Genomic DNA, 111,964 nt, shown 5'->3' on the forward strand with positions numbered 1-111,964 from the left:
GACCTAGGCTTTGACTACCTGGCTCAATATAGTATTAAGACAGGGAGACTGGTCCAACAGGAAGAAGCATGCTCCAGCAGAGCCTGGCTACTGTATCTCTGATCCCCCAACCCAGGGCTCTGGAGTTCAAACTGAGTTGTACCCACAAGTGTTGCCAATGGTTCCTGTCACTCCAAGCCCTGTCCAGCATGTGGGCTTTCCTGTCTCTGAGTATTAGCCAGTTCTGTGGGTGTTAATGGTGTTGGGTAGCCATTTTAAACGGCAAGTCCCTGCTGACTAATCTTACTGATGGCCTGGACTAGTGATTTCTGGGCTACTCCATGGTCCCCAGGATGAAGTTAAGATCCAGGGGTAGCCCTGGCAGCCATCTTCCAGAGGGGACACAAAGGTGTGTAGAACAGGGACAGATGCAAAAGCCATGGGGGAGTCAACCTGTAGAAAAGCAGGAGGAAGGAATTTTCTAGAAGCCCCAGGACCCCTGTAGAACTTGTGGGATCTCTCCTGCTGGACCCAAAGGAATGGTGAAGTTTGAAACCCAGCCCTCCCCACCACCCTTTTTTTGCCAGCGACCCTTGTTCCAGGAAGAAGGAGCAAACACACAGGGAAGAAGAGCCAGCCAGAGGCCATGAAAACCGGGCTGTGACAGTGCCAAGGCTCAGGATGACGTCAGCCCAACAGTGGAAGATCACAGCTAAATTAAGCACCCTGTAGCCCGATGTCCTGGCCTGGGCTCTCACTACCTCGATAGAAATTTATTTTGGTTTCATATAACCGAGATGGAGAAAAACAACAAGAGCCCACACCTGGCTCTAGAAGCATTTAAGAAGGGAAAACAGGAAAGAGCAGACTCAGTCCTGGGAGGGAGGAGGGGGCATGGTGAAAGGGTTGAAGGAGGGAGCACTAGGGTCCTCAGACTGTCAAGGAGAACTCTCCATTGACAGGCTGCCAAAGTGACTGCTCGGGGTGTACTAGGGGAGCCTTACACAGACAGGACCACCCTGCTGCAGAAAATGTCCACAGCATTCCCAGTTTCCGACACGGGCCCTGTAGACAGATAACCCCAGCCCATTCTTAGCTTGGGGACCCCTTTGCAGCCTTGTCTTCTGAGAGTAGAGGGTGAGGTGATCCCCCTTGGTTGTGTGGGGGGGGGTCAGCAGGACCTCAAGTTGCCCCAGGTTCTGAGCAGGCAATGATCTGAGCACATTGTTTTCTTCCCAGGGCCACCTGCAGAAGAGACGTTGTCTCCCCGCTGCTCAGAGATCGGAGGGTGGAGGCAGTCTGGGAGCTTGGGACTGAGTTACTCCAGGGGCCACTGGTCTTTTCAGCTGGCCAAGTCACTTGCCCCCCCCCCCCCGTGAGGTTGCTCTCATGATGCCTGAACTACCCTGGGGAACTCAGGGACAAAATTAAACCCGGTGCAGCCCACAGGCCTGAGATAGCTGCTGGGAACAGGTTTCCCACAAACACAAATTCATTCGTTTAGAATCACCAGCTGGAGGGAGGGCGCCCCCCCACCCCCCCAGCAAGAGCAGAATGTGCAGACCCAGCTCCCTCCCCTGGGACTAGCTGGGCTGTGTGGGACCCTACTCATCCCGCTGGACACAGCAGCTCCTGTCATTTCCGCTTAGCTGTATCAGAGCGTCCTCTGACCCTCCTGTAGAACTCAACTGGGGGAAGGCAGCAAGGCAGAGATCCAGCAAGCCGCCCGGGGTGGCAGCACACTTGCAGGGAAGCAAGCTCTGGGCATGCAGCTGCCACCCATCTCTGCAGGGACAGTCAGCCTTAGGGCAGCTGCTGCCGGTTTCAGCTTTCATCCTCAGTCTTGCTCCCCAGGGAGCCTAAAGGGCCAGAGATACAGTGCCCACTGATGACCTTTCCATGGACGGCCCTGGGCTTGCTGTGCTGTGCTTGCTGCTGGGTCACGGTGTGAAGTTGGGCTTTGGACATAGGGATGTCTCAAACATGGATTATATCCTTTTCTTTGCACACGGAAAGGGCAAGAAGCTTCCACTTTAGATCCCCTTCTGGTGCTGTGAGGGCAATGCTGTCATCTTGACGTCACAGGAGGGAACTCAGGCTCTCTGAGGACCTTCCAGATTCAGGCATGGTGAGCCTCAGGCATTCAGCCTGTTTAGAGGAAGAGAGACTATAAAGTCGGAGGAACAGTCAGCTCTGGTTATGGCCCTCCACTGCGGTCCTCTGCAGGGTTGTCGGCTGCGGTCCTCTGTGGGGTGCTCCCTAAAACTCTTAGGTAACCCCACTGAGCTGCAGACTCCGAGACCTGAGTGGTGCAAATGGGCAGGACCCTCACCACAAAGCAAGGCTAAGAGACAAGTTAGACCACCACATCTGTGAGGTTGGGAGTTGCCCTCCCGCGTGACCTGGGGAGGGGTGGGGAGTAGGGTCCGGGTTAAGAATGATGGCAGGGCACAAGGCCACAAGAGCCACTTTCAAGTCTAAGCAACCTGAGTGTCGATGTTACTGTGCCTTGTTTCCCACACAGACCCCATCAGTTGTGGGACCACTCCAGGCACAAAACCATTTGTAAGGTGATGGTTGTTGGTATCCCCGTGAATCCCAGTGTCTCAGAGCTGCAGGCCTGCAGGTATCTGCCAAATACAGCTCTTTCTCGCTGTGTGTCCTTGAACAACTCACTTGACTTCTCTGAGCCTTGGTTTCCTGATCTACACAAAAGGGGGGGACGATAGTACCCACAGCTTATGGGAAGATTGCAAGGTTTAAAATTTACATATATAATAATGTCCTAAGCATCCTCTATATAGTTACACATATATAGTCATATGTACACATATTAAATGCATATGATATTATGTTGCATATTTCATATATGTGTACAGTATAGGTGTGTCACGCTTACCTCTTAGAATAAAAACAAACATAAGAGCGCGAACTAGCTTAACCTTTCTCACTGTGATTGGAAGGCATGGCCAGTGGTAGAGACTAACAACACTTTCCCAGAGAGGGCATTCGACATTCCTGAAGCCATCTCGGTCCCCACAGGGCGTGGGAGGGGGTGGGGGTGGGGGAGTAAGTGGCACAGGTGTGCCTTCAGTAAAAGAACAGGCATTGCTGCCAAAGCCCCTTCATTGCAGGGCACAGGCGGGGTTGTGCTCTGGGAGGAGGAAGCCCACGGCAGGAGGGGAGGGGCCTCTGCTCTGGGCAGGGGGTCGGGTGCTTACACTTTCCAAGTCCTGTGACTGTTACATAACTGGACGGCTCATAGAAAGGCCTGTGAACCAGCTCTGAAGGTCACAGTCCTATGAGAGCAACCAGCCGAACAGCAGTGATCGTGATAACAGTGTGTGTGTGTGTGTGTGTGTTGGGGTGGGGTGGGGAGGTCTTCTCAGAACACAAGCAGGCCTCAAATAGGTCTCAGTCTTGCTGGGTTCAGACGCCACCAGACACACACCCTGAGGGCTGAGCAAGCCTGGCTGACATACCTCAAGCACAGACTTTTCATTCTTCAAGAGAAAACAAAAGGACAGCTGGAGCCTCTAGTCCACAGGAGATGGGGTGAAGGCCTATGAAATAGAAAGCCTCTGGCCAAGTCCCTTGTTTTCGAAAATTATCAGTTTCCCATCTCTCTTCTGGTGCAGGTGTGTGGCGGGGTTGCATGGGTAGTCTCCTGCTTGCCAATGTGGGATGTGCAAATTAACCTGGCAACACAGTATGTGAGGCACCTGACACATGGGAAAAGGCTGTGGCCTAGCCCAAGTGCCAGGTTTAGCCCTTCAGGAAAGTCCTGTGTGGCTCGATTCAGACCTTCCCCCACTGGGAGTCCTAAGGGTTGAAAGAAGGTCCACTCTCTGCCGTCTGGAATGCAAACTATGTGGGTCATGGTGGTGCACATAAGTAGACAAATGCTTCAGAGAATGAGGCAGGTAGATTGTGAGTTCAAAGCCAGCCTGGGCTATATCTTTCAGGATTAAACATGTGACTGGGTAGTAGAGTGCTTGCCTACCGTATTCAGTCCCACAGAACAAAACCAGAACCAGTCCTGAACTCGGGGCCTCAGAGAACAGCCAAGCAGCCGCCTGCTGCTGTGCCCTGCACTCAAAACAATCAACCTTCTTCTTCTTCTTCTTCTTCTTCTTCTTCTTCTTCTTCTTCTTCTTCTTCTTCTTCTTCTTCTTCTTCTTCTTCTTCTAAGACTTGTTTATTTATTATGTATACAGTGTTCTGCCTGCATGTACACCTGCAAACCAGGAGAGGGGCATCAGATCACATTATAGATGGTTGTGAGCCACCATGTGGTTGCTGGGAATTGAACTCGGGACCTTTGGAAAAGCAGCAAGTGCACTTAACCTCTGAGCCATCTCTCCAGCCCACAATCAACATTCTAAGTATAAACCAGTTGATATTGGAATCAAGGCTTTCTAACCATTTGGAAACTAGAAACTCAAAGTCACCGTAAGTGTTTTAGAATATGTCATTTGAATGCTGGGGTTGCAGGTTGTTGCTCCTCCTTCCACAGCAGCCTGTTGCTGAGCGAGGCTCGGGTTGCCTTGTATGTGCCACATACCTCTTTATTCTCACACTCCTGCCTGCTCTTGCACATGTGGCCTTGCTCACGACCCAGCTAAAGTTCAGGGACCTGTGGTTGGAAAGAGGACTTGTGCTGCTTCCCCTGTGCCCAGGGCAGAGGTGACAAGTACACTTTACAGCCTAGGCTCAAGTGGTACAGAGGCTCTGCCTCCATGCCTGTCCCCAGCTCAACCAGCTAACGGCAGGGTCAGGATGCTGCAGGTGCCTTTCTTTTTCTTTCCTCTTCCGTGCCCTCCTTTCCCTAGCACTTTTCTTGATGCTAAAGAAGGCCCGATGTCCCCGCCAAACTGCACTGTCATCTTTCCTGGCCTGGCTCTGCAGAGCGTGTGACTGGGCGCGCAGGTCCTGGCCTGCTGACAGCTGGGGCATATGTACTTAAGAGGATGTCTGTCCTGATATACAAGAGAGCTGTCAGACAGGCTCCAGGGACCAGAGCCAATTCTGGCTTGGTGTAGGGCCTGTTCTGGGACCTTCCTGTTTGGCCAGCTGGCTGCTGGTTCTATGCCCTGCCCTCAGGCCCCTGGCCCTATATTTAGTGTCACTCCTGGTCCAGCAGGATCAACTGTCTGTTGTGCCACATGCCCCGGATCATGTCTCATCCACAATGTCCAGTGGCCTGGTTTCTGACCCAGGCAGGCAGGCTGGGTCAGGCACAGACAAAGGCTGCTCCAAGAAACAGGTTCCAACTGGTTGCGAGGGCCTTGGAGGCCTCTGGGTCAATGGAATGACTTCCTCTGAGCCTACACCCTTGCTCCACCTACCTGCCCCTTCTTGCCTATGGCCCCAGTGAGGACATCTAGGTCGATGAATGTTTGAGGCTAGCACTCAATGAATGTAGCTTTTATTATTTTTATCCTCAAAGCACCATTCAAATGTCACAAGCCCTACAGGGAGCCAGAAGCAGTGTCAGCTGCTGGGCTGTTGCCCCTACACAGCCCTGCATAGCGCAGAGGCCATTGGAAGGAGGTATGGGGACAAAGAGATGGAGAGGGAGGAAAGGGGTCAATAAGAAGGGTGAAGGGGATTGTGGGGGACCAGGCAAAAGGGATGGGGGAGGTGAGGAAGATGGAGAGGGTGGGTACGGAAGGACCAGGGAAAGACTAGGTTTCTCAGAGGATGCCTATCTTGGTAGGCAATTCTTGATACGAGTATGCTAGCCCAAGTTGTAGGCTTTTCTCTGTGCTGCGCCATCGAGTCCTTGGGTGTCTCTCAGGGTTGGGTGTAGCCAGAAGGCAAGGAAAAGGGAGGTAAATGTAGACTGTAGAAGTCTGGGCTGTGTAGACACTGCAATGAAGCCTGGGCTTGGGTTGTGTGGTGGGGATAGTCTATGTGGAGGCAACAGCTGGAGTAGGGGACTTGAGTAGAAGAAGACGGGCCCTGGGGATGCTAGGAGAAACTTTGGGGCAGAAGAACCAGAGAACCTGATCACCTTCAGGTGACGGAAGCAAAACCTGGGAGGGATTGGAGGTCCTCTGGCCTCTGGCCACATCAGCATCTAGCAATATCTATGGGCCTTGACTCTGGGCCTCTCGATGGGCAGAAGCATATGGGGATGTATGTGGCATCTGAGATGGTCCTCGCTCATTCGCTCACTGCACCTGGCCTGGCAGGGTCAGTCCTCTGTAAGTATGAAGGTACAGAACCCAAGAAGGATGAAGCAAGATGGCTTCCTCTTCTAGATCGCACTGGTCCCCTGGAGTTGCCAGGCCCAGGCTCCGCCTCTCCTGACACTGCCCATGGCATCCTTAGGCTTCTAGCTCTCTCACCCAATGGGTAGCGCTGGTGAGAGTAATAAGGCCAGGTCAGGCTATTTCTCTCCAGTTCCTCTTTGACCTCTGTTAGTGGACCTGTCTATCCTGGCTGCAACTCCAGCTGGGCAGATTGTCAGTAGGATTTCCCCCTCTACCACTCTGGTCCTGGGGTGGTTCCCCTCTCGCTCAGTACCCTTGACCCTGCTCATGCCTGTCTTTCCAGTGTAGCCTCTCTTCTGTTGCTTGTGTCTCTTGAGTCTCAAGGACATAGTTCATCCCCCAAAATGCCCTGGGACCATAAAAGACGGGCCCAGAATCAGGTCCTGGCTGGTGGCAGTGGTATGGCACACTCGGAACCTAGAGGGGTGAGTTGGGAAGCCCAGTAGTGCTTTTCTAAAAGTCAAATTTAGCTAGGCATTCTGTATCTTCGTTGGGGGTCCTGCAGGAAAACCCGGAGCCTTTCTGTGGACAGTAAGCTGCCTTTGGAGTCGCCTCCTGGTCATATGACTCTAGGCCTCCATTTCTCACCTGTACAGTGCTCAGCCTGCTGCTGGCACTCAGAGAGTGAGTGAGTGGCAGAGGCAGATAGAGCCAAAGGCCCGGCTTCTGAACTCATCAAGACTGGCTGCTGCGACAAATAAGTGGCATGATACATCATGGTGCAAGCACCACGGAAGGTTTAACTCTTCACACACTGGCTCTCCTTCCATAGGTTCTAATCCCAGGCTGCTCTGGTGGATGCCGTGTAGGTTCCCCTCACCTTTAAGATGGAAGAGTCAAGAGTGGAGGGGGCATTATGGGGTCATTTTCTCGTGGACCCTCACATCACATAGGCCACATCAGACAGGCTGGGAATGGCTTTCTAGCTCCGTTCCCAGGAAGAAAGGACAACAGCAAGATGGCAGCCTGGGGGCTCACCCCACTCCTGTGCCATCTCTAGCACTACCCAATGGCATGTGGGAGGAGGCCTGAGCAGAAGAGTCCTCCTCAGTCCCCTAAATGAGGCCATGACAGAGAGATGTCAGGCAGCATCTTACTGCTCTCCCAGAAACAGACCCTGGGACAAGGGCCCTGTGTGTGGGAAGAGGTCTGTATTGGTCTGCTTTCCATTGCTACACTGCTTGGTAAAGAGATTTACTTAACTCACATGGCTGTCAGCTGATTGTCCCAGACTGTGTAGTCCCATAGGCTACATGGTAGATGGCATCATCATGGGGGGTGGGGAGTGCATGCCAGAGGGAGAGATTATGTGGTGAGATGGACAGCCAGAGAGGGCGGCACATCAAGGGTTAAGTTCAGTCTTTTCCAACAGCTCACTTTCAAAAAAGAGGGATCAGCATCCCTCTTAAAGGGCACACTACCTCACTATTACTGTTACCACAGGGCTCTGGCCCATGAGAAGCCATGTCCACACCACAGCAAGATCTTGCAAAAGATAAGGCAGGGAAAATCAGCCAAGGGCCTGGCCTTGATACGTCCCCGTAGGTCCAGCACCTTAGGTGTGTCATTAAGAAAGGGCATCTGGCATTGGTGTTGTAGCTTGGGGCTGAGAGCTAAGTCTTGGGCCCATGTCTTCTCTCTGGTATTTCAGGCAGGCGAGGACTATCAGGTGGGATGGCTGGAAGTGTGTACCCAGTGGTCAAGATGAGGGGACAAGGACAGGGCACCTAATATCTGCTGTGCTCACCAGATGTACAGAAGACACTCAACTTCCTTTTCTGGATTGGTCCATGAGGACACAGAGCGAGGATCAGTTCTCAACCCATGGCCAGTTTATCACCCGTGTCTTTGAGCTCATGGCTTCTTCGTGTCCGTGGGCTTTGATAACGATCTGTAGCCTGTCCCAGTTCATAGGGAGAGTGGGGGTGGGCTGAGGGTAAGCCCTGTAAATCGCCTACTGTGTGCAGAGCCCAGCTCCTCCATCCTCTGCCAGCCAGAACCCTAGCAGCTGCTACTCAGATTCCAGGGAGTCAGATAGAATGGTCTCTGAAGAGCGAGGCCCAGCACCTGGTTCCCAGGTCAGGGACACACACAGGATGCTTCGTACCTGCACAGGCTGGACAAAGACTGTGAGCTGAGGAGCAATGCGAGCAGCCAAAGGCTTCAGTCTCAGGCTCCTAGGGTGAATGCCATTCAAGGAGTGAAGGGCCTACGCACACAGCCTCCAGGGCCTTGTGTGCTCAGCTAGGCATGTGGGTGGCCCTCCTGTCCCCCACCTCCCGCAAGAAGCTCAGGATTTTAGCTAGATCTGAGTGTCCTCCTGGCTCTGGGATGTTTGGAATTGAGACAGATTAGATAGTAGCTCTGAAATTCACCTTGACCTTGCTTCTTATGCAACAACTGGGTCCCTGGATACCCAAAGTTCTAGCCCTTGAACTCTTAGTGGATCTATGAAGTTCTTCTTAGACCAGCTCGGGTATCCAAAGTCTGGGAGGGCTTGATGCTGTCTGCTTCTCAGGGCCTCATAAGGCCAAGGTCACGGCTGGACTCCTATTTAGAGGTTCTAGGGAGACAGTGTCCAAAATTCTCTAGCATGTTGCCAGAGCTCTGGTCCTTCGTCCTCCTGCCCACTGTTGGCAGGGGCCACTCTCAGCTGCTGTGGCTGCAGTGGTCTTTGCCCACCACCGTCTCGGCAGGAGAACCCCATTCTCCACCCTCACTGGTCTCCCTCAGTCTCTTAGGCAAGCTCTTGGAAGCCAGCCAGGAAAAAAAGGGCCTCCGCTGTTGAAGTGTCCAAAGTGCGCAGGTAAACCCAGGAAGACTTCCCTACCTCAGATTGACTACTCTGTGGTATTCATCACACTTGAGAAATTCCTGGTCCCTCCAGGAGCACCCACTGGTGTCCACGGCCTCAGGACTTCAGGAATGATGATAAAAAGTTAGAAACTGATATCCCTTCTTGGCTTTCTCCCTCCTTGGCTCCCAGAATGCCCTGCTCTCCCTCCCTCTTCACCAGGGCTCCCACTTGACCTCCTAGCTGTCTCTCCCCACAATTAGGACTTTAGAGGACACTGGGAACCCTAAAAGCGATAATTAAAAAAAAAAAAAAAAAAAAAAAAGACGCCTAGGCCTGGGCCACCCAGGGAGTTGGTAAAAGTCACCCAGGTCATGATGCTCAGCCCAGCTTCAAGCAGCACATTTCCCAGGCTTAGGCAGATGCTTCCCAGCCCAGAGGAAGACATAGCTGCCCTGGTCCTAGCCTGTGTCTCCTCCAGGGGTTTCGGAAAGCATGCAGGCACCCTCTTGTGGACTCTTTGAGGTCCGCTGTTAATGGAAGCGGGTAAAAGTGGGTGGGTGCAGCCAAACAGCTCTGGCTTTTCTTCTCCAGGGTGGCTGGAAAGCATTGTAGGCAGAGTCCAATTTACCACCGGGGAGCCACTGTGGCGGCAGATGTGGGTGTGTGCCCGCATCAGCAGGTCATTTTTATCATGGGTCTCCAGGTTTTAATCTTGCTGGGTAGGATAATGGTGACTGATGTCAGGGCTTTGTGTACATGGGCCAGTATAATGTCCATAATAACAGTGTAAGGAAGGTACCCCCACCCTATGGTTTCAGCCAGTCCTGATCCATCAATGCCCAAATGTGTTAAATGGAAAACCTTAGAGGTACACAATTCACAGTTTAAGTGTACATCCCTGTTCTAGGTCATGTGATTCAAATCCTCCCTTTGTTCAATGTGTCTGTGTGGTGTGCATCACCCACCCAGCATGAAGAGGGTGTTGCTCATCGGACTGACTGAGTGGTACTGCACACAGTACTATGCTCAATGACCCTCCTCTTACCTAGGACCCAAGGCAAGAGTAGTGATGTCGTCAGTTTTATTGTGTTTCATTTTGTTAAACCATAGGGTGGACCTGTGGCATATTTTAGGCTAGTCCCCTTAGTTCCCTCTGACTGCTTCTTGAGGGGCCTGCCCTTGACCCCTGTGGTCTCTCAGCTGGCTTGTGAGCTCGATGGCTTCTCTGCCTCCCTTTGCCCCTTCCCTCCCATCTCTCTGTTCCTACAGCTGTCTGGTCCTTTTCTGCTGCTGTGGATGCCCCCAGCTCCTGCCCGGCCCCCACCGCTTCTCCAGCTCCACCCCCCTCCCCACTGACCTTCCCTTCCAGATTCTGCCCGAGGCTCTCATGAGCTGTGCAGGCTGTCCAATGCCTCTGATCCTCTGTCTTGCTGTTCCTGTGGCCCCGAATGAATGCCTTTCTTACCTTCACTTCTTGCTCGTTCCTGTCCTCTGGGAAGACCCTCAGATCTGGCAGTGCTGGCGCCTCTGCTGCCACTCCACAGGGCTCCACACAGGCCAGCACTGACTCACCTCAGGACGGCCCTAGGCCTTGGTGGTGAGGTCTCTGCTTCCACTGGCCTTCCCTGCATACAGATCCACTTTCCTGTATCAATCACAAGGCAGGAACAGCTCTTCCCCCATCATGTCCAGTCCATGTCCTCCATACCTGCTTGGGGTCATCTGGACTGGCAGGGCCAATGAATGGTGTTGGGATAGTGAATCAAGAGAAATGGGTGACCTCAGGAATCACAGAGAGCTCAAGCCCTCAGCCCAGTGCCTCTACCATCAACCACTGGCCAGTTCCCCCACCTTCCCATCCCCCACCCCCTAACCCCCCCAATCCCTACAACTGCCTCAACCCCTGCTTCTACTCCCCTCATCTTCTCTCCCCTGGCCTGGCCCAAGCTCTTGCCTTCCCTTGGCCTGCCTGCCTTCCCTGAGCCATAGCGTCCCCTCAGAGACTGTGATGTTCACACTTGGTGTGGGGGGGGGGGGGGGCGGGGAAGGGGAGGCATCCTGGGAGAGCCCAAATCATGCAGCCTCACAGCTTCTGTGGCTTCAACAGCAGGTCTGCAGCCCAACTGCTGCCCACCCCACCCCACCCCACCCTGTCCTGGACTACACTGCAGCCTGAGTTTGGGTGCTGTTGGGAAATGACCAAGCTGTGGCCACTGAAAGCCTGGTGTGAGGAGTGGATGAGAGAGCCACTTGGCAAGCCACAGGCATTTGGGAAGTCACTGCAGGTTGAGTATTAGAGCCACCCTCCCCGTGACTGCATGATACCCAGTGCCCAGCCTCCTCCCTCCCTTCTTCCCTTCTCCTAGGAGTTGAAACAAAGAGTGAGTGAGGAAGGCTGGAAGACCGTTTTCACTGCAAGGTACCCTTCATGGTACATCCAGTATTGTGATGTCACAACCCAGAGTTGCGGGAGTTACCTGGGCCACTCCCTCCTCCTGGTGGAGGAGCTGAGCAGCACACTCTCACCTTCCCTTTCTGCAACCTTTGTTGCACAGGGTGGCCCAATAGATGGTCAAGACAGCTCACACTGCATAGTGGAAGTGGGGGGCGGCACATCACAGGACCTCTGGCCAAGACACCATTAACAGGACTGTGGGGGAACTGTCTGGAATGCACTGTCTCCCAGGCTTGCCTGTGAGCTGGCACCAGGTGGCTTTGTTCTGATCTCTCCCAGGGTTCCTTCGGCTCTGCCTGAGCTCACAGGGCAGTGGTTGAGCCGGTAGAGGGCCAAGGGCAGAGATAATGGTGCCTGGCTGATCTCTGAACAACTTTGCTCCCGACTTCAGACTCTTTTCTGAATCTTCTTGGGCGCCAACACCTGTTGGAGGTTCTGTGGGTGCCCTGGTGCTACAGTTGGGTTTGATGGGCCCTACCAGCTGTGGGGCAGGGAGAACAGTAGCACATCTCAGAGTGGCACTCCCGGCCAGTCCTGAGCTGCGGTGCAACTCAAAGAACCTGGACTTAGATTTAGTGAGCCCTGAGTCTAGACTCAGCCCTGCTGTGTGACCTCGGGCTGGTCACTGCCCATCTCTGAGCTTCTGTTTGCCCTTCTGTGAAAGGGAAATGCTAACCCAGGCCTCCCAAGGACAGGACCCATCAAGGAAATGGCCACCATCATTGCTCCACGTACATGTATATGGCTTCTGCTTGGCCTCAGCTCTGCCGGGGTAGTGAGGCACACTGCTGATGGCCACATACGCAGCCCAGGGAGCTGGCCTCAGTGGTCCTAACGATGAGGAGGTGGACCTATAGGCGCTGTGGCAGCTTAGCTGGCTACAAGCCAGATACAAGCTGCCTTGACCTACCCCCATGCCCCTGACCTCCCCTTAGCCTGTCTCTGCCCTGTCCCTGACCCTGCCCTACCCCTGATCTGCCCTGACCTGTCTCTGCCCCTGCCTTGTCTAAGTCCTTGCCCTGCCCTACCCCTACCCTGTCCTACCCTGCCCTGCCCTAGCCCTGCCCTGCCCCTTCCCTAGCTCTGTCCCTGTCCCTGCCCCTGCCCTGCCCTGCCCCTGCCCTACTCCTGCCCTGCCTCTGCCCCTGACTCTGTCCCTGCCCTACCCTGCCCCTACCCGTGCCCTGCACATGCCTCAACCCCCGGCCCTTCTGCCCTGGTTCTGGTCTTCTCTGTCCTGTCCTGTCCTGACCAAGCCCTTCCCTAGTGCCACTGATAAGGCAAACTGTCCAAAGAATGTTAAGGCCAAGGAAGAGACTGAGTCCAAAGGTAACTCAAGATGTGGAGGAGTTGAAGGGAGAAACAAGGGCACAGTCCTTCTTCCTCAGCCCTGCTTTGGCCACAGAACTCAGCCCAGCTGCAAGCCCTGGGGGCTGAGTACCCCCATCATTGGGCTGTCGGCAAGCCCCACCCTGTGAAATGGGAACACTGGGGCCTCACCCTCCTGAGGTCACAAGTGACAGTCTCCCTATGAGCACCAATTTGCCTGGCCTCCTCCTCTTTCCCTCCTCTTTCTTTCTTACTGAGACACGATAGCTCAAGCTTGTCCCACCTCACTGTGCAGTTAGTCCAGGCTAGCCTTGAACTCATACTGTTATCCTGCCTCATCCTCTCAAGTGCCAGGATTTAGGTGGGAGCCACCACATCCTAGCTGTGAGCAGCTTTCCAAAACAAGGACCCATCCCTGTCACCCGCAGCTCTGAGGGCTTGGGATTCCCAGAGGGACTGGACCCATGGTGGCTTGGGGGCCCCACTGTGGGGTTTTCCCTCCTTGGGTTCATGTGAATAAGAAAGAAGAGACCACAGTGGCTCATCTGGGATGTTTAGGGGGTCCACTCAGCTCCATAGAGATGGTTTGCCAGCTGGCATCCACCTAGCCCCCTTGGCTCTGTCTCCACGGGTTGCAGAGATTGGGAGGGATCCCAGGCAGCCCTGGTGGACACCATGGTGGAGCACTATGACAAGCTCTTCACAGCCATCCAAGATGCCCAGCAGCACCAGGAGCTCTTCTCTCAGATGAAACAGGTCATCCTCTGGAACATGGGGTCCCTGGTGGAGGGCCACGTACCTGTTGTGTCTTGTAAGTGATATTCGAAGCCTGGACCACTTCCCTTGGACCAGAGAACTGGAGACCCTTTTCTGTGTGCCTGGGGGGAATCTGGGTGAGGCTGTCTCCCTAGATCCTCGCAGATTTCAGTACAAGCTCAGTCTTTGAGCCTCTCTGAGCCTCAGTTTCCTTGTGTGTCAAATAGTGGCAACGCACACTAGGAATGAGGGATCTTGGGGAGACGCCAAACAACAACAGCCTCCAAAGAGTTAAAAAAAAAAAAAACCTGCTTCTTGTTGCCTCTTTCTAGTTATCTCATAGTAAGGAAAATTGTTGCTAGAGTGAGGAGGGGGCAGGTGGGAGAAGCTACCCTGTCACACTGCCACCAAGAACCCTAAGGAAGGTTGGGAGGTTAGCTGACTCAAGACCAAGACAGCAGTGAGATATTTGCAGAGCCTCTGCCCCCTAGTGGCAGTGATCTGAAACTGCCACCTGGTAGGTTTTCTTTGGAGAGCATCCTTGTCCATGCTGGACACTTCCCGTAGTACTCAGGGCTGTGTTTGTTTGTCTTTACCTAAAGCCTGATTAGCTTCTTATAGCTCCTCCCCACTCCAGACTGGTGAGTTAAGAACATTGCATGAAAGTATGACTTGTTACCATGCTATTCTTCTCATTTGCAAGTTAACATCTGGAAAGAGCCCACTTTGCCTGTCCTGTGATATCCTAGCTCACATCCTGGGGCCTGTTTTCCTAGCATAGCCCCATACCTGAGCCTCAGCCAGACCTGAGGCTGTAACTCTGACCCTGCCCTGCATTTCCTGGGGCATTAAATGTCCACCCACTCAGACCACAGTGGATGGAGCTCCTCTGGCCAGGATCAGGCTGGGCAGATGTCCTAGAGTCTGCTGAGACGAGATGACACCTCCCCTCTTACCCCAGAGCCTGAAGATCTGTCTGTGACAACTGCAGAAAAGATGTCATGGTGAGAGGTGGCAGAGACAGTTATTGGAGGCCAGTGTCTCTTTCCAGAAGGGAAATCCAGCTTTGATATTTGATACATACCCATATGCTGGAAGCAACGTGAGTCCAGTCAGCTGGCAATGAGTATCACCCCAATATACTATCAGGCAGGTAGGCAGACAGACAGACAGACAGACACACACACACACACACACACACAGAGAGAGAGAGAGAGAGAGAGAGAGAGAGAGAGAGAGAGAGAGAGAGAGAGAGAGAACTTGTACATACTTTTCACCCCTTCTTGTTGGCCACCTGCTTTCACAGGAATCCTTTGGGATGTCCAGATGTTAGTTAGTCTTCAGATGGGTAAACTGAGGCCATCTCTGCTAATACCTATAGCTGGGACCTACTTGTCCCATCCTAAAGCCTGGTATTTCATTAGGTCTTTACTCAAACCTATGAACATTTGTGGTGGGTATGGAAGTTTTGTGCTGTCCCTGTGCTCTACAGGGCCTGACTGTGCTCAGCTCAGGAATGAAAATCCAGGGCTTGGAATTTTGGCATTGCAAGGCCCCTCCAGGCCTGAGAAATGTACTGTGGCTGCCCCCTGGAGCTGGAGTTCCTCATCCGAGATCCACAGAGCCCGCCCCCTTTTCCCCCGCCCCATGCCAATCTCTGCCATTCAGCTCCAAAGTCAGCCAGAAGAGTTTGTAGAACCACAGCACAGGGCTCTGTCTACACTAAGATGCAGCCCTTGAGCGAAGGCAGGCCATTTCCAAGCCAGGGCTGGCATGGACCTTGAAGATCTGGGCTTAAAAGACACTAAGGTTGAATTCTAATCTGGAGGCCTCTGATTTCCTAACAAGGAGAGAGGAACTAGGTGCCAAGAGAGACCCTCTGCCTGGCCTCCCCATTCTGTCTTTAAGACAAGTTCTTAGTATGTATCCCAGGCTGACCTTGGATTCACAAACCTCCTGCCTTGCTGACTGAGGCCTGGGCCGGCAGACATGCACCGCTAACAGCTGTACATCCTTCTCTCAAAGCTGAGAGGCAAAGCTGTTGCAGCTGGCCACGACCTTGGAGGGCTGGAGTCCCAGACCCAAGTGTGCCAGGATGAGGTCCACTGACTTTCTCAAACTCATCCAGCCCTGCACCCATCACCGCCCAGGGAAGATCTGATGACTCTAGCCAAGAGACCTATCTGAAAGGGTTCGCCCAGGCCCTTTCCAGGAGCTGCTTAGGCCATGCAGTGCAGAAGACCTCCCACAAGCTCTCAGCGTGGAGGACTGATGGTCTCAGGCCCAGGATACTCTGGCTGGAGTGATATGGGTCATGGCAGGGAGTGTGAGAGAACGGTTGAGCCTTGTCCTCCCACAGAACCTGCTGCTTGGCTACACGCCACTGCCCATCAACAACATGGCCTAGTAGTGTTGCTCCTCAGCTGATGGCCTGCGTGACTGTGGGCCTCTTCTCTATGCTTAATCTAATCAGGCAAGGCTAACAGATGCCCACACAGCACACCTTCCCATGTGGGTACCAAGGCAGCAGAATCTAGGGTCTCTGCTGGCTAGTTTTATGGCACCCTGACATAGGCTGGAGTTATCTGAGAATAGGGGACCCCAAACTGAGAAAATGCCTAAGTTTGAGTTGTAGGCAAGCTTGTAGAACATTTTCTTAATTAGTGATTGATGGGGGATGGCCCAGTCCATTGTGGGTGGAGCCATCCCTGGCCTGGTAGTCCTGGATTCCATTAAGAAAGCAGGTTGGGCAAGCCATGGGGAGCAAGCCAGTAAGCAGCACTCCTCCATGGCCTCTGCATCAGCTCCTGCCTCCAGGTTCCTGCCCTGCTTGAGTTCCTGCCCTCACTGTTTTCAATGATGAACTGTTAAATGAAACTGAGCAAAATAAACTGCTTCTTCCCCAACTTACCTCTGGTCATAATGTTTCATCAGAGCAATAGCAACCCTAACAAAGACAGTCTCTGTTATAATAGTCTCTCAACAAACCCAAGCACCACATAAGTGAAGAGGATTGGAAAAGGGTACAGAGATGTGTTTCTGCCTTTGTTGGTGTTTATATGGAGACCACCTTGGCCAACATCACAACTCTCATACACACCCCTAATGCATGCGAGGCCTACACACATACCTGCAGATGAGCGCACAGAACACACAGGTGTACACATGTGAATGCACTAGAGTTGGGTAGGCTAGCGACTATAGGAGACGCGACTCCTTCCTTTGGGATTCAACAAAAATACTCTGGGCTGCCTCTTCTCACTGCCCGCCACTGAGATACCGTCACTACATCAGTGAAAAATGTTGTCAGATTGGCTTCAACTAATGGCAGAGATTGGCTTTATTTTTTTTTTAAAGCTTTTTGAGATATAATTCACATATCTTTAAAATGTAGCCCTTTAAAGATATCCTTTTTCTTCTTTTTCTGTCTCTCTTTTTTATTTTATTTATTTATTTATTTATTTATTTTTGAGACAAGGTTTCTCTGTGTAACCTTGGCTGTCCTGGACTTTGTAGACCAGGATGGCCTTGAACTCACACTGATCTGCCTGCCTTTGCCTCCCGAGTGCTGGGATTAAAGGCATGTGCCACCACCACCCGGCCTCCTTAAGGATACCCTTAACGCTGCCAGTGTAGTCAAAATTGTGTCTGTTAACCCAGCCTCTGGTTGATGGTTCCTTGAGCTGTTTTGACTTTCCTTGCACCAAAGCCACACCGTCTTGATGGCCATCACCCTGCAGCGAATTAGAGGCTGGGCTTGGCTCCTCTCTCAGGACAAGTCTGTGTCAAGAGTAGGTCTTAGGTGCAGCGTGACCCAGCGCTCAGCAGCACTCCGATGGACCCTTTTTGTCTACCTTCCTTAGGACAGGCTAACCCAGTTAATGCATGCCCAATAGCAGCCTTTTAGCCTAGAGTCCCAAGCCCCTCTTCGCACAGGGGATGGTGCCATCTCGAGTGCCCAGTAGCAACAGCAGCAGTGAACAAGACTTGCCTGGCATAGAAGGTCTTCACACAGGCTGCTCTGTGGCTCGGTTCAGGGGCAGCCGCTCCTTCTGAGGTGGCCCTGGGATTTCACAACTTCACATTATAGCCAGAATGTTGTCATTTCTGAGTAAGACGCACGTGTCTCGGTGGCTGCTGTGTGTTCGTTTCACCATCTTTCTGGCATAAGGGAAGAAATAGCATGGTGGAGTTACGGAGTCTCGAGCATCTCCCAGAATGCCTCACCAAGCCTGCGGGCCTCCGTCAGTCATGAAACCAATATCAATCCATCAGTCACCCAAATGCATGCAGCGTTGTGATGAGTGTAGCTGGAGATGGGAGAGACACAAGTGGCCCCTGAGAGAAGGCAGCTCAGCGAGGTCAGGTTTGGCTTTTCAAAGGAAGCGGTAGGAAGAAGAAACAGTCACATTCAGGAGCCCACACGAGAACCCAGATTCCTGCTCATCTCCTTCTGCCACTAGCAGGCTGGGCAACTTCTGATAAAACACTCGCCCCCTCCGAGCCTCTGTCTGCTGCCTTGCCTGGGGTTCTGATGCCCTGGCTATTGCAGATCCACCTTTTGTTGCTGCCGTGGCCCCTGGGAAAGGTGTCAGGGCTGAGGCACTGGCTGGTGAGAGATTTATTATCTATCCTTCCCAGGAATTTCTATTGGACAAAATGGAGACCGTGAGAATGAGCCTGTTACCTGTGAAGCCCAAGGATGCTGTCAGGGCACAGCCTCGAAGACCTGGGGTTCCAGCAATAGACCATACCCTTGAGGGCATTCCCAAGGCAACAAGGCGTGAGCTCCCATGTGCGCTGGCCTAGGTCCCAGGCATCATGTTAAGCCTCCTCACTCTACTCCCTTTTCTCTGAGGAGAAGAGGAGGGGAAGAGGAGGAGGATAAGAATGACATCATATCAAGCTTTTGGGGAGTAGGGCAGGGTCTAGAGCCTGCTGGGTGTGAGATGCTGTTACACACACTGGGGGAGGGGGAAATGTTGGGAGAGCCTGAGGTAGGCTGAGAGAGAATCAGTGGCAGTTGGTGGCATCAGCAAAACCTTTTACCTCTGGGCCTCAGCACTACCGTTTTTCTCCGGATGCAATGTGCTTCTGACAATGCGTCTATTCGGAAAATCAGAGTCACGAGGAATGTGAAGGAGTCTCCATGTCAAATTCGTGGGGGCGTCCTTGAGCCACAGCAGCCAGGGAGCTAACAGGGGACTAGATTTGGAGGTGCTCTGATCATGAGGCCCCAGAAGCTGCCCACCCTTTGTGTCCCTCCCACCGCTTGGAATATGTCAGCCCTCAGAGGCTCTGGCAGAACGAGGCCCGTCTTTGAGCTGGTTTTCCTATCCTAATGTTGGGCGGGAAGATGAGTCACCCACAGACACTCAGAGCCTGAAACTCCTCCTTCAGAGTAGGAGATTTGTGTCTCCAGGAAGTGACAGGAGCCGTGAGTACTTCAGCTGCAGTGTTCACTCCACAGGCCTGCTGGTGGGTGAGGGTGGTGAGCTAGCTGCCAGCCATGGAGAGCCGTGCGCGGTCGTGGGTGGTGAATAGTGGTGGGCGGTCACCAGTGGGTGGCAGGCTCCCACCCACCCCCAGAAGAACAGGAGGGAGTTCTGTGGCAGGTGAGGCTGAGAAGACAGAGAGAGAGGAAGGCTGTGAGCATCAGCCAGCCAGGAAGGGAACAGCGGAGGGGGCTGAGCGTTAAGCAAGGAGGTGGCCATCCTCTTGAGTGAATTTCAGAAGAAGTTGAGGTGAGGAGCTGAAGAACACCAGGGCAGATACTAAGGGGCCAAGAGAAACATGGCTGCCTGAGCAAGGGGCAAATTGCAATCAAGAACCCTAATTCCAGCCTAAGGGCAAGGTTTAGACTTGGGGCCCAAGGCTGTGGTGAGCTATTAGTTATTTTTCTTGCTTCTTGACAAAATACTAACCAGAGCAGCTTATGGAGACGGGTCTGTGCAGGATCACTGCGGGCTACGGGCCATCAGGGAAGAAGTGTGGGGCAGCCGGTCACGGTGTGTCTGCTGTCAGGCAGCACTGAGAGGTGGGTGCTGGTGCTTGGCTAACGCTCTCCTTTTCATTTTTCTTTCAGTCCAGGACACCAAACTCACAAAAATAGATACAATAAAACTGGCATGGATGGCTCACAGTCAAGCAAATCATAAAAATGATTAAGAATGGCCCATAAACATGCCAAACGTTTCAACCATATAATTTTTGCCCATCAAAAAAATGCAAATTAAACCACTGCGTGAATGCTTCTGAGATGAGGTCTCTGACCCCGTGGTTCTATTTACATAAATTCTCTGGAATGCAATGTGATATGGGGTCCTGGAGCTAGGTAGCTAGTCAGATCGATCAGCCAGACCCGAAGGTCCCTGAGTATGGACCCCTCCCTCAGCAGCTTGGAAAGCCAGGAGTTGAAGTTGTGGGGTCTGAGGAACCCGCAGGACAGCTCAGCAGGCTAAAGGCACTGTGATGGCTAGTCTCACTTGTCAACTGGCACAGGTAGGAAATAGGGACCCGCAAATGAAGACCTGCCTCTCTCAGACTGGCCTGTGGGCCTGTAGGGGCATTTTCTTGGTTGTTAACTGATGTGGGGAGAGCTACCATCCTTACACAGATGGCTCAGAGCTGTATAAGAAAAGCAGCTGAAGTTGAGCCTGGGAGAAAGCTGGGGAGCTGTGGTCCTCTGTTAGTCTCTGCTTCAGTTCCTGCCCTGACTTCCCTCAGCAGTGTAAGCCAAAGAAACCATTTCCTTCCCAGATCGCCTTTGGCCATAGTATTTATCGTAGCATCAGCAAGCAAACTAGATCAGGTACTTGCTATTAAGCTTGATGGCCTGAGTTCTCTCACCTGGCCCCACATGGTGGCTGAAGGGAACCAACTCTTGTATGCTGTCCTCTGACCTCACGTGTGTGCCATGGTACACACACATGCTCCCACCTAAACAAAGAGTCATAATTTAAAAAATTTTAAAAAAAAATAAAAAGAATGGAGCTTGAGTGGTGTCTCTCACTCTGAATGGAGACAGCCTTCTAAGCAGTCTGTAGAAACCATAAGATTACTGTCTACCCAGAGAGAGGCGTTCTGATAAAAAGACAGCTGTCCCTCCCCCTTTCAAAGTTCATCCAAATGGTCCTGTCAATCACCCAGACACGAAACCTCCTTTCAGGAAGCTGTGTGCTCCACAGAGTTTAGAAACTGGCTTGTGGCACCTGTTTAAACATTCAGGTTGGCACAATGTTCTCCGGCCTTTGCCCCTTCTCACTCTTGAAGATGCCCACTTCAGTTTGTAATAAACCCATCTCTCTTCTACCCGTTATCTTGGGCTAAGCGTTTTCCAAAATGTGTCTGCCATCTTTCCTCATTCTATTATGACCTCAGTTCGAGCATGCGCAGGAATGAGCTCCTTAGGGGCCCGCCCTCCCCAGGGTCTTCTGTTTGAGAATGGCATTGCATCAGAAACAACTCCTGTGTTCTGTGAGCCTGCTACAGGCAATACATCTTTCTGTATGCTGTTAGTTCTTGGCACACTTTTCACTTTGCCTGCACCCATATGCAAGCCCCTTGTGCTGGGTTATAATTAAACCCAGCTCACATGATAGATTGAATTATTGGCCCCCATGCAGCCATTCTGCTGAGGCCTTATGTAAAGCCATGCTTTGGCCAGAGCTCCCTGGTAGACAATCTGTATTTCCAACTCAGAATTTGGGTTGATCATGTGACTTCTTTTGTCCAGTAAGATGTTAGTGGGTTTTGACTCTAGCAGAGAGTTAATACACGATTGCATTAGCACCCATGAGCATGACCATGGCGAGAACATGCCTCAGGAAGACCCCTGGTCCCAGGAGGACAAGGCTAAATGGAACAGACACAAAACAACCTAACATTTTCATCCACCTAAACCATTTGGTCCTCAGCCAACCCACAGGCCCATACATGCTCAATAAATGATTAGAGTATAAGTGTATGTGTGTGAGTATTTATGTGTGGCTGCTTGTTATACAGCAATAGCTGACTGATACACCAAACCAAGAGTCACCTTCATGGGGAGCCAGTCTCCCTGATGCTTATGAATTATGTCTTCAAGGAAATAAAGCATGTTTTAAAATTGGAGTGCAGTTGGGCAGGAGAGATGGATCAGTGGGTCAGAGCACTTACTGCTCTTGCAGGGTACCCAGGTTCAATTCCCAGCACACTCCTAGCAGCTCACAATCATCTGTGACTCCAATTCCAGAGGATCCAATACCATCTTATGAATTCTGTGGGCTCCTTATGCAAGTAATGCAGATGTGCACAGTGAGATGCAAACACACACACACACACACACACACACACACACACACACACAATTCTATCTCTGAGAGATGGAGAGATGGTGAAGAGTGCTTGCTGCTCTATCATAAGGGCCAGAGTTCTGATCCTATAGTGCATACATCAGATGGTTCCTGGAAACCTGTAACTTCAGCTTTCAAGAGGTCTGATATTATCTCCTGGCCTCCATGGGAATATTCACACACACACACACACACACAAAACCCTGTGTGTATATGCTCACAGAGACATATATAAATACACACATAAATAAAATAAAAAGCTGGAGAGGAGTATGTCTTACCTTGGAAAAAGATGGTATGACTGATTATTGTTTCTTTTGTTCTGTATACTTTTATTATATCTTGTCCAAAGTATCTGCAATATGAGCATGTTTGCCTTTTATAATCAGAAAAATAAAACTCATTTAGAAATCAGAAACAAATCCTTGTTGCTATGTTCTTGTTCCTAACTCTTGGTGTCCCCAACAAGGGAAATGCCACACCCTCCAGTGGCATCTGGGAAGCCAGTTCCCAAAATGGAGTGAAGAAATCAAAAGCTTGATTCTGTGGCCGAAAAAGCAAGGAAACAAGAGCTCAGCTTGACAATTTCTCAGCCACTGGGCTTTGGTGGGTACCGAGCAGATTGACAAAAACATAACTCTCACCTCAAAGGAAGAAAGAGAGTGTTAATTTTGGAGTCACAGTTGAGTGAACATGGCCTAGGAACACATATTCAAGAATACCACCTGAGTACCATGTTTCTGAAGTTGTTATGTTAACAGAACAGAGAAAGTCATAAGATAATTTTCAAATACATTGGTAGACACAGCTGGTAGGCGGCCACAGGAAAGCTGGGAAACTTTTGCTATAGGCTAACGATGATGCCTGGTGCTGATATTGAGCCTTTGGGTTGGTAGAAGCCAGGGCCTGTTTGCAAATTCCAAAATGATTTACCTAATACTCACAAAGACATTTAGGTGAGACACAGGGTAGACGATATGGAGGCTAAGGAGAGGCCTGGATAATTTGGCTTCCCAACCTATAACATTCCACCCCCCAGGATCACAGAAGTTCCAACCATCCCACCATCAACAGCCTTGGAGAATGCTCAATACAGGTGTGGATTTTCTTTTTCTGGAAAATTCAGTTCACAGGCAGCAGAAATAAAAAGGGAAGCGTCACCAGGCTCCCTGGGAATCTGCATTGCTCGCTTTCTTTTCTTACATGGTCCTTACTGGTCATGAAGCTGGTGGGTGTGCCATTTAGAGGAAAGTGGATGATAATGATGTCAGAAGTTTGTTGGCAGTCCTCTGGGCAGCCATCTTGGATCTAGTTGCTTTTAGCAATTGCCTCAAGGAACCCCCAGGCACTGTTTTTACATATGAACATATCTGGAGGTGTGGGCAAAACAGGTGGGCAATACAGTATGTGCAAGGTAGCACTGGGCACTAACTGTACTCCCGGATCAGGCCAAGTGGCCAGGCCACCCTTAGAGAGGATCCTTCTAGGGGTGTGAATATGTAAAGAGCATTGGGGGAGGGAAGGGTTAAAGGTTAACCAGCCCTCCATAGGCTTCACCCAGGATATGGCTCTGCTTCTTTCAGAATCTAGGCTGTCTCTACACAGAGAATGGATGGAGTTGGAGCAGGCAGCTTTCTCCGAGGACAGAAGTCTCCCATTGGCCTCAGCTTTCTAGAGACTTCAGATGTTCCTCTTGCATAGATGCTGTCCCTGCCCAGCCCAGGAGACCAAACTGAGTATGACACTACTGGAATTCAAGAAATGCTGCTTTGTAGAAGACTGTGACTTCAGAAATGGCTGTCCTGGCAAGAGATCACATCCAAAGATGATCTAGGCCTGTGTGATCTGACTGGAATACAAACATGCCTTTTAGTCCAAGAAGCAGAGGCAAACAGATCTGAGTTCAAGGCCAGCCTGGTATAGAGCAAGTATCAGGAAAAAGTTTAGATCCAGGCGTGGTGATACATGTCTTTAATCCCAAACAAAGGTAAAGTTAGTTTGCAAAAGAAGGAAGCCCCCATGTTTGAAAGTGATGTCTAATTGAGTGACAGAAAAGGTGAGGAATCAGAGAAGATTTGACAGACTAGGATACGCCCAACTCCCAAGAGAAGAGAGAGGATACGGAGACTAGTTAAGAGGCAGTTTTTCAGAGAGAGGAGGCAGTTTACCAGGACAGTAATAGAGAGATGGGTTGCAGAGAGAGAACTCAGGTGATGATGGAACACGCCAGAAAATGAAAAGCCAGAAGATTAGAACAGACTGCTGAGTTTGAGGCCAAGCAAAGCATTTCCAGGATGAGAGAGAAAGAAGCCAGATTGAATAAGTCAGCTGGGAGAAGAGTTTGAGCCAGAACAGCTGAGTTGAACCAGCCAGTCCAGAGCTCAGTTAAGAACAAGTCAGGGTGAGCTTATTAAGCAGTAAGTCTCAGAGGCTGAAAACATTCTAGGTCTAGCTTAGATTGTCAGGAATCTAGAAGCTTCCAGGACTAGGCCTAGGTGCACACTAGGAGGAGCTCATATATTTCTTGTTAGTTTTCCCTCATCCCCCACCCCCACCCCATGTTGATTCTGAGAGATGCCAGCAGCCTTATTCAGGCACACCACACAGACCTCTTTGGGGTGTCGCTGCCATGGGTCGATCGCCGTGTCTGGTGGAGGCCAGCATGTGTCAGGTCCCACTGTCTACTGTATTCTGTTTATGCACACTGGGATGAGTAAGACCGCAGCCCTGGGGGCCATGCCAAGCCCATACTTCTGAAACGCTTTCACAATGCAGCCACTTAGAGCCGGGAAACCAGGCCCAGAGAGGTCTGACCTGTTCAGGCATTAATGCCTAGGGAATGGTGTCGTGAATGTGCCTGATGCCACTGCCTACTTGCACAATCACCAACCATGTCCTCCTGCCCCTCCAATCACAGCAGCAGGACATGTCACCATAGGAGAAAGTCAGGTCCCTGACCTGGAAATTCAGAGGACCTTGCGACCCAGTATTACAATCCAGGAAGGCTTTGTGGAGCAGCCAGACTGTGGAGGATGGTAGCTTTGGATAGTGGAGCCTGTAGGAAAGTGCTTGGGGTGGGCAAGTGAGGTGGGGATCCTGGAAGAACAGTCTTGACTAGCCTAAGAAAGAGCAGGTGGAGACCCACCATCTTGGCAGCCCAGCCTGGCCTCACAGGCTACACTCAGAGGCCCAGGGTCCTCACCGAGATCTCCCTCTTCTCTCACCCTGTGAGGTTATAGCTGCCCACAGCTGCCATCTCTGGCTTCCCCCATGGAGTCACCTGAAGTCCAAGTGGGTGATGCAGGAAGAGAGGACCCTTTACGTAAGCGCAGAGGCCGCCCTTGAAGGACTGTCCAAACAGCTTTTGAGCTGAGTGGAGGTTTCCACAGCCTTTTCTCCACTAATCATCTTCCCAGAGCTTAGTTAAGGAGCCTGAGATAGACAGAGGGAAGGCCTCCAATCCCCACCCCAGTGTGTAGACTATCCTCCCCTCCCCCACAAGCCATTTCTCTGGGAGGAATTGTTTTCAACACACACACACACACACACACACACACACACACACACACACACACACATATACACACACATTTTTCTTTTGAGACAAGCCCTCATGATTCCCAGGCTGGCCTTAAACTGAGCCAAGGATAACCTTCAATTCCTGGTCTTCCTTTCACCTCTGCAGTGCTGGGTTTACACTCACCCTATGTGGTGCCGGGGATCGAGCCCAGGACTTCATGAGCTAGGCAAGTACCCCATCGCCTGAGCTAAATCCTCAACCCCTTAAAATGTTCTCTTAACCACTCAGGTTATCAGGCCTCTAACTGGGTGAGATATGAAGGGACCTGAGAAAACCCAGGAGTTGCCTGAGGGCTCACAGTGGTGAATGTCAGAGCCCAGAGCCAAGGAGCCAGGGTTCCTTGGGGACTTCAGCCCACTGCTCTTTCCTTAGACCAAGGCTGGCTTTGTTTGCAGTTGCTGAGGTTGGGGGATGGTGTGCAGGCCAGCTCAAGGGTTTCTAGAAGCCTCAGCTGGCTGAGAGCCCTCACCATGCCCCACACCACACCCATGGGGCCACACCTGGCTCAGTCATTCTTCCACCAAGGGATGCAAAGCTCGGCCTGGACCAAGCACAAAATGAGCTGGAAAGTCCAGGATGCTGGCTGGGCATGGTGAGGTACACTTGTCACCTCAGCAGTCAATCGGGTAGGGTCAGGAGGGGTTAAGAACACTTACAGCTCTTCCTGAGAATTCGAGTTCCATTCCCAGCACCCACGTCAGGCAGCTTCTCAACTGTCTATAACTCAAACTCCACGGCATCCGACACATCCTCCAGCCTCCGCAGGTACTTGCACTCACACACACACACCCACGCGCGGACATACCCACTCACACATATGTTGCTAAAATTTCTTCCCAGGGGTTAGACGTAAGCAATGTCTCCTCCTCCTCCCGAGGTGTCGGTGACAAATGAGGGCCCAATTCCACAAAAAGGTTTACTCTGGGGAACCAGTGAGTGAGTTTATTGGGCTTTTTTACAGAGCATAGATGAAGGATAATTACAGGAAATGTGGGTGCCCCTCCCCCAACTGGCACCTGAAAAGCCACCTTTACCCAGCAGTAGTGAAGGCTTCCCTGTAGTCACAAAGATGGAAGGAGAATACACACACACACACACACACACACACACACACTCACTCCAGGCTTCCCCAACCTAAATACACTCTAGTCCCAGGCCATGTGCTGCATTTAGAGACGGTAGGGGCAGCGGGATACTCAGTTGAGGGTCTCCTGCCCTACTCTACCCCTCTATTTAGGGGTGTAAACAATCAACAAATACACTTGGGATAATATTTTGCAAAAGAGACACAGCTGAACTCCTCAAGATGGTGGCTGCTTGGTTTAGAGGCCATTCAACTATAATAGCACAATTAACTGGTTTTTGAGACAGGGTTTCTCTGTATAGTCCCAACTGTGCTGGAGCTCACTCTATAGACCAGGCTGGCCTCAAACTCAGAGGTCAGCCTGCCTCTGCCTCCCAAGTGCTAGGATTAAAGGCCTTGTGCTACCATACCCAGCTAATAAAAATAAACCTTAAAAAAAAAAATAGTAAGGTGGAAAGAAATAGTGGAAGACACTTAAGTTTACCTCTGGCTTTAACACATGCAACACAGATACACACACACACACACACACAATGCACCACAGCACATTGGGGTTTGTCTATTGTTTCCTTTGGTGGGGGTGTCTAGAGCTGCCACTCAATTTGGCCGTCCACTATTCTGAGGATGTGAGACCCACCTATCATTAGCTCAGGAAAAGAGCAAAACAGTTTTTAATCCAACATCTACACCACGATGAAGGAGAACCATGTAAGTACTAGAACCTATTAAAATAGTTCTGTGTCGGGGCTGGAGAGCTGGCTCAGAGCTTAAGAGCACTGGCTGCTCTTCCAGAGGTCCTGACTTCAATTGCCAGCAAGCACATGGAGGCTCACAACCATCTATGATGTGATCTGATGCCCTCTTCTGGCCTGCAGGTGCACATGCAGGCAGAGCGTTGTATATATAATAATAAATAAGTAAATCTTTTTTAAAAAAGTTATGTGCCACGTATAGGAGCCCCCTTCTCCATACAACATCCACAGAGGTCCTCCGGGGGTCAAGGGCTGGCAAACAAACCTTCAAATAATAAATATTTCTTGTTTTATGTCCAGTAATAATGAGCTTGTACACAGGGTGAGTCATCTCCACCTGGTTCAGTATTGCGTTTTCTACACAGTCCTGGATCCCCAGAGCCGCACTCAACCATCCTGAGCATTCATTCATTCAAAAAATATTACCCTGGATGCTCGTCAAGCCACTGATTCATGAATTAGAAAGAAGTAAAATATTATTTGGTAGCTAGACAGAAGCAGGCATATAACTTAATGTCACCAGACGCGTGTCTCCTAAGCTCCTGTCCTCTGATCTTGAGAGAACTATACTTATGTGAACTCGCTGATTAATTAATGAGGGCCATCTAATCTTCCAGACGACTTCAATGTGCAGTTTTAGTTAAAAGTCCTGTCTTCGCAAACAGGACCGGTTTTTCGGATTGGGCTAACTCCTTTGCTAGTTAAAGGCACTCTGTCTCTTTAAAGGGGGGCAGCCTCCTGTCAAATGGGCCCCAAAGCATAGGCTGAAGGAGCGTGGAGTTCCACCCACTTTCTGTGACGTTCAGCGTCCTGGCTTCTGATTGCCGCCTTCCGACGTCAATCGCCAGGCGTGCGTCTTGCTGGGACACAGTGGAGGTCTCCGCTCTAGTCTGAGGGGCGGTCGGGTGTATTCTGCGCTCGCCCCACACCCGCGAGGCCCGCGCCGCCCGACCCAACGGTGGAGCTGCCCAGCGCCTCCCCTGGCACCCGCTCACTCCTTGCTGGAGCGGGACGTGGCCCGACGGCTCCGGTCACTATGGTCAGTGGTAGCGGGACGGGGAGGGGTCGCCGCCAGGGCGCATGTACGCGCGCGCGGTCGGGCGCGATGCTTAGCCCTTTCCATCCTCGGGATGTTGAGCCCCGGGGTGCTCCTTCAGGGACCTGCAGCCAGGAGATCCAGCCCTGCTCCCCCGAGTCCACTCTAGATGGCCCCTAGACGCCTCCTCGAAGTCTCGAGGCATGTGCTTAGCCAGGGCGGGATGGGGGATCTCTGGGGTTGTGTTCTCCGCTCTTTGTTAAGTAGCACTTCTGTATAAGGCTTGCAGCCAATCCATCGCGGATTTAGCCTGCAGAGACCTACTCTGCCCCCAGCCAACTATCCCCAGGGACAAGCGATCTGGCCACCCAGGCAAGCCCTTTAGGGCCACTTCGACATAAGCTCAGTCTCCTGATGGCAACAGGTCTGTGGAGTCAGGACGTGTGAAGAGGCGGCTCCTAAGTGTGAGGAATGAGTTAGGAGTCCAGGCAGAGATCTAGAAGAACTTTCCAGCTGAACAGATCAGGCCCAGGAAACCTTGGGCTGGTCAAACCTGGTCAAACCCAGGGCTAGGCAGGTGGGGAAACAGAGGCCAGACAGGGAGAAAACTGGTAGGGATTGTGATCGTATGACAACTAGGACTTGAAACCAAGCCTCTGGTCCAGACTTCTGTGTTGCATCAGCCCACCCTCCAGGTTGCCATGGGGTCAGGCAACAGGGGATGGGGATGGTGGCTGCCCTATACTTTTCAGTGTCCAGCAAAGGGCGGCAGGGCTTGACCATCGTTAGTACCATACTTGTGATCACTTAGCTCCAGGCTCACCTGCCCTTTCTGTTTTGTTTGCTGATGCTGGGTTTTGAACCTTAGTCTTCATGTATGGTGGATAAGGCTCAACTTCTGAACTACTCCTAGTCCTTCACTGGCAGTCAGAGCTGTCTTGGTGGCTGGCTGTTATAAGGAGAGAGGAAGAGAGTCAGAGGGAGGGGGTGGGGTGAGTAGGAGAGACAGAGACAGAGAGAGAATACTTAAAAGGACATCTGTCTGGGAGTCATGAGGGCAGAATTAGAGACTGTTTACGTGTGATTTATTAAACGCCTTGTTTTAAGTCCTGGGGTCCATGGCTGATTTACTTGACTGGTTTTAAATATTGGTTGAGGCCACATGGTAGGGGTGGTGGATAGAGACTGTCTTGGGAATGACAGTATCTATTTCCATGTCATTGTCACTGGCTTGAGCTTGAAGGTGGAGGGACATGAAGTCCTCAGGAGTCAGGGCTGCAGATGGCAAGGGGCTCGCCCTAACTGTGAGTGCTTTTGCTCTTGAGGGTAAGAGTACAGGCAGTTGAGTATAGGCAGTCAAAGCACACAGTCCTGCCTGCATTAGATGCGTTAAACAAGCCAATGCTGGCATCTTCAGCCTGTGTTGGGGCAGTGGTAAGAAAGATTTGACACCTGCCCTCTCAGAGTTCATGCCTGTGGGCCGGGTCACAGACACTGAATTACTGACATGGCCTGAGAGTTCAACAGCAGCCTTGGGAGCATGGCACATTCCACAATTGGGAAAAAGCCGCATGCTGCAGGTGGTCCAGGAACATTCAGGAAGAACATCCCAGGTAGTAAGGAGATAGCCTTAGGATGTGGTCAAGAGTGGGCATTCTGGGAGGAGTTAGACAGCCGATGGAGGATGGAGGAACCCAGGGTGGTGAATCTGGGAAATTGGGTGTCCTGTGCATGCTGGGCTGTGGCGCTTGGGCAGTCTGCACATGAGGGAACTGTAACATTTTTGATGGCCATGAAATGGTTGCTGGCTCTCTCTGATGCTGGGCCGTGAGTGGCCAGCTGGAGTGAGAGGCAGGCTTGCTCACTCAGCATGTTTGCCGGGGCTACTGCAGCAAAGTTCTTCCGTGGGATAGATCCATAGGGACTTGTTTTCTGATGACTCTGGAGGCTGGAGTCCCAGGTGAAGGTGCAGGGAGGGGCACCCTGCCCCGGAAGGTGTTTGGGAATGTTCTATCCCCGGCTTCCCCAAGCTTCCAGCAGGAGCTTGACTTGTGACATTGGAAGTCATCTGCAGGTGGGTCTGTCCCATTGTGTGTGTCTATACTCCTCTTAACGAGGAAACCAGTCATGGATGGAGTCATGGGACTGGGTGACCCACCCAGCTCCATTGTGACGTCATCTTACCTAATTAATATCAGTGATGACCCTATCCGACAATAAAGCTGCATCCTAAGGCCTGGAGCTCAGCCTTCAGCAGTTCAGTTCGGAGCACTCGGGATACGTTTTTAGAATACGTTCCAACAGGCCTGGAAGTGGAGGTCTAGCAGTGACAGATGACAAGTCCTACCCTTGTGCCGTTGGCATTTGGCCGGAGGGGGACTGCACAAGTCAGCCAGTGAACCCACCTGTCAGATCCTGTCCTGAACAAGCAAGCTAAGGCGGAAGGATGGTTGGGGAAGGGCAGGGAGGCGTCTCTGCTGAGGTGGCATCTCCCGAGTCCCGTAAAGAGGCAGAAGGGCATCGAGACAGAAGAAACGGAAGGTGAAAGCCCCTGAAGTAAAGTGTGTTTCCTGTTGGAGAGACAAGGCAACCACTGGGACTGGAGCTCCACGGTGTACATGGGCCAGGTGAGAGGTGGTTGTCAAAGATTGAGCAAACCGGCAAGCCTATGGAGGGCTGATGAAGATTCCTGCTGCCACAGCAATGTCAGAGACCGGGTGGCTTATAATGAGCAGATATTTATTGGCTTCTGGTTCTGCAGGTGCTGGCCTCTGTCTTCTCGCTGAGGCAGGAGGGCAGAGTGGACTAAACCCTTCCCGGTGCTGGCTGCATGAATCCTTTCTTGAGAAGCGAGACCCCAGAACTAGTGACTTCTGAAACACTGTCACGTTTGCAGCTAAATTACAAGTTGGTTAAGAGGACAGACAGTCAAACATTCGCTTTTGTCATTTTGTGGGCCTCAGGGATAGCCCATGTGGACTATCCACCAAGGCCACAGTGCTGGTCACTAGAACAGCAGTCTTCCTGGTGCTCTGTCACAGCTGGTCACCAAGGGAGCATGCTTTCCTGAAGTGTGGGGGCACTTGAGAGGCTCCCTGGAAATGTGCCCTCTTAGGCATAGCCAGCCTCCAAGATCTCTGCCATGTTTGGGAGGTGTGTGTGTGTGTGTGTGTCTCCTACTGCATCTCCCTGAGTGACACCTAGCTCCCTTCTGTGCTGTTGTCTTCAGCATGTGGCCAGCCACTGAGCCACAACCTTGGTGTACAGATGCCACTTCGTTCGCTCACACCGTCAGCTTGTGAGTTTCCCAAGACTTTCATTCTCTTTGCTTATAAATTCCATCTTTACATTATTTCTCTCCTCTCACATGTTGTTTTGTAAATGAAGTTACAGGAAGCCACCAGAGCCTGAATGACGTCACCTTGGACTTCTGTCTTCCCGTGTCCTTTGTAGTCCGTTGTTAAGTTCTGTTTTCCCATTTAGTTCTGGGGCCAGGACTCCCCGCAGCCAAGTTCTCTGCCACCTGAGGCCCTTCCCTCCAGAAGTCTCCATTACTTCATTCCTCGTTTCCATCTGAGGCTGCATCCTCACGGCCTTTGCTGGGCCCGGTCCTGCCAGCGTTCTCACACAAAATCCCCTGGGAAGACCCCCATCTTACCTTCCGCTCTCCGCTTTGTCTTACCCGCACCAAAATCGCCCGCCAAGGTCTGTTCACAGCTGCGAAGGATTCTCCAGCATTCGCCTGGGCTGTGTCCCAGCTGTACCCCATCCCCCGCCCCGAAACCTCCATGTCTTCAGGTATTTGTTATGACAACTCCTGCCCCTGGCTCCTGGCTGTGCCTTAGCCTAGTTTTGTTGCTGTAATGGGTGTTCACTGGGTGAGTGCTCTCAGGCCAGACCCAGGAACTAGTAGGGCAGGGCGAGACAGTGGGAGAGGGCTTGTGGAATTGGGGGGACGCTATACTCCGGCTGGTGGAGGGGTATCCTAGGGGCTAGGTGGAACAGATCAGCCAACAGAATAATTAGGGGTAAGTGAATTAGAAGGTACTGCATAGATGGTTCAGAGGTTGCCAGCTGTTTGAGGCTGGAGTCCTAGGGAGAGGTGAGGCAGGACCTAAGAGCAGGTGGCCACTGAAATGTTACATACATTCATCTTATCTGAAGGAGAAGGAGCCCAGCTGCAGGAGCTCGGAAAACAGCCAGCAGCTAAGATAAGAGGTTGGGGGCCAACAGAGAAGGGTCAGGGTGGAAGCTGAGCACCTGTCAACAGAGACTAGCATCCCCTGGTCTCTAGCAGCTATGGATCTAGTACTAGACCAAGGCTCAGTGAAGGGGCTGCAGTGGGAGATGACCCTTAGTTATCAAGGAAGGTGCAGTGAGGACCGCCAGGGTCTTTACAAGAGGGAGGAGGTAAGGGCACTATGGAAAGAAAGGCTATATACGGTGAGAGAAAGGAGCCATATCCATCGTGGAAGCCAGACAGCCTTTAACATGTACTTATTGGGGTCGGGAGGTCAGAAGGCAACTTGCAGGAGTCAGTTCTGTCCTTCCACCACATAGGTCTGAAGGTTGGAACTCGGGTAGCTCCCCCAGGCAGCCATGAAGAACTGAGGAAAGCTGTCTGCAGAGCAACGGAATCCAGAAACCCCCACAAAGCACAGCCTATCCGCAGCTTGACTTTAGATGGAGGAGACCAGACCTCTGAACTCCAGTGGCAAAAAAAAAAAAAAAAGTCAAGTGGTGATGTTCTGTGACACCACAGTCATCCTCACATGTTAGAGCAGGAATGAGTCCTTCAGGGAGACAGGTCTCCCTGTACCTGTGGCTTTAGCTATCTTTGGCTTAACTCACCTCATCAATAATGGACTTTGGACACTCCACAAATTTATTCATATATATATATTTATATACACGAATATCCACAATATAAATATATAAATACATTTATATAAATATATACACAAATGTGTATATATATATCCATACATATATATACTACCAGCCTGTGCACGTGAGTGGATGCCAGAGATGAACATCAGGTGCCTTTATCTATTGTTTTCCTTTTATTTTTTCTTTTAACTGTGCATGTGTGTGTGTGTAGTGTGCATGTGAACCTGCTTCACAAACGTGTGGGCACACAAGTGTGTGGATTGGCATGCACATGTGTGCTCTCACAAAAGGATGCTGGGCGTTGACATGGGGTGTTTTCCTAAGTTGCTGTTTATTTGGGCAGGGTCTATTGCTGAGCTTGGAGTTGGTCAGTTCCGGCTAGTCAGCCAGCTTGCTCCAGGGATGGCATCTCTGCCTACGGAGTGCAGAGATAACAGGTCGCTGCCATGCTGCCCAGATTTTAAGGGGGCAGGCTGCTGGGGACCTGAACTCCAGTCCTCCCTCGTGGGTAACAAGGCCCTTGGTTCACTGAGCCCTCTCCCCAAACTCTCTAGTTTTAGAGACAGGGTCTCTTTACTGACCCTGGAGCCCACTGCTGGCTAGATTGGCCAGTCACGAAGCTCCAGCTGCCTCTGCATCCCCTCCAGATGCTGAGGTGCATGACTCTTTACCTGGGCGCCGAGTTACAAAACTCTGTCCTTATGCTTAAGTAGCCAATTAATTACCATTCAGCCACCGTCCCAGTCCCCAAGTCAACATTTAAAAGAACACTCCTCCTAGTGACCGTGGGTAGGTTGGTCAGCAGGTAGGGCCAGGGTCAAGCCCGGGTGGCCTCTGGCAAAGTCTTGAACCTTCCTAGAGGGGAGGTTGAGGCCGTGAACCTGCGGCTGCCAGGCGAGGCTGGAGTTTGCAGCTCTCCCGGGTGCCTTGAGGTCAGGCTGTGTGGTGAATGGTAGCTGTAAGCTCGGTTGGTGGTGAGTCAACCTTGCCCAACAGAGGAAGATGACCTGGGCTGGGCCTGCTGGGTGCTCCTGAGCCTGGGATGTGGGCATGCTCAGATGCGCAGGCAGAGTGGCTGGCAGGTGATTTGTAGGTGAGCTGAGGCCTCACCATCACTGCTAACACTGTTGTCAAGCCCAGCTTAACTACTTAGCATCTATTTGCAAACCAGCAATTAAAGAGCCAATGTCTTTCCTGTGGCCTGGTTAGGCCTGACAGGACAGTCAGGAGCAACCTGTCTGTTTTCCTTTTCTCTTTAGTCTTGGGGGAGGGGGGAAGGGTTAAAAGCAAACACCAATTAACATCAGCCAAAATCAAGATTCCTGGAGCTTGAGGCTGGTCTCACCCAGGAATGCCAGTGGGTTTGGGTGGGGACTTGAAGTGCCAGGGTGGAAAACTGCTTGTCACTAGGGTGCTCACGTATACACTTGGTGACACTAGATGCCAACCCAAGACCTATCTACCTACCTACCTACCTACCTTCCTTCCTACCTTCTTTCCTTCCTTCCCTCCCTCCCTTCCTCCCTCCCTCCCTCTTCCCTTGAGACAGTCTTGCAGCTTAGCCTATGCTAGCCCAATTCTACCATCCCTACCCATGCCTCAGTCTCCTGGATGCTAGGATTACAGACATTTGTCACCATACTCAACCTGGGCTGATTCTTAAATGGCATCCAGTAAAGTGAAAAAACATACCGTAATATCTGTAATATAATATATGTATAAATTTAAAATATACAACAACTCCACTTTTAAAAAATTGAAAAATACATCTCGTCTGTAGTCTGATTCATAAAGACAGTAGGAAGTACAGGGGTGGTTCCCAAAGACGGGGAGAGGGGAAGAATGGGGTAGGTACTTAAGGCAGCAGAGCTGTGTATATACGGTAGGTACAGTTTACCACCATACTCTTAAATGACACACACATTTCAAAAGACATACCAAATAGGCCTTAGTGGGTTGAGGAATGAGTGCAGGGCAGTGGGTTGGGAGGCACGACAGAGATTAGGGCCAAAGAGATAAACTTGGACAAATCTCTGTGACTGGCACCGTGCCGCTTAGCCATGCACAGCCTCTTATTAGTGTACCTGCTGCAAATGGCTTGGGTGAATTTGTCAAGGGCAGCAAGTTGACATAAGACAAAAGGCCCTGGGAAGCCTTCCCTGGTGTCGTGCATCCCCTCAGGAGTCCTCTTTGTGAGGGTCGCCTGGGTGGTGGCGGCGCACACCTTTAATCCCAGTGCTTGGGAGGCACAGGCAGGTGGATCGTTGTGAGTTCAAGACTGGCCTGGTCTATAAAGTAAGTCCAGGACAGCCAAGGCTACGCAGAGAAACCCTATCTCAAAAAACAAAAACAAAACCTCTTTGTGAGGGTCAATGGCTTTCCTCTTCCTCTGCTCTGAAGCCTTCTAAGAAACAGCCAAATAAAGAGGGCTGGCTGGGCCTCCTTCTGTGGCCCTTATATCCTGTGATGTAGTCATTTCTGGGCTTGGTTTGGAGTCAGAATTTACTGCAAGCTCATTAAATACAGCCAGAGCGCTGTGGTTCAGAAAGCCCCACGCACCGTTTTAAGTCAGCCATCTATAAAAATACTTCTATAAGCAAACAGTCAGGAAGCAGATGGCGGGACAGGAATGATGCGGGTTGCGCAGGGTATGTGGCCACTGGCCAGGCAAGTGGCTGGTGGGTCACTTTGCTATGCACTCAGGTGTGGAGGGGGCTGTTCAGAATGATTCCTCCCCATGGGGAACTGCATCTTGAACACAGTGTAAGCAGAATTAACTGCATACCAGGATGTCACTCTTCTGTGATTTAGAACAATATGTAGTTATTAATATATTAAATATATTGTTATATACATAACTATATGTTTTAATATATTTAAATATAAGTATATATGTGTGTGTTTATATATCATACATACATACATTCATACATATATGCCCACAAAATCAACAAAGCTGGCTTAGCCTAAGGTTCTTTTTTTTTTTTTCTTTCTTTTTTAAGATTTATTTATTTATTATTATGTACACAGGGCTTTCTGCGTGTACACCTGCAGGCCAGAAGAGGGCATCAGATCACATTATAGATGGTTGTGAGCCACCATGTGGTTGCTGGGAATTGAAGTCAGGACCTCTGGAAGAGCAGCCAGTGCTCTTAAGCTCTGAGCCATCTCTCTAGCCCTGGCCTAAGGATCTTTAAACCTGCGGATGAAATGGAGCCATTTCAAGCTGCAAGCCAGAGGTCTGTGGATCTTTGGAAGGGGGACTAGGAAGTGGGAAGGAAGAACAGAACGAAGAAGCTGGTATCTTCTTGGCACGGGTAGAAGGCTCAAAGAAGGTGGAGGGGGGACTGTCTCACACCTCTGGCAGTGGCCTTTGCTTTCCTGGTTTATTTTCTGTTTCTTTTGCAGAGCTAGGCATGAACCCAGGGCCTTGCATATGTAGGCAAGCACTCCTACTGTTGAGCTCCATCCTCAGCCTGCTGATACCTTTCAGTGGCTGTGCCTGAAGTCACTTAGGAACTGTCCCTTGATACCCTGCAGTAAGCATCACACACTGGCCAGGCTCTTAGACGCACTGAACTCCCATCAGGAATGGGGATTGGTGGGTGGGTGAGGTAGGGGTGGAGGCAGTGTGTCTAGAGTTGCTGCAGTGTGAGAGGTCAGAGCCAGCCTCCAGGTAAGGAGGCCCCACAGTGCCCTGGACAGGACAGTCCTCTGTGGTCCGGCAGCTGAGTCCGTTGAGAGCTCTGGAGTCTAGGCTGTGCCTGCCTAGCAGTTTGGTGTGTTTGAACTTCACTGACCTGCATTAATCACCTCCCAGCTCAAACAACCTGACCTGGGCAGAACCATGGATATAATAACAGCCACCTCACAAGGGTGTTGTGATAATTGAGATAATGGGGATATGTGAGCTTCACACATAGTATGTATCTAGTAATGGCACCTGTCACCGTGTCATGCATCTTGGGCTTAAGGTAGCAGATGATTATCAGACCATCTTCCCTAGACGGGCTTTCAACCTCTCGTCACAGTATGGCTGCTGTGAGGCAGACATTTTTTTTTTTAATTGTATAAAAAATTTTATTATGTATAGTGTTCTGCCTGCATGTACACCTGCATGCCAGAAGAGGGCACCAGATCTCACTGTAGATGGTTGTGAACCACCACCATGTAGTTGCTGGGAATTGAACACATGACCTCTGGAAGAGCAGCCAGTGCTTTTAACCTCTGAGCCATCTCTCCAACCCTGTAAAGTAGGCATTGCATCTGCATCTCTACTCTCTTTATTTCTAACCAAAATTTTACCCAGAAGCCCCAGCAGACTTTTTTATGGTCCTAGACTACGCCAATTTGAGTAGTCTAGCTTGTCAGCTTGTTCCCAAGGATCCCCTATACCAACCCTCTGAAGGCTGGGATCGCAGGCAGGGCTTTCCCATCCAGCCTGTATGTGGCTCCTGGGGATCTGAACTCTGGTGCTCACCCTTAGAAAGCAAGGGCTTAATCTACTGAGTCATGCCTTCAGCCACAGAACCCTTATTTTTAGCTGGAAACTGTTCCTGTGTCAAATAGCACTTTAAGAACAATTCTAACCTGTGTGTGTGTGTGTATGTGTGTGTGTGTGTGTTTGCACATGCACACAAACACATACACATTGACACATCAGAGGACAACTTGTGAGAGCTAGTTCTCCCCTTCCACCTCGTGTGGGCTCCTCAAATCTCAGGTGGTCAGACTTGCCAGCAATCTGAGCTGCCATCTCACCAGCCCAGCAATTTTTTATTTCATTTTGCAGAGAGCACATTCCTGGGTTGCTGGTGTCAAGAGTGCATGACCAGTTGGCTGAGCCCCAACCCCTGAGCACTTGCAACCCAAGTCTAGTGAAAGCACAGGTGAGGAGGTGGCTGCGGCTCCTTCATCCATGGCATCCTCTGCCCTGTCTCCCACCTGCTTGCTGAGTCCTAAGGCTTGGAGTCCGTGGCTTCCCAGAGGCATATGCTGAGACTTGGTTCTGGCTTTGACTCTCAGAGCTGGGCAACACCAGCAGGCAGTATGGGAAGATGTCCCCCCCATGTCCCAGCCCTTGTGTAAATTCTGACCTTTAACCCTTCCCTGGCCCCTAGCTCACACCCTCCAGGTGTCACTTCACAGTTAACCTTTTTCCTTTGGTATTACTGGTTACTGTGTAGGGATGGGAATACCCCTGCGTTGCCAGCACATGATGATGCCAAGCTTGACACAGGATGCATGCTCAGGAACTGGGGCAGAGGGAGGATGGTGAATGAAAGAATGAGTAAGTGAATGAATGAATGAATAAATGAGGTGGGAGCATATTCCAGCACAGAGATTTATTAAGTCTGAGTGAGGTATTAAATATTATGAAATGTATCTGTTAACAAGTTATGAGGTCAGTTCTTTATAACCAGGATATTTCATGGTTATAAAGTCTTGATTGTCCCAGCCCTGGGACCAGGACAGTCCAGGCAGGCCCCTACGATGCAGGCCACCTGCTCACACATCCCTTCTGAGGGAAGGGAGTGTGTTCTGGGTTGTGCAGCTGGTTAGTTGGAGGCCCGCAGCTCCATGAGTCCCGTGAGTATCTTTGAAGCCAGCTCAGTGTTTCTTTGTTGTCTTTCAGAGCGAAACATCTTTCAACCTAATATCAGAAAAATGTGACATCCTATCCATTCTTCGGGATCATCCTGAAAACAGGATTTACCAGAGGAAAATCCAGGTGGGGCGGAGGGGAGAGACCAAGAGCCTAGCCCAAGGGGGCTGAGGTCGGGAGTGAGGAAGGGGACAGCTTTTGGAAGGTGTGGAGTGTGGGCCAGGCTCCTGGGCAAACTGAAACACACTTAAGTGCCTTCTGACATTGGGTATTTGCCTCAGAAAGAGATCTTTTCCTTGTGGCAACACCAGACACAGTAAAGCTAAGCACCATTTTAAGTGCTGACGTCACTGACTTGAGTGTTCAGGATTCTGTGTGGCATGGCATTCCGCACACAGCTGAAAAACATTTATAGGGCTGCCAAGGCTCCTTAGTGTTCTGTAGCCTCCCTGCCACACACCCCCACTCAGCTGCCAGCTTTCTCCAGGAAGCCTTCCCTGACTGCAGAAGTCTGGTATGGCTTCTTGGACCCAGAGCACCCCAGGTCATGACCTCATACTCTGTCACAACCATCTAACTCTGTGTCACCTTCCCTGACCGAAGGCTGTCTAGTGCCATGGGTAGGCGTCCTCTGTCTGACATCTTAGTGTATTTGTGTGTCTGTGGGATAGATGAGGGTGGGGGCACTGAAGGGAAGGGAGCTGTGGCCAGGCCACTGGCTGACCCCCACTAATGCCCTTGCTGCTGCTAAGGCCCAAGTGTCTCCCTCTCCCTTTAGGAACTCAGCAAAAGATTCACCTCGATCCGAAAGACCAAAGGAGATGGGAACTGCTTCTACAGGGCCCTGGGCTATTCCTACCTGGAGTCTTTGCTGGGCAAGAGCAGAGAGATCCTCAAGTGAGTAGGACCTGTGTAGACTCCTCCGCTTCTCTGTACTGGATCTGCCCTGGACCAGGCTTGTAGCAGGGGGGCTGAGAGCTGCCTGGTGGAAGCTCTGGCATGCCTGGAAACCTGGCTGCCCACTGTGATGGTGCTGGTGGCAGCCCAGAGGCTGAGGAAGGTGTGGGTAGTCTGTCAGTATTGCCTGAAGGCATGGCTCACCAACAATGGGTGGGCACTTGGAATTTACCGCAAAAATGAAAACGGATATGGAGGAACACAGTGAGACATGGAGGCACATAGTGATACCTTGTTTCAAACACCAATACAAGGAGGAGGAAGAGGAGGAGAAGGAGGAAGAAGAAGAAAGAAGAAAAGTAGAGGAAGGAAGAAGATGACAGAAGGAGGAAGCTTGTTCCTGCTAGCCTTGGTCATGTTCTTGTATGTGTGTGACAGTAAGGGCACACTGTGGTGTGTGCACAGAGGCCTTCCCTTTTTTCCCGCTGCATGAAGGGCAGCCACTGGACCAAGCCATCTAGCTGGCTCTTGACCCTGACAGTAAGTGCAGCCAGTGCCAGGCTGCTCCTGGGGTTAATGAAGAACTGCGCTACATGCCCACGAGGGCCCTGTGGCTAGTGACAGGAAGGGCTATGCATTGGAGTGGGAGCACAGGCCATGGAGGGCTATGCGATAGCAGAAGCAGGGAGGCCTGACCTGATTGGTGAGCAAGCTGGTTTATAGCTACCCACACATAAGCAACTGGAGCAGAGAGCTGAGGGGCAGAGGCGCACTGGGGTCCATGGCGTTACCACCTCACCTAAGATTTCCCAGCCTCCTAGAAGCGTAGTTGAGTACTAAACAGGAAACTGAGCTTTTGAGTATTCTATGTTTAGAATTATATTCATTTGTTTTATCCCATGAGTGTTTGCCCCATGCGTCCTCAGTGCCCGAAGAGGGCACTAGATGTCCTCTAACTGGAGTTATGGGATGGTTGAAAGCTTGTGCTTGGAATCAAACCTGGAGCCTCTGCAAGAACACTGAGCCATCTCTCCAGTGCCACTCTTGGTCTTCAGTTTGCTCTAGTTCCTTGGATCTTTATACCATTTAGGCTTCAGGAAGGGATGTTAACTCCTGGGTGCCAAAATTCGTTAACATAAAGGTGGCCAGAAACTTGCCCAAAGAGGGATATCCTGGGGGTCCTCACAGGCACTGCTCAGGTAAACTACAAATGGGGATTGGCTGACAGTGTGACCCTGGGCTCCCTGTGAGGAGCACGGTGTGAAGGGCAGAGGCCAGCAATTGTGTCATGGGATGGGTATTGGTCATTCTGGAGGCCCCTGTGAGGAAGTGAGGGGAGAAAAGGGAAAGAGCTGGACAAGACCAGGGCAGATGACATAAGTGGGACCACAGGGACAGGAAGGGAGCCTTTGAAAGGGAATTGCTGCATCTGGGGCAGAATTTTGTGATTGCCTCAGTTTCTTCATCTGAGAAATGGAGTCATTTATAGCAGGGAAGGCAGTGGGGCAGCAAGGGGTACATGTGCAAGTGGGTTAAAATGTCACAAGGATGTGCTCACAAGGTCTCCTCCTCTCCAGGTTCAAAGAGCGTGTGCTACAGACCCCGAATGACCTTCTAGCTGCCGGCTTTGAGGAACACAAGTTCAGAAACTTCTTTAACGCTGTGAGTTCACCTAAGCCACACTGCCTGAGGGGCCAAGGCCTTTCATATGGGCAGGGCAGACAGGCTGGAGGTCCACAGCCCACCCACAGCTATGCAGTTGTGTTCTTAGTCCTCCCGAGCGGGGCTGGGACAGGTCATTTCCTACTTGTGGTATGTGGGTACAAGGGACCTCAGTTTGGGGGACTGTCAGTTTCCTCAGTGCCAGGACCATAGATGGGTCTCTGGTCTTCAACACTAATACTCATATGCAATTGCAAAATGAGCCCTGAGGGGGGTCCCTCCAGGTATAGGGGGCGGGTGCTACGGGGTCTGCCCTGAAGAGGTCCCGCAGGGTGTGGGGGCAGGTGCTACTTGGGTCTGCTCTGATGGTGGCGGTGTAAAGTTTTACAGTGTGGTAGAGCTTGTGGAGAGGGACAGCTCAGTGTCCAGCCTATTGAAGGTGTTCAACGACCAGAGCTCCTCAGACCGAATTGTGCAGTTCCTGCGCCTGCTCACCTCAGCCTTCATCAGGAACCGAGCTGATTTCTTCCGGCATTTCATTGATGAGGAGATGGACATCAAAGACTTCTGCACTCATGTAGGTCCCTAAGGCTCTCTTTGGGGATGTAGCTCCCAGCCTGGGCTTTGTTGTCTCTTACACACTCCAGGACCTTCGTTTCTACCCAGAGGAACACCCTTGTAATGCCAGCTAACAAGGTTAGCCTGCTGGAGAGACATCTTCCTTGAGTGGCCTGAGCTCTGAGGCTTGAGTAAGCTGCTTGCCTTCCCAGGGACTGCTCAGCTGATAAGCTGCACAAGTGACAGCTCCTGTCACTTTTGTCCTAAGATGGGCTCTTCTTTCCAAGAAGGAGTGGCCCACATGTAAAGAAATGGAAAACATTCACGTGGCTATCTGGATTTTTTGTTTTAATTAAGATGTACTGGGTTCTAACTTAAATGGCAATTACCATAGGCATAAGAGCAGCTGCCCCCGGTGGGGTGCTCATGCTGACCTGTCTCCATCTCTGTGTTTCTACTATCTGCAGCAGCAGGACTCACCCACAGGCTCTGGCCTCTCTGCAAGCTTCTATCTGGAAGCCTTTGATGGCAAGGTCCTTTTAGTTCTAAGCTTTTGATGCCAGCCTGGAAGATTCCTCCCCTTTTGCACATTCCTTTAAGGGGCTGGACTACAAATGGCTCAGGTTTATTTTCTGCAACCCCAGTAGTCTCTGGCTGTGTTGCTCCCATGACAGGTGGGTATCATTGCCCATGCACAGCGCAGGTGACTGTGATCCTGAGAGCTGGGGCCACCTTCCTAAGTATCTCATTTTGGCTTTGCAGGAAGTGGAGCCGATGGCCATGGAGTGTGACCATGTCCAGATCACAGCCCTGTCGCAGGCATTGAACATTGCTCTGCAGGTGGAGTACGTGGACGAGATGGACACCGCTCTGAACCACCATGTGTTCCCTGAGGCTGCCATCCCTTCTGTTTATCTGCTCTATAAAACATCCCACTACAACATCCTTTATGCAGCTGAAAAACACTGATTGATTTTAGGCCATGCCGGAGCCTGTCATCTAATGGACTACATTCTGAATGGAACATTCTGCCTTGGCAATTTTTTAAAGTGATTTAGACAACTAGAAAACATATAGCCTTTTGGGTAAAACCACTGAACTGAGACCCTGCCTACTATGGACTGTGATGACTTAATAGGAATTTTAGTATTTATTTTGATAGATGACCTGACCTAATGCCTGCTAATGCTGGACCAGAAAGCCAGGACCCTATCTCTCTGTACCCGTTTACTGCAAGAACCTTGTTGGACCTACTTATTTATCTGGAAGAGGTTCTTGACAGTGTTGACATGCTGCTGTGTGACAATGGGGCTATCTGGTTTGTCTTCGCAAACGGCGGTGGCCCTCAGAGGGAAGAAAAGCCAGGTCAGCTGTCATAGGCAGACCAGGCCTATGAAGAAGAGTCCAGCCGCTATGGTGGGTGGGTAATGGAAGACAATTGTCTGAATGTGAGGGGCTTGTGTGTAGTTTCATTCATGGTGGCTGTACTTCCCCATCCACTTGAAAGAACAAAGACAGAAAGGCTTATATACCAAAGTCCAGAAAAGGACTTTGGCCTTCAGCATGAAGCTCAGGTTGTGAGGTCCCACTACCTCTCAGGACTAGGACTCCTGACTTTGGAGGACAGGCCCTTCAGGGTTCTACTGTCAACCCTACCTGGATATTGCTTGACAAAGACTAGAGCCTGTACCTAAGTCAGTGTGTTCATGTCTAGGACCAAGGGGCTGCAGCTGCCCATTGTCCCCAGTGAATTCTAGAAGTGGAGTCTAGGTAGTCGGCTGGGTAGGGGTGTATGCTGCATGAAAGCTAGGTGGGCCAAGTGCAGGCTTTGCAAGCAAGGCTCTTTGGTTTTCTTCAGCCCAGTTTCGTAGGCAGTTAGAAAAGAATAGACAAGCCATAAAAGTTGCAGCAGGGACATTTCCAGTACTGGCAGCAGTCTCCTTATCTGCACGTGCCCCTAACAGCCCCTTTGCCTTGCCTTGCTGCCTCAGGAGTCCACAGAGGACACCAGTGGGCAAATCAGCCTCTAGCTGGGCTGAGGCACTTGCTAGCCACGCCCTCCTCTGTAGGACAACCTTGGAATCACTGGTCCTGCCTTTGTTGCAAGGCTCCCGCTCATGTTTCGTTCTGCAGGGATTAGACTGCTGGGAGGGCCTGACAGCCCATATACAGGACTGGGAACAGGACCTTGAGTCTTTCACAATTCAGATTTGTATCTTTTTTCTTTGGCATAAGCTGAAAAACAATGGGCCTGAGTTTCCCTCACTGCCCTCTGCCAACATTTAGATCCAAGGGCTCCAGCTAAGGGAGTCTATTACTGGCACAGGACTAAAAACCTGGTCGTCTTTTTTTGATGTGTTCAGCGTCCTACACTGATCTAGGTAACAGTGTAGGGATTTATGACAAGTACCCCAGAAGAGTGAACACTCATTTCTATGACTATCTTCAGCCAGACAATTCTCCATTTCCAGATTTAATGGTATGAGCACAGGATGCCTGACTAATGGATGGTGGTGTGGGCTGCTTCGTGGAGTTCGAATGGGTCTAGGGACTGGGGAACGGGAAGACTTAGAAACATGCTAAAACCTGGTCAACCCTAGCAATTTCCTGGCTAGGCTACAACATGCAGCCATGCCAGCACACCCTCTTTCTGAATGACTCCTGCACTCCCTCAGCCACCTCTTTTAGATGACACACTGGAAACACAGGCTCATCTGTGCAAATGCTTGTGCATTCCTCATTTTCCCAGGGGGAACAAATAGTGGGGACAGGAAGTGTGCCTGCTCTGCGTGTCTTCCTAGAACAGATCAAACTGCTGGGGCCAGCTGCCCAAGTTCAGTTCTCAACTAAGACACTTCACCTCTGAGCTTTGGAAGCAGAGAAGCAAGTCACCTCAGAAGTAAATTGCTTTCCCAAAGTATGAGCCACAGGAGAATAATGGAACAGGTCTAAGAGCTAAGTATACAGCCAGCCTGGGAAAATGGGGCTTGGGGCTCAGTGGGTACCCAAGGCCAAGCCCAACAGCTTCCCTCAAGTGAAAACATCTTCCTAGCATTAAAACAGTTTCTATAAACAACGTTCAGTCTGGTTTCTTAATGTTGGGTACTGGTTACGTAACAAAGAGCACCACCACCTTCCCACAGGCCACTCATGAGTAGGCTATACTAGAAGGGATGCCCCTCCTTCCCTCAGTTAAAAGCAGAGGCAAGAAACTGTGCACACTTGGGCAAAGCCTCACCACACTAGGTGGGCACAGATGAGCTCTGAACACTGACCCCATCTTAGCCCTTGAGCCTGCTTATCAATTCCACTGACATCTCACAGCATCATGTGGAAGGTGGAGACCATCTAGGTGCTCTCCTGATGTTTTGTCCTCTCAGCCAGGTGAGAAGTGGACAGTGGGAACATGGGAAGGACTCAGATAGTAGAACTCATGCAGAAGGAAGATGCCCCGAGTTACCCCAACATGTCATCTGGCTGTTGGGTGGCTCTGGCTAAATCTTAACCACTGAATGTCCACTTCTTGACTACAAAAAAAGAGCTACACCATGACTTCAGAGACAACCAAAGGAGACTAAATAAAAGTATCTACTAGGACTGGTAGTGTAGGCCTATAATCTAGCTTGTGAGGGTGTTGAGGCAAGAGGATTCCCAGGTCAAGGCCTGCTTAGACAACCAGACCATTCAACTAAAAAGCAGAGTCAGCAGAGGGCGCAAATGGCTTAAACACCTGCCATCCAAGCCTAACAACCTGAGCTAGATGCCCAGAACCATGAAAAAGTAGCAGGAGAGAGCCAGTTATCTCCACAGCAAGCAGCCCACCCTCCACCACATACTATATTTAAAATTTAAAATGTGGGCAGGGCTGGGGATACAGATAACCCAGTGGCCGAGTACCTGCCTAGCACATGAGTGAGGCACAGGGGGCTAGAAAGTATCCAGTCAGCAGTAACACCAGGATCTGAGTACGTTGCTGAGAGTTGAGGGAGACGACGTTTCTTAGATACTAGGGTATTTACGCATGCCTGTGTATTCAATTCCTCGGACTCCTCAAACCAAACATCTGTCTCAAGGTCCAGGCTGAGCTGTGCTTCCCCAGGTCTGAGTGGTGGTTACCCAGCAGACTGACCCTGAGATGGGTGTAGGAATTACTGTTCCTGCACTGTACTTACACTAGGCACCAGTGCAAGGCTGGAGGCCTCTACCTTTGGAGCTCCACCAGCAAGGCCGTGCCCAGCACTGTGAAGCAGGCAGGTAGCCCTGAGCACTGAGTTTTCCATACAAGAGCACCGTTCACACTCCAGGACGGACTCAGGGCAGTTCACACTGAGAAGTCTGCTTTTTAAAAAAAAGCTAGGACAAAGGACAAGACAGGACACCTTGACCAGGAACTTGGGCCAGATCGCATGGTCTCTCTCCCTCTTGACTCTGCAGTTTGTGACTGATAGCTTTGTGAGTTGAAGGCAGTCCAAGGACAGCAAGCTCTTGCTATCCACTTTCCAGGGTGGTTACGATAAGGCAGCTGACAACAGTGTGATAGAGCAGAGGAACTGTATTGTACTGCTGTGGAGAAGGACAAGGACATGTGCTGAAGACCTGGCAGTACTGGACAGTACAAGGACTCATGGCCAGAGGCCTATGACACCAGCCATTTCCCTTATCAAGAAAACAGTTGTGTTGGCCCAAGGGAATCTCAAAGTTAAGGATAACTGCAACACCCCCAGGCTGACTCTCTGGCTCCTGCTTGTTTTTAATTTGGAAACGGAGGCCTACACAGGAAGCCTGCATACACTGGATACAGACACAACTGCTGGCTACTACATTTACTCTACGATGCGTGTGTGCATGAGATCTATCCTGCTACATGACAGAAGAGTGGGAGGTGTCCCCAGGTGGGTGGTACAGTGAAAGCAGGGCGGGAAGGCTTTCACAGACAACTGGAGGATGTCACTGAACAGGGCCACACTGACCCAGGGCAGTTAGCTTGTGCTTGAACTTGGCTGTGGCGGTGCCTGACGCTCTTTTGGCTTCTTCCTCCGCCTCTTCTGTCTGGAGAGACAGCTCAGTGCAGACTCGCCATTCCTGGGGGCCACCACAGGCTGAGGTGGCCTGCCAGACTGTGTGGGGTACCTGGTCTTCAGCTTCTCCTGGAAGAGCGGCTGGGAAAGCAGATGGCGTAGCTCCTGCTTCCAAAGCTTCACCTGCTTCTGTCGCCGGCGCTCCTCCTGCTGGTCAGCTTTTCCTCCTTGAGACACAAGTGTGAGATCATGTTTACGTACTTTCTTTAGCCTAATACAAGCTGCCATGGCTTGACAGTTCAGAACCACAGTGGATAACTTCTGTTTAGGGGAATGTGGTGCACCCCCGCGCTTCATTGTTTGGGAAACCAGTAAAGACAGAAAGAAACTCCTCAATTTCCAGATAAGGCAACTCACACTTCAAGTCAGGTAACTGGCACAGAGCAAACCGTCAGAGATCAGGACTCACATCTGACTGAAGTCTGTTGTTCTACCCCTGTAGCACAAATGCCTCAGGAGACAGTACACACTTCTCTGCAGCCTGACCTCCAGTACCTCCCCAACCAATGCTGTGACTGAACACAGGGGTGGACACAGCCCAAGTCCCCACCTAAGCCTGACCTCAGGAAGGAAAGGTAGAGGCTCAATCTCCATTTGAGCCCCAGACCTGAGCTTCAAGGAGGAGCGCACTGTTGGCAGACGGCTGGCTCCCACCCTGAGCAGCAGTCTGCCTCTGAACCTGCTGGTTGGGTACTGAGAAGTCCATGCCTCAGCTGCACTGCACTGTACTGCACTGCACTGCTGGTATGAAAGGAGCAGCAGCCATAACTGCTGTCACGGGCCCTAGATGTAGCTCTCCACTCTCCTGTGCCAGGCTATCCAGCCTCATCCCTGGTGCCCTCCTTAGCTTCTGCCCTCCCCCACACAAGAGGGCTTTAGGCAATGCCTGCTGGTAGAGCTGTTCTGATGTACAAATTCTTTCTCTCTGTGAGCACAAACCCTCTCCTGCCGCCTTTTGGTTGGTTGGTTGGTTGGTTTTGGTTTTTCAAGACAAGGTTTCTCTGTGTAGCCTTGGCAGTCCTGGACTCACTCTGTAGACCAGGCTGGCCTTGAACTCACAGAGATCTGCCTATCCCTGCCTCCAGAGTGCTGAGACTAAAGGCGTGCGCCACCACCTCACAGCTCTGTTAGCCTTTATCCCTCATGTAAAAGGATCATTGTTCCACTCAGCCCGTGTCAAGAAACTAGAGAAGTGAGACATGGCTGTGCTGTGCTGCCTTGGAAGGCAGGTGTGGCACTAACTACAGTGATGATAATGGCAGCGCTTTTTCATATGCTGCCTGTTTTCAAGCACAGGTATACTGAGTTTAGCCTCCTTTACTCAATCTTAAGCAAGGAGGTCGGGAGTTCATTACCAGCCTTATAGGTGAGGAAAAAGGACAGCAGAAAGGCTAATCACAGTCAAGAGAACAGGCTGCAGTAACAAGGACATCCTGCCTGTGATCTATTCCCACACATGGTCTCCAAGGACTAGCCATACAAAGCAGAGCCAGACAGATAAGAAAGGCCCAAGGCATCTGGCCAAGCAGCCACAAGACAAGAAAAGGGCCCCTTGCTGCCCCTGACAGGATCACGGAAGTAAGGATGGTCCCAACCAGGTGAAAGCTGAAGGGAAAATAAACACTGAATGCAGCCTTCCTCCCCACCCCCATCCCCACCCCACCTCCAAACCCAGGTGCACCTTTGTACATCTCTTCATCTAACTCAATCTCAAGGGCCGCTGCTGCCTGCTCGATCCAGGAGTTGTGTAGACACGCCTGGAAGTTGCGGTACTCAGCTTTTTCAACCTGCCGGGCTAGACGGATCCGCTCCTGAGGGGACAGTAACACAAAGTTACTGAGCTGATGAAGGGTCAGCGAGTAAAACTTCACCAAAGCTGTTCCTAAACTGCACTGTGATCAGTGACCAGTGAGAGACGACCCAACACTACTGAAACCCTTGCCCAAGTACTTGCTAAAAGCCCAGGTGACCACCACACACAACCACATAAGACTGCTTGTAACTCCTTAGAGGACTGTCCCAGGCTGCCAACTTATACATGGCCCAGAGTGAACTTGTCTCCCCAGCTGTCACATCTGCCTTCCTCAGTTCTTTCTCACAAGCCTTGAGATCAGACTGCAGTGACATAACACCCCCTCATCCTGACATGGAGAGAGCATGTGCAGTGGAAATCAGGAGCCATGAAAACGGGGTGGCTCCCAGTGTCCTTAACAGGAATTCTCTATGATCCCAACTTCCACCAGCTCCATTTAAATGCCCACACAGCTAATGATCATGCCAAAGTGGCCACAGGCCCTCAAACTGCCCTTTGCCTCCACTCCCTCAGTGCCTGCAGCTCCATCTCCTCCTCACCTTTCCTCATCTCTGCAGAGGGATGAAGGCTCTGCTCCCCACATCATAACCACAGGCCTGTTAGGCCCAGAGCTCCATGGAAACTCTGTACAGTAGGCTTGGCCTATATACTTGTGAGCCTCTCCAGAAAATTCCCCCATATTAGCCCCAGGAACACTGGGGCCCAGGGTACACAGCAATCACAGCGAATGTTCCTGTGTGTTATAAACGTAGAAAGAAGTCTTACTGTCTCTGCTTCAGGGCTGAACCCAACATTCAGCATCCCCTTGCTGTTCCCAGCTCTCACTGCACTGCCTAGCAGCGATAGAAGCAGGTGGAAGTTTCTGGACCACATATCAAAGTGAATGAGGAACAAAATACAGGCCTCTAGCCACTACCCTTCCTGCTTTTCTCCCGGGTCTGGCACTTCTTGTCTAGCCATCGGCAGAACCCTGTCTCAGTTACCGAAGACAGGGCATCTGGTCTCGGGGTAAGGTGCTCTCGGTGAGGAGCTTAACGTTTTACCTTGACCACATCCATGTACTTTGACTGCACTGGAAACAGTGGGATGTCCTCGTCTTTCTTGAGAGTTTTGTAAATCTTCTTGAAGTTGATCACATCCTCTGGCCCAATCAGCATCAAGCTGAGGCCTTCACTGGTAGCACGCGCAGTCCGGCCACTTCGGTGGATATAAATCTCTGAGGTGCGGGGCACCTGCCAAGACAGCAACTAGGATCAGCACACAGACACTGCCCAACACTGCTCTTTCCCCCAGGGCCACACCTCAAACTGGCTCCACTCTCTGCAGGACAGAAACCTCTTTAGCACAGTGGACCAACCTAGCCCTACCTCCTGACAGACTGTCCCTGAGTTGACAATCTAGCTACTGTACAGGCTCTGCCCTCCCTAGGCCTCCATACTGGCGCAGCTCTTTATAATCAATCTACTTGTCTCCAACCCCCTTGTGACCAATGCTCTGAAACTCCAGACTCACCAGACAGTGATAGCGCACACTTTTAATCCCAGCACTTGGGAGGCAGAGGCAGAGGCAGAGGCAGAGGTAGGTGGATCTCTGTGAGTTCGAGGCCAGCCTGGTCTACAAAGTGAATCAAGGACAGCCAGGGCTCTGCTACACAGAAAAACCCTGTCTCAAAAAACCAAAAAAAAAAAAAAAAAAAAAAAAAAAAAAAAAAAAAAAAAAGAAAAAAAAGAAAGGAAAAAAAAAAAAAAAAAAAAGGAACTCCAGACTCTTCAGCTCTGATGGGTGACTGATCATGACCAACAGTTACCAAGAGACTGCTTTAGGCTAACCAACCACAAAACACTTTATATGTGGTGGTTCAAAGGAGATGTTCCCTCTATGTCTCAGGCGTCTGAACACTTGGAACCCAACTGGCAGCTGTTTTTTGAGGCCTAGGAGGCATCACCTTGCTGAAGGAAGTGTGTCACCGGTGGCAGGCTTTGAGGTCTCAAAAGCTGGGTACCATTTCCAGAGCACTCTCTCTGCCTCACATCTGCAGTTTAGCTCTCAGCTGCTGCTCCACCCACTTCCCACCTGTTGGCTCTACTCCCTCACAGACTCTTATCCCTCTGGAACCAAGAACCAAATAAACCCTTTCTTCCACAGGCTGCCTTGGCCATACTCTTTTATCACAGCAAGAGAAATGTGTAATAAAGACATCCCAGTCATGAAATACTTCATCACTGTCTACACACTATATATAAACTAGGAAATGAAAATACAGAGAGGTCCACTTGCTTCCCCTAGGTAACCCAACTAAATGTAGGAGCCAGGATTCAAAGACCATGTTAGCCCTGGGACAGCTTGGGCCAGATATGTTGTCCACAAAGTGTGGCATGGGTCTTGGCACCCCTGCCTCCCTGAAGTGCAGTGGGCTATGAACCCACTATGAAGCGCTGACCATGATTCTAGAAATGAGACTTGCCATTCTTCAGCTTATAGAATGAAGAGCCAGCGGCTCACCGGGGCACTCTAGGCCTTCAGCCATCAGCTCCCAATGACTGCTGGCCTCAGCAACTACTCACCCACACCGTTCCCACCCAAGTCCTCATCTCAGTCCAGGCTAAGTGTCCCTGGCCTAGTTTTTCTCAATTTGATACAAGTTGACTCAACTGAGAAAATGCTGCCATCAGATTGACTGGCCTGTAGACAAGCCTGTGAGAAGGCCCAGCCCACTGTGATCACTGCCACCCTGGATGGGTAGTCCTGCTTCGTATTAAGCAAGCAAACTGAACACACCATGAAGAGCACGTCACTAAGCAGCATTCCTCCATGGCCTCAGCTTCAGTTCCTGCCTCCAGCTTCTTGTCCCGGCTTTACTTTATGGTGGACTGTAAGTGTGAAACAAACCCTTTCCTCCCCAAGTTGCTGTTGGTCATGGTGTTTACCACAGCAGCAGGTCCCTAAGACATACCCTGACCATGCCTCCTTCTGCACAGTCCTTCTCCGCTTCTGCATACCCCAACCTGCAAAGCCAGCATCTTCTGTAGCACTCAGCACCCTCTCTCCCTGTACTACAGGTGATTATTTTCTGATAGTTCTGCCCTTCACTGTAGCAGTGGTCACAACCCACTTCTCATCCACGGGATGTAGTACTTCTTAGCGGCTGGACGATATTGTGTGGCCATGGTATCTTCTACAACAGACCCTCTGTTCCAGAGATGCCCTAACCTGAAATCTGTACCCTAGAAGGATTTTAAAAGCAAAAGAATTAAAGATGAGCAGGGCGGTGGTGGCGCACGCCTTTAATCCCAGCACTTGGGAGGCAGAGACAGGTGGATCTTTGTGAGTTCGAGGCCAGCCTGGCCTACAAAGTGAGTCCAGGGCAGTCAAGGCTACACAGAGAAACCCTGTCTTGAAAAACAAACAAAAAATAATTAAGGATGAAAAGTAATAAAAAGCATCTTAGTAGATGCCAGGCTTTCCACACCTACACTGTGGCGGGTGCTTCACTATCCACTCCACTCAGTTCTCAAAACAACCCTAAGGGGCAGGTGTGGTTGCTACTCCAGCTCACAGATAATGGCACTGGGAAGAATGGTGTCAAAGTACCTGAGTGTGTGGAGAGCCACAAATGGAGCCAGAAGTGCCAGAACCGCTTCCCAGGATTGAGGTGACCTGTTTCCCTAACTGCTGCCTTACGCGGCTGCTGGAATACCTATCTTCAGGGTGTGGAGGCAACTCTGTGTTTTAAACCACATCTGGCTGCCAGCTTCTGATGACAGTCCCAGCATCCCTTAATGAATACTTAGGAGGATGCAAAGAAGATATTAGATTATACTGTAAAACACACCATGCTGACATGGCCTCAGTGGGGGAGGACTCTCAGCTGCCCAAAGCTATCAACCCTGAAGTATCAGAGTGTGTTCAACTCCTGGCAGCAGAATCGAAGCCCATGTCCCAGCTACAACTACATGCTGCTGTTTGTTCCTGCCAATCACTACTGTTACTGCTACTACTGATCTGGAACATGTAGTCAGCGTTTCCAATTTGGCTGCCCAAGCTCTTTACATATGTATCTCACTAACCCAAAGACACACAATACTACCTTGTCATTCACAAAATAAGAAAACCCAAGGGACAGAGACTAAGCAATCTGCTGAAGGTTGTACAGGTGGGATTTAGCCAAGGGAGTCTTAACTACACCACCCTTGTACTGCACACCAGACTAACCATTTAATATACTGCTATAAGGAGTCCCAGAGAAATTTCCAAACAACCCAAGCTCTTGCCAAGGCTAATTGCTGCTCTCCACAAACTGATAGTAAAACCCTACTGCTGAAGACCACCCCTACATAACTTGCTGAACATGGAAAAGCTGAGCTGGTGCCTACCTAGAATCTACCTAGAACTACTAGAACCCCTATGGACTAGTGTTCGTGGTACTAGAAGGTACTGGCATGTGAACAGAGAAAAAGATAAATAGCAACCCAGTGACAGACTCTGCCTGTACAATGCACTGGTCTAAGAGTGGCACAAAAGTAACCAACTAGTATTTGACTGGAATCAAGACCCACACCACGAGACTTCGGAGCCTATGCCTGACACTGCTTGGACCGCTTTCTTGGCCAAGAAACTGAAATTAGGTAGGCCACAGTCGTAGGGGAAAACCAAACACTACTGCTAAAGAACCAACCCAGCAATTAAATGGTCCCTAATGACATTCTGCTTTACGCATAGATCAGTGTCTGGCTCAGCCATCATCACAGAAGCTTTCTCCTGAAGTAGAGGGAGCAACACAGAGACCCACAACTAGAGAGTGTGCAGAGTGAGAGACCTTGGAACACTCAGTCTTAAATAGATGTCTCCATCAAATTCCTTCCCTCAGGCTCAGGGAACATTGTGGAAGAAGGAAAGTGGGAAGATTGTACAAGCCAGTGGGGATGAAGGACACCAAGGGAAGGAAGCCTTTAGACACAACAGGACTGACACAGAGACTGAGGCAGCACACAGGGCCTACACAGATCTAAGCCAAATGGGGCCCCACTGCTGAGAAAGGGGGCCAAACACAAGCCCCCATCCCTATCCCAGAAGGTACCTCCAACTGACAACCCTTGGTAAGTAAAAATTCGTTTTCTCCAACCGAGTCTCACTAGGTATACAAACTACACTTTAGGGCAGACACAAGGCCCAGCAAGTAGATGGCCAACACAAAATGAACTCAGTGTTATTTTTGGTATGGCATTTTCATAATGCTTTGTCCAGGCTTTTTATTTTTCTCCCCTTTATAGGTCTTTGTTTATGTATTATGGTTTCTGATTTTGTGTTTTTATGGGATTTCTGTGTGTGGAATTATGTGTGCCTCTGCATCTGTATGTGTTTATTGTGTTTTATAGTTGAAGTTTTTTTACTTGTTACAGTTGTATTCTGGTTTATTTCATTTTGTTTTTGTTGTTGTTGTTGTTGCCTATTTTGTAATGAGGGAAAGAAAGAGCATGATGTGGGTGGGCAGGCAGACGGGGAGGTGGGGAGGATATGGGATGACCTGAGGTAGGGGAACGGTGATCAGAATATAGTGTATGAAAAAAAATCTATTTTCAATAAAAATTAAAATTGTAAAAACAAAAACAAAAAACCACGCTGCCGTGGTCTATCCCCACCAAAACTCATGCTGAAGCTAAATCCTTCTGTGTAGCAAGTGTTGGGAGGCACCTAGGGGAGGTGTCTGTGGATGGGATAGAGACAGGAATGGAGTACACTGTTGCTCTCCAGGGGCTGGGGTACCATGACATGTTACACACAAAGGCTTGCCCTTCTACATCAAGGCTTCCACCAGAAGCTGAGCAGATCTTGGTGCCACACCCTTGTACTTTCCAGCTCCAGAACCAACAGCCACACCCTCTTTACAAAGCACTATGTCTTAAGCATTCTGCTATAGTAACAGAAAGCAGAGAAAGACTACACTGTAATCTGCTGATATCAAGTAGCCTGAAGAGAGAGGCTGTGCAATAGGACTCTCAGTAAGTGCTCCCAAAGCAGTAGCAGTGGGTGCTGGATGCTGATGAGAACATGCTACAGGAGCCTGAGGAACGATGCTGCCTCGGCTTCAACCTTCGCCGTAACACCTCCCCATTCATTGCAGGGGCAGGACTGGGGACAGGGATGGGGATGGGAGTCGGGGGTTGGGGAGGGGATGAGGGTGGGGGTGGCTGTACCTGGTAGTGGATGACGTGCTGAACTTTAGGAATATCCAGACCCCGAGCTGCCACATCTGTTGCCAAGAGAACGCAGCTGTGATGGAGACAAAGCACATCCACAATTCTAAGTAACAGCAATTATTAGTCAGCTTAGCACCTGCTAAGCACTCCATACAAGGTAATACCAGTATCTCCCTTGTATAATTAAGAACCTGAGGCTGAGAGACTCATCTTCCACGGTGTGCACATGTCTATTCTCTTGTGGAATCAGGATCTGAAGCCTGGGTCTTACCGTCTCAAGCACAGGCTGGATTCTGTAGTGAGGTCAATGAAGCCATATACATCCTGGGCCGCTGGCTGTCTGCCAACACCTTCACGCCCTACTCTGGTTCTAGAGTCTGTGCTCTCAGCCACAGCTTCCCCTGGGCTTCTCAAGGCTGTGAGAAGTAAATGGATGCCCAGGGCTTCACTTGTTGCAGAGTTACTGGAAGCCTCAGTAGAACATTAATAGCAAAGAAACACAATGAGTGAGTGACCTTGCCAAATACAGAAATAAGATGAAGGAAAGAATAGAAGGAAGAAAAAGAAAGCTAGCCCGGCTTGTGCTGCGGAAGCACCCATGGCAGAGGGTGGGGTCCCTGGTTCCCTTCCACCCTGGCCCCCTGAGTACCGTGGCTCACAGCGCAAAGCCAGGCCTCAGGAGACAGACTCCACTTACTCTTCCAGACGAGCAAACTGCTCCAGGTTTCTGAGCCTTTGCTTCTGGTGCATGCAGGCATGCAGAGTCAGCGGCATGATGTCCAGGACCTTGAGGAGTCCGGAGAGGCGTTTGATGCAGGAGATGCTGTTGGCAAACACCAGGCTCCGGCCCGGGTACTGCATGAGGAAGTAGTAGAGATACAAGTCTTTCTCATCAGTCTCACAGTGGATCTTGGTCTCCGTCAGCGTCTCCACTGTACCCTCATTCCTTGTGAGGTCAATGACTTTCGGCTTGCCCCGCACGCCAATCTTCTGCATGAGAAGGTCAAGTTTGGCCGTTTTATCCATTTTCTTCACATGCTTCTTATGAAGGATTCGAGCCGGAGCTTGGTGTACCAGGGTTAGTGTGGCAGAAAAAACAAGAGTCTGCCGATTTGGGTTGTGCTGGGAGTCATTCAGCACCTCTAGCAGCTGGGAGAGTTCAGCAAAATGGCCTTTCTCCACCATCCGATCAGCCTCATCTATCACCAGGCACCTGCAGATCCAAGCAGGCCCACATCACTGGTTAGTGCAAGCCTCTACAGAATATCGCACTCCCACGCCAATCACATCCTCCCGCCCATTCGCACACACAGCACATACCGTCAGCACCAGAGCATCCATTAGCTTTTCTCATGCATGCTTCGTTTCTGAGGATAGGGCCGGGGTGGCCACAGTCCTGTGACAGTGAGAGCACTGCCCACACCATCCAGCCACCTCAGCCTCAATTCAGAAAGGGCTAAGAGAGGAGGCGGGAGGGGCTGTCTCTCACCTGAGCTGCCGAAGGTTGCTCAAATGAGGATGTTTTTCTTTAACTAGCTCCCAAAGCCGACCAGGGGTGGCGATCACAATCTCAGGATGGCGGTTCAGCATCCTTTGCTGTTTCTGTGTAGACATTCCACCAACTAAAATTGCTGTCTTAATCCCTACAGGGCAAAAACAGTAGATGTTATTCCACCTGGCTGCTTATCCTATGGATTAGCACATGGTCACTAGCACAGCTTAGTAAATGCCTTGCACTTGAGGAAGAACTCAGCCTGCAATGCAGCTTTTGTTAGGATAAACACCACACTGAAAACCCTTCCCAAAAGGAACAGAAGCTTTTATCTCAAGGCAGGGATCAACAAATTTGTTCTTTAAAGGTCAGGTTACTTGCAAACATTTTAGATATCTGGTCCCCTTGAGGGAACTGGAACAACTGTAAAGCGATTTGTAAAGGACTTAATGTAGCAGATGAGAAAACTCCCCTAAAGGGCAGGAGCCACAACCCTTACTTAGAAACATTTACTAAGTGGAACTAAATCTCACCTGTAAACTTGGCCACAGCATCAATGTGTTGTCTGACCTGGACGGCCAGCTCTCGAGTGGGAGTCAGGACCAGTCCCAGCAGCGGGCGCCTTGGGTGTACTTTACAGGCAGCAATTTGGTCACACAACCCCTGCTTTAGCTTCCCAATCTGCTCTTCATCAAGTTTTTCTTCTCTGTCTTCATTCTGCTTGGGGACAAGCTTTTCCTCCACCAAGGAGGAAGGTCCTTCACCAGCATCATCGTCACAGAAGAGCAGGGTCTGGGCTGAGGCAGGGGCGGCAGTCTCGGGTTTGGCCTGGGCTGCAGGCTCAGTGGGCTGTGCTTCCTTCTCAATTCTGGCCTCATCGGGCAACACTCCAGAGTCAGTGCCAGCCTTGCAAGGTGATCCAAGGTCGGCTGCAGCTCCCAGCCTGCTCTCCCTTGGTGGCACTCCAGTGCTGCTCGGGATGGGCGGAGCCTTCATCTTATGCCACTGCAGCACGGCATGAATCATCGGGATGGCGAAGGCAAGTGTTTTCCCGCTTCCTTAGAATTAAGCACAAACACCAGGAATCCAGGATGCACATGTCACTGTTTGGAGTTCCTGACTTTGCATAGAAATAATGAAACCTGGGAGAGCCATGTGCCACCCTGACCAGCGAAAGCACCAGCATTTCTCCTGCGCATGGCACCTGACAAAGAACTAACACCCAAGTGAGGAAGGTATAGAGGAATGAAGGGTTAGTCTGTTTTACTGTGGAGAAAATCTGTACAGCCCTTCCCTAAGACCTGCTTCAGTGAAGGAAGGAATAAAATAACTATTAAATAAAAGAACTATTTTGTTCTCTTCAGACATTTTAACATGTTTGTCTCTATGCATGGTTTCAAGCTGACCTCTGAAAGCACATGGAGTCAACGCCATTCAAGGGCAAATCAAATAGGACGTCCCAACCCAAGAATCTGAAGTCTCCTTAGCTGACATCTTACTTTCTGTATTTCACTTATTCATGGCCAATTTTGGGCCAAAAAATATTAAGCTGGCAATTCCATAAATAAGCACTTCATAAGTTTCAAGCCATATATCACTCATTCCAAGTAGTAAGAGGAAGCCTCACACTGTCTGGCTCCATTAGCACAGGACATGACGCCTCCCTTCTGTCCAAAAGCGGACCCCCTGGTCTATGCTGACCACCTGTGAGTCACCAGGGATCTCAGTTATTAGACTTGCACCCCTGCTTATGCTTAAGCAGTTCTGACTTTATCCACGGTCCTGGCGCCTGGCAGTAGTCACCCCAGTGAGCAGCTCAGACAGGCTAAAGGGAAGCTGTAAGGTGTTTTTTCTCTGACTGAAAAGCTGGAAATTGTCAACTCATGGGGGAAAAAGTCATGAATTTGTTACTAAGATCTATAAGAATGAATATTCTTTCCATGAAATTGTAAAGAATAAACTAAGGTTACTTTTGTAGTTATGTCTCAATCTGCAGAGAGTATGACTACAGAACAGAACATAAGTGCCCAAGATGTAAAATGCATCCATCTACATAAATGCGCAGGAAAAAACAAGTGCAAGCAGGTGCGCATCAGCTGTCTCACCTGTGTTTGGGGATTTACTAGGGGACTGGAAAGGTATCCTTCCTGGACTCTAGAGTTGACAAGTAAGAATGCCCCAGGCAAAAATCAGTACATGGTCTCTGCCGGAAAAAAAATCCTAATCAGTCCAGAGGGCTGTGGCGCACGCCTACAATCCCAGTACTCGGAGGCTGAAGCAGGCAGATCTCTGTGAGTTCAAGGCCAGCATGGTCTACAGAGCAAGTCCAGGACAGTCAGACCTACACAGAGAAAACTCTGCTCAAAACACAAAAACAAAACAAAACAGTCCTAGTCATAACCTGCAAAGAACTCTGATGGCCTGGTGCAATGGTTCAACTGAATAAAGTCACTTACCACTAAAGCCTGAGGACCTGAGATCAATCCCAAGATCCACGTGGTGGGAGGGCGAATCTACTCCCACAGCTGTCCTCTGGCCTCTAAACACATACCGTGGCTTGTACAACCCTATACATAAGTGCACACACCTATATATATAAATGGCTTTAAAAACTTGGAAAAAGGGGGAAAGAAATCTTATGAATAATTTCCAAAGCAAATGACCAGTTCTAAATAAATAAAAAATAATACCAAAGAAGCAAAACATTATAAGCAAAAGCTTAAAAACAAAACAAAAAGCAACAATAACAAAAAACAAACACCCAAAAAATTTAAGAAAAACAACAGACATTTCATTGAAGACAATGAAAGCCGAAAGATACCACAGCAACATCTGTAATTTCACAGTCTCAGAAAAATAAAACTGACAATTCAGAACTACCTACAAAAAAAAATCCTTTAAAAAACAAAGGCTGCTTTGCTTTAGTTCACTGGCATATACAGAATGCTAACTGGAGCCTTCACTGCAGGGGAAAGGGCTTAAGAACGTCCCATCTACACAGGGACTGAAGCCCATCACAAAGTACAGAAACAAAGACACTGTTTTCTTCTTAAAACTCTTTTAAAAATAACTGCTTACAAAAAAAAATTACTTACAGCAAAACAGTTAAAGCATATTTTGGAGTTTGCAACACAGAAATAAAAACACACAACCAAAAAGTACAAAAGATCAGGTGGAAATAAGCCCTTGAGAGGTTCTTAGTCCACACAGGAGGCACTGTATCACTTGAAAGTAGACTATGATAAATATATGTGTACATCTTGTGACATGGTCTGTGAACCCGAAAGCCAACACTAAAAGAGACAATAAAGGCCTGTAGCTAGTTATAGGAGAGGAGAGAGAGACAGTGCTGTGACTGTGTACTGGGTCTCACTCCCAGTCCCTAAAATGGAACCCTTGTCAATTCTTAATAGGGAGAATCTTTTGTTACCTTATTTAACTCTTCACCTCCATTCCTGGTCTAAGACACGAGGCTCAAAATCCTCAGGAGTAACAAGAGTTTTCTTGTAAATTAATGAGATGACCAGGAGCTAAAGACTAATTTGTCTCTAGAAAACTTCAGGATGGGAGCTGGTGGCCACTGGGCAGGAACTTCCTGAACACCAGAGAGAGGGATTTAAGATTGAGTTCAAGGAAGAAAGAGGAAATAGTAGGACCCACTTATAGGTCCTGGAAACCTATAAGAAGAACTTTATGACAGGCAGATCTGGATCCTGGGGTCCTCCTCAAACTAAGGCACCAGCCAAGGAGAATATAGGCAGTAAGTTTCGAACCCCTATCAAGACCTAGCCGATGAACATGATATTCTCCATCGTTGAGTGGAGAGTGAGATCTGACTCTCACACGAACTCTGGTGCCCCTTTTCTGACCATGTCCCCCGGATGGGGAGACCTGGTGGCACTCAGAGGAAGGATAGCTAGTTACCAAGAAGAGACTTGATATTCTGAGAGCATATATAGGGGGAGGAGGTCTCCCTCAGTCACAGACATAGGGGAGGGGAGAAGGGGAGAAATGGGAGGGAGGGAAGAATGGGAGGAAACTGGGGAAGGGCTAACAATCGAGATGTAATATGAATAAATTAATGGAAAAAAAAAAAAGATTGAGTTCAAGCCAGGTGTGGTGGTGCATGCCTTTAATCCCAGCAGAGGCAGGGGAATCTCTGAGTTCAAGGCCAGCCTGGTCTACAAAGCGAGTTCTGGACAGCCAAGGCTACACAGAGAAACCCTGTCTTGAAAAAGCAAAACAAAAAAAATTTTAAAAGCCAACAAACAAAAGATTGAGTTCAATATCCAAGCTTTACTCAATCACGCCCACATAATGGAAGCTCCATAACAACACTACAAACAATGGGATTCAAAGAGCTTCCAGGCTGACGAACTCAAAGAAAGTGGTATGCCCAGAGTGGGCACATGGAAGCCCTTTGCCCTCTTACTACCCTCAAGAAATGCATATTAAATAGAAAAGCAATGTCTGTCCACAGACCATACCAATATCAAAATAAAGCCAGAATGAAAAGCTATAGTAATATGATATTAGAACAAAGAACTCTTGTAGGGATAAAGATGATTATTTACACAATTATGTTTTAACATATAAAATATTTACAAACCTGATAACAGACTGGCAGCTACATGGAACTAAAGACTGGATGGAATTTTAAGTGGAAAACTATCACTAGGGGAAAAGTGAATAAAAGAAAATAACACTACTATTTTAAATTTTAAATCTGTACTTAAAGACCTTCCTAGAAAGGAAAGAACAAGCCTGATGAATTTGAACAAATATTTAAGGGGGAAAAAAACATGATTATTTAAAACTACTTCGGATAATTCAAAGAGGCATGGTGGCACACGTCATTAATCCCAGCACTTGGGAGGCAGAGGCAGGTAGAGCTCTGTGAGTTCGAGGCCAGTCTGGTCTACAAAGTGAGTCCAGAACAGCCAGTACTGTTATACAGAGAAACTCCTCTCAAAAAAAAAAAAAAAAAAAAAAAAAAAACCAGAAAGAAAAAAAGAGAACATTTTAGAAGTTATTGAGACCAGCGTAACTCCAATACCAAACAACATTACAAGAAAACTATAGATAAATATTCTAATTTCATAATCACACTTGACCAAATCCAATAACATATAAACACAATGTGATCAAGATCCCTGTTTCTCAGAAATGTTTAGTTTTTATTTCTGAAAAATTAATGGAATGTGCCTTTATCAACAGACTAAAAACAAAAACCTACATACCTAAATACATACAATAAAAACATTTGTAAAATAAATCCAACATGCATATTTTTTTTTTTAAACTCCTCAGTGGAGCTGTAAGAGAACACTCCCAACCTGACAGAGACCAACAATGCAGGTGGTAAAGTAGTGTCGTCTCCTCCACCTCACCTGGGGCCTACAGAGAGAATGCAAGGGTCCTGGAGTCAGGTGGGGCAGATTTCAGCCCAGAGCTGGACGGTTTTAGCACCTTCATTCAACAAGGCTTTTGTGGTCACATTCTCAACAACCCCCTTCGGCCAGTTTTCCAGCCTACTAGCAACTAAAGACTGGATCCAGAAGCTCTGCTGCCTGGGACAGACAGAACAGCTCTTACCTGTCTCAGCGGCTCCAAGGATGTCCAGTTTGTCACGGATGGCAGGGGCCAAAGTCAGAGCTTGGATTGGGGTAGGTGCAGAGAAGCCTAGAAAGCTGAGTGCGCGGAGAATGGCCTTGGGCACAAACAGGTCTCTCCAGGCTGACACGTCTGCCTTCTGGTCCTGCATTTCGGGCATCCATGTCTTTGCCTTCTTGGGCAATTTAGAGGCAGTGCTCTGTGGGGTGTGTAATTTTTTCTTCCCTTTGCTTTTCTTCTTTTTGGGAACAGCCTGTACCAGGCTTTCCGATGCTGCTCCTCCTACCTTCTGATCAGAGCAGACAGTGGCATCTTCCTGCGTCTCTGGCTCAGAATCTTTGACTCCGGATTCATCCTGGGCAGTGCTTCCTTCAGCGACCAGCGCCTCTTTGCGCTTCTTCAGTTTGATCTTTTTCTTCGGGGAACTGGACTCTCCTTCCTCCTCCTCCTCTTCTTCTGAAACAGCCTGGGCCTTTCTCTTCTTGGGCTCTTCATTTGAGAAGAAACCGGAGGGATTCCTGGCAGGGGAGACTAACTGGTAATCTGTCAGTTCCTCAAAGCACACCAAGTCGTCCATCTGTCCATCTGCAAACAGATTTGGGTCGATCGCCACCTGCTTCCATTTCCCTACAACTTTGATGCCCTTTGTCTGAAATCTGCCACGGCTTGCTGGCTTTGGCCTTGATTTTGTCTCCTTCAACTTCATGGTTGCTGAAAAGAAATGCTCTTCTAGGTTAGTGAGTACAGAGCACAGGTTCCAAATGAACCTAAACCGTACAAGACCCTGCAGACAACTGAGGACGTGAAGATGCTCCCAGACAGAGAATGAAACACACCCACAGAATAGGTAGTTTGGCTTGGACACAGGGAACACAGGCAACACAGTCAAGAGACATGAGCTAATTCTGGTTAGGATCCCAGCTCCAACACTTAATTTGTATGCAACCTTAAAGAATACTGCCTACCGCTCACGGAATTTAAGTGTTTTAACCCTTTAAAAAGAGAGGTATGGCATAGCACTCAGGGAGGCAGAGGCAGGCAGATCTCTCTGAGTTCAAACCCAGCTTGGTCTACAAAGCAAGTCCAGGACAGCTAAGGCTACAGAGAAACCCTGTCTCAAAAAATCGGAAAGGAAGCCGGGCGTGGTGGTGAACACCTTTAATCCCAACACTCGGGAGGCAGAGGCAGGCAGATCGCTGTGAGTTCGAGGCCAGCCTGGTCTACAAAGTGAGTTCAGGACAGCCAAGGCTACACAGAGAAACCCTGTCTCGAAAAAAAAAAAAAAAAATCGGAAAGAGGGGTGGGGTGAATAGTTTGTGATTATCTAATTTTATGATGTACACAAGTGATGCCTGACCTACATAAGTAATTTTGAACATAGAATCACCTGAGATATTTTTCCAGTTCTGCGGCTAGAGAACAGAGCGGGTTTATTACAAGGACACTGAGTTCTCTTCTATATTAGAACAAGGCAAACGCCATTTCCATCCCCCCCTGGCCTTGGCCAGAGAAGTTAAAACCCATGCAGCTTTCTAATTACATTTTAAGTAACGTTGAGCTGGAGCTCAGTGTTCGCCAAGCATGAATGACTCCTAGCTTCCACCCCCAACACTTGTAGAACCATAGGTAGTGGGTACCCAGCCCTCGGGAATGGAAGGAGCTAGGAAGATCAGGAGCTCAAAGCCAGCCCTGGCTACAAGAAACCCTGCCTTTAAAGTCGGGGGTGGGGCACTTAATGCATGACTTATTTGAGTGGGAGTGGCCCCACACTAACCCTCTGTAAGAAAAGATATTGTGGAGGGCATACGGTAAAACTCGATTCCAATCTGGATCCAGCACTTGCCAGCTCTGAGTCTTTGGTGAACGTATCTGTGCCTCAGTTTCCTCATCTGCAATTTGAGGATAGTGAGATACTTATCCCACTGAGTCGTCATTTGAAGACGAAATGGTGACGCATGTCAAAAACCACTTTAGCATGGCGCCTGTGAGGTGAGGCACGTTGACTCGCAGTCAAGACTCACCCCAGCGGTCCCAGGCATCGGATGCCCGACGACCCCACTGCACCTCGCTCCCACCTTGACAAGGGGAACGGAACATCACTAGAAATGGGACACGGGGAGTGAACTGTACCGCCTGCAAGAGTCTCTCGGGCACTATGGCCGCACGAACCCTTCAAGGGAGGTTGCTGGGATATTGATGCCCAAAGCAAGAGCTCTAGGCGAGGGCCACCCAGGGCTGTGGGAACATCCGTGAACCACTACGCTATGGGGACACACCGGGAGCACCTCCGCAGCCGGCCACGACCCGCTCTGCACTCACCAAGACAACTCACCGCCGCAGTTCCTTCACACACCACACCACCTGCACCGCCCCTGACCCGGAACTGCGGTTTCAGACGCGGCTGCTGCTGCAGTTCCGGGGCGGGGCTTCACTCACGCGTGTACGCTGCAGAAGGAAGTCCCGCCTCCTTGTGGAAGCGGATGTCTGATTGGCACTGCCTCTGGACTAGGGCCGTAGCGAGTTGGGCTGGCTTTGGGTGTACCGTTTGGCCGTGGATTCTACTTCCTGTTTTTGCCTTAGGCCTGGTTTCCGAGCTCCTTCGCAGACGCCAGGGAGCGCAAGTGTCCGCCTAATCTTGATCTAGTTTGTGTGCTGTGGCTGTTGCGCGTGATTGAATACCTGGAACCTAATTTACGAACCTACTAAGGCCTGTGTACCAGTTCGGTGGTGCCTTCCTAGTGCACAGGGCTGGTCAAGATAGAGCTGCCAGTGTCAAACGTAAGTTTTAGACCCGGATAAAATAGGCTTTCACATTAATTAGATATAATTTACAACTTTTCTTAGGAGCTATTAGGGTACATAGAAATAAGAAAGCATAGATGCCTGGCAGTGATGGTGCACGCCTTTAGTCGCAGCACTGGGGAGTCAGAGGCGGGAGGATCTCAAGGTTGAAGACAGCCTGGTTTACAGGCCAGGGCACACAGAGAAACCCTGCCTGGAAAAGAGAGAGAGAGGGAGGGAGGGAGGGAGAGAGGGAGGGAAAATGAGGAGGAGGAGGAGAAGTTGGAGGGAGGGAGAAGAAAAAGAATTTTTTAAAAGAAAGACAGAAGGAAAACAGTATGATCTGAGACAGCAAAACTAACACTGAACTGCTGACTCCTTTGTAAACTTGCTTGGCCTTCCTGTTTTCCTAAAAAATGCACATCTTTTCATTGAGAAGCGACTGTCACCAATATCCTCTTAGCACATTTATGTTTGCTAAAGAGATAACTGTCTTGACAAAAAAAAAATCTTCAAATCTCAGCATCTGTAAAACTTGCTTAAGTCCAGAAAAATCTCCTTTTGGGTGGAGATGAAAAGAAGACCCTAAGATGGTCACAAGATTATGACAATGCCTAACCCTCTATATTCCTGTCTAGTCTGGGACGTCTAACACAACAGCTAGAGGCTACAGCTGCACAATAGTTAAAACGTTTTTCCTTTATCTCTGGGAGCTGAGAATTTCTCTTTGAGGAAGACTAAAGTCCCTAGTCTTAACAATAAAGCAGAGAAACAAGCTACCATGGTGAACATGGTGACCCTCCCCATAAGGCTAGTAAAACTGGAAAAGACGGTATCCTAAAAGCCTGTCTTCCAGCGCATCTTTAACCAACAGGTTATATAGATGTTAGCTTCAACACAGGACAAGTATCTGAGGTGCCCATTTAACATATTAAAGCAGATCTGGTTACTAGCTTGTCCATGCGTGCGTCCTCCCTCAGGCGCTTCTGGTTGCAGGGTGTAGCTGGCATACCCTGCCGTCTGCCCTGAACAATCCAGCCCAGGGGCCTGAGCTGCTCCTCCCTGTAGAATCCAGCCATTTTGGTTACTTGGTCTTTTCCTACTACTCTCTGGTCTAGTCTCTTGGTCCAGGCTGCCCATCTTGGTCAGCTGCTCCTCTCTCCCCTCCCCCTTCTCACATGGCCCAGAGCAGTCTGCTCCTGTTCACTCTAAATGTCTCTGCCTATTGTCTACAATAAACCTTCTCCTCCACCATACCTAGGAGCAGTCATGTCCTTTCCTTTATATTTATGTATTTATTTTTCATTCAATAGGGAGGGGAAATAAAGGCAGGGTTCAATTCCCAGCACCCAGATCAGGTGGTTCACACAGCCTCCACAGGTACCAGGCACACACACAGCACAAGTACATACATGTAGGCACTCACACACATATAAGATCAAAATAAATATTTTTAAAGAAATAAAATATATAAGGGTTGGGGCTGTAGTTCAGTAGAAGACGTAATATGCATCGTGCCCCTAGGTAAAATCCCCAGTACTCTGCAATATACGTATGTGGGTTTTTATGTGCATGTTTTATGTGCATGTATTTATGTGTATGTGCATAATTAATTTTGACAGAAATAGAGCAGGTTTTTTTTTTCTTCAGTTGGTACAAACAGTCCAGATCAAGACACCCAGTAAGGCAGAAGCTCTGGTTGCCAGGGGCCTTCATTGCAGCACCTACAAATACATAAATTGTTTTGTGAACAGAGACGTGGGTGTTGGTTGTGGAGCCACTCTCAAGGGCGAATCTGGAACAGTTGAGCTCAGGGAAGTCTCCAGTGAGAACACGATGTAGCTTACCCAAAGGAGACATGTTCGGCTTCCCAGCCTGGCTCCCTGCTAACCTCTGACCCAACACAGAAAATTTTCATCAGATAAGTTTTCTAGGGGCTGGAGAGATGGCTCAGGTGTTAAGAGCACCAGCTGCTGTTCCAGAGGACCAGGGTTCAATCCCCAGCACTCACATGGCAGCTCACAAGTGTCTGTAACAGATCGAGGGGAATCTGACACTCTCACACAGACATACATGAAAGCAAAACACCAATGATAAAATAAAAATAATTAATTAATTTTAAAAAGACCTAAACAGTACAGCATAGCCACTATCTACATAATACTTAAAGCTCTGTTATCTAGAGATGATTCAAAATAGGCAGAAGGATGTGCAAATGCTTTGCCTCTTTGTATAAAGTACTTGAACATTTCAATTCAGCATTGGGGTTTGAGGTCCTGGGATTAGTCCCTCGCATAACCCAAGAGATGGCTTTCTTTGGTTGTTAGTCTTGCTTGACTTCCCCTTGTCGACATGTACATTGCACATGGGCAGGTATTTTGATCTGTTTTGTTCCTGGCTCTCGGCCAGTACCATTCCTATCTTGAGCACAATTGGCTGACTAGTGGGAACTTACACTGGGCATCCGGCCATTGCAAGAAATAAGGTTGTTCTGAAAAAAATCTCCCTTTTGTTTTCATTAGAACTAAAATGTGTGTGTGTGTGTCTGTCTGTCTGTCTGTCTGTCTGTGTGTAATTGGTGTCTGTGTATACTGCATGCATGTGGATGTGTATAGACACCTCTGACCCTCATTCTTACTGTCAGCGGAATCTCTCAGTGAACAGGAAACTTGCCAGTTTGGTTATGCTAGGCAGTGAGCTCTCAGGCTCTTCTTGGTTTCGACCCCAATGCTGGCTTACAGACATAGGCAGCCGTGCCTGAGGTGTTTCCATGTGGGTGCGTGTTAGAGGTTTAAGATCGAGTCTTCATGTGTATTGAAGCACTCTCCCTACTGAGCCATCTCCCCAGCCCTGAAAATGTATTTGTTTATTTTGTATCTTAGATCATTTTGTGTGTGAGCTTTATAAAATGCACACCTATCCCTGAATTAAAGGACAAAGGGTTGTCATTGGCAACGGGTTTTCTACAAGACCCCAAAAGAATAGAGGACAAAAACAGAAAGAGGCGAATCAGACTTTATCAAAACAAAATGTTTCTGCACAGCACCGTGAATAGAAAATGAAGCAAGTCTGAGCTGAAGAGATGACTCAATGGTTATGAGCACTTGCTGATCTTCCAAGGGATCTGAGTTCGGCTCCCTGCACCCACATAGCAAGTCACAACCATCCGTGTAACTCCAGTCCAGAATATCTGATGCCCTCTTCTGGCCTCTGTGCGCACTGCAAGCATGTGGTGCCTAGGCATACATGCAAGCGGAATATCAATACACATAAAATAAATTAAATAAACATTTTCTTAAAAAGAGTGAAGGAAATCCTACAAACTAAACATCTGAAAGAGTTTAATAAATAAGGAAATAAATAATTCAGAAGCTTAATATCAAAACAATAAGTTCACAAATGGACAATAAAACTAAATAAGTATTTCTTTAAAAGTACAAGAAAAAATTATCAAAACACCATTAGTCATTAGGATAATGCAAAAATAAAGCCATGGTCAACCTGCTACCATCTCATATCTTCAGATCTCTGGATAAATGTGGCTTAAAGATTCAAATCCTGTCTCTATTCAGTGGCTTTTGTAGTGACGGGTAAATGAAACTCTGGCATTCTGAATGCAAAATTTCTCTCCTTCTTCCCAATGCTGAGGATCAACCACAGAGCTCTGTGCATGCAAGGCGAGCAATCTGCCACTAAGCCACATCTCTTCCATTTGGCTTCTGGATACAGATGCCTGACCTTCAAGCCATATGGCCCCTGAACTCTGCATCTTCAGGCTATACATTGACAAGTGTTACGTCACCACGCCCAACTACTGCTTCTAACCAGGCATAGTGATTCACACCTTTAATCTCAGCATTTGGGAGGCATAGGTAGGTAGATCTCTTGAGTTGGAGGCCAGCCTGGTCTACAGAGTAAGTTCCAGGATAGCCAGGGCTGTGTAGAGATACCCTGTCTCAAAATAAAAACCAAACAAAACCACAAATATTCTAATGATTAAGAAAATAATTTTACAGAAAACTCATCTAGGCTGGGAATGCATCTCAATGGTAGATTGCTTGCCTAGGGTACACAGAGCCTTGGGTTCTATTCCCAGGATGGAAGAAACCAAGCGTGGTGACATACACTTGTAATCCAGCCCTGTCCAAATGGAAGCAGAAGATTCAAGATCATCCTCAGGGGTATACTTATTTGAGGCTAGCCTTGGCTAAAGATGGCATAGCCTATCAATTTTTACAACGTTTCTAATTTTTGGCATTCCCTTATGAGGGCTAAAGCTATGTTTTAAGTTTAAATTACTGTGTTTCAGAGATACATAAAACAAATGAGCCTCTAATGTGCAAACCACACTTGCCCAAGGACAGACAAACCTACAGGTAAGCCCTATTTGCCCAAGGACATATAACCTCCTAGAATGTGGGGGACCGCTGTTATGTAAGATAATAAGCCATGTGTGTTTTCACTTCAGTAAACAAGGTTGATTGTTTCACAGGATATACTTGATCAAACATAAGCAGGAGGTGCATAAGAAGTATATCAGGGTCCATGCTTGCCCCTGATTGGACGAAGGTGGGAAGTACGGTAGCCCTTTGTGTGTTTGCATTTATGAGCCCCTGTCTAATGTAATTTAGTACCATTTTCTGGGAATCTCGGGTATGGATCTGGCCAGTGTCCATTGCCCTGGCGGGTATTGAATAAAAATTGCTTCAAATTGGCTCAAAAATTGTCTAAATGGTCTTACTCTCACCCAATGGGATTAACACGTTCCCAGAGGAATTTCATGTAAGTAGTGAGTAAAATTCTGAAATATTGTCTTTTTTTTTTTTAACTATCCTCTTGTTATAGCAATAATGTGCCTTCTTAGTGGGAAATCATTCCACACACTTGAAGATTAGAAAGAGAAAAGAAAAGGTGGGCTGGAGAGTTGGTTCAGTGGTTAAGAGTACTTCTCGTTGCCTAGGGCCCACATGGACACTCAGCATTTCCTCCAGCACCGAGCACAAATGTGCTGCACAGATATACATGCAGACAAAACACTCATGCACATAAAATAGTAAAAATAAACCTAAAAAAAATTTAAAATAACAACAACAGTAATAGGCCCTGGCTAATGTACAAAGAGGAGCTGCCCACAAACAGGAGATTTACTGACTCTTCCTGTAGGCTTAGCATTCCACACACTGTCAGTCCCAGCCCAAGGGTACAGTGTGAACAATTTAAACAGAGACAAGAGACGAAAGTTGGGCAGATGGAAGATTCACACAGCAAATATATTGCCAGAATTACTTTTTAATTACACTGGTAGTGTTCTTTTCGGACCTTAGCTGTCCAGGTGTATCTTGCCCACCGACAGAATTACTCTTTTCCCGACAAGAGCTCAGGGTACTTGATGGCATACCAGGATTTAAAGGTGGCTGTACCCTTGCGATGCCCCCTTAAGTTTTAAGGCACATTCTTAGGTGGGCAGAGAGGCAAGCTTGTCTCATGCTGTTATGGGAATAGAGCCTAATTGGGGATGCAAATAGTAGAAACTTTCTCAGCAACACTAATCTTCAATGATGGTACAAAATGTCTTTTCTTTTTTTTACAGCATTTAATAACCTGGCTAAATTCCAGGATGTGTAACTTAATATTTCCTAAGCAAGATTATTAGTTGACAAAGATGTAATGTTTTACAATACATTGTAAACACGGTATCAACGGAACCCTCAGTCATGGAATAATAAGGCAGTCTTTCCAACCCAGAAGGGACCTGGAGAGATCAGGAAGAACGAAACTTATCTCTCCTGGCCTTGATCAGTTAAGATTTCTGGAAGAAGATGAAGAGATAGGTTTCGTTTTCCTCATTTCCCAAGACCTGAAAAAGCCATTCTGGTTGAAGGCACGCCCTGTGGTGCAAAGCAGCCAATGAGATCAGTTTCATTTTCCTGCTTTTCCCCAAACCTGGAAATCCATTCTGGTTGAAGACACACCCTTTTTTCTCTGCTCTCATCCAGGGTTTGGGGAAAAACAGGAAAACGAAACCAATCTCATTGGCTGCTTTGCATCATAGGGTGTGTCTTCAACCAGAGTGGCTTTTTCAGGTCTTGGGAGATGAGGAAAACGAAACCTATCTCTTCATCTTTTTCCAGAAATCTTAACTGAGTAAGGGCAGGAGAGAGACAGATCGCTCCTGAGGCCCACAGCCTTAAGTGGCAAAGGTCCTCAGAGGCTGAGGGGAGGGCAGTGTATAGTCCCTCTCTGACCCTCCTTTACTTCACATAAAGCTATGTGTTTAGAAGGAAGGGATCTAAGGCCCCACTTGTCCCTGTAGGCTGGGGTAGGTGTTGGGAGGAGCTGGACCCGGATGCTTTAGTGCAGAATGCCTTTCCCATGGAGCCTCCTGCTGTGGAGCAAATCCCTCACTGTCTGAGATGGCTCCTGATTCCCGGCAGGGGCAGGATCTTGCACCCCAAGGCTGGGGCCAGGCCCACTCTTACCACCAACTGAGCAGCTTCTCTATCCTGCCTGGAGCCCCTCAGGGTTTTCAGGCTGGTTGGTGGAAACCCTGGCCTAGGTCTCCAGTCTCCTCATCACAGCTCTGGGTCTTTTCACAGGTTTGCTTCGTGTTTGCAACCTTTACTGGGCACCATGGCATTGTCTGGAGCAGGCACACTGATGGCTTCCCTTGTCTCCAAGGTAACAGCTTCAGCAGCCGTGGTCAAAGCTGGAGGGGCAGTCTCTAGCACCGTTCTAGCTGGCTCACAGGGTGAGTACCCATGGAAGGGTCAAGGGTGGGGGGCCAGGAGATAGTTATAGGGGGGTGCAGCACCCTGACCTCAGAGCTGCCCGCTGTCACACATCCTTCATGACCTTATCTCTGAGAAAGCCCTGAGGGAGACGAGACCATGGTATGGTCCTGGGTTCTGAGTTCCTGGTTCCTAAGGTCCTCCTCTGAGACCTCTGTCCCCCAAGTCTGGAGCTGGGTTCTTGCCTTTGTTCTCACCACCCTTGGATTCACCCCCAGAGTTCACCTTTTCTATAACTATTTGTCCTGCTGGGTCTACAACCCATGGTATCGATTTAAACAAAGTTCCGTCCTTCCTTCAGCTTGTATAGGGCGCCTCTCTGTTTTCTGCATTTGTTTATTTATTTATTCTCCTCACAGGTATTTTCTCTTTCACCCCCAGTCTTCAGTGTCAGGTGTGTGTGTGCGTGTTCGTGTCCGTGTGTGTGTGTGTGTGTGTGTGTGTGTGTGTGTGTGTGTGTGTGTGTTTCTGCAGAGAAGTTTTTATCATTTGCATGACTCTTAGTTCTCAATGGATAACATTGGTTCATCCCATTGCTTTTCTCACACTAAGAAGGAGGGCTCTTAGGAATCCACCAGTGTACCTTGAAGAACCGAATCTAAAGACCCAGACTTCTAAATCTGCACCCAATTCTGTGAAGTTAGTGTTCTTCCCTTGTATCCCCCAGAGCAGACACACTCAGGGGTTTCTCTAGCCCCTACCATAGGCATTTCATGGGGCGGGGGATTGGGCTTCTGACCCCTTGCTGACCTTTGACTTTCTCCCATTAGGGCTCACCCTGTTAGCCCAGACTGCCCTGGGCCCTGGAGCATCTGCGCTTGGATCTGTATTGGGAACACTGAAGATTGGCACCTTTTTATCAGCGTGTCCTGCCTCTGTCTTGGCTCTTGCCCCCACCACTGGAGGTAACTGGCCCTACATATCTGACACAACTCCTTGGGCCCCAGGTCTCCATGAGGAACTGTGACAAGCCGTATTTTAGTTCCTCTCTGCTTGTCAGGATTGCAGATGGTTGGGAAGTGAGGAGAGCAGATAACATGTAGTCAGTAGAATAGTATTGCATGCGTTCACATCTTAACTGCTAGCCTATTACATTGGCAGGTTCCTTGACTTGTTCTAACGGCCTCAGAGGAAGGTAACACTGTCTCTCTCCTGTGTTGGGATGGAGTTCACGCTGTGGCCCAAGATGATGGGATTATTGGCATAAGCCACCATGCCTGTCAATGTGACTCCTCTCCAGGAAGGATTGTGGAGCTTTTCCCTCTGCCAGGGACAGCAAATAGAAAGGGAATTTAGAGCTGTGCAAACAATAGAGATGTGCTAATGACTGTGGAAAAGGCCTAGCACTGAAGTTCTAAATACCCCAAAAGCCTAGGCTATCCCTGTGGCCAACAGTGGCCATATGCTGGCAGCCAGACCGCACTCCTTTTGGGTGGAGGATCTTCCTATCTCATGGCCCAGGTACAAAATGCCAGAAAGCCTGGTAACCTACTCTCCTGCTTGCCAGTAGGAGTGAGCAGCGTATGCCTAGCAACCGATTCTCTTGGGTCCCTGTGTCCACACTCCCTCTAGATAGCCCCTGTGGCCACTCAGCACCTGGTTCGTGCCAGCCTGGCTTTCATTCCCCTGCCTTTTACCTCCAGGCCACTAGAGAGATGGAGAAATTACCCAGGTTACCTTTAGAGTCCTGTCCCTACCAGCTTCAGAGTTTTCAATTCTGGCCCCAAAGCACACAAGGGATATGTACCTAACATGGTTCAGTGTGGTAGCGCACGTCTAGAGTAAGGAGTCCGTTCAGGAGCATCTGGGAAGGCTTCCTGGAGGAGTAAGCAATGATGCTGAGCCTCAGTTCACCTAAGCATCCATGTCAGTAGCATTCTGATAACATGTTTGTATCCCAGGTGCTTGACTTGGCTGCAGGTAGACTCTACCATAATGGAGTTTTGGTTTCTTTGTAAACTCATGTTATGTAAATATGTTTCTGTTTTAATCTCAAGTGTGGCATTTTAGTTTGGGCTTTAGTATGTCCACAGCTGATAATTGCCTCTTGCAAAGCGTGGTCTTTGCCAGCTCTAAGGGCCTGCCTCTTGGGGCATGGAGAGGGCAGTGGTCTAGGACTCTGAGGGAGATAAATAGTAGAGCCCATAGAGATAAAGAATGGCCTGTAATGGTGGCCTGTGGCATGTAGCAAGCAGTTTGGAGAGACCAGAGACAGAAGATATGGTAGCTTGGAGTTAGAGAGAAACGTTACAATTAATGCAGCAGCTCAGAGGAGCCTGCTGCTGCATTTGCTGTTGACGGAGATTAGTATTGTCCCAAGAGAACCCAAGTGACCCTAAACAGCCAGGAGAAGTAAAGGGGCCTGCAACCTTCTCTCTGTTAATCTTCTTTCTCTCTTACCCAGGGTTAAGGAGTTGGTAGAAGGGAGGTAGAGGCTTCAATAAACCAAATAAAGTTTAAAAGCAAGTTTCAACACTCTACCATGAAGCACCTCACCCTTGAAACCAAGATTTCAAAAGCATCATGACTATTTGCCTGCTGCCATGCTCACTACCACAGTGGTGCCTTGTCCCTACACTGGTCAAGCTAAAAGTCCTAAATTATAGTACCAGTACCCTGTGCTCACCAAGAGAGGCTACATACATGGTATCTTCCTATACCCACAAGACCAGTGATCTTTTATCTTTTTTTCATGAAAGCCAAGGCAGTCACTGTACTACCAGCTTGTATCCCCACTTTCTGCTTTTTGTTTCTTCTGTTTGAACAGTGCCTGCTTTGGGGGACAGAAAGATGAAAAATAATTTCAGACTTCCTTCCTCACAGCAGGTGGCAAGCAAGCAGGCACATGAGGGAAGGACAAAGCAAGATGGATTTGAGATGTTTGCGTTCTCTAGAGGCAGGCGGCCAGTGCTTGCTCAGGCCAAAGATGTGCACTTGGGTCCTGTCTTAGGGAAGGCACCACTCTTAGGTATGCTGGATAGGGTAGGGGGTCTTGGCAATCCTCACACTCACACAGGCTTTTCTCTTTTTCCCTTTCCAGGCAAGGTTGCTGCGGTTGTGCTTGGCGGAGGTAAGGCTCCCCAGAGTGCGTACAGTCCACTCCATCCATCTCTGGAAGCAGGGAGCCATGAAACAGCCCATTTTGTCCATCCCAGGAGGCTTCCCTGGAGGTGGTGGGGCAAAAGCAGAGATGGAATGAAGGAAGTGGGTAGAAAGAAGGGACTAGAAACAAGAAAGGAGTGTAGTGTAGAGGCATGAGCGACCACACCTTCAGCAGGTGCCTACCACCTCCTTGGAGAGTGGGGTCACTTGGAGAGTGGCCTGGGATATGTATTCGAAATCCTCTGAACCAGCCCAGCTCCATCTTCAATACAAACATCGACTCTCTCCCTGTGGCTCCCTGAATCCTGACTCCTGGCTCTCTAGGTCAGAGCCTCCTCCTGTCTCACCTTCCACCTTTGCTCTCTAGGCTTCTGCTGAGGAGGAAGAGGAGGAGGAGGGGCAGGAGGAGGAGTTACAGAGAAGGGGAAAAGCTCTGACCCACTCTGCTTTGTTCATTCTTTCCTCCAGACCCCAGGAAGTCCTCTAGGCTTGACCCAGTGTGTTTGTGTGGGGGTGGTCCCTTTCCACAAGCCCACCTAACACAGCCCCTCTTTCCACAGCCATGACTGTAGCTGCCGTGCCCCCCGTGCTGAGTGCTGTGGGCTTCACTGGGACAGGAATCGCAGCCTCCTCTCTGGCAGCTAAGATGATGTCCTTGTCAGCTATTGCTAATGGGGGCGGAGTACCAGCTGGCAGCCTGGTGGCCATTCTACAGTCAGCTGGTAAGTGTCATGGCGGGAGGATAAGAGGGAGAGCAAGACACAACGCTGGTTCTCAGTTCCTGCTTTACCTCCTTTCTGGGTTTACCAAAGGAAGGGGAGGAGGAAGAGGAAGACCACTTTCCAGTTCACCTGGGGTTCAAACTTCCACCTCAGGTCCAGCCTTCTTCCCTGCAGAGGGGTCGCTATCTAGCCGCATTCTACCCTAGATCCCCAAGACTTTGAGAAACGGGGATAGATAGTGTGGCGATCCTGTGCTTAGGCCATCCTGAATGACCCTGGCAACTATGACCTTCTTTGACCCCATGCTTTTCATCTCATGTCGTATTATTCATCCTTTCTTTTTCCCCAGGAGCTGCTGGACTCTCCCTGTCATCTCAAGTCCTCATGGGCCTTACAGGGTCTGCCTTTGTGGCCAGAGTGATAGGCATCTGAGACTCCCTGCTCTTCTTTCCTCAGAGAAGCAGACACGGAAACAGGTGGCACTGCCCAATGTGTCCACCCCAGAGAGGGACCAGTTAGCCCCAGGGCACAGCCTCCCAAACACTGAATGACTAAGTGGAAGTCAGAAATAAAACCAGGTTGTTGCCAGCCTTACTGTTCCCTTCCTATGTTCTGTTTGCATGGTTAAAGGTTGGGAAGGGACCTGACCTCCCTGCTACCTGGGCTTGGGGTGGGTTAGGCTCAACTTTCTTCTACCATCTTGTCACAGATCCACATGGTGGTGTTGGTGTGCGCTCAGCTGGAATGACTCAAAATGTGAAAACAGAAGCTGCCCTTTTCCCTGCTTCCAGAACTCTGAGCAGGTCACCTCCTCCATGGCTCTCCCCTGAATAAGGAGTTGACCTAACTAACTTCCTAGATCCCAGCCAGCCAGGGCTTGGCGCAGTCTCTCTGAGACATTTTAGCATGGCATCCTGCTTTAAGCCACTCCTCTCAGAGCCAGGGGCTGATTTCTGTTGTACCACTCTCTGCAGTATGTACCCAGGAATCATTTCTGGCGGCCTGGGTCATAAAGTTTGTCTAAGTCATATCACCCTGAGAAACCCAAAACCTCTGCCTGTTCTTTCAGTCCCACCCCTACTGGAGGAAACTGCTTTTACCCCCTGTGTCCCCAACACAGCCCCTGGCCAGAGAACAGTTTACTGGGCACGTAGTTATAGGGGAAGAGGTAGTCTCCTCTACCCTGGGCCCCTCTTCCCTCCATACTCAAAGGATGGCTGGAGCTCTGGGGACCCCAGGAGGAATCTCCCTGGGACAGAGACAGTCTTCATCCTCCCTCTATGGGACCTCCCCCACCTCAACTGCCCAAGAGCTAAAGGTTCCCCATCCCCTTTCATGATTGATTCATGGCTCCTTTTCTTTTTTTTAATTTTTAATTTTTTACATATATATATACACCTATATTATTACACTTACATAAAAAAAACTACATAAAGCAAGAAGAAACCACAGAATAATCAGGAATTATGTTCATGTTACATTCATGGTATTTTGGCTGTTTGTATTTGGCAACCTTGAAGAAAACATTTTCCTGTCTTGGTGAGTCTAAAATTCTGAATGTAACTCAATATCTATCGTATCTCATCTCTATCAACTTAAAACATCTATCTACACCTAAAGACATCTCAGTCACCAAACAACTAGGCTCAATTGTGACACTCAACTATTTGGTCTTCAATCCCATGAGAGACTTGAGAAGGAGTAAAATTAATTACCTGAGTAAACAGGAAGTGCGGGTTAGCAGCTTCCTAATTAAATAATAAGAGGGAGAAAAATGACAATTTGCTGCCTGAGCAGTCACTCATAGCTCTCTAAAATGTTGGAGCATCATCTTAAGCCTTCTCGCCCAGTATATCTGACAGACATTGTGAGGCAGGAACTATTGAGGACTTGCTTACCCTGTCTTGGCAGAGTTTGGCCATCGACTCTGTCTGCATCCATGCTTACCCTTTTTTAGGCAGCATTCTGTGGTAGAAACGAGGTCATTTTGCCCAGTGGCTTGTTTTCATGGATCCCTTTCAAACAACAGTGTGTATTATTGGAAAATTCAAAACCCTCATTAGTGTCCTCAAGACAGGTTTGGTTTGGTTTGGTTTGGTTTGTTTCCATGACAGAGTTTCTCTGTGTAGCCTTGGCTGCCCTGGACTCACTCTGTAGACCAGGCTGGCCTTGAACTCACAGAGATCTACCTGCCTCTGCCTCCCGAGTGCTGGGATTAAAGGTGTGAGCCACCATGCCCAGCTCCTCAGTAGTTTTTATGTACACCAGCTGACCTGAAGTGACTGCCAGCTCTCCTGGCCACCATCTTGCCTTGGGCCTGGGGAAGGATCACTGCCAGACAGTGCAGCCCCATTAGCATGGGACTCCGACCCTGCCCAACATGAGGAGGCTCTGAACAACTTTGCCAGGCCCTTTTGCAAGGACTGAAGACCGCTGCTAGAAAACCCATCTAGCGTGAGAGAGGTAACACAAGAGTCCAAGAATCACCTGTGGGTCCCCAGGGTGCCTTTGGGAGGCTTCTCCAGTGTACTCTCCCATAGACCCAGACAGACCAGAGATTCAGCAAGCAGCTGAAGCAAGGGTTTGGTTTTTGTTTTTTGTTTTTGTCATACAGTCATCCCCAGATCTTAGAAAGAAACGTCAGAAGTTAGAAGGGTTTGAAGTTGTGAATGGGTCCCAACTGTTGGAGATTGCTCAAAAGGTTTATAAGACCTGACTTATAGGACACACACACACACACACACACACACATACATGGCTGACCTGAACAGTAGAGGCAGCCCCTCAGGGAGACAATAAAAGAGAACCAAAGGGGAACCCAGGGCCACCGGAAAAGGAATGTGGGAGAAAGGTGTCCTGTCCTGTATAAATAATTACAAAATGGGGGAAGGTCCAAGCCTAGGGGTTGGCTCAGAGTCCAGTGGCCAACCTGTCCAAAAGTCTTGATCCTATTTCTATCACCTGGCCACTACAGCTATGCTAATTAAAAAAAAAAAAAAAAAACTGACAAACTGACTTTGGGCCAGGAACTATTTGTAATCACCACATACTCTGCTGAAGCCTTCTTGGAGGAGGGGGGCGGGCATAGAGAGGTGGATGGGCAACAGCTGGATATCACATTATCAAATGCTTCTCCTGGCCCAGCCCCACATCTAGCTCTGTAAAACTTGAGCCATCAACCCAAGCAGCCTTCTATCAGACAACCCAACAGAGCCTCTTAATTGCCCGGAAGTGAGTGATGCAGTCCAACCCATCAGACCTGACTCCACAGAGGCCCATACACAACCCCCCACCTCTCTCTCTCTGTATGCTCCCCCCCCAGACTTCTGCATGTCGTTCACCATGTCCCATACATTTGTTCCCCCCCCCCACCCCCACCACTTCCAGGAGATCTTTCCAGATCTTTCCCATGAGATCAGATTCCCTGCCTCTCTATGTTCCACGAGTGTGCCTGGTACCTGTCTCTGTGGTGATCAGTGTCTTGTGTCACAATTGTTTCATAAATGCCAGAATTGCCTCAAAGACTTCAGGGAATCAGTGTGGACTGTCCAGCACTGCATTATGAATCACATGGAGGGGTGACAATTGGTCTTGAGTGAGGATGTGGTCAGTGTACCGGAAGATAAGGCAGACATTTTGGCTGCTTTTTCAGTGTTATAGGCATTATGAATGGTGGTGACCATTTTTGACTCCACCTCCTTCCTGAGGTACTAGAAAATTCACATAGCCCACTGCATTCCTGGTGGTTTTCTGTCAGCCTCTCAGCAGTCTAGTGGGGTAGCTAAAGGCTGCTAGGCCTGAAGACCCAGGACCATTGATGAAGAAAGGGTCAAGAGCTCTGGGGTCAGTGGTTTTGACTTCCTCTCACCTTTACCTCCTGACAGAAACCTCTTTCAGCCTAACCTTGAATAAGGAACACTATGAGCCCCCCCCCCCCAAAGCCTCCGTGCCACACAGACCATTTTCATTAAGGCAGGGACCACCTTGAGCCTTCTACCATTTGGCTGTGTGCTGGCCACCTCCCCTCTCTCTCATCTCCAGGCTTAGGCTGGCTGGGGAAACCTGAAGATCTGAAACACTTGGTCCACAACTCCATTCAAAGAGCTACCACAAAGTGAAGACAGGCACACCAGCCTTTAACCTTTATTTTCATCTTTCTCTGACTCCAGTGGAAATTTTGGGGTTCATCTTGGTATACTGTCTCCTGGCTAGGCTTTGGCTTCAGCTGGTAGAAGTGTTGTCTCCTAAGTTCAAAACAAGGCCCCCACGATGGCTCCCACGGTGCCCAGGGTGACGGTGGATGGTATAGAGAGTCCGGCAGCCCCTGGGGAGGAGACAGCGCAAAAAACAAGCTGTGACCTGAGGCTTAAAGATGTCCCACCTCCTTTTGTTTGAACCCAGAGGGCTCAGCTTTAGACAGACATCTTCAAAGTGGACCAGAAGGAAAAGACAGTTGTGGGCAAACAGATACAGGAAGGAGAACTGTTGAGAGAGGAATGCCATCTCTACATAGCAGGACAGAGGGGGACACCCAAGGAGGGACGAGCCCAGGTAGCATGCATCTAGAACCAGGGCTCCTTCCCACTCTTGCCATCCCAGCACCCCTCCCCCCTGCACCACACCCCAACCTCATCACTGAGAATGAAACAGAAAGTAGAGACAGAACTAGAAGGCACAGGTCATATAAGAAGGTGGGTCTGTAGGGAGAGGAAGGGAGGCACCTTGCTTGGCTTTGTCTCCGGTCATCTTGCCTAGCCTGACACTTACCCACTGACTGTAACATGGCTACCAGGCTTCCTGCTGCAACTCCACCTCCATTGGCAATGGCTGCAGCAGACATCATCTTGGCTGCTATGGATCCAGCTGCAATTCCTGCCCCAGTGAAGCCCATGGCACTCAGGGCAAAGGGCACCACTGCCCCAGCCACAGCTGTGGGGAGAAGAGGATCTGAGTGGGGTGGGCTCAGGGGGAAAACCCACCCAGCAATTCCTTGACTTTCTGGGGTCTTTCTAATTGGAGTAGCATGGAAAGGGGTCCCAAGGTAAAGAAGGAGGGTAGGGCAGGGGGCCAGGTGAAGGCAAAGAGGTCAGTAGAGGATCTGACAGAGCCATTGCCAGGCTGTGTGGCAGCTGAAAAGTCACCATCCTTCACTGGGCCTCAGGTTTGTGAGGGCGAAAATTAACCACGTCCAGGTCTCAGCAGCTGCCGCCCCCCACCTTCAACAAATTCTCCACTTGCTACTCATCATACAGAAGGCCTGGAGAAGAAGCCAGGCAGGAAACCTTAAGCTCATGCCTGGAGTGCAGTGAGCACAGCTCTGACCCCCTGCTCTTTCCTGAGGCAGCTCCAGAATCCTGCAGAAGGCTGGTGCTGGGAAGGGCACCCACCTCAAAGCACAAAGCCCCCCTGCTGCCCTCCCCCTGGCTGCCCCACCACAGGTACAAAAACAAACCTGCTCCTATCACTGCACCAGCTGCTTCTCCTAGGGAGAGATAGGGTAGAGACAGTTAGAGTTAGTTGATAGAAGTGAGTTCTTGACAGGTTTGGGTCAGGCAGTTCAGTTCCCAGTACCACCCAAGGGCTACTTACCCAACATGCTGAGAGCCCTGGTAGGGGTAAGCTTAGGCAGTGGCTTAACCTCTAGAAGAGGAAAAACTCTGGCTCAAGCTTAGCCAGAGACTTAAACCTGGGGTGGGAAGGAAAGGCCCTTGCTAGGGAACCAATAGGGGAAGGGCCTGCCCCTTGCAATGAGTCAGCCTGCTGCTGGGGGGTAGAGGAGGAGGAGGAGGAAGAGGAGGAGGAGGAAGAGGAGGAGGAGGAGGAACAGCTACTTGCTGTTAAATTTCAACTGAACCAAACAACACACACACACACACACACACACACACACACACCTCAACAAGAATCATGTGGGCACAGCAATCACTACTCTTTCTTGAAAGAGGGTGAGAGGTTATTATGGAGCTACGGCTGGATGACCAGATAAGGTTACCCAGAATGCCATGTTCCCACACACTAAGCTTTGATGAGTTTTTTGTTGTAGCAGAAGAGAGAAAGTCATACATGAAGGCACATATCAGTGAGGACATTAAGTGGGAGGGTTAAAGCCAATGGAGAGCCTCTGCCACAGGCCTCAGGTGCCAACTGATGGGGTTCGTCTCCTTTTGGTTGGTGGGAGTCAGGTGTTTTTATATTCCAAAGGATTTGCCTAATGGTCACAAAGATGTTTGGTTGGGTACAGACGGGGACAATAAATGGCTATTATAAGGGCTAAAGACACCCCAAGAGAATTTGGCTCTGACTTGGAGCACTTGGAATTCTCCACAACCATGGGAGTTCTACACAGTTAATCGCCCTCACCAAAGGCTCAGTCAAAAGTACAACTTCTTTCCTGGAACTTTGGTCCACAAAAATGTATCTAGTTTCATCATTGTCCAGCAGAGGGAGCTGTTGGCACAGCTCGTGTAGTAGCATTTCCTCCCATCGCTGTTCCTGCGAAAATATGCAGCCACCTGTCTGTTCTGACTGCACTGTGCACGCTCCTTTGCAAGCAGCTCCTATTAGTGAACTGGCTGTTTAGATCTATGTGGTTCTGGGCATCAAGGTTACTGAGGCATAATTTGAACAAGGTGTCACACTTTTAGTACAAGCTTCTATAACTTTGGATGAAATTTAGTTACTTAATCAAACACCGGCTCAGAGCTATAAACCTCCATCACTTCTCTGCTCCCCTAAATCGTCTCATTCTTCCCTTCAGTCCCTGGCCCCCCAACCCCACTCCCCACCCTCACCACTGAGTCCACTCAGTCTCCACACACTTGCCCTTCCAGGATGTGCCTGTTTACCGTCTTAAATTCTGCCTTGTGGACACATTCTAGCTCACTGCCCCAGCTTCTCCTTTGAGGGTGTGAGTTCTAACTCTGGCTTTTATAAGTTACCTAGGCTGAAACGCTGACGTCAGCTGCGCCAGCAGTTTCTGCTCACACCTTCCTAAGATGCGCATGAATCTGCATCTTAGTTCTTAATGCCCTTGTTCTCCAGAGCCGGTGGTGGATTCCTGTCACAGTCAGAACTGTAATGACACACCAGGATGAAGAGCGACCTTTTGTTTGTTTTGTTTTGTTTCTACTTCCACACCACAGTTCAGCATCAACGGAAGTTACTCAAGCAGGACAGAAGCCTCATGGCAGAAGCTGATGCAGAGGCTATGGAGGAGCGTTGCTCACTGGCTGCCTCCGCTTCAGGTAGGATGACCACTAATATCCATGCAACAGAATCAATAGTTCAGCTGTCTTGAAATCTCTGCCAGTGATATTAGTTCAAGTCTTAGGACAAGGGGGAGAAACAGTTACATCATTTGTCAAAAATATCACAAGAATGGTCTCCAGCCCAGTTCTCAGTATCTTTCCTCTATGAAACTTCTTGAGCTGTGTATGGCTCTGTAGTTCACATTTTTCTCAGCATCATTTTCCAAGTTCCTGCTGGACTGGCCCATTAACCCAGCTTAGACCACAGCATGGTCAGGTTTGTCATAGCAATAAGCCCGCTTCCCGACACCAACTTCTGTATTAGCTACCTTCCTGTTGCGTGAAGAAACACCATTACCAAAGCAATTTGTAGATGACAGAGTTTATTGGGTCTCTAGTTTCAGAGGTGAGTTCATGACCATCATGGCTAAAAGCATGACATCAGGCGAGCAGGCAGGCAGATATGCAGGCAGGCAGGCAGGTACACAGGCAGGCAGATATGCAGGCAGGTAGATATGCAGGCAGGCAGGCAAGCATAGCACTACAGCAGCAGCTGAGAGCTTACATCAGGTCCACAAGAAGGAGGCAGAGACAGAAAGAGAGCTACCTTGGCTAGCCACGGGCTTTTGAAACCACTGACATACTTCTTCCAACAAGGCCGTGCCTCAAAATCCTCCACAAACAGTTCCCAGGTTTGGACGACAAATATTCAAATACGTGAGCCTGTAGGGGCTATTCTCATTCAAGCCGTCACCCTTACACTCTCCTACAAGCATGTAGGAGGTCTTTCCTCTTATATTCTTTACCACTAATTAGCTGTGTCATCCAATTAAAATGCTGTTGGCTGGATGTGTGGCTCAGTCTTAAGAGTACTTGTCTAACCCTGGTAGGGCCCTGGGGTCCATCCCCAGCATAGCAAAACTAAACAAAGAAACAACAAACCCTGGGTAGGGCCATGTTAGTAGAGCACTGTGCTTACAGCTGTGGCTGACAGCTGAGCTGCATTTTTTCCATGGTTTTCACAAAACCAACAACGTTCCAAACACAGGTGTAAGAGCTTGTGGTGTGTTGCTATATAAGCCGTGCTTCCTCCAATAAAGTCGAGCCTTGATCAGGACTCCTTGTCTTGGCTCCGTTCTTCGTGTCTCTGTCCCCTCAATCCTCACTCCCTCTTTCAGGGTCCCTGTTCGACTTGCCCCATGGGATGGGACAAAACCCAACTTTTAGTAACAGGTTAAAATTGAAATGGTCACTCGAGATACATTTCTTTTTACTTCTGGTAGATTGAACAGTTTTTAAGTTTTTTAGGTTTATTCTGAACTTACTTTGAGTTCTCTTTTCTGATTCTTGAGAAATGTGTATATATGTGTGTTTTTGTATATGCCCAAGGAGATGAGAGAGGTTTTGGCTCCACGAAGCTGGAGTTCCAGGCAGTTGTGAGCTGCCTGATGTGGGTATGGAGACTGGAAGTCTTGTGCAAGAAGAGGGGCCCTAAAATGTGCTTTTAACCAGTGCAAGAAGAAGGGCCCTAAAATGTGCTTTTAACCAGTGCAAGAAGAAGGGCCCTAAAATGTGCTTTTAACCACGGAACCATTTCTCCAGCCCATCTTTTCTCATGCCTGTATCTCTTTTCTACTGAAATGGTTTTCCTCTGGGGCTGGGGAGAAGGTCAGTGTGTAAGAGCACTTGAATCAAAGGCTCCGAGTTGGGCTTCTAGCCCCTGTGGCAGGCAGCTCACAACTGCCTGGAACTGGTTCAGGCGATCTGACAACTACGTTTGTCCACTTCGGGCACTGGCACACATGTGGCACAGATACACATGAACATGGAAACAAACATTTAAAAATGAGGTATTAACCCTACGTTCATGGCCTTAATCCAGTTACACACTTGCTACAGATTTATTTCCCAGTTGTCACTGTATGTTTTTGTCACAGCAGTTGTTTTGTTTTAAGGCAGAGTCTTGCTATGTAGCCCAGGCTAGCCTGGGCCTTGAGATCATCCTATGTCAACTGTGCTGAGATTATAGGTGTGTGCTAAAATGTTCAACCTGGATTATTTTTGTTGCAATTTTTTTTTTGTTGTTGTTGTTGTTGTATTAACCCAGAAAGGGTTCTAACACCTATACTAAACGACCAAGATTGTGCTCTATTGTTTTGGTTTCTAGTTTAAAAACAACTGTCCCTGCTACCTGTAAGATGCATTTATCATTTGTGTTTTCTTTAAGTTTTCCAAGGTGGCATTCTCTAATGTTAACTCAGTCATCTGGCCTTCAACTTGGTACATATAGACTGTTTCACCCAGCTCTTCATGTTTTAGCCCATTGTGCCAACACCATTTATTAAATGGTCTTTATCATTGATCCTATGTTTCATTTTCCTGCTTAAAACTCATGTACTGGTGTGTGTGTGTGTGTGTGTGTGTGTGTGTGTGTGTGTGTGTGTGTGTATGTGTGTGTGTACCAGGATGGTAGTTTTGAAATTTCCTGTGGTATTTCAAGGACAAGCTTTTTTTAAAAAATGAAGTTAAAAGGTATTTTGTAAGAGGCCACAGGGATGGCTCAGCAGTTAAGAACAACACTGGCTGCTCTTCCAGAGGGCCTGAGTTCAATTCCTAGCACCCATGTGGCAGCTCATAATCTTCTATGACTTCAGTTCCAGTGGATCTGATGTTCTCTTCTGGCCTCCAGGGTACCAGGCATGTATATGGTACACAGACACACCTGTAGACAAAATACCCAAACACATTAAAATAAATTTAATTTAAAAATTGAAGAATACAAAATTGAAAATATGCTTTAATCTAATCTATCATGTGACTTTTCCTGAGGACACATAAAATATGTATCAATTCACCCTGAATAGACTCTGATCTAACAGCCCAGAGTATAGCCTGCCAAGATCAGCTTAGTGAAAAGTTCAGTTGAGTGAGATATTTTCAGGAGTATGGGCAATTCACAGAAGGATGTACCAAGGGGAAAGGCCCACTCCAAGGCAATGGTCTGCCTCCTTTAGTACTGCTAGGATTATACACAGCTGTGGCAGGAGTCAGTAGAGCCAGTTGTTGGAATCAAAGGTAAGGAGAAGTCCCCCTCTTCTGAGAGGGACTAATTAGCAGCCTCATTACCAAAGACAGCTATTTTCCTTATCTCCTTGAATGACAGCTGGAACCATCCGCTCTGTGGGGCCTCAGGGCCTCCCTGCCTCAGGAGAGCCGTGGGCATATCAAGCCTGGAGGAAAGCGTTATAGCACATCTCTCTACTTAACACCACGTGTTGCTCAAGCTCTCATCCGAAAAACAAAGGAAAGACCATCGAGAGAGTCGGCATTATAATAATATTTATTATAATATGTATGAGCTCCGACGCTGTGAAGGCAGGCGATATAACGAATCAGTTCTATGTATTCATGCAAGTTTAGATCTCAGAAGATAAATTTATTCAATGGAAAATTCTGAATGCTTTTCAAAAATTGTTTTGAACAAGAGCTTAAGAAATAAACGTGTATGTTTATCCACCTACTAGTATCCGGTCACCATGGACCTGCCAATTAAAAATACAGACGAAAAAAAAAAAGTATCAGAGCTAAGAGGCACTGTGCTTTCAGAAAAGTCAGCAACTCTTGGAACAGTGCAAGAAAAACTATGGTACAGTCTTGCCCTCTCTTGAATTTTTTTTTTTAAAGGAAAATTCCATCTGCATGCAAATCACACAATGGATGACACCTGTAAAACATGGCAGCTCCTAGGTTTGGCTAAGTGAGTGTTTTGCTTCTGGGAAATGGCCTTCAAAAATGTTGTAACCCCTGAGCTTCTGCACCAAGATCTGAGGCATGAGCGTGCTCTTCGTTGTGAGCCGAAAGTGAAGAGCCCATATGCTTTTAATTGGTTTAATCAGCATAGTTTTATCTTTTGCAAGATGGGTTATTTCATATGGAATTGAGGAAGCTGAGAAAAAAAAATCAAGTAGCTGAGATTTAGTTAAATCGAAGGAGGAGATATGCGCAAGGAAGAAAAACAGAAAAAAGGAATAAAAGAGTAAAATATATCGAGTGTTAATAGAGTAGTTATGAAGTAACAAACGGGTGAAACAAAATTCACCATCAAGTACAAAATGAGTTGCCACAACATTAAACAGGATGAGGAAAGGAAATGCATAAGCAAGTCTGTGCTGTAAAATTGATGACACAAATAAAACAGGAAAACCTGTTGAGAAGTTAACAGTCTGACTTAAGAAGGCAGGAAACCGGAAACTAGTGGCAGTCTGCTATCAGAGGCTGAAACCATTCCCTTCCCACACAGTCTAGAGGCAGAAGATGCGCATGATGGCTCCCAAACGTGTGTCCCAGGAAAATTCAATTCGTACTTAAGTTGTGCATGACAAAGGAAATTCCAAGTCCAGACAGCCACACACGTGACCTGAATCAGACACTTCGGGAAGAGCCCTTCCCCCTGCTTTATGTGAGCTCTTCAGAAGACAAGAGACAGTGTTTCTCCTTCAAATCATGCCAGTCTCAACCTGGTACCCAGATCTGACACCAGCATTTCAGAAAAAGAAAACTATACTTTAAGATCTCTTACATACACACACACACACACACACACACACACACACACACACACACACACACACACACACGTAGCCAAGCAAATACCATGGACAGAATTAGCACACAGAACAACCAGTAACCAAAAGAGACATGACTTAGAGAGAAAAAGAAGGCCACTCAGAATCTCTAGGAAGGCTATGCAAGGTGAGAGTTGGGGGGCAGGGATTGAGGGAGTCTCAGAGTTCAGGAGTAGGGAGAGTGGCTGTGGGGAGGGTCTGGGTGCTGGCATGCCCTAGGCTTAATTCTCCACACTTGTACAGTGGCTCGCCATCCTCTGTAACTGCAGTTCCAGGGGATCTGTCTGTAGCATTACCCTCCTGGCTTTGTCACAAGTGCCATCTGTGAAAGTGTGGGTTGCCGAGGTAATTTGAACATGGTTTCTCCTGGGTGTATGCATATCAGGTCCGGGGTCAGCCACAGTGGAGAAGTCCTCTTTTTTTGTCCTCTTTGCTACTTTAAGTCCCTTAGCTTGGCACACATGTTAGCTGTCGTGCCCAGATTGATCCTGAAAAAAGAACCAGAAAACACATGAAACTGCTGTAAAAAATGGAGGAATTTTTAATTCAGCTCCGAGCTGGGTCACACTGATCCCCCAAATGCTAGGTCTCAGGAGCACCTCACAGCCTTGATCTCTGGTCCTTTTATCCTCTCAATGTCCTTTAAGCAGAAAAGGGTGCCAAGACCACCCATGGCTTAACTTCTTTTGTTCTCCCCAACGGGATGGGTTGGTTGTTAGGTAGTGCTCTCTCTGGTGGGCAGGAAGGGATGTGGCCATAAAACTGGGTCTCTTATCAACTCTATCTCTGGTGGGACCCTTGGGGTCAGTCACTAGGCAATGTTATCTCTAGTGGGGTTTGCTCTTTGCAGCTGGCCAGATTATCTCCTGTAGGTCTATTTCTTAACCTTTGTCCCAGCTACCCTGAAATCTAATATTAGTTCTTCTGGGATCTCATAGGTATCCGAGGAATGTCTGCTCAGAATTGCCCGTGTCAGCAGATAGCCTCAAATCTCCCTGTTCGTTTCCTTCAGGCTGCCGGGATGATGAGATGAAGTCGAAGGCAGAAGGCATTCAGGGGCCTAGCGTATGTGTGCCAGCTGCCAGCTGTCACAGTGCCCTGTTCCGGACCCAGACAACACTCTGCCACCCTCCAGCTTCTCCTGCTGCTGAGGGGACCTGGGAGTTTGCGGGTTAGGATAGTCTTTTCCTGGTGGCTGTAGCCTGTCATCTTGGTTTGCTGGTTTTCCTAAGAAATCTTTATCCTCACCCCAACAATCTGTCCTTGGGTGCGTTTTTCTTTTCTTTTTTCTTTTTTTTTTTTTTTTTTCTACTATCTCACAGGGACTCCAGGACCGCTCCTCTTTACTCCATAGGTTGGGGGAGAGTGCCCCCATGAAGACTGCTGCTTCTGGAAAGATGTCTTGCTTCTGCGTAGGGCATGTGTGACTGTGGGAGGGCCCACTGTGGGTAGGGGAGTATCTACCTAGCATCCAGGAACAAAGGCAGCAGATATGCTGTTTTTACAGCCATGTCATTATCTCTGCCAAGGGTGTCGCCTTTCAGTCATACCGTTGCCTAGCGAGGAACCTGAGGCCCAGGTTGAACCATGGTTCCCATCTTATGCTGTGGTTCCCCTTACCTGCACTTAACACATTTGTTCTGACTCTTCTTCTGGAGGCATGTTCCAAAGGGGAAGCGACTTAGGTCGCAAAGCAGGACCCTTAATATGGAACAGCTGGGCGTACCCTTGAGTGGAATTGACACAGAAGGCCTCGCCTCGGGGAAACAGAAACCTAATGCCAGCATTTCTCAGAAACCCTGTGTCCTGGGGGGGGGGGGTTAGGGGGAATGGGGGATGGGGAGGTGGGCGAAGTGGGAGGTGGGGGGTGTCTTGTTCTTCCATAAAAGGTCATTGACCACAGGCAAAAGGACTTGTGCTTTCTCCCTCAAGGCAGGCATTGCCTGGAGACCCTATTCTAAGACAGGAAAACAAATCTGAGAGGTTGGATTCTGCTCTTTAGTTTTCAGGGTCCCGGTAAACACCGACGTGTCTCCCTGGCTGGGTTACTGCTCTCTACTCTGCTGAGACAGCCTGGAAACTTGTCAAACTGCCTCCCTCCCCAAACTTTTTTTTTCCAACCTCTGGAATGGTTCTGTTTGGTTTGCCTCCTCACTTACACACAGGAAAGGTAGGGAGGGTCTTTTGAATTTTCTCCTAGCAACACAATTTTAACATCCTGGGTATTATAAAATATCGGGAACTGAGAGTGTCCACATAAAAAGTTCAATTCACCCTGTGGCCTGGTAAGGCAGTCCCTCTAGGGCGAAGGGATCAAAAAGCAGGCCCCAAAGTCCATGTCAGAGATAGCCCTTGCCTCCCTCACTAGAGGCAAGCTCAGCCCTGATGGGACTTGATGAGCTGGGGTGGGTGGGTGGGTGGGTAGGGGGCACCCCTTTTCTGAGGGATAGGGGATGGAGAAGGGAGTGGCTATGAACAGGATGTTAAAATGAATAAATTAATAAAAATCCTATTAAATGATGTTTAATGTATATTTGGGGCAAGAACAGCATTGTAGGCTAAGCCTCTAAGCAACACAAGGTTGACTTTCCCAGCTGCCCACTGGCCTGGGGACGATGACCCCACTGCTTGCTCCTGCATCCCTTCCCGCAACATCAGGTTTCCAATTGTCTCCCACAGCAAGGACTTCTACAGAAGCGGCTCATTTGAGTTTGAAAAAACTCGAGTCTCTGCCGTGAATTTTTCACCCCCAGAAGGCAGCCAGGTGGTCAGTAACTCCTGTCTGGAGTTGGTCAAAGGGGCCAGGATTCAGCTAGACGGTTCTGTACTCTGGGCAGTCCCAGAGAATGACTGTCACACTTTACAGATAAAAATCGTGTCTACAGGGGACCGATAAGATAAACAGACAAAAGGATAATGGGAAGAGGATGGAATTGGGCTGGTGAGGAGGATCTGGGAGGAAGGGGATGTGTGATTAGAAAATATTGTATGAGAAAAAATTTCTGTTATATCAAATTTTAAGCAGGAGTGTTGAAAAAGGTACCCATAAAAAGAGATGCAGGGAGAAGGCACACCTAAGTGTCTTGCCGGTAGCCACATTTTCATGGCTCTAAAGTTGCATATGAAAGAGTTGCTAAAAGTTCTTATCTTCTCGTTGGCCAATGATATACAGGGTAGCTATCTGTAGAGGTGTTTGGGTGGGATTATAATCTGAAAGTATAAAACTGAGTATTATGAGCCAGGGGTTAAGATGCATGTCTTTAATCCCAGCACTTGGGAGGCAGAGGCAGGTGGATCTCTGAGGCCGTCTGGTCTACAGAGTTCCAGGACAGGCAGGGATACACAGAGAAACTCTGTCTCAAACAAACTAAACCAACTTCCCCACCCTGGTCTTCCAGGAGCTGAAAGGTTTGCACACTGGGTCTGAATGCACCCTTTTACTGTAAATGGGGTTGCTGGTAATCTCTAGAAAACAGATTAACAGCTGGGAAGGGAGAAAGGCCATAAGCAAATGCTTTTGAAATTCTCAGTCAGTCATCCAGAGTCCAATGTGGCCCTGTCCTGGCCCAGAGCATGCTGCAGGGCCAAGGAGACATCGGGGGCATCCTCCTAGCCCTGGGTTGTTATGGAGAGAGGTCTCTGTTCCTCCCCACTTCAATTATAAAATACCTGGGACTAGTTGACTTGTAAAGGGCAGCAAATTCTCATAGCACTGGAGCAGAATGTTCAAAACCAAAGTCTGAAGAGAATCCATAATTGTGCTGCATCTGTGTGACCCTCACCCCTTTTCATAAACAGGATGGAGGAAGAACTGAGCCCTAAGTCAGAGGCATCCATTTCTGCTTATCGCCTCTCACCATGTTTGCAGTCTGGGTCCTACACAAGCTGAGACTGTTAACACCTAGGATCCAACCTCAGTCTCCAAGGACACATACTGGACAAGTGAATGTATTTCCTAGAAGATATGATGAGCAAAGGGCACGCCTTGAGCCCTGAAGAGCCACCCCACACTGGGGAAGACAGATCCATTAAGCTGTCATCAGCACAGTAGACAAAGAAGCTGACATGTGTTTCCGTGAGAGAGCTAGCTAGTCAGTAGAGGGGACAGACCACAGTGCCACACAACCTTACCTTGCCTGGAAGAACTCTACCTGCCTAATTTACCCCTGCACGCACGCATACAGGCACGCATGCACGCACGCGCAGTAAAATTTGGCTCCATGTAACACCGTCCCATGTTGTTTGAAGAAGCCAAGAACAGTGGTCGCCCTTGGGGAGGGGAAGAGATGGGAAAATAATAGGAGGCAGCCTTCTGGGTCATGGCGCTGTGGGTGGACTTTATGAAAATGGTTCCAAATGTTTGTACATAATTTGTATGCATTTACATATGTTTCTGCATGCACAATTAATGTCTTGATTAAAAATTCGAGGAAGAAGCCTGGCATAGTGGTGCACGCCTTTAGTCCCAGCACTCAAGAGGCAGCAGCAGGCAGATTGCTATGAGTTCAAGGCTAGCCTGGTCTACAAAGTGAGTCTAGGATAGCCAAGGCTACAGAGAGAAACCCTGTCTCAAAAAACCAAAACCAAACCAAAACTGTGCCTGGTGTGGTGGTACACACCTTTAATCCCAGCATTTGGGAGGCAGAGGCAGAAGCAGGAGGATCTCTGTGAGTTCGAGGCCAGCCTAGTCTACAAAGCAAGTCCAAGATAGCCAAGGCTACATAGAGAAACCCTGTCTTGAAACAACAACAACAGCAACTCAAGGAGGTTGAAGACAGTTCAGGATTTTAGACCTGAATGTATTGTTTTGTCGAGGACCAAGTTTGGTTCCCAGCACCTACATCAGCTAGTTTACAACTGCCTGTAGCTACAGCTCCAAGAGGTCTGATTCCTTCTTCTGAACTTTGCTGGCCCCTGTACATATATATTTACACATAGGGATAATTAGACTCTTTCCTTTCTTGTGTTTGTGTGTCTCTTTAAAAAAAAACAAAAAACAAAAAAACATGAATCATTCTGAGGAACTGAGGGACGGGCCACCTAGTTGGTTCAGGACCCATGACAGAAAATGAGAAATTACTTGTCGGAAAACAAAACAAGAGGTTGGAGAGATGGCTCATTGGTTAAGAACATTTGCTGCTCTTGGAGAGGACCTGAGTTTGGTTCCCAGCACCACATAGTGGCTCATAACCATCCATGGGCACCCAGCAAGTGCATATACATGCAAGCAGGTAAAACACACATACATACACGTAAATAGTAAACAATCTAAAAACAAAAACCCTTTTGTTCATTAAGTGGCATTCATCAAGAAAATAAAACGGCCAAGTGGAGGTAAAAAACATGGCTTATAGGGCATATGTTTGACAAACACCTCATTTCTAGAAATGTGGGAAGTATTAAAAGAGACAACCTGGTTTTTGTTTTGGTTTGGTTTTTGTTTTTTTGAGACAGGGTTTCTCTGTGTAGTCTTGTCGGTCCTGGACTTACTTTGTAGACCAGGCTGGCTTCGAACTCACAGTGATCCACCAGCCTCTGCCTCCTGAGTGCTGGGATTAAAGGCATGTGTCACCATGCCCGGCTGACAGCCTGGTTTTTAATGGGAAAGCCAGGTGTGGTGGTGCAGACCTGCCTGTAATTCAGTGGCCTGTAAGCCAGTGATGAGAAGAGCGCAGTCTTGAGGCCAGCCTAGTCTACAGAGCAGGGCCTAAACAGGATGGAAAAAAAAAGTGTGTGTGCCAGAGTTTGAGTGTGTATATCTGTGTGTATGTGTGCGTGTTTGTGTGTGTGTGTATGTGTGTGTATTTGTGTATGTGCATATCTGTGGGTATGTATGTGTGTGTGCTTTTGTGTGTGTGCACGTTGTCTCTGAGTGTGTGTGTGTGTGTATGTATGCACACATGCACGGGGTTCCCAGCATCACGAGACATTTGGGACACAGAGAAGGCTCACCATAGCAAGTGATAGTGAGGGGCGAGAACAATAACCCTGGTGGGAATTTAAGTTGGTCCTACTGCTTTGGGCAGCTGTGGGTAACCACATGGACGTAGAAAATTCCACTCGGAGATATTTACTCAAGATCAATGAAATAGCACCCATACAAAGATGTGTACACGTTGTTCAAAATGGCTTCATTTTATAATGACCCCCGACTGGCACAAACCCACAAAATATGCCAATAAGGGACTTGCATAGGAAATACATGCTTCTCAGAACATTTGGAAGGTATAGCTGTAGAAAGCCAAGGACAGAGTGAACCTGTCTTCTGGGGATACACAATCCTCCCCGGGCCAGGCATTGTGAGGTCAGGGGCCCCGGCTAATAGTCTCTGCCAGTCCTACAGGCTTGGAGTCTTGCAGCTAACTGTGGCCTGAGCTATGGAGTTGGGAGAGTTTGCTTCTTGTATTGAAGTGCCCTCTTGTGCCCATATTTAGAACTGCAAGCACAGCCCCTAGGTTGGTTGCGGGTAAGGCTGTTCTGAGGGCTGACCAGGTTTGTCTTCAGAAATGGTTGCAGGGATAGCTGTTTCTTTGGAACACCCATTCTGCTGAGAAAGCAGGGGTCTTAGCACTGCAGTTATGCATACCTTCCTGTGAAAAATCTCTCAGCTCCTACAGTATCCCCACCGTTCCTTCCCTATTCCGTGCAGGCTCCTGGAAACCATGTTGTAAGCGTCACCTCACTTCTCAGGCCACACAGATGGGATCTTGGAGAATCCAGTCCAAGCAAGGGCGTTGCCCTGGGAATTTGGAGGGAGAGAGATACAGAGGCAGTCACCAGCCAGCTGACTCTGCAGTGACTCACAGGGGTGGTAGAGCGGCCACAGTCTGCATAGTAGGTGAGCTGAGTGAGAGCGAAAGCTGGTCCTCTGAGGAGAAACATGACAAGTATTCCCAGAGAAGTCATAGCAGGAGAGACCCTATTCTGCCTTCTCATTGCTTGGCAGCCCTGCGGCGTGGCTGTGAACAGTTTGCAGGTCCTGAGAGGCTCCCAATGGTTCCTCTCCACTGTCCCCTCGACTGGGTTTGAGGTCACCTAGGAGACACAATCTGAGTGTGCCTGTGAGGGACTTTCTAAAGACGAATATCCAAGGAGGGAGACTTAAGGCATCATCCTATGGCCTGGGGTCCCACACTGAACAAACAGGGAAACGAAGAGCTGGGCGTGGTGGCGCACGCCAGTAATCACAGCACTCCAGGAGGCAGAGGCAGGTGGATCTGTGAGTTCGAGGCCAGCCTGGTCTACAAAGTGAATTCAGGACAGCCAAGGCTACACAGAGAATCCCTGTCTCGAAAAACCAAAAACAAACGAACAAGCAAAAACAAAAATCTGGGTGTGGTAGCATATGCCTTTAATCCCATCACTCAGGAGGCAGAGGCAGGCAGATCTCTGTGAGTTCGAGGCCAGCCTGGTCTACAAAGAAAGTTCCAGAACAGCCACGGCTACACAGAGAAACCCTGTCTCGAAAAACCAAAAACCAAACCAAACCAACCAAAACAAAAAAACAGGGAAAGGCGAGAACATGAGCTCATTACTGGTGTTTGTCTTTCTGCTTCCTCACTGGATGCCATGAGACCAGCTGCCTCAACCTCCTGCTGCCATGCCACGTCCCCACACACAACCATGATGGTCTGTGCTCTTAATTTATGAACCAAAATAAATCTTTCCTTTCTTTTATCAGGCATTTTGTCATAGCAATGAGAAAAGTAATACACAGAGCTCCCCTGCCTTATTAACTATGCTGCGTGTATCTCAGGCTACCAGAGCCCTAACAAATCTCTCCTTGGTAGCCACTTCACTCACTCACTCACTCACTTAGTCATGTAAAATGCTGTCCTAGATGTAGAGAAAAGAGCAGTGGGGAAAGTGAGGTCTTGGCTGTCATGTCAGAGAGATGGCCATCAAACTGGGAAACAGATACACAGGCTGCTGGGTGGTGCCAGGGCTTTGAAGACAAGCAGAGGAAGAGAGACTGTGTCCACTGCAGTGTGGGCTGATGTGTTAGTAGGGTCTGAGTCTATGCTGCTGTAACAAAACCCCCGAGGCCTGCCTAACTCACAAAGCAGAGACACTTATTTCGCCAGATGGGGAGTCTCGAAGTCTAAGGCAGAGCCCACCAACCTCAGGTTTGCTTGAAGTCTGCACCTTAGAGAGGAGGAACACTGCCACCCTGTGGTAGCAGGCAGAAATGCAGGGGAGTCCAACTCAATTCCAGAAAGGCCCCGTGCCCCACTCACCATGGAGGAGTTCTAGTGCCATAACTACATCTCTTGATGCTATCACAGTGGCAGCATCTGGCTCACTCTTGGGGAAGACACATTCAAGCAACAGAAGGTAACATGGCAAGAAGGCCTCTCTCCTAAGGTAAGGCTTGAGTCAGACCCGGAAGGACCTACAGAGGCAGAGGGAGCTTCAGAGCATCTTAGGTAAAACAGCCAATGAAGAGAATAGCAAGTGCAAAGTCCCTGAGGAAAATGGGGTTAAAGAGCAGGAGCAAGTGTGGCCAGGGCATAGAGTGGGGCTGTAGAGTGCTCGGGGAAGCCATATCCAGAGTCCTCAAAAGGGTAAGTCGATGTCACAATCTTACTTGCTTATTTGTAAGAAAATAGCTAGGCCTTGAGTAGCCAGCTTATCTAGGGGTTTCGGGGGACCCCTGGGACTCAGACTGCAAAAACTCCCCAAGGGCTCCTGGGGGGTCTGTGCTGGAATATGCAGGCCCAGGGCCTCAGCTTGCTTTGATAGACGCTTTCTGGGAAAATGGAGCCTCAGCCGGAACAGGCTGGTTTGGGTTCCAGGCACTAGTCTCTGACCGTCCTTGTACACTCATGTTGTCTTGTGAGTTTAGTCTTCTTTCTCCATGAGGGCCAGGCATTTGTGCTTAGAGGGAGGGACTCCGGGGGAAGCTGAGGCAGGAGAAGGGCGGTGGCGTGGGGGGGGGGGGGGGGCACGGGGCAGGGCGGTGCAGTTGCCTAGGCCTGAGGCTTATATCCAGTCTGTGATCAATCAGGGGACCTGCCTGGTGTCTACAGGTGACACAATGAGAACTGTCCTCTGATTCACCATTCTGAACCCCTCTCCCATTTTACTGAAACTCAGGGTCACCCCAGCACAACCGTCATTGTCCCACTTTTGGCGGGGATTTGCATATCGGGAGTTGTGTTTTCCAAGTCTGGATTTAGGCAGAGGGGATGGTGAGGACCTCAATGACCCAAAGAGCTGCCTCTGTCCTGTGTCAAGGAAGGACAGAGGCACATTCTGCCCTGTGGGCCAGAGTTTGTAAATGTTGAAGAGGAGTGAAATCTTCCATGAAGAAGCCTTCTCAGTCTCAGTAGGACCAGGGAGATGGCTCTCTTGGTAAAGTGTTTACGTTGTAAGCATGAAGAGCAGACCCTATATAGGAAAGCCAGGTGTGGCGAAACACGCGTGTCATCTCAGAGCGGGAGAGGTGGAGACAGGCAGACCCCTGACAGCCTAGCTTCCTTGGAAAGTTCCAGGCTAATCAGAGGCAATGTAGAAAATAAAACAAAACAAAGCTGGGCAGCAACAGTGGTGCACACCTTTCATCCCAGCACTCAGGAGGGGCAGAGGCACGTTGATCTTTGAGTTCAAGGCCAGCCTGGTCTACACAGAGTGAGTTCCAGGACGGCCAGGGCTACACAGAGAAAACTGTCTTGAAAAACCAAAACCAAGCAAGCAAACCAAACCAAACCAAGCAAACCAGAATGGGTGGATGGCACCTGAGAAACAACACCCAAAGGGTGTCCTCCAGGTCCCCCAACACACACATATAATCACCCTATCCCTGCCCCTGACAACAAGTACACTGTGGCCAGGCCAGCCCAGCCTCAGAGAGACACAGCTTACAGGCCACTAGACTGGGTTTCCCTGCTTTGGGAGAAAGGCCTTTCCTGTATGCCTCCTTCCACACACACCTGTGTTCCCTTGGAATGGGGTACCTTCCTCTCCCCGCTTGTTTGAAGGCTCCCTTTTGACGTTCCCTCTAACCTTTAGAATCATGTGGTGCTTCGGGCAGGCTGGGGGAGAAACTCAAGACCCCACTGTTGGGTTCGTAGAAGCCACATCTGATCTGAGTTTATTATTTTCTCATTTAGCTACTATTCATGCCTAGTGCTCACACTCAGGATTTTGCGTTAACTGTGAGCAGCTGAGTTCGCTGACTTGGCTGGCTTCATAACCCTTCCTGTGAAAGTGTGTGGAACAGCCTCGGCTGGGTACCAGGTGACCCGGAATAGTCAGTGGTGGCCCATTTTCCCACTTTATTAATCTATAAAAGACGCCGTCATGGAAAACGAATCCCAAGCCACAAGCCCTCATTTGCACAATAGTGGGACAGTCCCTCACTGCACAGCCACCTACCTGATGCTTTCACTCTTCTGCCCAAATCCTGTCACCTGCTGCCCATCCCTTGTGAGAGGAAAGTGATACTTGGCTTCCAGAGTAAGGGGGCCGGGGAGGGACACCCTTCACCAGGCAGGGAGGGGACCTGTCCAAGGTGCTCTCTTTGGCTCTTTCTGTCCTGACCTCCTTTCCTCCCTCCATAGCTTTTCCAACTTATGTTGTCACACAGGTCCACAGTGTTTCAGTCTGCCGCAGCCAGGAAGGGTCTCCAGCCTGGCTAGGTGACCAGGGTTTAGCTGTGGTGGCTGCAGGAGGTCCAACGTGCATAGATATTCTGTGGATGTGCTGAGGTGACGCTGCCCCCTAGAGTCCAGCCAGGTAAGAGTCTGTATAGACACAGGAGAGGCAAACACAGTTTCTTCGTTTTAGCCGATCCCGTATCCATGTCTCTCCAAAATGTCTGTTCCTTTATTCTGGCCCGTGTTGGAGGATGCAGACCCAGAAGCGCTCACAGTCACCATTTTTACTTTTTATTCACATTTTTAAGCTTAAAAATGGTGTGTGTGTGCACATGTGTTTCCGTATATGAGAGAGAGAGAAAGAGAGAGAGAGAGAGAGAGAGAGAGAGAGAGAGAGAGAGAGGAAGAGAGAGAGAATGTGTGTGTGTGTGTGTCTCTCTTTCTGTGTGTGTGTGTGTGTGTGTGTGTGTGTGTGTGTGTGTGTGTGTGTGTGTGTGCAGGTGGAGAGTGGTCAGTTCTCTTATTCTACTGTGTGTATCCTGGGAATCCAACTCAGGCCAGGCTTGATGGCAAACACCTTTACCTGCTGTCAGTCAGTCAGTCTGTCTGTCTCTGTCTCTGACTCTATTTCTCTGTCTTTCTTTGTCTGTCTCTGTCTCCCTCCCCCTCGTGTGTATGTATATGTGTGTGGTGTGTAAGGAGGTGGAAGGAAAAAAGGGGAAATGCTATAATTATATTTTAATTTCAAAAAATAGAAAAGAATTAAATATCATCGTGAGACCCATAACTTTGTATATTAGTATAAAAACTAATAAAAACTTAACTTTAAAAAAGGAAAAGTGCCTTAAGTAGCATATCAAAAGATCATTAGAGATAGCATCTTTAACTTGACTTTCTTCAGCTATGGAAAGCACAGAGGGCCAAGCTTCCCTGTGATACTTTGCAAAAATCAGAAGGGATTTTTTTTTCCCCTGAGAAGCAGCTGCAGCCAGGAATTAGGCTTGGTTCGACCACCACGGGCTTGAAATAGCCATCAGTAGAGCCACTGAGAGACAGCTGCCAGGCCGAGGGCAAGGCTGGGGAAGGGGCCTTCGGGCCAGAGCAAAGTGTTTGATCCATCTGGAATAGAGTAACAAGCCCGTGCCAAGAGGGCTTCACACATTATCTCATGCGATGTGATGCTCACCGCAGCCCCATAAAGCTGGTATTTTTAAACCTTGAAACGGAGTGAAGCTTTCTATCCCTGCAACTTACAATGAGCCCCACCCCCCATATTGTTAATTACTTGAATTGAAATGGCTTGCGGAGGGCATTTCCCAGCACTGCTGGAGAAGCTGGGGTCACAGGTCAAGCAAGAGCCCTTTTCTTCAGGCTACAGTGAGGAGGGTGCCTAGTGGAGGAGCCAGTGTGCTGTGCGTGTCACTAAAGAGCTCTGTACCTAGGAGATGCTGCTGTTCCCTGTCCCCCCCCCCCCCCCCCCCCCCCATCTCTCACTGACCTCAGTCTTGGGTCTCCAGCTACTACCTGGGAGACTCTGTGTGGCCTCGGACCGACGAACAGAAAAGCCTCAACCCTTTGTGTGCCCCTCTTGGAGTCTGAGAGCCAGGCACTTGCATCTTCAGTGGAGTCGAGCCAACAGCTGGCCTGGGAGTCTGTGCCAAGGAGATCTGGTGACTGGGACCGGCCAGTGTGGAGGCCAGCATGCTTGGCAGCAGGAAGCCCTGATCCGTTTCTGATCTCCACCGGCTCACTTCCTCTGTATCCATTTCCTGTCTGGCCTCAGCCGGCCCTTCCAGCTCTCGCTTTCTCTTCTCCCCAGTGGGAAAGGGCTGTGTTCTACAAGCCCAACCCAAGGTAATCTTGTCTATTTGTGCCGGAGGAAACTGAGGCTCCAGTGGTCACTGAAGCCCATGAAGGTCCTCTATGGCTGAGCTGCATTTAAACATGAGAGTTCAAGGCTCACAAATCTCACATTCTTGGCCATAGTTATGCGTGTTCGCGAACTGTGGTGCTCCTCACATAAGTTGGGGGAAAGTGCAGATTCTGAATCAACAAGTCTGGGAGGGCTCTGGGACTTTGGATCTCTTTTCTTTTCCTACCGTTTATTTTTATTATTTATTTATTTATTTATTTATTTATTTATTTATTTATTTATTTTGGTTTTTGTTCAAGACAGGGTTTCTCTCTCTGTGTAGCCTTGGCTGTCCTGGACTCACTTTGTAGACCAGGCTTGCCTCGAACTCATATCATCTGCCTGCCTCTGCCTCCTGAATGCTGGGACTAGAGGCGATTGTACCATCAAGCCCGGCTCCCTACCGTTTACTTTTAAAGATTTATTTATTGTTACTTTACGTGTGTATTTTGCCTGCATGTATCTATGAGTACCATGTGTGTGCAGTGCCAGCAGAGGGCAGAAGGTGGTTTTAGATCCCCTGGAATGCCATGTGGATGGTAAGAACCAAACGTGGGTCCTCTGCAAGGACAGCCAAGCGATCGGAACCACTGAGCTATCTTTCCAGCCCTGGATTCTGCATTTCTCATAAGCTCTAAGATCAAGTTTCAGAAGCAAGCCTAGCAAGCATGTTTTGCTTTATCCATTTATTTTTTAAAATGCATATTAAAAATAATTCCTCCTGATTCACATTGTAACCCAGTGAGACTGGAAGGGTGGACTGAATGAGTTTGTGTCTTGTCTTGCCTTATTTATTTATTTATTTATTTACTTATATTTAGAGACAGGTTCTGTCGTGGTTTGAAAGAAAATGGTCCCCATAGGCTCATATAGTTGAATGCTTGGTCCCCAGTTGCTGGAACTGTTTGGGAAGGATTAGGAGGCGTGGCCTTGCTGGAGGAGGAGGTGTGCCACTGGGGGTGGACTTTGAGGTTTCGAAAGCCCACACCATTTCCAGTTAGCGCGTGCTCCCCTTTCCATCCCCCCCCCGCCCCCACCTTGTGGTTGTTGTCTCAACATGTGAGCTCTCAGCTATGCTCCAGCACCATGCCTGTCTGCTGCCATGCTCGCTCCCCACCGTGACGGTCATGGACTCATGGATTCACCCTCTGAAACTGTAAGTCCCAACAAAGTCTTCCTTCTGTGAGTTGCCTTGGTCATGCTGCTTGTCACAGCAGTAGAAAAATAACTAAGTCAGGGTCTGATGTATCTTAGGCTGGCTTTGAACTTGCTATGTAGCTGAGGATGACCTTGAACTTCTAATTTTTCTGCCTCCTCCTCTAGAGTACCAAGATTACAGGTATAGGCCCTATGCCCTGTTTGCCCAGGGATTTTGTGCACACTGGGCAAGCACTCCACCCACTGAGCCAGATCCCTAGCCCATATTAATATTTTATAGGCTAGCTGGCCAAAGTCCAAAGAGTTGATATGTCATGGTTGAAGCCCCCCTGGTGAGCAAGCAGCGTTCAGAAAAGAGCATGGGAAAACAACTCAGTTTCTTGGGCTTGGCCCATCACACTGCTCCCCCTGCAAAGATGCGTGGGCCCCAGACTGCCAGACATGATCCTGTAGCTGTTGCAAACCATCTCATGTATTTAATGTCACTTGAAGCCTACCTCTTAGAAGCAGCCTTGAAATTGTGACAATTGTTCTATTGTTCTGAGGTGCCGCTGTTCCTGGCATAGTGAGACACCCCAATTTTTTAAAAAGAACCCTTGGAGAAATTGAAAATGGCTGGAGGTAGAGAAGACACACATCATAGAGAGCAAAGCTCACTGTTTCCCTGGGCCGGATCAAGTGCACTCCAAGGGCTGTCCTTGGCAGTGAAAATGGGCCAGATAAATGATACATTGAAAGAATAGAGGCTGCTGAGACCTGCCAGGAGGTCTGTGATGGAAGAAATGACGACTCTTTGTCGGAGAACTGTGGGCTGGACCAAGGGCACTGAGTGTAGTCAAAAAAGGGGGCAGGTTGAGGCCATGCGCTCAACCTCTACATTTCCTGTCAGGCAGGAAATGAGTTTTTAATCTGCAAAGGCTGGTAGCCTTTGACAAAGGACCATGTACTCAGGCCTTTAGATCTTGGGGAAGAAAAGGAGAAAGAAAACCACTGAGTGATAGCTAACCCCCCAGGCAGCAGAGACTGTCTAGGTGGCCAGGTTGGAAATATGGCAGACTAGATGGGGGAACAGATGGCCAGGGTGCTGGCCCCAAGGCTGAGGATTGTAAAAGTAACTTTTATTCTCCTGGCTCAGTTGTTAACTTGGAGGCTTATGACTTAGTCCCGGAAGCTTCTAACCTCGATACAATCTAATCTAGGCCTAGAATGTTTTCAGCCTCTGAGACTTACTGCTTAGTAAGCTCACCTTTGTTTGTTCTTTCTGAGCTCTGGGCTGGCTGGTTCAATTCTGCAGTTCTAGCTCAAACTTTTCTCTTAGCTGACTTATCCAATCTGCCTTCTCTCTTGGCCTGGAATCGCTCTGCTTGGCCTCAAATGTACTTAGCAATCTGCTCTCATCTTCTGGCTCCTTCTGTCTTCACCCGAAATTCTCTCTTTGAGACCCATCTCTCTATTACTGTCCTGGTAAAACTGCCTCCTCCCTTGACGCCTCTTAAGTAGCTTCCCTTTCCTCTCTCTTCTTGTGAGAAGAATTCTATTCTGTCAAATCTTCTCTGATTTGTCACCCTTTTCTGGTACATCAATTAGACATAGGTGCTTTCTTCTACAAACTAACTTTACCTTTGTACCACCATGCCTGGAGCTAAGCTTTTCTTTTCTTTTTTTTTTTTAATTAATTTATTCTTGTTACATCTCAATGTTTATCCCATCCCTTGTATCCTCCCAACTAAGCTTTTCTTTATCTGATACTTGCTCTATACCACACTGGCCTTGAACTCAGCTCTATTTTCCTCCATCTCCTGGATTAAAGGTGTTTGTATTCCAGCCAGATCACACAGACTTAGAAGGTCTTTGGATGTGATCTCTTGCCAGAACAGCCATGTGCTGAATAACATTCCTCTATAACTTCCCCCTTCTGTTTAAGCTAAAAATTGTACACAGTTTAACTTTTACAATGGAAACAATTATCAACCCCACAATTTTAACAGTCCAAATGTCCTTATGAGGATCCACTCAGTCACTGATGCGATGATCCTCCATAATTGTAGCCCTGATTATCTGTCCTTCAGCAACAGTCCATTTCAGCATCTGACAGTCTGACAGTCCGATGAACTATTGGTCTGTTTCTCCTCAGCTGGTTTGTTAAGCTGTCTCCATGCGGGGACATCTACTTTCTGCATCATTTGTACTGCTGTCTTTCTGGGTTGTAGAGAGAGAACTCAGGTGAAGATATAACAAGCCAGAAAACTGGAAGATGCCAGAAGATTAGAGCAAGTTGCTGAGTTAGTTTGAGGCTAAGCAGAGTGATTCCAGGCCGAGAGAGAAGCCAGATTAAATACGTCAGCTGGGAGAAGAGTTTGAGCCAGAACAGCTGAGTTGAAGCAGCCAGCCCAGGGAGGGCTCAGAAAGAACAAATAAGAGTGAGCTTATTCAGCAGTAAGTCTCAGAGGCTGAGAATATTCTAGGCCTAGGTTAGAGTGCACGGAGGCCAGAAGCTTCCAGAACTAGGGGTAGGTTAACAGAAAAAGGCAGTAAGCCTCCAAGATGACAATTGAAAACTGGTTGGTTCCTTCCTCGCTTGGTATTTGGCTGTTTAAAAACAAAACAAAACAAGAGTATTTGTTTTCTTATTTGCTGAGCTCAGTTAGTGGCTTGGCGAGTGTTTTCTTTTTTGATTATCTTTGTGGGTAACAGCACCCTATATTTCTCTTGTGAAAAGTACCCCCATGGCTTCCCCATCAGTATCCTCAGACAGCGGAATCCACAATGTGCTCCTGGCTTACTTAGCCTTGCTCAGCTCTGTCCCTTTATCCCTGGGGAGTCCATGTCTCTCTGTGGGGCCTGAGTTTTCCCAACATTCCACTCTGGCTGGGAAATTCTGCTCATATGTAAAACTGCAAAGGATGCTGGGAAATGAGGTCTTTCTACTGTGCAGCCATCATCTTCAGTCTCTCCTGTAAGAGAGGATGGGCAGTAATGATCAGTATCTGCTGCAAGCATAAAGCTGGAGATGTTGCTTGAGGTGCTGGAATAGCATGTGGGGCCCTGGGTTTAATATCTAGTGCTGCTTTTAAAACCCAGGGTGATGACACATGACCTTCACATGACTATAACGCCAGCATTTCAGAAGTGAAGGCGAAATGATCAGAAATCCAAAAACATACTTATCTATATAACAAGTTCAAGACCAACCTGGGACAAATAAGACCAAAGAGAGAGCGAGAGAGAGAGAGAGAGAGAGAGAGAGAGAGAGAGAGAGAGAGAGAGAGAGAGATGCCTTGGGGTTGGAGAGATAGCTCTGTGGTCCTCTTGCAGAGGACCTGTGGGACCTGGGTGCAAGTCCCAGTACCCACATGGTAGATCACAGCTGTCTATAATTCCAGTTTCATAGGATCCAACACCCTCTTCTGGCCTCAGTAGCCACCAGGCACACACATGTGGTACATAAACACATACACGGCAAAATACTCAGACACATAAAATAAAATATTTGGATTTTTTTAAAAAAGAAGCACCTCATTTCTATGTTTAAAATAAAATCAAGGGTGCTGGAGAGATGTTTCCGTGCTTATGAGCACCTCTACCAGAGGACCCAGATCCAATTCCCAGCACCCACATGGCAGCTCAAAACTATCTGTAACTCCAATTCCAGGGGTTCTGACACCCTCAGACATGCATGTATACAGAACACTAGTGCATATAAAATAGAAATAAATAAATAATTAATAGCAAAGTAAGGACCAGTGAGATGGCTTAGTGGGTAAAGGAGATTGTTGCCAAGCCTGACTTCAGTTTGATCCCTGGGACCCACATGATAGAGGAAGAAAACTAACTTCTGTTTTGTTTTGTTTTTGAAGACAGGGTTCCCCTTGTGTAGCCTTGGCTGTCCTGGTCTTGAACTCAGAGATCCACCAGCCTCTGCTTCCTGAGTGCTGGATTAAAGGTGTGCACCACCACCACCCAGTGAAAGTTACCTTCTGATCTTGTTACTGGGATGGCCACTCAGACACAGTCTACAGCCAACTGGAAGTCTTTATTCCAGCCTAGCTGGTAGTACACTCAGGCATTCCGGGTCTAAAGGTAGCCCCGAGCACTTGGGCCGAGAGGCTTTTAAAGGCAAACCCCACCATATCTTGGTATCTTGTTCGGCAGCTGCATGGGGGAGGTTTGCACAAGCAAACTGTTGCACAGAAGCCGAGAGAAGTTAGCTAGAACATCCTGACCTTTAGTACCTAGAATAGAGTTGGGTACTTTTCCATGGGATCCTCCATCAAAGAGATCAAATTTTAGATAAACCTGGAATGACGTCAGCAAGAACACAAGATGAAGAAGCCTCTGCACTGTCTTACCCTGTCACAGTGTGTGTGTGTGTGTGTGTATGTACGTGTATGTGTACATGTGTGTACATACATGTGCACATGTGCACACAATAAATACATGTAGCAAAAATTAAAATAAATAAAATGAAACCTGGCTTGGAGTTGCCACAGTCAAGGTCTGGGCCTGGCTGACTGTCAGTTGTGTGATAAATTAGACTGCCTCCCACGTACCTATCTCTGCTGTTCAGAGCAGCTAGACCTTGGGAGTCATACTTTCTCTGCTCAGGACCTTGAGGAGGACACTGTGGCTTAAAGAGGGGACAGACAACCATGACTACATAGGGATTACCCTGCTGTGGCAGTCAAACCTTCATATCAGGGGCTGTGCAATCTCCTCTCAGCCGACCCTCACCCAGGGCCCTGTTTATTTACTTTTGTTTCTGGGCTCTGTGTGGCCAGAGTCCCAGTGTGCCCCTGGATCCCAGACACCCCAATATATTCTCTGGGAACCTTGAGGATAAATATTTAATTAAATTCAAATGTTTTACAATTCATACTAATGGCATTGTCTAGAAGTGTCAGTATATCTATTTAAAATGATCTTACAAGAAAAGCAAAAACAAAAAGGTCCAGAGGGCACTCTGGGAGACTGGGGAGCCAGAGGGACCTGTGACCTTTGTCTACACAAAGCTTTGTTAAGGAGAGTGGGTGTCAGGCAGGGACTGGTAAGGAAAGCTGACAAGTCATCTTGGAAAATTCCAGGTGAATTTGCTGAAAGGAACATTCATAGAGGTGACATGGGGTGTAGGAAAGGCAGCCTGAGGGGGATGAGGGAGCTGTTGGGAAGAGTTCTGCGAGGTGGAGTCTCTGACTGAGGCTGCCTCAGCCAGTCTCTGACAGAGAAGGCCTCGGGGAGACAGTGTCCTGACAATAGTGTCCCCTTCCTCCAGCCTCTTGTCAGTTATTCTTTTTCATGCTCAGCTGAACCAACTGAATTCAGAGTCCCGGGAAGCAGACCTGAGCAGGGGTCTGGGGCCTGTTGAAGGAACAGTCTGGAGTGAGGAACAGAGGAGCATAGTAATCAGCTCTTCGGAGCTTGCTCCTCATGGAGGAACTCTGAGGCTGCTCACAGGGCACCAAACAAGGCTGAGAACAGTGTGTACATAGAGTGAGGATCGAGGACACACAAGGCAGCTTTTCCTGAGAGAAGTAGGGAGGGCTTAGGGTGGGGGTAGGGTGGAGGTGACGAAGGGGGAAGGTGGCTTATGGTTGGGCCCTGTGGAAGTGGTTAGCGGAGGATGCACGTACAAGAAATGCTCACATGGGGCTCAGGAGAGGAGCAAACGGCTCTCAGGACCCAATAGTAGCCAGTGGCATTGTGGGTATACTGAGGGAGGCTGGGGGTGGGGGTTGGCAGGGGTTGGGTGGGGGAGTGGGGGGGGGAAGGGTTTGCATATTCAGACAAGACTGAGCAGAGAACAAAGGAGGAGCTAGTTGGCTTCACTGTCTTTGAGAAGGTCAGAAAAGGACACTCAGAGGTCACAAGCACCCACCGTGGCCACCGTCCCTGAGCTTCTCATGTGCATGGCAGGGGCATCTGTGCCTATTTCCTTCACTAATCACCACACTCCTGCAAGGTAGGCCTCATTGCCTCTTCATTGATGAGGAAACTGAGGCCCAGAGGGACTAAAGAACTTACGTCACACACTTGGGAGGTGGCAAAGTCAAGACTCAGTTCCAAACACAACGAACTTCCTGTTGTTCTGCTCTCCACGTTGGAAACAAAGACCTAAAATGGGGGATTACAGAGGAAAGGCGGCAGACCATGCAGAATGCCAGGAGAGATGCTGAGGGTGGGAGGCGCTGAGGAGAACAGGTGCATTGCACTTTGAGGGAGGGCGCAGTCCTAGTGGCCATTGGCAGACAGAGGGAGGAACTCTTTAGTGGAGAGGCTACACAGAGCAATGACAGATGCAGAAGCAGTGTGGTCACGAGTGCCCAGGCCCAGCAGAGGACATCACCGTTACGGCCAGAGTCTAAACCTGGGAGCGGCTTTGCCATACAAGGCATGGGGCCCGTCTTTGGATTAGCTTCTGCTAGACTTAGGTATCAGCTCAGCTTCTTAAACAGAAAAATGATGACAGCGATGAAGGAAGATTAAAATCCAAGGTACCCAGTGTACCGCCCATGCTGCGCTTTGAGAACAACAGAGTGAGTGAGCGCCTCGTGACAAGTGGCTCGTGAACACTGATGTTGTTTTAAGTTTTCCCTGTAGCTTCGGACACAGTTGAAAAGAGGGCCGACCTTGAAACCACAACTAACACACAAGCAGGGGTTCTGTGTTTGTATCCTTCAATGGCTTACTAAGTTTAATGGACACTGCTATTACTCACCTGGGAAATATATGCTCAGTACAGCCCCCAGCCCGTGTATGATTGTGTGATGTGTGTGTGTGTGTGTGTGTGTGTGTGTGTGTGTGTGTGTGTGTATGTGTCCTGTTTTTTTTCACACAGTTTAGACCCAAAACAGCAGACGATTCCCTCCCCTGAGACAAGGTGAGAGCCTGGAAGACATTTTGCTATGGTAGTTGTTTGCTCTTTCTTAGCAACTTTGTTGAACTAAATCTACCCGTTTACTGGGGAGATTGAGAACTGGTGAATGAGGAATAAGAGGAAGATGGCAGGAATTGCTGAGCTGATGAACAGGGAGTTAAGGGGCTGGGCAGGTGACAAGAAAAAGCCAGTGGTTATTATTAGTACCTGTAAGTGGTTATTATTAATATGTGTCTAGCCTGCAGGGGGCGCCACATTCGCTACAGAGAAGAAGCAAAGGCCACTGATGCCAAGTCTGTGCGGCAAAGCGGAGAAATCACAATTCCTGAATCTGGGACATCATCTTTCAGCTCACCCTGTGACACCTCTACCTTACTCAAGGATAGTAATAGACCTGGGTGCTGACACTGATCAACATTGCTGAGGTCAAGGTGTAGAAAACAAACTGTCTATTAAAACGAGCCATTATGGTTCTGAACATAAACGTTCCCCACAGCCTCATGCATTTGAACACCCGATTGCCAGGTGGTGGTGCTGTTTTGGAAGGCTGTAGAACTTCCAGGAGGTGGAGCCTCATTGGAGGAAGCGGGCCTTGAAGTGTTACAGGCTGGCAACCGTATCCATGCCTACTCTCTGCTTCCTGGCTGTAGATGCACAGCGGCCTGCTGCCTCACATTCCTGCTGCAGTGCCTCACCTGTTATGATGGGGAGTATTGTGCTTCTTAAAGCACAATAAGACCTCTCTTCCTTAAATTACTTCCATTGCGGGTTCCGTAACAGCAATGAGAAGAGTGGCTAGCCCACAGGGCAGATGGCTCTGATGTAGAACTGGAAAAGTCAAAGCCACAGAACGGAGAGAAAGGGCAGTTACTAGGGATCAGGGCTGCGGTAAGTGGGGAGATGTCCCTCCAAGGGTACAGGACACAGGAGTACTTGCAGTTCTGAGATGACTGGGCTTTGGAGAGTGCAAGGTGACCATACTTATTAATAATGCATTCCTTACACCACTGCTATGTGCTAAGGGAGTAGGTGTGAGGTCTTATCACACACACATAGCTAGGAGAGGGAAGGGATGTGTTAAATAGATTGAGTGTGCTAAAAATGTAGAGCAAAACCATGATGTATACCTTAACTTTGTGGAAGTGTGCATATGTGTGCTCATGTGTGTGGGTTGGGGTGTACATGCGTGGATTCAGTGTACACATGCATGACATATCTGTGGAGGTCAGGGGGATGACCTTAGGTGGTAGTCCTTGGACACTTTCTACCTTTTGTTTGAGACAGGGGCTTTAATTGATCTGTGATGTCACCAAGTAGGCCAGGACGTCCAGCCCACAAGCTTCTTTTCCTTGTCTCTGCCTCCCATTTCGCCATCATTGGAGTTGTGGGCATGTGCCTTCATGTCCAGCTTTTCACATGGGTTCTGGGGGGCCTGAATTCAGACCCTTCTACTGCGATGCCAGAGCTTTCCCAGCTGAGCCATACCCTAGCCAGCACACAACCTTCATTCCTCAGCCATACCCCTAGAGAGCTGGGTGGTAGCGGATAACTACCACAGTCTCTAGGGACTATTTGATTTCCTAAGGTAAGTAATAGGTTCCGAAATGACAGGGAATTCTGGGAAACTTCCATCATCAACGGTCTCACATACCCCAGTTTCAGGGACATTGCGAGTGTGTGTGATAGGGCTACTAAGAGAAAATTCCAGTTACTTTTTCTCTCTTGCTCTTGAAAGAGAAGACTGCTACCATATTGCCGGTGGCCTTGGTGATCCTTGGGACTGAGGCAAACCATTATCCCCTTACTATTCTGGTCTATATGCTTCATGGTTTCAGGTTTTAGGCTGACCTGTAGGTGAGTGGTGTTTGAAGAGGGAACAGAAGGTGGCAGCAGGGTGCTGGCTGGCTCATGTGGTCACCAGGAGGCCTCTATGACTTGCTGTGTGAAGATCATACTTCCTCTTTCCTCCCTCCCTGCTTTTGTCTTTTTCCAGAAAATGTTCTTCAGGCTCATGGACAATAATAGACAATGTAAGTGATGAAAAGCCCTCCCCTCCTCCATTCCATTCTCCAGTGTTAAGGTCGTGCGATTAACTTGGTGCAATAAGTCGAAGTAAGAAAAAAAAAAAAAAAAACAGTGGCCAGACACTCATACCAGGCTGAGTGGTTACTTAGCAACAATCAAGAAGCTGTGCAAAGCAGGTCGTGTTTGCGTCCAGGTTGTGCGTGCGAAGAGCCAGAAATTCTTCGCTGGAGGTAGAATGACGCTTGGTTCAGCCTGGAGCTGTTTCTCCAGAACTCACTGCCCAGAAGAGTTGGAGAGACTGTAGTATTCCTGCAACTGCTTTGTAGATTGGAGCTAATTTTATAAGCAATTACTTTTATCTGTGTGTGTTTATCATTTAGAGTGTGCTGGGCTCAGAGCAATCCTCCTGTAGTAGCTCAGAAGAGTTTAAAGTCAGCCTTAGCTTCTAAATTCATCAGTAGCTCCTGATTTCTGTTCCTTGAGTGGTATTTCATTTTTGTTTTACCCCCCAAAGTAGAGGTAGGCAAAGGAGAAGGCAGATGCCAAGGTCATAAGTGGGCAGCCCTGTATTGATTTGATGGACAGCTACCTAGTCCAAGTGTGGGCACTGCAGCCTCCCTCCCCCCCCCACGTCATCATGTTAAAAAGCACATTTAGAGATGAGAAAAGAGCAATTGGTAAAAGTGCTTGCGTTGCAAGCATGGAGACCTGGCTTTGCATTCTAGTGGCCGTATTTAAAATAGGCAGGTGTGGGGCTGGAGAGGTGATTTGATGGCTAAGAGTCCATACTGCTTCTGCTGAGCACAAAACCTACACTGGGTAACACACAACCAGCTCCAACTCTAGCTCCAGGAGCACCTGAAACATTTACATGCACATATCATGTATCTATGTATATACATTTAAAGCCAGATGTGGTGATACAGGTTTATAGTCCCAGCAGAGAGCAGATGGAGACAGGTGAATCCATGGGGCTTCTTGGCTGGCCAGCCCAGCTGAATTGGTGAACTCCAGGCCAGTGCCAATGAGAGATCATGTCTCATAGAGGTGCATGGAGTTCTTTGTTTTCTTGGTTTTTGTGTGTGTGTGTGTGTGTGTGTGTGTGTGTGTGTGTGTGTGTGTGTGTGTGTGTTTGTTTTTTTTTTTTTGAGACAGGGTTTCTCTGTGTAGCTTTGGCTATCCTAGATTCACTTTGTAGACCAGGTTGGCCTTGAACTCACAGTGATCTGCCCGTGTCTGCCTCCCTGAGTGCTGGGATTAGAGCCCCTGAGCCTGGCTGTAAATGGAGTTCATAAGGACAGCGCCTGAGGTTAGGTTGACCTCTGCCTTCCACTTATACCTAAACACATACACACAGGCACCTGCACACACACATGCATTACAGAAAGCATATTTCACATTATTAACACATTAAAGAAAGCCTATTTCCCTCTTCATATGATTTCAATTCTTCCTTGACCCCAGATCTGCCCACTCTGTCCCAGGCGTGGGTCTGTATGCGGTTGCTGGTTTGAGGCTTGAACTGTGACACCTCAAAGATGGTGTCCCTGGACGTGTGTGATGTATGCCTCCACCATCTCCTAGCCCAGCATGGGATGGTTACTGTCCCAGCAGGCCCTCCTTCCGGGTGAAGCTGTGCACTGCCTGTCACATCCCTGGGGCTCTAATAGTGTGTGCTGAATGAGGGAGTGAGGGAGTATGGGAAAGGTTCCTGGTCCATTCCCAGCTACCTCGTGTGCTTGCCACACAGAGCAAGGTGGAAGGAACACCATGGTTTCCGTTATCTGATAGTCAGGAGATTGTTTTTCTGTAAATGACACTACTTTTGCCTGTTGCTAGAGAATTATAAGTTCTCATTGTTCAAACTATTGTTCTCTGTAATTATTGTGGTGACACGGGGAGAGGAGTGGCGCTGTGCTCTCTTATGAAACAGTGAGTCGGTGTGAGTCAG

The 111,964-nt window shown here is 48.9% G+C and overlaps 3 protein-coding genes and 1 pseudogene across 4 annotated transcripts; 2 read left to right on the forward strand and 2 right to left on the reverse strand.

Moving 5' to 3' along the window:
• Window positions 1–28,079: 28,079 nt before the first annotated feature.
• On the forward strand, window positions 28,080–43,776 carry Otub2 (OTU deubiquitinase, ubiquitin aldehyde binding 2). Its single transcript, XM_051150828.1, has 6 exons — window positions 28,080–28,382; window positions 38,905–39,000; window positions 39,653–39,771; window positions 41,349–41,433; window positions 41,816–42,010; window positions 42,754–43,776. Exons 1-6 carry the CDS (start codon window positions 28,380–28,382, stop codon window positions 42,958–42,960), a joined length of 705 nt encoding a protein of 234 aa, XP_051006785.1. The 5' UTR covers window positions 28,080–28,379; the 3' UTR covers window positions 42,961–43,776.
• A 2,747-nt stretch (window positions 43,777–46,523) lies between these two features.
• Ddx24 (DEAD-box helicase 24) lies at window positions 46,524–64,595 on the reverse strand. 2 transcript variants are annotated; one of them, XM_051150830.1, is made up of 9 exons: window positions 64,517–64,595; window positions 62,167–62,895; window positions 57,105–57,629; window positions 56,569–56,722; window positions 55,777–56,292; window positions 55,077–55,152; window positions 49,926–50,114; window positions 48,751–48,880; window positions 46,524–47,236 (listed from the first exon to the last, which is right to left on the reverse strand). In XM_051150830.1, exons 2-9 carry the CDS (start codon window positions 62,888–62,890, stop codon window positions 46,971–46,973), a joined length of 2,580 nt encoding a protein of 859 aa, XP_051006787.1. In that variant the 5' UTR covers window positions 62,891–62,895; window positions 64,517–64,595; the 3' UTR covers window positions 46,524–46,970. The 2 variants fall into 2 exon arrangements, with proteins under 2 accessions (XP_051006787.1, XP_051006786.1); XM_051150829.1 differs by having other exon boundaries at window positions 64,504–64,589.
• A 6,520-nt stretch (window positions 64,596–71,115) lies between these two features.
• On the forward strand, window positions 71,116–76,096 carry LOC127193587 (interferon alpha-inducible protein 27-like protein 2B; annotated as a pseudogene).
• Window positions 76,097–79,686: 3,590 nt separating this feature from the next.
• Window positions 79,687–81,328, reverse strand: LOC127196560 (interferon alpha-inducible protein 27-like protein 2). The gene is made up of 3 exons (XM_051154375.1): window positions 81,167–81,328; window positions 80,345–80,506; window positions 79,687–79,901 (listed from the first exon to the last, which is right to left on the reverse strand). The coding sequence occupies exons 1-3, from the start codon at window positions 81,171–81,173 to the stop codon at window positions 79,828–79,830; spliced, it is 243 nt and encodes an 80-aa protein (XP_051010332.1). The 5' UTR covers window positions 81,174–81,328; the 3' UTR covers window positions 79,687–79,827.
• Window positions 81,329–111,964: the final 30,636 nt, after the last annotated feature.

The sequence above is a fragment of the Acomys russatus genome, chromosome 1 (genome assembly GCF_903995435.1).
Source record: "Acomys russatus chromosome 1, mAcoRus1.1, whole genome shotgun sequence".
NCBI lineage: Eukaryota > Metazoa > Chordata > Mammalia > Rodentia > Muridae > Acomys > Acomys russatus.

Coding starts and splice junctions, on each gene's coding strand:
- Otub2 (XM_051150828.1), top strand. Junction 39,772..41,348: donor AAGAGCAGAGAGATCCTCAA/GTGAGTAGGACC, acceptor CCTCCTCTCCAG/GTTCAAAGAGCGTGTGCTAC. Junction 41,434..41,815: donor TCAGAAACTTCTTTAACGCT/GTGAGTTCACCT, acceptor GGCGGTGTAAAG/TTTTACAGTGTGGTAGAGCT.
- Ddx24 (XM_051150830.1), bottom strand. CDS start 62,890: ATGAAGTTGAAGGAGACAAAATCAAGGCCAAAGCCAGCAAGCCGTGGC. Junction 56,293..56,568: donor AGCAACCTTCGGCAGCTCAG/GTGAGAGACAGC, acceptor TTGGATCTGCAG/GTGCCTGGTGATAGATGAGG. Junction 47,237..48,750: donor AGATGAAGAGATGTACAAAG/GTGCACCTGGGT, acceptor TTGTGTCTCAAG/GAGGAAAAGCTGACCAGCAG.
- LOC127196560 (XM_051154375.1), bottom strand. Junction 79,902..80,344: donor AGCCATGTTACAGTCAGTGG/GTAAGTGTCAGG, acceptor TCTCCTCCCCAG/GGGCTGCCGGACTCTCTATA.